Source organism: Ictidomys tridecemlineatus, chromosome 2, assembly GCF_052094955.1.
Source record: "Ictidomys tridecemlineatus isolate mIctTri1 chromosome 2, mIctTri1.hap1, whole genome shotgun sequence".
NCBI classification, from domain to species: Eukaryota; Metazoa; Chordata; class Mammalia; order Rodentia; family Sciuridae; genus Ictidomys; species Ictidomys tridecemlineatus.
Window position 1 is genome coordinate 14,824,880 of NC_135478.1, and position 107,224 is coordinate 14,932,103.

At 58.2% G+C, this 107,224-nt stretch overlaps 2 protein-coding genes and 2 long non-coding RNA genes across 22 annotated transcripts; 1 reads left to right on the plus strand and 3 right to left on the minus strand.

The window, feature by feature from the left end:
- The first annotated feature begins 9,019 nt into the window (after positions 1-9,019).
- Positions 9,020-82,355, plus strand: Crtc1 (CREB regulated transcription coactivator 1). 19 transcript variants are annotated; one of them, XM_040290252.2, is made up of 16 exons: positions 9,022-9,183; positions 52,547-52,663; positions 53,792-53,839; positions 55,376-55,513; positions 56,539-56,600; positions 58,642-58,736; positions 60,561-60,646; positions 63,057-63,097; positions 63,560-63,780; positions 68,038-68,171; positions 70,200-70,352; positions 70,461-70,511; positions 72,529-72,633; positions 75,741-75,827; positions 76,406-76,586; positions 77,552-82,355. In XM_040290252.2, the coding sequence occupies exons 1-16, from the start codon at positions 9,058-9,060 to the stop codon at positions 77,761-77,763; spliced, it is 1,857 nt and encodes a 618-aa protein (XP_040146186.2). In that variant the 5' UTR covers positions 9,022-9,057; the 3' UTR covers positions 77,764-82,355. The 19 variants fall into 19 exon arrangements, with proteins under 19 accessions (XP_077894009.1, XP_040146185.2, XP_040146186.2 ...); XM_040290251.2 differs by lacking the exon at positions 77,552-82,355 and adding an exon at positions 77,410-77,545 and having other exon boundaries at positions 9,021-9,183; positions 70,200-70,511; XM_005332980.4 differs by having other exon boundaries at positions 70,200-70,511.
- Positions 35,503-38,306, minus strand: LOC144375004 (uncharacterized). Its single transcript, XR_013434253.1, has 2 exons — positions 37,073-38,306; positions 35,503-36,751 (listed from the first exon to the last, which is right to left on the minus strand). It is a non-coding gene; the product is annotated as an uncharacterized LOC144375004 (long non-coding RNA).
- On the minus strand, positions 39,837-52,522 carry LOC120891486 (uncharacterized). Its single transcript, XR_013434252.1, has 2 exons — positions 44,855-52,522; positions 39,837-43,973 (listed from the first exon to the last, which is right to left on the minus strand). It is a non-coding gene; the product is annotated as an uncharacterized LOC120891486 (long non-coding RNA).
- Positions 82,356-82,718: 363 nt separating the features above from the next.
- Positions 82,719-89,615, minus strand: Comp (cartilage oligomeric matrix protein). Its single transcript, XM_005332979.4, has 19 exons — positions 89,469-89,615; positions 89,181-89,266; positions 88,826-88,877; positions 88,278-88,447; positions 87,492-87,629; positions 87,167-87,241; positions 86,920-87,078; positions 86,735-86,839; positions 86,532-86,639; positions 86,219-86,378; positions 85,679-85,797; positions 85,389-85,441; positions 85,118-85,299; positions 84,804-84,982; positions 84,629-84,677; positions 84,183-84,379; positions 83,415-83,587; positions 82,968-83,107; positions 82,719-82,885 (listed from the first exon to the last, which is right to left on the minus strand). The coding sequence occupies exons 1-19, from the start codon at positions 89,545-89,547 to the stop codon at positions 82,839-82,841; spliced, it is 2,271 nt and encodes a 756-aa protein (XP_005333036.1). The 5' UTR covers positions 89,548-89,615; the 3' UTR covers positions 82,719-82,838.
- Positions 89,616-107,224: the final 17,609 nt, after the last annotated feature.

Consider the following 107,224-nt stretch of genomic DNA (forward strand, 5'->3'; position numbering starts at 1 on the left):
GTGGGGCAGCCTTGGAGGGAGGCTCCAAGGAGAGTCTTTCCAGTTTCCTGGCCCCTGCCACCAGGCAGCAGCCCCCTCCCTGCAGGTCCCATCTTCCCATCTGCGTAGTCTCAGGGACCAAGGCAGATCAGGCAGCCTGGGAGCCCCTCTCCCCAGGGGACGTGCTGGGGGAGACACAGGCAGGTCCTACAGGAAGCGTGACGTCATCGTTCCTCCATATGGGCCTGAGAGCGCCTCCAAGAGCCCCACACCCCAGGCCCTGCCAGGCACCCGGCTACTCAGAGCAGGCCACTGGGGGCTGCCGGCTGGTGGCAAATGCCTGACATCCTGGACAGACTTCCAAGAAGGGATGGCACTGGGATCATTCTGCAAGCGCAGGTCTGTGTGAGTGGCCTCCCCTGATGTCCCAGCACCCCTGTGCAGCTGCCCTGGGCCCCAGGGTGAGGCTGGAGGCGGAGCAGTGCTGAGACGGGAACTTGGTTGGGAACCTGGAAGGAGCCCACGCTGCCAGGGGCATCAAACCAAAGCCGCTGTCCCAGGGGACTCCTCAGAACATTCCCGCCCCACCCCCCACCCAGCTCCCCAAAGAGAGCGCCTCGCCGTTGGAGGCACAGCCCCTTCAGGGGGTAGGGAGAAGCCTTTGCCAGCTGCAAGTCCCCCAGATCAGCTCACACCTCAGAACATCTTGTCCCCAATGAGCTGGCAGGGGTGCCGGCCGCGGGAGGGGGCGCTGCCGTATCTAACCCGGTCGATTGTGCAGAACCGTCCGAGCCGGTTCATGGAATGTTCTCCGGGGGCCCCCTGCCCCTCCCTCGGCCCCCATCCTACCCCCGGAAGAAAGGAAAATTATTTTTTGTATTGTAAACTTTAAACACGAAAAAGCTGGTTTTAATTTAGCAGAAACTGGCTCGAATCTTCACTTTGTGAACGTTTGTGTCCTTCAGAGAGAGGCGGAGCACGCCTGCGCACACCCGCGCTCGCACACCCTCACCGGCACACCTGCCTGCGTGCACACTCGTGTGGTCCTGCTGTGCACACGGGTGTGCTTGCTCTGGCTCACGCCCTCGGTGACACCTCGCATCCTCGCTCACATGTGCTTAGACGCGAGCTCACAGGCCCTCGGACCCCCCTCCCCCCGCCTGGTGTCCCAAAGGGACCTGGAGCCCTGCACCTCCCTGGCCCTGGGCTTCCAGACGCGCTGCTTCCTGGCTGCGGCCTGGACATGGACTCAGCCTCCCTCCACACCTGGTTTAGGCTGTGGGAAAACATTCTCCTGAGACGGCGGAGGCAGGCCCGCCAGAGGGAGGCCAAGTGTGACTTCTGGGACCTCGCAACAAATGAGGGCCAAGGGGGCCTCTGGGGAGCCCTGTGAGGTGGGAATCCATCCTGGACCTGGCCAGCTTGGAAACCCGCCCCTGGCTCTGTCTCCAAGAAACAGACTCCAGCTCCTTGTTTCTCACGGGCCCTGGAGATTGGCTCTGCACAGTGGAGCCTCCGGACCCTGCCTCGCAGCAGCTCTGCACCCAGCGAGGCTCAGGCACAGAGAGGGCGTGGCCCAGGGAGCAGAGCACAGGGGAGAGGCCCTGGGGTGAGAAGGCCGGAGCAAAAGCCTCCATCACCCCAGCATTTGTGGGCACCACTTGTGTTTGGGCCTCCCGGGTCAAGAAGAACTGGCGGGGGGCTGTTTAAGGCCCCCAGCTTAGTTCTTGTCTGCCTGTCATTCTCATGGCCTATCCTGCTGGTGGCCAACCCAGCAGCCGTAACTCACCAACAAAACCCTGATATGGTGCCAGTAGCAACGTGCCCAGCCTCAGGGGTTGATTTAAGATTCAGCTGAGCCATTCTTGGCAATGCTTTTTACCGGGGTTGTTTTCAATCCGGGCATGTTTCCCAGCTCTGGCCAGAAAGTTTTAAGGGGTTGGATGTTTCTGGACAAGGGAGAGACCTTGTTGCCCCCTCCCTTTCCTTACTGCTTCATATGTGGATGCAATGCCAGGAACTTCTGCAGCCATCTTGTGGCCATGAGGAGCAAGTTAAGAGATGCTTTTTGGGGCTGGGGTTGTGGCTCAGTGGTAGAGTGTGCTTGCCTCACATGTGTGAGGCACTGGGTTCAATTCCCAAGACCACATATAAATAAGTGACTAAAATAAAGGTCCATTAACAACTAAATATATACATATACATATATATATACATATATATATATATATACATATATATATATATATAAAGAGAGAGAGAGGGAGGGAGAGATGCTTTCTCCCAGATCCCTGAATTACACACAGGGTCACCAGTGCTATCATGGCTCTTCTGACCTCTAGATTCCTTGTTATGAGAAATAATATCTGTGCTATTTAAGACACTCACAGTCAGATATTCTGATACTTGCAACAAAACAGTTTCAAATTTATAATATAAAATGTGACAGAGGCTAGAGTTTCTCTTGGTAAATGAGTCAGGGTTTTTACTTGTAAGCAACAGAAGCTGATGGGGGCCAATTTAAGCAGTGGAAGCACATGTTAGAAAACTGACAGGGCTGGGGGTGGAGCTCAGTGGCAAAGCACTTGCCCAGATCACGTGAGACCCTGGGTTCAACCCCCAGCACTGCCAGAAACCAAAAGAGAAAAGTGTAGCTCACAGAAGCCGCAGGACAGTGATTTCAGCTGAGGGTAAAATAATGTCAGGGGCCAGGGCGGTGATGATGCTCCTGCCACCACTGCCCAATCCAGATGCCTCCATTGGCATTCAGCCATCATGGCCCCTGGAACCACTACAGAACTGAATGGCCCTGCCCTGATACTGTTTCTTTGCACCACTTGTCCCTGAATGGAAATGTCCTGCTAGCCCAGTGCTCATCTTAGGCCAACATCCCAGGCACTTGAGGAGTAGAGACAGTAAGAATGTGAGTGTATCTGTCAGCTACTGCTGCGTAGTGAACAAGCCCATCTCAACAGCACTCAATGAGTGTTTGTTTTTCACGTCTGAAGTGAGCCTTAGGGTGCTCCTGCTGGGCTAGCCTTGGCTGGGCAGCTCTGCTTCCACATGCAAGGCCAGGGTGGGCAGAGGCTCTTGCTTCCCGGTCTCACATTCTCCGGGGACCAGCAGCTAGCCACAGCACGGTCTCCTCCTCCTCCTGAGGAAAGTGGGATCCCCTGAGGCCTTCTAATTCTAGACTTGTGACTTAGATGCAATTGCACCTTCCCGTGTCTTTAGCCAAGTGAATCACCTGGCTGAGCTGAGGAGGAGGAGTGGGGAAGGTTCCTCCATCTGGCAAGAGCTGCCAAGTCCCATGGCCGAGGACACAGTCTCAGGAATGAGTGGGGGAATCGGGGCCCACAGTTCCATTAATCGCCATTGCCCTGGGGGCGTCCATTACAGAGGGCTGACTCCCCAAGGTTGAACAGGAACCCAGACCTGGACAACCAGAACTGGAAGCCGGCCCTCCTCTGCCGCACCTTGGCCCCTGGAGGCAGGGAGGGGGAGCCTCTCTATTTTTGTCCGGTGGGCGTGCTGGTGGGTGTCCTGGGCATGGGAAGGATCTGGATGGCGGAGCCAGCTGAGGCTCAGCTGGGTTCAGGCGGAGGCCTTGTGGGTGCTGTTGGTAGCCCATCCCGGCTGCCCCTTCTCGGGAGCCTTTGGGGTCCCTCGGAGGTGACCCCCGAGTCCCGCCCACTCAGCTCCAGCCCTTGCTGCCCTTTGTGGTGACCCCACCTTGTTTCCCCTCCTGCTCCACCTGGAGCCCGGGCTGGAGGGCAAGGGCCTGGTTCTCACTCCACACGTGTTCTGCCATGAGGTCTGCACATTTGTTTGTTCAGTTTTTTTTTTAAATTTTAGTTTTAAGTGGACACAATATCTTTATTTTATTTTTATGTGGTGCTGAGCATTGAACCCAGTGCCTCCCGCATGGTAGGCGAGCGCTCTACCTCTGAGCCACGACCCCAACCCGGTTTTTTCTTTCTTTTTCTTTTTGTGTGGGGATTGAACCCAGGGACATTCGACCACATTCCCAGCCTTTTGTATTTTATTTAGAGACAGGGGCTCACTGAGTTGCTTAACGCCTTGCTTTTGCTGAAGCCTCAGGCTTTTAATTTGCAATCCTCCTGCCTCAGCCTCCCCAGCGCTGGGATTACAGGTGTGCGCCACCACGCCCGGAACAGTTTTTTCCTTTTTCTTTTTCTTTTTGTCTTTGCTGAGCTGGGTCTGGAACCAGGGCCCCACACGAGCTAGCAAACGCTCTACCACTGAGTCACATCTCTGGCCCCGTGTCTGAATTTTTTTGGCTTCTGCTGGGACCTTACCTCTTTCTCCATGATCAGACCTGATCCCTTTCTTGTGTCACCTCTTTCTTTTTGTTTTTGGCGGCACTGGGGATGGAGCCCAGGGCCTTGAACGTGCTAGGCAGGTGCACACAGCCCCAGGTTACCCTCTTAAAACTCTCTGACAGTAGCCTGCTTTGGAAGTCAGAACCGGGCCCTGGATGGTTTTCCTTTTGCCTTCCAGTTCCAACGGCCCTAATTCACCTCGACAGAGTGTGGTACCCCAAATAGACTAAGATCCCATATAAGGAAGAGCAAGAAAGCAAAGCGTAAACCAACATCTTCAAGAAGCGTTTTGCTTCCCTGGCAGTTAGTGCCCATGATGAAGCGGGCGCTGGGCTAAGTGCTTTCGTGCGTTATCTGTTTAATCTTCCCCAGAGTCTGGTATGAAGAGTGCCATTATCCACATTTAACTGGGGAAGATAGTGAGGCTCAGAGAGATGATGACACTTTCCCATTGTCACACATCTGGACAATCAACAAAGCTCGGACTGCAAGCTCTCAGGAGTTTAGGTTTTTATTTAACTGTGTTGAGAGGCTTGCTGTGGCCCGGATGCAGAGGGGAAAGGTGTTCCAAGCGGGCAGCCTATGCAAAGGCCCTGAGGCAAAACATAGCAAGGCTGGAGTAGAGGGTGTGAGAAAGGGCAGAGGCGATGTTGGTGGAGTTGATGGGGAAGGAATGGAGCCAGGTAGAGTTAGGAAGCTGAGGGGAGAGAACTAGATTTGGGAGGCAGTAGGAAGTGGTTTATGAAATGTGCTTCATAACTCAAGCAAAGCTCTTCAGCAACTGATTAGCTGAAGAGTGACCCAGGGCAGGTTGGCCCTAGAGGGAGGGACTCCAATCTCTTTGGGGATCAGATAGGTTTTCTTTTTTTTTTTAATATTTATTTTTTAGTTCTTAGCGGACACAACATCTTTGTTGGTATATGGTGCTGAGGATCGAACCCAGGCCGCACGCATGCCAGGCGAGCGCAGTACCACTTGAGCCACATCCCCAGCCCAAGATAGGTTTTTCTAAAACACAGAACACTGGAGGTGTTGTTTTGTTTGTTTGTTTTTTGGTTTTTTTTTTTTTTTTACTTTTTATTTGTAGTTGGACACAACACCTTTATTTTACTTATTTATTTTTATGTGGTGCTGAGGATCGAACTCAGGGCTTTGCCTGTGCTAGGCAAGCACTCAACCACTGAGCCACAACCCCAGGCCTGGAGGTGGGTTTTGATGGATGATATAGGAGATTCCCAGGGAGAAAATCATTCAGCAGACACTCTGTGCCCCACCTTGTGCCTAGTACAGTGTCAGCTCTGGGTTCCTAGGGAAACAGAGTGAACACAGGTAAGTCTAAAATGAGGCCCAAAGTTCTCAGTCTTTCAGGGAATACTAACCGAGCCTTAAAAATAAAGCATTGTGAGCTGGGCGCGGTGGCACAGGCCTGTAATCCCAGCGGTTCAGGAGGCTGAGGCAAGTTCAAGGCCAGCCTCAGCAATTTACTGAGGCCCTGAGCAACTCAGCGAGACCCTCTCTCTAAATAAAAATATAAAAAGGGCTGGGGATTTAGCTCAATGGGTAGAGTACTTGTCTCACATGCCCAAGGCCATGGGTTCAATCCCAGCACCAGAAAAATCAATCAATCAATCAATCTAGAAATTAAAAAAAAAAAAAAAAAAAAAGGAATGGCGTGTGTCGGTGCCCTTGGAGTCCCGGGTGTGATCTCAGCTCAGTGAGTGGGAAAGCAGACAGGGACCCAGAATCAGCTGCCTTTGAACAGCTGGGTCACGGGTCCAGACTCTGGGGTCACTTCCAACAGTCCTTTAAGGAGGGTATCTCAGAAGAAAAGTGAGCAGGCGCCCGCCACGGAAGGATCTGGGGGACAGCAGTCCAGGCAGAGGGAGCAGCATAGGGGAAGAGGACAGGGTGGCTGGGGGGGTCAAGGGCCCACAGGCCTTTGGGGGCTCAGGACTGGAACTGGTTGGCTGGGCAGCGGTGACTTCTTTTGATGAAGGTGGGAGTGGAGACCTCAGGATGGGTCCTGGGTGGGGGGGTAGCCCTCCTCCTGCCCCGGGGTCAAGGGAGCAGGAAGGAGGGCTTGGGTCACTGTCTGGCCATTGTGCAATAAGCAGCCGGGAGCTTCCTCTGACTCATCTCCAGGGTTTGGGAAGGATCAAATTACATGCCCAGCTTGGGGTGAATGGGGGTGAGCAGGGTGAGCCTTGGCCTGGGTCCTGAATGTGGGGGCGTGGCCCCTTGTTGATATCCAGCAACCTCTGCTGCCTCCCAAATCCTTCCTCCTCCATCTTTCTGGGTCCAGAAACTGGCTTCCTGCTGATGCATGTGAGTGACTAGGGTAACTGATATTTAATACGCACTTATGAGCCAAACAGGTGACATGCATTAACTTCATTTAAACCTTACAAAACCTGGGATGAGGAAGGAAGCTGAGCTCTACTGTCAGGACAGATTCTAGCCCTTTGAACAGCTCTGGTTCCCATGCTGAACTTGCTCTGGGAAGCTGCTGTCCCTGTCCCAGCTCCATTTCTATTTCATCTCTGACCTCAAGTGACGATAACAAGAAATAGATGCCACATTTAGAGCATGCTGCCTTGCACCTCACGCATAGAAGCTGCAGTCGCATCTGTGCCAGGGATAGAAAAATGGACTTTAAATCACTTTAAGCAAAAAAGGGAATACATTTTTGGCTCATATAACTGAAAAGGCAAGGATGTCTAGCTTCAGGCACAGCTGGATCCAGGAGCTCAGAAAATGTCTGTTGCTACCTTTTGGTTCTGTTATCCTCTCTGCATGGGCCCACCCTCTTCATACGGTGACCTCTGGCACTGAAGACCTGTACTAGTCTTGGGGGAGGGTTGTCTTCATCTTTCATGGTTCAAACAAAAATTCCAGAATTACATTGCACTGTCTGGTCTGAGCCAAGCATTATGGCCAGAGCAAGGGGCTGTGCTGATTGGCCAAAACTTCCATCTTAGGGAGACATGTCTTAGGGAGGAAGAGCAGTGAGGACAGCCCCATGCACACCTTAGATGCTGAAAGTCTGACTGGGTTTCCCAGAAGGATCACTGTTGATGTCATAAAGGGTGGGGAAGGGTGGTTTGGCAAAAAGAGGTGAAGTCTATGAAATGCTCAAAATCATATGAACATGAAAGAAAAACAGGGCAGCAGCAAAGGCCCGAGCCATTCCAAATGCAAATCTATGTATATAAATGTATTTAATATGGACATTTTATCGACCCATTGTAAAGAGCAAATAAAAGCACTCCTGGAAAGTGTTGGCGTCTCCCCATAATCAGCATTCCCTCTGTCATCTCTCTCTAGTACAAATGTGCTTGTTGTCCAAAGCCTCCCCAAATCCTTCTGGTCGCTCCTCCTGGCTTCCTCTCTGAAGTCCCTGATCCTCCTGAATGTGATTTTCAATATGGTGGCTGAGGTCCTTTTGATTCGGGAGGGATAGTTAGATGGCAGAGCAACTCCTGCTTCTCTAGGTCACCCCTGCTGCCATTGGTGAGACTCTGTCCCCAACTTCTACTGTCAGGTCTAGGTGGAATTTCTTAGATCCTTCTGTTAACACTCCACGGCAAAGCAGAAATCCTTGAACAGGACCAAAGTGGAGAAATACACAGAGGAGGCTGAAGTTTCATAATTTCAGTTTTTTGGGCTCATGTGTCCAGAATGGCTGGTTCAATGGGGGGGGGGGGAAGGAAAAGAAAGGTGTTAAGGATGACCTCCAGGTATATGAACTGGGGCTGCTGGTGAGCTCAAGTCTCAGTTCAAATGTGCCCTGCTTCCCTGGCCCTGGTGCCCTGCTTCCCTCTCCTTAGTGTGGCTCTCAAGCTGGCCTGTCACTGGTCTTATTTTTCCACACATTTATTTCCAGATGTTCTTGCTCGTGTCTTTGTGGGTTATTTTTGCTTCTCTCCCCAACCGTGCACCGAAGGGCAGGGCTCACGTGTTTTTGTCCATGCTCAAACCCTAGTTTGTCTGGCACATAGTAGGTACTTCATAAGGAGTGAATGTCGTTGTCAGGTGGGGGTGACATCCACCATAGTCCCAGCAACTCATGAGGCAGAGACAGGAGAATGCCAAATTCCAGGACAGTCAAGAGCTAGACCCTCTCCCAGAATAAAAAAGAAAAAGGGTGGGGATGGCGTTCAGAGGTGGAGTGCTTGTTTAGCATGCTTGAGCCTCTGGGTTCAAACCCCAGCACTCCAAAACCAGGGAAAAAAAGGAAATGAATGTAGTTGGAAAAAAAGGAAATGAATGTAGCTCTGAACTGGTCTCAGAGCTCTGGGTCCGAGTCCAGGCTTTGCCTCCGGGAGCCACCTGTCCCTGAGACGTGCCTGGTGCCACCCTTGTGAAACGCGAGTGCGTGGGTCAGGCTGACTCGCTCTGGGGTCTCCAGCCCTACGGCCCATTTCTGGATCTTGCCCAATGGCCAGGCGGCCGCTGTCCAGCGAGTCAGGCAGCGGATCAAAGCGCCTGCGCCGAAATTCCCACTCTTTCCCTCTTCCCTCCCTGTGGGTCTGAAGCGCGCCGCCGAGGCGCGCGCATGCGCTATCGCCCCCGCGCCGCGCGTCTCTTTTCTGCGCCTGCGCCGCGCTCACGACCGCCTGCGCGCCTGCGCAGTGCTCACCGCCCGTGGGCCCGGCCGGCGCTTGCGCTGTGGCACGAGCGAGTGGGGGGGCGAGGAGGTGGAGGAGGAGGAGGAGGAGGAGGCGGCGGCGAGAAGATGGCGACTTCGAACAATCCGCGGAAATTCAGCGAGAAGATCGCCTTGCACAATCAGAAGCAGGCGGAGGAGACAGCGGCCTTCGAGGAGGTCATGAAGGACCTGAGCCTGACGCGCGCCGCGCGGGTAAGGGGGTGCCCGCGCCGACCCTTCGGGGCCGGGGGAGGAGAAAGGAGGGGGCGCGTGTCTGGCGCGTGCACGGGGCGGGGGGGGCGCGCGGCGGGGGCGGGGCGCGCGTGGCGGAGGCGGGGCTTGGCACGGCCCGAGGGGGACAGGTGTCCCTGTGCCCCGGGCGTCGTGGGCGGGACGGGTACCCCCACATCCTAGAAACCTGAGGTGTGCAGGTGTCAACACATCATTGCTACTTTAGGAGGATAGGTGACACTACATCATTGTTACCTGGAGGGGACAGGGGCTCTACATCGTTACTACCAGGAGGGAACAGGTACCACTACATCAGTTGTTACCTGAGGGGGACGGATGCCGCCTATCATTACTACCTGGAGGGGACAGCTGTCCCCGTGTCACTGCTACCTGGGGGGACAGGATGACGCTGAGGTGTAGGGGCTGAGTGCTGCTTGTCGGCATCGTTTTTACCTGGGCGTTGGAGTACAGGTGCTCTCACAGCATTGCTACCCGAGGGGGAGAGGTGCCTCTACATCACGGTCACCTGTGCCCTTCTTGGGTGTTGGGGAGGGACAGACGTCCCCACTTGTGGACCTGGGGTGGGACAGGTATCTCTCATTCCTGAACAGGTGAGGGAAAGGTCAGATGCTCTCCCTCACTTGGTCCTGATGGGACCTAAGAAGGCAAATTGTGCTGAGTCCTGGAACTTTTGGGGACCTGGTGATGGTCTCCTAGGGGGACGGGGGCCCTTTCAGGATGAGGGTGGGAGGATAGGTCTGCCCTAGGTGGCTGGGTGCATGTGGCATCCAGGAGCAGGCCAGGTTCTGCCAGGCTCACTTGGGAAGCTGCCACGGGCTTGGAGCAGGGTGTGTTGGCAGTGGGGTCTGAAGCGGCTCTTCTCGTAGGCCCGTGATCATGGCCTTAGTTTCCTCTCAAGTGTGTCTAGCAAGACCTTCCTCGGGGGTCAAGGAGGAGAGCATGCTGTGCACAGGTGGCTGCAAATGTCTGCTGAGGTCCTTCAGTGGTGAGACCCCATCCTGCACTGTGGGATCTAAGAGGAGGTGGGTGTGGGAGTTGCAGGCACCCACACCCCTGGTTTCTGGATTCGGCCACTGATCTGACTGGTGCAGGTAGACTTACCTCCATCTCTGATTCCTCAGGTGGAACTTTGGGGTCGTGATCTTTTATAATTAGATGCTTGTTTCTCTCCAAGAAGGTGGCCTTGCAGGCTAGGATGTGTGTCTTCATTTCTGTGTACACATTTAGAGCAGATTGGTGCTATGTCGGCAGACATTGCAAGAGCCTGCTCAGGGAGCGGGGCCCTTCTGTTTCTCCTCTAGGATGTGGAGAAAGAGGTGGCTGGCAAACGAGTGAATGAGTGGAAGAAGAAAGAGAGTGAGTGGCACCCACAGGTCAATTAACTGAAGCAGGAGTGTATGCGGCTTATCTCTAGCACATGGTGTCAAATGTTTGTAGTGTGACAGGAAGCAAGGGGTCATACTAGGTTTGTGGTGTCATCATGGTTGGAAGTTTGGTTTCTGCATGGGGCTGGAAATGGACTATTGTTGAAAAGATTTCTTTAACAGAACAGCTCCAGCCGGGCACCTGGAATCCCAGTGGTTTGGGAGGCTGAGGCAGAAGGATTGAAAGTTTAAAGCCAGCCTCGGCAACTTAGCAAAACCCTGTCCCAAAATAAAAAATAAGAAGGGCTGGGGATGTAGTTCAGTGGTAAAGCACCCGAGTTCAGTGCCCTTGATTACAAAGAGAAAAAAAAAGAGATAAAAATAGCAGCTTTATTGAGATATAATTCATATATCATACAATTTACTTGCTTAAAGTGAAAAAGTTCTGTGATTTTTGGTTAATTCATAGAGTTGTGTGACTGTGAGCACTAATTCCAGATTATTTTCATTGCCCCAAAAGAAAACTCTGTCCCCATTAGCAGTCACAGCCCATTCTCCCCCCTCCCCCTGCCTTTGGCAGCACTAATCTGCTTTCTGTCTGTGGATTTGCCCAATCTGGACATTTTGAATCAATGGAATCCTGCACTGTGTGGCTTTGTGTGTCTGGCTTTCGCCAGGCATGCCTGACATTTTCTGGGTCCATCTATGTTGTAGCGTGTATCAGTGCTTTATTCTTTTTTATGGCTAAGTAATATTCCTATGATGGACACATCATATTTGTTTATCCATTCATTGGTTAGTGAATTTAGAAAAAATTTTTAGAGTATGCATTTGGTGGTTCTGTCCACACTGGTGTCCATTTTCCATCTCCCACTGCGCGCTCTGTTGCATTCTTTACATTGGGTGGCGGGGGGCTGGACTCCAGGCTGAGGTACGTTTACAACAAACTTTTAGAGACAAAGCAATGTTTTCTACTAGTGGGGGGTGGCAGAATCAGGGGACACTTGGCAATATCTGGAGATGTTTTGATCATCCTGACTAAGGGAGGCTGTTGGCACTGGGGATGGAGGCCAGGGATGCTCTTGAGAACCCTCAGTGGACAGCACACCCCACCCAGAGAGCAGTCTGGCTCCAGGTTTCCAAGGCGGAGAAGCCTCCCACTGGAGAGTGACCCGGAGGTGCTCGGGGTTCGAGCCTTATACCCTGCTGGGTAGAATTCAGTGCTGAGCGTGCAGCCGTGGGCTGTGCCGCCTGGGCAGGTGGGACCAGGACGAGCAGGCACTCTGCCTGATGGCCATGGTGTGTCTGTGTGGCCTGTAGGTGTGGGGCTCACCCGACACAGGTCCCCGCCTGCGCTCCTCGGTGGCCGGGTTGTGTCGAGCTCCTTCCTGCAGCAGACACCAGGGCTTCCCTCACACCTGTGGATGGACTCGAGTGGCCGGGTCAGCGCCTGCTCCTCTCGTGGGTCTAAGGACGGCCAGCCCCCTCCTGTGTGTGCTCCTGGCTCCCCGTGGCGATGGTGGGCTGGCCTGAGGTGCTTGCAGGCGGAGGAGGCTGATCTGCAGGGGTTTACCCAGATGAGTACGTCCCTGTCGGGGGACCCCAGGGTGTTGGGTGGAGGGACTGGTGTGGTGTGCAGGCCTGAGCTGGGTGAGCTGCTACCTTCCTTCCTGTGGGAGAGCTGTGGCGCTCTGCTGTGTGGCGTAGGGCAGGTTTCACAACCTTTCTGAGCCTCGAATCCAGGCCTGTAAAGTTGGGGCAACGACAATTTTTATTGCCTAGTGTGTCCCAGGGACTGTGTTGGGTGTATGGTGACCTCGTGGTTTTCAAGGTCCACCAGGGCTGTGCTTTTGGGGAGCTGATGTGGATTTGGGGGGAGAAGAAGGAATCAAGTGAAGGAGGCTGTCACTGCGAGGGAGCGGTGTGCTGGGAGGGGACGGCTGGGGGCACGGAGGGCGACATAGGCTGCCCACTCAGAGGCGGGGGGGACAGTGCGCGTGGGTGGAGAGGGGAGAAGAGGAGGGTGCAAGGCCTGGATTTCACCCTGGGGACACAGCCCGCGAGGCTCAGCCGCGGCCCGTCTGTTGCTTATTCCTGTCACAGTTGGCCCTTCGCGTCCCCGGTCTCAGTGTCCTCAGATTCCACCAACAGGGGATTGAAAATCTTTGGAAAATGAAAATTGCATCTGAACCAAACGCGTACAGACCTTTTCCCTGTCCTTGTTCCCCACACAATACAGTACGGTGACTTTTCCCAGCAATTTCGTCGTGTCGGTGTCAGAAGTCATGGAGAGATGAGGAAGATTCTGCAGAAAGAAGTGCCTTGGCTCTATGCAGAGGCGACGCAGGGACTTGAGCATCTGTGGGTTTGGTTTCCTTTGGGAGCGTCCTGCATCCAGGCCCCTGGGATGCCAAGGGACTACTGTCCTTCTGCACAGCGTCGGGCCCACCTTGCAGTGGTGTGATCATATTCACAGTTGCACGCCCAGCATCGACTTCTGTGCCCCTAAAGGAAACCCCACCCCCACTAGCAGTCACTCCCCACTCCCCTTCCCCAACCCCTGGCACCACTAATCGGCTTTTTGTCTCTCTGGATTTGCCTCTTTGGGACATTTCATATCAATGAAATTATACGCCATGTGGCCTTTGTGTCTGGCTTCTGTCACTCAGCACCGTGTTTTTGAAGTAGCAAAGATTGCGGCTTCATTCCTTTTTTTTTTTTTTTTTTAAATTTGTGGCTGTCAGGTGCAGTGGCACAGGCCTGTAATCCCAGCTACTTGGGAGGCTGAGGCAGGAGGATTGCAAGTTTGAGGCCAGCCTTGGCAACTTAGCAAGGCCCTTAGCAAGTTAACGAGATCCTATCTTAAAAGAAAAGATTAGGAGGGCTGGGATGTAGCTCAGTAGTAGAGCACCCCTGGGTTCAATCCTTGACTCTGCCAAAAAAATTTTTTTGTGGCAAAGTATATGTAACATAAAAATTAGCTGCTTTAACCTTTTTGAGGTGTACTATTAAGTGACATTAAGTACAGTCACAGTGTTGCACAACTCTCCCTTCCATCCGTCACTTATTCCTCGGTGTAGCTGAACCTTATACTTTTTACGTGGATCTGTCACATTGACTTTTCCCGCTGGACCCTTTTGTCTTTGGGGATCTGGCAGCTGTGGGCATCCGCGTCCTTGGCCTTGTGCTGGGGAGTGGAGTTGCGGGGTCCCATGGTAGCACTGTGTACACCCCCCCCCCCAGGATGCTTCTGGCTTAGAAGATGGCCAGAGCCGTGAGGGGGGAGGTGTGGGCTGAGTGGCTGCTTCAGGCAGCCAGTAGGGGGGTGCTGGCTCCCAAACGGGGTGACCAAGAGCAAGGGATTTTTGTGGCATTTGGGCTGGGGGGTCAGATGGGAAGGGTTAGGGATAGGGCTGGGGTGTGTCACCACCTGGCCAAGGCTTCCTGGTTGTTTATTGATTTACTTTATAGTTTTTAGTTGCAGAGGACATGATACCTTATTTTACTTATATGTGGTGCTGAGGATGGAACCCAGCGAGGCTCTGCCATAGCCACCTCCCCAGCCCTTCACTGGTTACTGAGTGTCTCAAGCCACAGCACCTGGGCCAAAGTTCCCCGGTAAAGCAGCCCAGGGTGACCTGGTCACGACGGAGGCACTGCAGTCTCCTGGTCCTGCTCTGTGATGTGGTGGCCCTGCACGGGCGGGTCTAGGCAGCGTGCAGCAGGGGCTGGACCAGTGGCGTGTGGAGGCGGCCCCCCATCGTGGCCCCCAGTCACGCCTTGGCACGGGAGGCCTCCATGCTGGCTGCTTCCACTCCCCGGTGCCATCTGTGGCCTCGGCTCGGGGCGCACGTAGGACTCCCTGAGCCACTCTGATGAGAGGACAGGATGAGCGCCCTCGCCGCTCTGCCTGCCCCTCCAAAGCCCCCCAGGTTGTGAGCTGTCGGCCATGGCGGGTGGCCGGTGGTTCCAAGGAAAACACCTCCCACCTCCCAGCCCCCACCCGTGAGGGGGACCTTCGTCGGAAAAGAAGGGTCGCAGTTGTAATCAGAGTCAGAAGCCCGAGGAGAGATGGTCCAGGATCTAGGGTGGCCCGCAAGCCAGTGTCTGGTGTCCTTAGGAAAAGAGGACGTGCCACAGCCACAGGGGACAAGGCCTCGTGAAAACAGGCCGAGACTGGTGTGAGGTGGCCACCAGCCAAGGAGCACCAGAGGCCAGAGAGGCCAGGACGATACTGCCCTGGGCCTTCAAGGGCGGGTGGCCGGCCGACACCTCGTCACAGACCTCTGGCCTGCAGAACTGGGGGAGAGTCAATTTGGGTGCTTTCACACCTCCCAGTTTGTGGTCATTTGCGACAGTGGCCACAGGAGGCTCCCTGGGGTCCGAGGCAGAGAGCCTGCAGAAGCCGCGCCTGGTGGGGACCTCCCGCCTGGTGGGGCCCTCCCCGAGGCGGGCTGGCAGCTGCTGAGGGGCCTGGCCTTTCCCGCCTGGCTCCGTGGTGGGAGCGGCCCTTCCTTCACCCACTGTGGAGACGGGGGCCTTCGCCCACACTGAGCTCAGGGTGATAGTGAGTGGGACAGAGGGACAGACGGTGAACACCAGGGCCACAGGTAGGGGTCTCCTCTGGTTGGGAGCTGACCACAGGGCCTGGGCCCAGGGCAGGGGTGCTGGTGCTGGGTGAGGGTGTTGGCTTGTGTGCCGAGTTGGGTGGGGGACACGCGAGCAGAGGTTTCTCGGAGGAGAAGTCTGCCCTGTGCCCTGAAGGAGCCCTGTGCCTTGTTCCGCACCCTGTGGCTGTCACTTACTCCTAGATTGGTGCCGCTTAACGCCTCAGCAAGGAGCTTGCTTTCCCTCCATCTTGCTGATGGGGAAGCTGAGGCCCGGAGCATCCTTCTGGGAGGAGGCCGAGCTGGGGTGCGCCCCGGGCAGCATGCAGCGGTGGTCTGGAGCAAGGATAAAACCAGCGGGCAGCTGGCACAGCGAGGGCACCGGGGTCCCTGCTGCGAGGGAGGCTGCGGCAGGAGGATCAGCTGAGCCCAGGAGTTCTAGAGCAGCCTGGGCAGCCTGGGGAGACCCCTCTCAAAGCAACCAAACCCACCAAACACTCACACGAAACCAACTGGAGCTTCCGGTTGTGGGGGAGTGCTGTTCTTGTGTGACTCGATTTCCGGAGCCAAGCCCTGTTTCTCTGGGGACCTGGACCTGGGAGTCAGCACCTCCTGCCCCTCACCGTCATGGCCTCGAGGTGGTGGCTGGGCGCAGCTCTGCTTCCCGGGGCCACGCCTGCTGGGCCTGGAGCGCGCTCTGGTGCCGGTCTCAGGGGATGCAGAGGAGCCTCCTGGTTCATCTGGTGGCTCGCCACGGGAAGGAGGCTCTCATGGGGGACCCCAGCCCGGCTCTAGGCCTTTCCATTCATGTACCCCGCACGTGATTCCCGGCTGCCCCCACCGGCCCCAGAACGCGTCTTGGCGCTCCTCAGCGGACAGCCTTGGAGGCAGACCGGGCGCCACGGTGTCTTTTGTGTGTGTGTGTGTGTGTGTGTGTGTGATGAAATTCGCAATAAATTAACCATTTTGGTATACGACACGGTGGCTTTAGTGCATTCACAAGGTTGTGCATTCACTGCCCGGTCACTCCCGTCCCCCTCCCCCGGGTCCCGGCAGCCACTGATGTGCCTCGTGCTCTGTGGAGTCGCCTGTTCTGGACATTTCCTATCAGTGGACTCACACCGTGTGGCCTTTCCAGTGGCTCCTGCCGCTCAGCGCCCTGTTTTCGAGGTTCACCGGTGTTTTCCAGGCATGGCTCACCCGCTTTGGCCCCTTTGTTCTTGGTGGACGTTGGGTCGTTTCCTCCTTGGGCTGTGGCGAGTGTCTCATGTGAGGATTTGCTCGCGATCCTTTTCGAGTCTCTCTGGCAGATTCCTGGGAGGGGGTTGCTGTGCGTCGTGACCTAACCAAGTGGCCAGTGCTCAGAGGACGTAGCCGGGCCCGCCTTCGCTGGGGATCGGAGGAGAGTTTCCGAACCTGCAGCATGTGTAGGATAGGGTGGCCGGGTGGGGGAGGGGGTGTCCCCACTGAGGGACCGGCATGGTAGTTTGGCTGAGTCTCACAATGAGACCTGTCTCCGTGCCGTCCCGGGTCCACCAGCAAGCACTCCCTGAAGGCAGTTTTCCCCAGGACCTCACTTCCTGGCTGGCACGCTGGTGGCCCATCGTCTAACACAGAATGCCAGCTGGGACCCACCAGATTGCTGTCCTACCCCGCAGATCCAGGCCTTGGCTAGCTACACCTAATAAAGTTTTACTAGAACACGGGCCACGCCTGTTCCTTGACATGTGGTCTGCCCAGGTGTTTGCTGGCCCCTGGGCTACTGTCTTCAAGACCCGGTGACCTGGAGAGTGAGGAGGATTGGCTGGAGATGGCGGGGGCTTGGAGGGAGGGCGTGGCAGGTGGCACTCCTCCCGGTTTTGGGACCTGTGAACTGTCTGGAGGGACAGGGACAGGCTCCCCAGGACTCTGCTTCTGCTGTCTGGAGTGGGGGCTGGGGTCCTGGGTGGAGGTCTGAGGAGTCTGCCACACGGGCCCTGCTTGGGGGCCTGGGCCTCTGGGTCACCTAGGTGGAAGGAGGGTGCTCACCTTGGGCTGGGTGAGCTAGCTGGCCAGTCCTGGGGTGACAGCGTCCAGTTGTCTTACAGCCAGGGAATGTCTTCCCTCCTCACTGTCCCCAGGTTTAGCCCCTCAGAGCACAGCGCCAAATAACACCTGCTTTGGCCAGTCACATCTCTGCTCTGTCCCTTGGGTTCCTGTCACACCGCGGGCCCTTTGGTCCTACTGTTGGGGGCTGAGGCTCTTTAGTCTGTGCTGGGTCAGCTGTGCTCTGTGTCGCTGGCTTTCTGGTTTCAGTCGGGATTCCATAAGCCACATCAGGAATGCCACATGGACACTGGGGGCAGCTGGCAGGAGGGGGGTGGCCTGAACGCTTGCCAAGGAAGCATCGGACCCGCAGCTGGGCTGGGTGCCGGCGCACACCTGTGATCCCAGTAGGCCAGGCGGGGGGACCACGAGGTCACGGCAGCTGGGCAATGTAGCTAGACCCCGTCTCAGAGTAAGTGGTGAAAATGGCTGGGGATGTAGCTCGGTGGTAGGTCACCCCGGGCTCAGTCCCCAGTCCAAAAAAAAAAAAAAAAGAAAGAAAAGAAGAAACGACATCACTCCATGGAAAGCAGCATGCTCTTGAGGACTGATTCTGCCTTTGGGGACATTTGGCAGCACTGGGACGTTTTTGGTTGTCACGATGGGGTGTGTGGGGGTGCTCCTGGCATTGAGTGGGTAGAGACCAAAGATGCTGCTCGAGCCCTGCAGGCTCAGGACGGCCCCCACCACCGAGAGCGACCTGGCTCTGAGAGGCAGCAGGGCATGGCCAGAAGCCCGGTGAGCGGTCCCTGCCTGAGTGAGTGTGGGAGAGGGCTGCGCAGAGGCCACAGTCACCTGAGGGCCACCCTGAAGCCTGCAACATGTAGCGACACAGGCAGACCCAGCCTCTCTCTTGCTTCACGGCATGGAGGTCAGCAGCATTAGGGGTGAGCTAGGATTGACCCGGTTGGACCAAGCCAGCGGCCAGTGTGCGTCCTCTCGCGTTACACAGCCAGGGCTTGCCAGCTGGGCAGGGTGGGGCAGGGCAGTCCGGCTGCCGGAACCGCGCAGGGAGGAAATGGCTCTTAGAGAGAAACTGCCCAGGGCCAGCAGCTGGAAGGAAGCTGGGCAGGTGGTGAGGGCCCTGAGCGTGTGGGCTACGGGGAGCCACGCGAGGCTTCAGTGGGATGGCCACAGTCACCAGGGCCATACAAGGAGTGGCAGGAACTGGGTTTGCTAGAGTCCACGTAGTGTGGACCCAGCGGACTGTTGTGGGAACCCACGAAAAAGAGCCCATTGCGTAGAGGGGACACTGAGGCCTGGGAGGTCGCGAGGCTTGGGATGTGAGGAGTAGGGATTGGGACCTGTGTCTGGCCCCAGGGCCCAGGTATTTCTGAAGCTGACCTCGGGTCATGCTGAGCCTGGTGCATATCTGCCCGTTGGCACGGCCGCTCTGGGCTTTTCCTAACCGCACGTTCTTTGAGTGTGTTCTTACACACGCATGTGCATGGGAGGCTCTGCAGGGTCCCTGTCTGGGAATGGCCCCACCTCTGTGTCCCTGATCCCCTGCAGTAGGAGGAGGGGTGCCTTGGTTGGGAGGAGGACTGGGGGCATTCAGGAGGCCAGGGCGGCGGGTTCCTGGGAGAATGGGGACCCCGGGCTCCAGGGTACAGGATGGAGCAGGCTCCCCGCCGGGCTGGGGTACTCTCTGATCTCCTCCCTTTTCCTCTCCTCATCACCATATCCAGTGTGCCCAGGGCAGAAGGGGGTGTTCTTCCCTGGCCGCGTCTGACTACGGTGCTTTGGCCGGATGGGGGTCCAGGTGCCCAAACAAGGAGGCTACCACGTGCCTCCAGGGCCGAGGCCTCGGAGAGTCAATATTTATTATTTGCCAAAAGGAAATGAAGCGTGGCCGGGGCGGCGTCCTCAGCTTCTCAGATGGGCATGGAGGATTCTGCAGCGTGGGCACTGTGGAGGGCCATCCCGTAGGTGCCCAGCCTCAGCTGGCTCTCCACTTCCTTCCACGATGTCCCACCTGGGCTGGGCTTTGTCCTTGGGAAATGGGGGTCCCAGTGTCTCTGTGCAGCTCTCTGCATCTGAGTGTGGCCTGGTGTGTGGATGTGCACTGTGTTCGCTGCCGCTAAGGCTCTGGGGTACACGCCTGCAAACACACGCAGGCACTGAGTGGGCACTGGGTGGGCATGCAGCAGGTTCTTGGCAAGTATACAACAGACATTTGCCTGGCACACAGCAGGTAGTCAGCAGGCACTTAGCAGGTGCACAGCATATACTTAGTGGGTGCGTAGTGTACACTCAGCAGGTGCTTTGCAGGCACGCAGTGGGTACTCAGTAGGTACTCAGCAGGTGCACAGCATGTACTTGGTGGGTTGCACAGAGGGTACTCAGCAGGCGGCAGCAGCAGCCGGGCACTGACCTCCTGAGATCATTCCAGAGCCTCCGAGGTGGTGGTCTCTAGGAGGCGGGGTTTCCTGCTGCTGCTCAGGCGTCCCCCTTAGTTCCTCACACATGGTCTGGAGTTGTGGGCTCAGTGCAGGATCGATTGTATACCAGCCACTAAGGTGTCCTGAGCCAGGAGAGTAGCAAGGCCATCTCTGGAACTGTTTCATGGAGCCAGCCCTGAGCCTGTACCAACTCATACAATGTGTTCCCGTTCCAGGACAGGCCGTCAGACCCCTGTGGACTAAGGGTGGGATGGGCCTGGGGCAGTGTGGTGGCACCCGCCCAACCCGCTGGGTTCCCTAGGGGAAATGGGAGCAGCACTAGGGTCTCTGAGTGATGTTGCCCTTAGCGGCTGGGATTGAATTGGGAGTCCATTCCTTTGGTCAGTCAGTCAGTGTTAATTGAGCACCTACAAAGTGTTAGGCCCTGGAGATGCCTTGCAGGTCAAATCAGATGGAGACCTTGTTCTAGGGAATGCTCAGAAAACACCAGCAGCCAGCTGGCCTTGTCCCCTGAGGTTACGGCTCTGAAAGTGAAGGAGGTGATGTTTGAGCTGAGCCTGGGGAACAAGGGTGGCCGAGATGATGAGAAGCAGGAGGCCTCCCGCAGGGAGAAGCAGTCCTGTCTGGGCTCAGTGGATGTTGCCTTGTGGCTTGGGATCTGCTTACGGGGTGGTGCGGTGCTTAGGGAGGGTTTTGAGGACGGGTGTCGTGACATTGATGCTTAGTATAAGATTCCTATGGCTGCCACATGGGGACAAACCTGAGAGGAATGCAGGTGGGTGCAGGAAAGCTGGGAGTGGGCTAGGGCTGGTATCCCCTGCAGGTGGCCGGCGCTGGGGCTGTGTGACTTGGGTGGGGGTGGCTGGGCCAAGTCTGATTGGCTCTGTGACATGTGCTGTAAGTTTCCTGAATCATTCCACAGGTTTTTCACCCAAGTCTTGAGTTCAGTTCCCCAGGACCGATGACAAGGGGAGGCTTATGCTAATTGGCCATGACTTTGTTCCCTGGTGGCCCCATGTGGAGCAACATCACTTCCGCAGCAGAGACACTGGGTCCTAATTCCGTATAGGATGTCCTCCCTGCTCCACGCCTGCCCTTCCTAGGAGGTGGAGCTTGAGGCAGGGGTGGGTGGGGCGTTGACCCCAGAGGGACTGCATCTCTGCGACCAGCACTGGGAGATGGACCCAGGGACACCGCCACCCCCCAGCCTGGGGATGGGCATTCTTGTTTGTGGGCCGTCTGCTGTGTGTACGTGAACACCCCATTCCCCAAGACCCCCCCGCCTGCTCCAGGGGCTCCCTGCCGGGGTGAGGCTTCCTTGAGGACTTTTGCAGGTTGCTTGCCCTTCTTGCGGGTGTGTTCTGCTGCCACACCTTGGTTTCTCGGTTTTGGTGGTGCTGGGAAGGGAACCCAGGGCCTCATGTCCGCTGAGCTGCACCCCTAGCCCACACCTTGATTAAAAAAAAAAAAAATTATGTTTCCAAACATCAATTAAAATTGAAACCGGAGAAACCAAAGCGCTTCCCGTTTCTCCTGTGCATCTGGCACTGCTCACCTGGGTGCAGAGGGAGGGAGGGTGCGTGCCAGTTGGTCATTCGCCCAGAAATTTCTGGGAGGAAGTGTCAGCACAGCCAGGCTGGGCACCTGGGGCTGCCTCTGCGGGGCTGGCAACCCTCATGATGGGGACACGCAGAGGTGGAGCGTGTCCCCATCATGAGCACACTGAGCTGCTGCCCAGCTTCGAGGCGGCCACTGAGCCCCCAGTGTGTGCTGGAAGGCCTCTCTTCACTTGCGGTCAAGATCAGTGTTCAAGTGACCAGAGGGAGAAGTTCCCAGGGCCCTTAATTGCTGGGTCCTTTTGCATCTGTGAGCATCCTGGTGCCATCACGCTGTGGGGATCCTTGTGTCCTCCCAGGCTGGTGGGCTTGGTGGTTATATTAGGACAGGAGTAGCTCATTAAATCACAGAATGACTACAGCCCCGCTGGGTGCTCGTGCCCCTTCAGCTCAGTCTTGGCCCACAGGCAGCCGCGTCCAGAGCTGAGTTCTGCAGGGAAGTGAATTTCCCAGAAGGCTCAGTAGACACAGAGAGGACAGGGTTGGGGTGCTAGAGGCCACTTGGGCCCCAAGAATCCCATCCTAGGGCCCCCAGCACCTGGCTGAGTGGCTTGTTTCTGCTGCTTAAACCCCACATTTGCCACCTCCTGCCAAATGAGCCCTCCCCTCTGGGCTTCAGTTTCCCATCTGCACAAGGAGGAGACTAGTAAGGCCCCGGGAGAGATGGCCCGGGCACACACGGTACTCCCTGGGCAGAGCGCTTGGCCCTGGGCCTGCCCACCTGGCATGCAGCAGGTGGCTACAGGGACGCCCTTCTGCCTGAGGCTGGCCTTTGGGTGCCACTTGTGCAGCCATGAGGGTGGGACTGCGCCCTGTTCGCCTTTGCACCCGGCATCTTGGTTTATGAATCATCTCTGTTCAGTTTCTTTCTTGTTCTTTTTTGTAGTTGTGGATGGACAGATGCCTGTGTTTTGTGTTTATCTTTACATGGTGCTGAGGATCTAACCCCGTGCCTCATGCATGTTAGGAAGCGCTCTGCCCAGAGCCACAGCCCCGGCCTGTTCAGTTTCATTGGTGGTGGTGTGGCTATTCATTTCTTTTACCTTTTTATTTTTTATTTTTAGTTTTTGGGGGAGTACAGGGGCACTTGACCACTGAGCCACATCCCAGCCCTATTTTGTCTTTTATTTAGAGACCGGGTCTCCCTGAGTCACTTAGCACCTCGCTGTTGCCGAGGCTGCCTTGAACCCTTGATCTTCCCACTTCAGCCTCCCGAGCCACTGGGGTTACCGGCGTGGGCCCTGCGCCCTGTGTTGACTTTTTCTTTTGAGATGGTTTTTGACTTGGGGGAAAATTGCAGACACCGTCCAGAGTCCCTGCTGCCCCTCCCCTGGCTTCTCTCACCAAGGTTCGTGTGCTGATCCGGGTGCAGTGGTCACCTGGGATTGCAGGTGGTCCAAGTTCCCCCCAGGCTGCGCTGGGCTCTCCCTCGTTTCCCCGTTGCCCTTCCGCTGCTCCAGGATTCCAGGTGGCGTTAGTGGAAGTGTCTCCGTGGACTCTTCTGACCTGTGACGTTCCTGATGTCTCTTTCACCCCTGGCCTCACCCCTGTGTTGCCCAAGCGTTTTGTACAACTCCTTCATCGTGGTTTGCTATGTTTCCTGGCAGTAGGACTGAGGTGGTGTGTTTTCTGGTAGGAATCCCAGAGAAATTAATTTTTTTTTTAATGCTGAAGATGGAGCCCAGGGCCTTGAGGATGTGAGGCGAGTGCTCTACCCCCAAGCCGTGCCCCCAGACCCCCTTTTCTATTCTGATGAAATTCACATAACATGCATGGGTCAGCGCTTCGAGTGCTTTTTTTTTTTTTTTTTTGAATTTTTTTAATATTTATTTTTAGTTCTCGGCAGACACAACATCGTTGTTTGTATGTGGTGCTGAGGATCGAACCCGGGCCGTACGGATGCCAGGCGAGCACGCTACCGCTTGAGCCACATCCCCAGCCCTCGAGTGCTTTTATGTGGTGTAACTGTGGCCACCATCCTTCTCCAGGACTTCCAACCTTTCCACCTGAAACCCTGTCCCCTCCACACACATAAGCCCCCGCTCCCACCTCCCAGCCCTGGCTGCCACTATCCCGGCTTCCATCTCTGTGAATGTGACCACTCTGGGACCCTCCTGCATGTTGCCATCTGTGACTGGCTTGCTTGACTGACGGTTCATCCTCATTGTAGCCTGGGTCAGGATTTCCTTCCTCTTTCAGACTGGATGCTGCCCGGCACAGTGACACAAGCCTGTGTTCCAAGCCAGCCTCAGCAAAAGTGGGGCCCTAAGCAACTCAGTGAGACCCTGTCTCTAAATAAAATACAAAATAGGGCTGGGGGTGTGTACATGGGTCACGTTTTGAGTATGTGTTCATCCGTTGATGGACCAACGCTTGAGCTGTTTCCAGCGGTGGGCCTTGTGAGTAACGCTGCTGCCAACATTGCTGTGTCAATGTCCATTTGAGTCCCTGCTTTGAAGGATTTTGCAGGTATACACAGAAGTGGGGTGGCTATAGTGTGTGTTGATTCTGTATTTGATTTTTTTTTTTTTGAGTAATTATCATACTCTTCTATACAGGGGCTGCGGGGGCTGGGGACGTGGCTCCGTGGTAGAGGGCTTGCCTGGCCTGCGCAAGACCCTGGGTTCAGTCCCCAGCACCACTACAAAACCCTCAAACCAAGAAGTAATTATACAGGGCTGCAGTCTTCCTTTTTTACATTTCTACCAACAGTGTCTTCACATCCTCCACACTGTTACTTTGTTGTTTTTTTTTTTAATAATAGCCATCCTGGGGGTGTGAGGTGGTATCTGGTTGTGGTTTTCCTTGGCATTTCGTGGCTGGTGAATGATGCCGAACATCTTTTCGTGTGTTTTTGGCCATCAATTTATCTTCTTTGGCGAGATGTCTGTCAAAGTCCTCTGCAAACCAGTGGGGTTGGGTTGTCCTTTTATATATTCTGAATGCTAATTCCTTATCAACTGTATGATTTGCAGAGATTTTCTCTTGTTCCATGGGAATGGGGCCTTTTTATTCTGTTGATTGTGTCTCTGACGCACAAATGTTTTTAATTTTGACAAAGTTCAATTTATGTATGTCTTTGTTGCCTGTGCTTTTGGTGTCAGATCCAAGAAATCAGTGCCAAATCCACGGTTATGAAGCTTTTCCTTTATTTACTTTTAAAAGTTTTTATAGTTTTATAGTTTGAGTTATATGTAGTTTAGATTTATAGTTTCATAGTTCTAGTTACAGTTACGGAGTTATGGTTTTAACGTTTTTTGGCTTTACAGTTTTAACTTTCAGCCTTTGATCTGTTGGGAGTTAATTTTCGTCTATGGTGTTAGGGAAGGTCTAGCTTCATTCTCTTGCATATGGAAATCCAGTTTTTCCAGAGCCGTTTGTTGAAAAGATTGTCCTTTCCCCATTGAATTGTTTTGGCACTGTTGTCAAAAAATGATTTGACCATATGGGCTTATTTTTGTGCTCTCTCTCTATCCCATTTTGTCTATATGTCTGTCTTTGTGCCAGTACCACACTGTTTTGATTATCGTAGTTTCATAGTAAGTTTAGAAGTTGGGAAGTGTGAGTCCCCCTTCTTTGTTTTTTTTTTTTTTTCAAGATTGCCCGAGCTATTTGAGGTCCCTTGAGATTACATGTGAATTTTAGGGTGTATTTTTAAAAATTTCTATTCAAATGTTGTTTGGGTTTAGATAGGGAGTGTAATGAGTCTGGAGATAGCTTTGGGTTGTGCTGTCTGAACTCTGTGTGTGTGTGTGTGTGTGTGTGTGTGTGTGTGTGTGTTTGCGTTATTGCAGTACCGGGAGTTGAACCCAGGGCCTTGCACGTGTTTGGCAAATGCTCTACCACTGACTTCCATCCCAGCCCTTTCTTCTAAATTTTTATTTTGAGACAGGGTCTCCCTAAGTTGCCAAGGCTGGCCTAGAGCTTGTGATCCTCACATCTCGGCCTCCAGAGTAGGTGTGCTGTGGACCCATTAGGGCCATCGCCTGCCCTGCTGGCTGTCCACAGCAGGCTGCTTAGCGGAGGAGGGCTCTGCAGCAGGACAGGAGGAAGGACTCTGGGTCACTGGTGCAGGAGGGGGAGGGGAAGGGTCTTTGGGTGGTGGAGGAACAGCATGTACAGAGGCCCAGAGGCCTAGAAGGGCCAGGTGGGAAGGGAGGGGAGAGGAGCCAGATCCGGAAGGGCCCTGGGAGCCAAGTGGGGAGCTTGGCCGTGGTCCTGAAGAGGCCGTGGGTGGGGGAGGGGAGACCCAGGCTCAGCCTTGGATGGAGGAGAACCTGGGGAGGGATGGTGGTGTGGGTAAGCGGGCTGGGTGAGGGGGACGCAGGGCTTAGGCAGCTGAAACGGGGCCACCCCCGGGTTTCTGGCTGTGACACCAGCATCAGGGAGATCACTGTGCCTTCTTCCAGGGCCTTGAGCGGGGGTGTGGAAGGAGGAATCAGGGACATGATGAACCTGGTGAGGGGCTGCTGGGCTAGAGGAGGATCCTGTGAGCATCACAGGGAACGTTCTGGAAGCAGGTCTGGGAGGCTCTGGGGAGGTGGCTGACAGAAGAGGTGACGCGTGAGAAGCCCCGAGGCCTGAGTCCTTGGAGAGCTGAGTTTGAGGGGTGGGAAGAGCTTGGCCAGGAGCCATGGAGGCTCCGCAGGGTGGGGCTGGGAGGGAGGGTGACTGGACGAGAGCTGGCCCGAGGGCCTTGGCATCGTCCCGTGGGGCGCGTGGACCGAGGTTGGGTTCCGGTGGCAGCTGCCCTTCTGCCATTGTTCAGGTCTCTGCGGGACCTCGCTAGTGCCCGCCCTCGTCCCCAGCACCCCAACACAGAGCAGATGCAGGCCGCACTGTGACTTCCCTCCCTCATCGTCCTACCCTGCAGATGTCCCTCTGGTTGTCCCCTTTCCCCTGTCCAGGGTCCTCATGTCATAGGAGGCTCGTCTGCAGCTTGGTGCTGGGAGCCGGGCTGTGGCTCCAGCTGCTGCCACCCGCCTGCTGCCTCCCCTGAGGCCTCGGGTGCACCTCACCCTGCAGTGGGCAGACCTTGCAGGGCTTCTGTTGGTTCCGCATGGTCCTTGGAGGGGCAGGATCCTTGTGCCTTTCTAGGGCAGCAGGGCCGGGCAGGGGGTGGGAAGAGCCTGGGGAGTTCAGGGTGCTCCTGGGCCGGCCTTGACCTTGGAGCAGAGGTGCACGAGGTGGTGGCAGAGCAGCTGTAGAGGCTTGTGTTGGTCGATGTACTTGAGGAGGTGACAGAGGGGACAGGGTCTGGGGATTGGCCCCTCTGCCTGCCCCCTTTTTGGACATCATCCTTAGGTGGAGCAACATGATGTGGGGACAGTTCTGACACCTTTCAGAACTTTCTGGGATGTGGCCTTAAGTTCCTGTCTGGGGCTGGATCGTGAGGAGGGGCTGTCAGGAGGGAGCGGGCAGGGACCGTCTGTGGCTGGGTTATGCGGGTCAGAGGGGAGTCTGGGGCAGTTCAGCAGCTGTATGTGTAAGAGGCCATGTGCACGGGTGGAGGTGACCCCTCTTGGACCCTCTGGGAAGCCAAAAGTGTGCCTGGGGCTTAACCCAGAAGAGAGGGTGGGTCTCTAGGTCCCATCTCTCTTGGGTGTCGTCTTTGTGCCTGGATGCCCACCCATCTGTCTAAATGCAGCCAGGGTCAAGGTCCCAGCCCTGCAGCTATGACACAGAGGTTCTGAGGGCAGAGGCCTGGGTCACCAGCCATGTCCCAGCTGCTCCCGCATTGCCCGGTACAGGGTGAGGCTCTGTGGGGCTCCGACCCCCCCAGGCTCTTGCCTCCCTCCCTCCACTTGGCTCCCTCATAGGCAGCCTGCCCTTGATCCTGTTCTCTGCTGGCCTGCTTGCCCTTGAGCCCCAGGGTCTTTGCACTCGCTGGGCCTCCCCCGGACTGTTCTTCCCAGCCCTAATGTCACCTTCTTGGCCACCCACTTCCTGCTTTTCCCCTACATGGCCTCCTCCCTCTGCTCAGGTGGCCGTGTGTGCCAGGGCCTCCAGCTGGTCCTGCCAGCCTCCCTGCTCTGGGCTCCCTCCCTGTGCTTCCTCACCCTCCTCAGCCTCTGTCCTGCTGGCTGGGGACAGTGCCTGGTCTCAGGGAGAAGTCTTGCCCGATGGGTGGACGTGCAGGACTCAGTGGGGTTGCTGGGGGTAAAGGTGGACCTGGGTGAACGCTGATGTGGGCTGTTTCCTTACGTGGGGGCTCTGGGTCACGGTGAAGTGTGGGCGACACCCCAGGAATTCCTTAAAAAAATTTTTTTGTGTGGTGCTGGGGATGGAACCCAGGCCCCACACGTGCTGGGCAAGCGCTCCACACCAAGTCACACCGCAGCCCTACTCCCTGACGTTTTTTTAAAATCAGTATTTACCATTTTAACCATTTTTAATAACTTTCATTTTATTTGTTTATTTATCTGTTTTTACGTGGTGCTTGGGATGGAACCCAGGCCTCACCAGTGCCAGGTGAGCGCTCCATTCCCGAGCCCCAGCCCCAGCCCTAGCCCCAGCCCCTCCCTGACTCTTTTCTTTAAAATATTTTTAGTTGTGGGTGGACACAATGCCTTCATTTTCTTTCTTTCTTTTTATGTGGGGCTGAGGCTCGGACCCAGCACCTCACGCGTGCCAGGCCGGCGCTCTAGCCCTGAGCCCAGCCCTGGCCCCTCCCTGATTCTTGAGGAAGCCTGTGCCCGGGCCTGGCTGCTGATCTGTCTTCACGCTTGGTCCACCCCACAGTGTCCCCTCCGCAGGGCTTCACAGGCCTCAGGGGCTGGGCATCCACTCAGGCCAGGGCCACTCATGGTTAATTACAGACAGGCCACAGTGGATGTCTTTGGTGTTTTGGCTCCGGGGGACGCCTGCGTTCCAGGCCTCGCTTGGCCTGCGCGCAGCATCCTAACTGCACCTTCCTGTCCCAGATGGCCTGCTTCTCAGGGAGAGCCGGGGGGCTGCTCGTGGAGGGGGAGCTTCCTCCAGGCCTCGAACCGGGCCAAGCAGCTGCTGAGCTGGAGCAGGGAGTAGAGGGAACGAACTGGGCTTGGTGGCCCTGGGGCTGCAGTCCACTGGGTGACCTCCAGTTGTGACAACCCCTCATAGTCCAGGGCCAGCTGGATTCAGGCGTGAGGGGACCAAAGCTTCCATTCCCACGGGAGGCAGTGGGGGGAGCAGGCTGATGAATCCCAGCCAGGAATCCAGGCACTGGTGTGTCGGCACGTCTAGCGTTTAAGGAGAAGCCAGCAATTCTGATGTTTAAGTTAATTTTAAAATAAAAAACTTTAAAGTTGGCCACCAGTTTGCATTTTTCTGGACACGCTCCTCAGACCTCAGGAAGACCGCTGTTGCGGCTGGCCCCGCTCCTGCCTGCCAGGCTGCAGGCTCTGGTGCCTTCCCCAGGGTTCTGCCTGTGCCCAGCCACCCCTGGAGGGGACCTGTGGGGGCTGATGTCCAGGGTCACCAGGTGTTTCTCTTCTACATGCACATGGGGCCCTGGTGGCTTCCCAGTTTGGCAGCATGCAGGTGGGCTGATGTGGGCCCCTCTGGTCACCCCACACTGCCAGAACCCCGAGGATCCTTTTGGTTTCTCTTTCATATTTTTTTCCCAAGGTAAAATACACAAAGTCATGTCACCATTTTGGAGTCTACGGTTCGGCAGCTCAATGTGGTGCTGTGCAGCTGTTGCCTCTCTCTGGATCCAGAACACTTGCATCTCCCCAAAAGGAGATCATCCCCATCAGCAGCCACTCCCTGCCCCTAAGTCTAGTCCCGGGCAGCCAATGATCTGCTCCCTATCTCTGGATTTGCTGCTCTGGGTATTTTGTTTCTCTTATTTGTTTTTTTGATACCAGGGGTTGAACTCAGAGGCACTCTACCCCTGAGCCACATACTACACCTTATTTTTTATTTTTGAGACAGGGTCTCATCAAGTTGCTTAGGGCCTTGCTGAGTTGCTGAGGCTGGCCTTGAACTTGGATCCTCCTGCCTCAGCCTCCTGAACTGCACACATAGCTGTGCCCAGCTCTGGGTGTTCTGGACATTTTGCATAAATGGACTCTTCACCATGTGGCCCTTTGTGGCTTGGCTGCTCTTGCTCAGGATCATGTTTTTGAGGTTCGTCCGCATTGTGGATCAGGATTTCATTCTTTCTGCGTGTGTGGTGCTGGACTTGGAACCCAGGGCCTTCTGCGTGCTCTAGGCAGTGCTTTGCCACTGAGCTTCACCCTCAGTCTTTTTTATTTTACTTTGAGACGGGGTCTCATTAAGTTGCCCAGGCTGACCTTGAATTCGTGGTCCTCCTGCCTCAGTCTCTCCAGTTGCTGGGATTAGAAATGTGTGTCACCTTGCCTGACTGAGTTTCCTCTTTTGTTCTTTCTTTTTTCATGTATTCTCTCTCTCTCTCTCTCTCTCTCTCTCTCTCTCTCTCTCTTTTAACCTTTATTTTGTTTGTTTTTATGTGGTGCTGAGGATCGAACCCAGTGCCTCACCTGCGAGGCGTGTGCTCTGCCGCCGAGCCACCACTTAGCTCCGCATTTCCTTTCTTTTGTGGCTGATACTCCACCGTGTGGATGGGCCCTTGTGTCTGTCTGCTTACCTGTGGGTGGGCATTCGAGTGGTTTCCACGGTTTGGCGGCTGTGTGTAGAGCTGCCTGAATGTGTGTGTACGAGGATCTGTGTGAATGGTTTTCAGTTTTCTTGGGTCTGAACCAAGGAGTGGAATTGCTGGGCCATGTGTAAGTCTGTTTAACTTCTTGTTTTGTCTCTGTTTGCTTTCCTCAGATGAGGCCTGACCACGTTGCCCAGGCTGTTTTTTCTTTTTTGTTGTTGTTCCAGAGATTGAACCCAGGGGCACTCGACCACTGAGCCACATTCCCAGTCCCTTTTTAAAATTTCATACTTTGAGACAGGGTCTCAAGTTGTTTAGGGCCTCGCTAAGTTGCTAAGGCTAGTTTTGCACTTTTGTCCCTCCTGCCTCAGCCTCCTGAGCCACTGGGATTAAAAATGTGTGCACCATGCCCAGCTGCCCGGGCTGACCTTGAACTCATGTGCTCAAGTAATCTTCCTGCCTCAGCCTCCTGGCTCGATGGGGTCCTGAACTCCGAACGTCTGGATCTGGGCCCCACTGTGCATTCTACCACTGAGCGGCAGCCTTGGACCTTTTTATTTTTTATTTTGAGACAGGGTCTTGCTAAGTTGCCGAGGTTGGCCTTGAACTTGCGACCCTCCTGCCTCAGCCTTCTGAGTGCTCCACTGGGCCCACCTCCCTTGGTGCCTTTCAAGAGCAGCTCCTGCTCCTGCGGGGAGTCGGCAGTGCCCACCCTGGGCTCTGGGGACGGTGTCCCTGCCTGTTCAGGGACAGTACCAGGGCTGCCACCCAAAGACCACAAACCTGTGGTCTTAGAAAGCAGCAATGTGCACTCGCTGTTCTGGAGGCAGAAAGTCTGAACTCAAAGTGTCAGTTGGGCTGATTTTTCCAGAGGCTGCAGAGGCGGGGGTGTCCTTCCTGCCTCTTGAGCTTCTGGTGGCTCCCTCTGACTCTGTCTCCATGTGGCCTTCTTACGTCTGTTCTTATCACACGAGGTCACCTGCCACTGGTGAGGGCCACTGTACTGCAGTGCACGGCTTCCTCTTAACCCGATTACACCGGCACACACCGCCTTTCTAAATAAGGTCTCATTGCAGCTGCTGCGGGCCAGATGCTGCTGGTCGCGGCACACGGGGGTTTGTAGCCACAGTGTGAGTGTGTGCATGCGGGCACATGGGTGGGTGCACACCAGCCGTGTCAGTCTAGCTCCTGGAGGGTGGGGGTGCAGGATTCAGGGAATGTCCAGTGAGTGGTGACAGGTGCAAGGTGGGGGCTGAGGGGCGGGTGGGGCTTGGGAGTGAGGGGTTGAGGGGCAGGAAAGCCAGGCCCTCCCCTGGGGTCCCCTGTGTGGCATCAGGGCACAGGGAGCCCAGGACTGGATGTGTCTTCTTGTGGCCTTCGTCTCAGCTGCACCGACCATCCCTGGGCAGTAGCCCTTGGGGTCAGGGGCCACCTGGGAGCTCAGCTGGAGTCTTTGCAGTGGACCTGGACTGGATCGGGGCGGCCACCCGTGCTGCGTTCCCTCCAAGCTGAGTTTCCCAAATAGCGTCCCCATTGGAGGGGTGGTGACGCCCTGCGTTCTCCCCTCTGTCTGCCCAGAGGCCCAGAAAGGGGACACAGGTGCTCGGCTCCACGGGGAGGTGAAAGTTCCCAGCTGGGCTGAGTGCCGCAGGGGCAGAGCAGAGCTGCTGGTTGCTGTAGGGGGCCCTCAGAGGAGGGGGCTTTGCACGTGGTCCCCAGGTCAAAGCTCCAGCTGTCCCTAGAACTAGGGGAGTGGGTGTGGGAGCAGATGGCACAGGCAGAGAGTGTGTGGGCCGAGGGACTTAGGGGGGCTGGAAGGAAGACCTGGCAGCGGTCCTGAGGGACAGAAGGGCAGGGCCCTGCCAGCCCTGGGACAGGGTTGGGTTTGGATCCATTGTATTTAATGGGACAGTAAAAGTCACCTTTTTTGGAGGGGATGTTGGGGATTACACCCAGGGGCACTTTACCACTGAGCTACATCCCCAGTCCTTTTTTTTTTTTAATTTATTTTTTAGTTGTAGTTGGACATAATACATTTATTTTATTCATTTTTTTTTTTTAATGTGGTGCTTGAGGATCCAATCCCGGACCTTGCACGGGCCAGACCTGCACTCTTACCACTGAGCCACAACCCCAGTGCCCCCAGTCCTTTTTTTATTTTTAATTTTGAGACAGGGTGTCATTAAATTGCCGAGGCTGGCCTTGAACTTGTGATTCTCCTTCTTCAGCTGGAGTCTCTTTCCTTCAGCCTGAAGAATTACAGGTGGGCGCCTCTGCATCTGGCAACGTTCACCATTTTAAAGTGAACAGTTATGTGGCATTTGGCACCATCTCAGTGTTGTGCAGCCACCAGCTCCGTCTAGTTACAGAACATGTTCATCCTCCAAAAGGAGACCCTATACCTCCCAGCAGCCTCGCCCCTCCCCCCAGCCCTTCGAAACCACTGATCTGCTGCTTCCTGTCTGTAGATTTGCCTGTTCCGGACGTTTCATATCAACAGAATCCTGCAATGTGTGTCCCTCTGTATCTGGTGTCTGTCACTGGTTGTCATGTTTTTGAGGTTCATGCATAGCAGCAGGTGTAAGTGCTTCATTCCTTTTCGTGGGTGAATAATGTTCTACTGTGTGGCTTCATCATATACTCAATTTATTTATTTATTTTTGGAGCTGGGGTTGAGCTCATGGGTACTTTGCCACTGAGCCACACCCCCAGCCTTATTTTGTATTTTATTTAGAGACAGGGTCTCACTGAGTTGTTTAGTGCCTCGCTGTTGCTGAGGCTGGCTTTAACCTTGCAATCCTTCTTCTTCAGCCTCCTGAGCTTCTGGGATTACAGGTGTGTGCCACTGCACCCAACCCCAGCCCTTTTTATTTTGAGATGGGGCCTTGCTAATTTTCTGAGTCTGGCCTCAGACTTAAGATCCTCCTGTCTTGGCCTCCTGAGTCGCTGGGATTATAGGCATGTACTTCCTGCTTGGCAGGACGTGTCATTATGTAGGCACTCATCCATTGGTTGGTTTCCCCTTTTTTTGGCTCTTATCAGTTGTGTTCTTCTGAGCACGTGTGTGCAAGGGTTTGCATGGATGTGTTTTTATTTCACTGGGGCCTAGACCTGGGAGTGGCATTCCTGGGTCATATGGAAACTTGGCATTTAACTTGTCGAATTGACAAGCAGGGAGTTTTGTTTTAAATAGAATAGAGACCTGCTGGGTGCACCATCTGAATTGAAGAAAGGGAAGAAAGGAAGGGCATGTGTGTCGGCTACTTGCAGGGAGTTTTCTGTCTAGGGGACACCTGGACAAGGTGAATGATGACCCAGACTGGGACCAGGGAGGGGCTGCTAATGGGCCCTGAAGGTCAGGCTGTAGGACGTGATCTTGAGAGTGCAGGGAGTGCAGAGGGGACCCCAGCCCCTGCCCCTGCTTTCTTTTGCCCTGGTGGGTGCCTGGGGCTGGTGACGCCTGCTCCATGGTGAGGCGGTTCCTGACCATTCCCTGCACTGTGAGTGTCCCTTGGACTGCCTGAGCGTGCTACAAATGCCGCCGTGGTCTGAGGACAGGGAGGCGGGTGACGTCCAACCCCACTGGGTCCTGGAGGCCTGGTGGGAGTCTCGGGAGCTCTGTTAACAGGGCTCTGGGAATGTGGAGTTGCCCAAAGGGTAGCGGCGGGCTGTGGCAGGCCCAGGACCCAGCCTCCTGGATCACAGAATGACTTTAGTGTTCTTATGTAACCCCGACACTGAGCTATGTCTAAAAAATGGAGCATTAAAGCTATTTTGGGCCCGTGGTAATGAGGGCATCTCACTTTTGTCTTATCTTCCCGTGGTCCCCGCCATCCTGCGGGGAGGCGGCGTGGAACGGGCTGCTCCTCGAGAGAGGCCGTATCAGCCAGACCCCGCGAGGCCATGTGTCGGGGTGATGCCGCTTTAAGACATCATTTGCTGGGCACGGGCTGGGGGCGTCTTCTGGAAGATGGCCACAGTGATTGGGATCCCGGAGGCAGTGACCCTGTGGGAGCAAGGCTGGGCCTCCTCCTCCACCGCATCTGGGATGTAACTTCCCGAGTTGGGTCAGGCACCTGTCAAAAACCAGGCCTGACGGTTTCAAGACGGGCACGGGGCTGCTTGGGGGAGGCCCGGCTCGGCGGGGTGGGCGGGGTGGGCTCCCTGCCCGGACCCAGGGGCCGCTCGTGGGGAGGCAGGCCCTGTTTCAAGTGGCCGGCGTCCCCCGCTGGTGGTTTGCGTTATTCAGTTGGTGATGAGATTTAAAATTAAACTGCAAAGGATCTGTTCCCCCAGCTACAAATAGAGACGTGTGCTCGCACATTCCAGAAACCGCGCGCACCAGGGGTGTGTTTGGAGGCATCGAGGAGGAGCAGGGAGTGCTGGAACCCCTCCCTCGTCCCCATCCTCCCTCCCTCTCTCTCTCTCTCACACACACACACACACACACTCGCACACACTCACTCTTCATGTGTAGGGCCTCAGTCTCTCTGTTTTCTGTGACTGCTGTGACAAGTGACCACAAATGCGGTGGCTTAAAACAACAGAAATATTCCCTCCCGGTTCAGGAGGCCAGAAGTCCAAGATCAGGGTGTTCTCACGCTTCAGGGCAGGATCCTTCCTGGCCTCTGGCAGCTTTGGGGGTTCAGGTCTGGGGCTTGCGGCCACACACCCCAGCTGCTGCCTCCGGCGTCTCATGGGCTTCTCTCCTCTGTCTGTCTGTCTCTTCTAGTCTTCAGAGGACACCAGTATTTGGGTTTAGGGTCCACCCTCATGCAGAATGACCTCGTCGTAACTAACGACATCTGCAAAGACGCTCTCTCCAAATAAGGTCCCTTCACAGGGACTGGGGTTAGGGTGTGACACGAGCTACCACAGACTCTCTACCATGTCCTCACTAGCTCTTTAACAGGTCCTTGGCTTTCCTGAAGCAGGCAGTATGTACCCCACTTCACATCGGGCACCTGGGAATGCCCAGGTCATGGGGAAGCTGGGTCCCCATGCTGTCCTGTACCCCAGCGGAGCAGAGCATGGAGGGTGTGCTGTTGGGCTTGATCCGTGGGTTTTGGGGACGTGCACTGCCAGCCCGTCACACCTGTGTCCCATTCACTGACATCCCAACCTCCCGCCATCCTGCCAGTGGGGACTCCCAGCGGTGTTGGGTCTAGGAAACTGAGGCCAAGTGATTGGCACTTGTCCTGGGTTCCTTGGCCAGTGAGAGTTAGACCTGGGGCACACTGCAGGCGTGGCTCGCGGGGCCCCATCTGGCCTACCACAGTGCTGGTGTGCTGTGTTGGGTAGTGACCCCAGCACCCCCACCCACGTCCTGTCTCCTGGCACCTGTGACTGGGGCCTTTTTGGAAAAATGGTTGTTGGGGTGTGATTTGCGATTAAGATCTTGGTGATGTGGTCCTAAATTTTGAGTTGGCCCTGAACCCAGTGACTGGTGTCATAAAAAGAGGAGACCAGACAGAGACCGACGCCCAGGGAGAGGTCATGTGATGATGGAGGCAGAGATTGGAGTGACATGGCCAGAGCCAACGTCCAGCAGAGACCGCTGAGCATCACCAATGTTGTGACTGAGGTGAAATACACAGACTATGAAATCAACCAGTTTGTTTATTTATTTTAATTTTTTTAAGCTGCAGATGAACACAATATCTTATTCATTTATTTTTCACATGGTGCTGAGGCTCGAACCAGTGCCTCCTGTGTGTGAGGAGTGCTCTGCCACTGAGCCCCAGCCCCAGCCCCTGAAATTAACCGTGTTAAAGGGAACATTCTGTGGTTTTCAGAACATTCGGAGCATTGTGCCTCGATTGCTTCTGTCCAGTTCTAGAATGTCTCTGTGTCCCCCCCAAAAGGAGATGTGTCCATCACATCACTCCCCACCCCTCCCCCAGCCTGGGGGCCCCTGACCTGATTTCCGTCTCTCTGGCTTTGCCTGTTCTGGACATTTCATGTGAGTGGCATTATGTGCCATTTGGCCTGTTGTGTCTGGCTTCTGTCACCCAGCGCCGTGTTGCTGGGGCTCACCTGTGTTGGAGCTGGCCAGGGTCATTCCTTTCATGCCTGGCTAATAGTCCAGTGTGTGGATGGACCACATCTTAAGATCCACTTTTCTGTTAGGTCATCACTTTTCTCTGCTGTAGGCTGGGGCTCGCATCCGGGCCTCTTGCACCGCAGGCAGGTGCCTTGCCACGGGGCTACCTTTTGGCGCCTCTTCTTCCCACCTGTCCCTCTGTGTCCCACATCCCTGCCCTTGGCGACACTTTGGAAGTACAGCAGTGAGAAGCAGAGGAGGGTGGGTGTCCCCATCGCCCCAAGTGCAGAGCCGGGTCCAGATGCAGGGCCTGAGCCCCGAGTCGATGCGTCAGCCCCGCTGTGAGCTCCAGTGCAGCTTAGAGTGCTGGAGGTTCATGGCGGAGGCCAGTTCAGAGTGGGGGCTGGGGTCCCGGACAGGGTTCCCAGCAGTGGCCTCGTCCCTCACTGGCCTGCATCCTAGACAGAGGACAGGGGACCTCAGGATTGTGGAAGGTGAGGCACTTGCTTGGTGTTTCCTGCCTAATCGCCATGTGGAGTCAGGAGCAGGAAGCTCGCAGCCACGTGCCCCGGGGGGTCAGCGGGGCCTCCGTGCAGGAGAGTGCGTCAAGGGGCGTCAGGCCCAGGTGGAACAGGGCGGTCCCCTTTCTGAGTGCCTGGTCTACAGCAGCTTCATCAAAAGTGACACACACTGGTGAGGCTCTGGGGTGGGGTGGTTTATTCAGGGCTCCCAGGAGGGGCGACCGGCAATGGTGTCCCTTCCTGTGTTAGCTGTCACCGGGACGGGACGCAGTGCCGAGATAATCTCCTTAAAAGAAGAGGTGTATTTTGGTTTCAGAGGTTTTATTCTGTGGTCACCTGGCCCTGTTGCCTTGGGCCTGTGACAAGGCTGTACATCGTGGCACGGAGCATGTGGCGAGGCGGCTGTCGCCTCGTGGCAGACAGGAAGCAGAGACAGAAAGGGGCCAGGCCCAGCGTCTCCAGGACGCCCAGTGCCTCACTTCCTCCCCTAGGCCCCGCCTCCCCAAAGCCCCTCTGCTGGGGACCAGGCCTGCTGCACAGGTACCCTTGGGGGGCTTTCCAGATCTATGGCACCATCTCACACAGAGTGACGCTGTGACACCCTTACCTGAGCGTAAAACCTCCACAACAGAACTGCAGTCTTCACGTGGATGGCCGCAGGTTGAGAGAGTGACTCGGGGGCCTCCTTGGGGAGTGTCAGTAAGGACTCACGGTGACCGTGGGGTGGGCGTCGGCCTCAGCAGCATGGGGGGGGGGTCCAGATTCAATCGCAGGGAGGGGGAGGGGACAGCTATTCCACCCACAGGCAGGTGCTAGAGTGTGTGGTGCCTTCTCCACTTGCTGGGACCGTCTCCAACTTGAGAGAGGTGACAGGTCTTGAGAGAGGTGACAGGCGTCGTGTTGTCGTTGTTGTCTGGGGAGGGGCTTCTGTGATGAGCCGCGTGTGGGACCAGCAACTGTGATGCTGGGGGCTCAGGAGCCTCCTGCGCCTCAGCCCCGCCTACCCACCTGGGTCCTTGGTTTCCCTAGGCCAGGGGAGATGGTCCCACCTGCCTTAGGTTGGGGAGCATGCGGATAAATGTCCCTGGCTCCTGTTACAAGCGGCCACAGACCAGGCGGCTGGAACCACAGGAATGAGCTCTCGCAAAGTCCTGCAGGTTCCAAGTCCAAATTTCAGGCATCAGCAGGGCGCCTGGGCCTCCCCGGTTCCAGGGGAGGGCCCCTCCTGCCTCCTGTGGCTTTTGGGGGTCGTAGGCGTTCCTTGTCTTGGAGCCATATCCCTTCAGTCCCTGCCTTCCCCTCCTGATCTGTCCCCCCCTTTTCTGTCTCTTATGAGGGCGTCAGCCATGGGATTTGGGGTCTTTCATAGGTATTCCAGGATAAGTTTTTCATCCTTGGATCGTTTGCTTATTTCCTCTGCAAAGACCCTTTTCCCAGATAAGGTTGTGCACTCTCGGGTTCCAGGACGTGGCTTTTGGGGACATAGGTGAGCCCGAATCTGGGCTTTGATTGAGGGTTCGGCCGGTGCCTGTGTGTTGTGGACTCAGACATAGATGCCGTCCCTGCGTCATGTCTTCTCAGTTCCCGGAGGTCTCTGTTCCTGTGAGCACCTGGGCCCCATTGGGGATCATCTCCCCTGTGTCCCCCTGGCGACATCTGTGGGAGTTGGTGTGCTCCCTTTGTCCCTGCAGACCTCTCCATGCTCCCCCTGGGAGCCAGTGTCCTCTCTCCCCCGCCCACTGGACTCACGTTGATGTTTAACCCTGTTCTCCGGTGCCGCTCCTGCCCTGTGCCAGACTGATTTGGGGGATCTCTGACCTCTGTGGGGCCTCTGTACTTTGTGCCCCTGTCACTTCTCCAGCTCTCGCCTGAACCTGGTCACCCACCAGCAGCTTGGCTCACCTTCGGCTTCCCTGCTGTGGCCTCTGGGGAGCCCCTTGCCACCCTCACCAAACACCTACCATCGGGCCATCTCTTTGGTGTCTGGAGGTTTAGGCCTGCCTGTACTGGACAGGAGGAACCTGGGGGCATTGGTCCCCTCCCAGAGCCCAGGGGGCCTTGGTCACCTTCCTCAGAGGACAGAGTGGCCTGGCTGCCCCCCAGCCCCACGTGTGGGGCCCTCAGTTCACACTGAAGAAGGCTTAAGTGCTCAGTCTGAGCTGTCCGTGCCTGAGGGTGCTGGTGAATGCAGCTCGGTCCCTGGTACCTGCTGGCTGGCCTGCGCCCTCCTCTGGAAGCGCCGCTGGTGTGGCCTGGCCGGGCTCCCCTCTTGGCTGCACTTCGTGCTCTCCCCTCCTCATCGTAGCCTGTGTGCGCCTCTCCTGGGCGGGTCACCGGGCTCTTCCTTTGTTCTGGAGAATCCCTTCCTTGCTGTCTGTGGCCTTTCTGAACTGCTAGCTGCCATCCCTGCCACCTCCACCCTCCTGCTCTGCCCAGTCCCCTCGGGGACGTCCCTGGGTTGGGGGCAGTGTGGCCCTACCCTGGGCCCCTCTGTGCCCGCGTGGATTTCCCGTGGATTTCTGGAACACGTGGCACATCTCAGCTCTGGAGCTGGCCACGGCACCCAGACACGCTCTCCCCTGATTCTTGTGCCCTAGTCCTCAGTCTTGTCCGACTTGAGGCTGTGCCCTGGAACGGGATCTGGCTGCTTGCTCTCCTGACGCAAGAACATCTTTGCGCATAAATCTGCGTTTTGGATGATCTCCCTCAGGACGGCTTCCCAGAAGTGGGATTACCGGGTCGGAGGTCGGGAACGTGGCTCAGGCTCTCCACAGATGCTGCCAAATGGCGCTGCCGATGCTACCGGCCACCTGCCTCGGAGTCCTGATCATTTCCGCCTCTGCTGATGTGTGCTGGCCTTGTTTCACCCCTGGGTCCCCTGGGTGGCAGTGGAGGACACTAGGCCTGGGGAGGAGAAGATGCCGCCCCGGGGGCCCTTGGGGCTGGAGCCTCGAGCAGTAGTGGGTTGAAAAGTGACTCCCCACCCCAAAGAAAGCCAGTGGACAGTCACGGCCATTCATGACTGCGAGTACGACCTCATTGGGAAATAGGGTCTTTGCAAATCTAATCGAGTAAGTATACGGTTCTGGGTGGTTTCTGAATCCAGTGACTGGTGTCCTTATAAGAAGATAAGGCCGGGCTGGGGATGTGGCTCAAGCGGTAGCGCGCTCGCCTGGCATGCGTGCGGCCTGGGTTCGATCTTCAGCACCACATACCAACAAAGATGTTGTGTCCGCCGAGAACTAAAAAAATTATATTAAAAAAAAAAAGATAAGGTTGTGGCTCAGAGGTAGAGCGCTTGTCGGGCACGTGTGGGGCACTGGGTTCCATTCTCAGCACCACGTAGGAATAAACAAACAAAAATGAAAGTGTTGTGTTCATCTACGACTTTTATATATATGTACATATAAAGAAGGTACAATTAAAAAGAGAGACAGGAAGGGAAGGGGACATGTGAGCAGGCAGAGATTAGGGTGATGTGCCTACAAGCTCTGGGCATTGCGGGAGCCACCAAAGCCAGGAAAGAGGCCTAGGGCAGATTCTGCCTCCCAGCCTCCGGGGAAGCCCCCTGCCCACACCTTGGCTTTGAACTTATGCCCCCAGAACTGTGAGGGAAGGTATTTCTGCTGTTTCAGCCACTTGGTTTGTGGTCGGTCGTTATAGCAGACAACAAATACGCCCACCAGGAACTTCCTCCTGCTCCCTGCTTTGGAAGCTGAGTTGGTTCTGGAAGCATCTTTGGTCCCCAGCCCCACGGCCTCCCGTAGGTGTCAGCCTGGCCCTGCTGGAGCCCCGGGCAGCTCCCCCAAGTCACAGGTGAAACCAGATGGCCGGCTCCTGCCTGGCCCTCAGTGGTTCCCGCAGAAGCCCAGCTCATCTGCGCCGTGGGATCCCTGCTTCCTCCACAGACTGGGGAGGGCGGGCCTCTGCGCGGTGGCCTGCGCTGTGGGGGTGGCCGCCCTCCTTCCTCTTCTCAGCTGACCCCATGCTGAGGATGTCGTATATGACCAGGGCCTTGAGTGTAAGAGGTAAAAAGCCACCTCAACACTCCCAGGCTGGCCATGGCCTCCCCTGGGTGGCAGCAACTCCTCAGCCCCTTCGGCAAGGTCACCTGCCCTTTGCCTTGGCTCCGTGTGGACCATGACACTCAGTTCCAGGACCCTTGTGGCTCCCCTGGGCCTGCCGGGACACATCCTGGGCAGGAATGGCCTCTTGGCCTGCTGCGCGGTCAGCAGGTGGGAAGCCATGCTCGCCGGCCCCCAGCCTTGAGGTGGAGGAAGAGGCCGCCAGGTTCAGAGCCCGGGAGACCCCAGATCCTCGCCGTCCACCCTGTGCAGCCCTGGGGTCTGGGGATGTAGTTGGAAGGGCTTCTGAGGGGGTCATGTGACCCTTCCCCACTGGACAGGTGCACTGTAAAGTCAATGACATCTGCCACCCTCCCTCCTGTGTCCTGGGCTCCAGCCCTGCCTCCCCACCCCTCTGTACTGACAGCCCTGATGGCTGACCTGGACTGGTCCCTGCTGCCCTCACTCCCTGGGACTGTCCCCAACTGCTGCACCTCCACTTCTGCCCCTGCTGTCGCCTCTGCCTGATCCCCTGCCTATCTTATTCTTCACTCTGGAGGGTCCCCATCTTTGGCCCTTCGCACCAGTGGGTCTAAGTCCCTGCCCCTACCCAGCTTGGCTCTGTGTGTCCTGCCTCTCCTGGGCCCCAGCGGACCCTGCTCTTCGGCCCAGGCCTCCTCCCTTGAGACCCCTGCCCTGGGCTCCTCCCTGCCTCGTCACAGCCCTTCTATTACTTGCCAAAACTCCTGGGGACCAGCTCAGAGACCCTGCGGCCCAGGTGGCCTCCTGACCCTGGAGAGCTGGCTGCCTTTCCTGCTGTGCCCCAGCTGTGGCTGAGCCCGTTTCACAGATGAGGCAGGACGGGGCTCGGGGCCGGGTTCATAGCTGCCACAGCAACGTCCAGGGACTAAGTGGCTTCAACCAATAGAAGCCTCGTCATTCTGGGGGCCAGAGGCCCAGGATGGAGGTGCGGCAGGGCTGCTTGCTTCGGAGGCCGCGAGGGAGTCCGCCCCAGCCCGCCTCTGAGCTCCCGGCAGCCCTCGGCAGTTCTTGGCTTGTGGCCGCGTGAGTCCAGGCTCTGTCCTCACATGGCCTTCTTGTCTCTTGTCTGTGTCCTCCCTCTTTTTAGGAGGACGCCAGTCATTAGATTTAGGGACCTCCCTAAATCCAGGGTGATCTCATTTTCAGATTCTTAACTAATTACATCTGCAAAAAACTTAATTTCAAATAAGGTCACATTGCAAGGCTTCCGTGGGCAGGAATTTAGTGGGGTGAGGGGTCCGGGGCGGGTTCTGTTTTGTGCAGGATATATCCTGGGCTGCCCACCTTCAGTCCCATGCTGAGCTGGGCTTGGTGGCACATGCCTGTCATCGCATCTCTCTCAAGAGTCTGAGGCAGGAGGACCCTGTCTCAAAAAAAAAAAAAGAAAAAAAGAAAGAAATGGAAAGAGGCGGGCGGGCGCGTGGCTCAGTGGTAGTGCTTGCCCAGCCTGCTCTGACCCCAGCACAATCAGAAGCAAATAGATCCTGGTGTCCGGGTCGCCGGGACTGCCTTGCAGCCTGAAACGCCTCCAAGCGGATGGTGCTTCCTCTGGCAGCTCCCACCCGAGACCCTGGGAGCAGGCCTCTTGCCTTACATTCACGAGATGGAATCCAGAAATTCACCCACAGTCCCACTGTCAGTGTCCGCTGTCCGGCAGCCCTGGAGGACAGGCATCAGCTGGTCACTCCTACATCCTAGACTCTCTCCAGGGCTGGGTACAGCAGAGTGTAGCTCAGTGACCCCTCCCTGTGCCCTCACACCCCTGTGTCCTGTGAGCTCCTTCAGAGAGTCTGGGATCTATGGGTCTTGACAGGGCTTGGCTGGTTGTGGCCGCTCCCTGAAGACTTGGGGTGTAGGGCCACTTAGGGCTCCCCAGTTCTAGATATGACTGTCTGTGGACACTTGCTGGGGGCAGCACGGGTCCCTGGCTGTCAGGGCATGTCAGCCTCCTGGACAGACATAGGCAGGCAATGTTCCCATGACAGGGTGCTATTGTTTGAATTTTGTGCTCCTCCAAATTCATATGAGGAAGCCCTAACCCCTAATGTGACCGTATTTGGAGATGGGGCTTTTACGAGGTCATTAAGGCTAATGAGGCCCCAGAGCAAGGCCCTAGTTTATAGGATTGGTTTTGAAGAGGAAGAGAGAAATTACATCTGCACCCCAGGTACCCAGACAGGGCCCTGGAAAAACCCAGGGGGCAGATCCCTGCTGGCCAGGAAAGCACCCTCGCCAGGAGTGGAACCAGTTGGCACCTGGTCTCAGAATTCCAGCTTCCAGGGGGTCATTTTGGAAGCAAGCCACGAGGTCAGAGAGGTCACCTCCTGAAGAGGTGGTATTTGGCTTGAAACCCAAATGGTGAGCAGGGGCCACCATAGAAGCTTCCAGGCAAGGGTGTGGTAAGTGCAAGGGCCCAGTGGCAGAATGCAGGAAGGCCTGGGGGCTGCAGTGGGAGGTTTGGGGTGGCCTCCAGGGCCATGGAGTACAGCCCTCAAGCTCAGGGACACTCCTGGTGACAGGAGATGTGCTCACAGACCCTGGAGAGAGCCTGGGTTGTAACCAAGGCCCCTCCTGGCACCATGTGACAGGCAGTCCCCTGCTCCTCAGTGCCTCAGTTTCCCTGCTCGCAAAACGTGGGTGCAGTCGTGTTCCCGCCCTTGCAGGGCTGCCGGGAGGCCCCATTCAAAGAGGGCGCTCGGCCAGCTGGCAGGCCGGGGTCTCCTGTCGGGGGAGGGAGCCCCTGTGAACCAGCTGTGCTGCTCGCTGCCCCTAGGGACGTCCCTCCATCCCCGCCAGAGCATCCGTGTTCCACAGCCGCCACCAGCAGAGAAACAGAACGTGCTCACGGCGACCCTGATTCAGTTGGGTCTGGAAATTTGGCAGCGGCTGCGGAGCCTGATTAAAGGCATTCCAGGCCCCGGTGTTTGTGTATTTGGTTCTGTATTTACACTTGGGGAGCGAGAGAGGAGGCAGCCCCCGAGCGTCCCGAGGGCCGGGCCTCCGTGACTCAGCCTGGAATCCACGCGCCTCTCAGGCTCTCATTCACTCCCGCTCCGGCCTTCCTCTCCGCTCGTCCGCGTTTCCCGAGATGCTCCGCACAGCCAGCTCGCGGGCCCTCCGTCGGCCTGGGGGCCAGGGGGCCAGGGGGCCAGGCAACAGCAAAGCTCCACAGACACTCTCTCCAAACGTGCCCCACACGTGAGTGTCCAAATGTCTCCAGACGTGAGTGTGTGAGTTAAGCTCTGAAGCTGCTAGAAAGAAACCCAGGGGCAGCTCTTCCTGACCTTGGACAGCAGTGGACACTGAGACGTAACAAAAGCACAGCAGCAAGGTACATTGGACACCATCCCAGTGAAAACTGTTGTGCTTCAACATCCATCCTCAGGCATCTGAAAAGAGAACCTATGGGATGGGAGAAAAATATTTGTGGTTTGTGTATTTGATGGGGGATGAATTTCCAGAGTATCTAATAAACTTCTTACAAACCAACAAGGAAAAGACGGTGCAGTTTAAAAGCGGGCAAAGGACTTTGAATAGACTTTTTCCCAAAGGCGACTTGTAGAGAGCCCACAGGCAATTCAGATGCCCAGTGTCACCAACCACCGGGAAATCCAAGTTCAGAAGCACCATGAAAGCCCGGCTCTGTGGCGCATGCCTATAATCCCAGGGCTCGGGAGGCTGAGGCAGGAGGATCACAAGTTCCAAGCCAGCCTCAGCAAATGTGAGGTGCTAAGCAACAGAGCGAGTCCCTATCTGTAAATAAAACATAAAAAGGGCTGGGGATGTGGCTCAGTGTTTAAGCACCCCTGGGTTCAGTTACTGGTATACCACCCTCTTCCCGCCCACCCAAAAAATAGCACAGCTAGACGCCATCTCACACCCCCGACTGCTGTTATCCCAAACCAGTGACGGGGGAGTGGCTCTGGTGGAGCGCTTGCCTGGTGTGCACAAGGCCTGGGCCCCATCCCAGGGCTGCACACACAGGGAACAGGCGTTGGGGAGGAGGCGGAGGCCTGGAAGCCGCCTCCGTGGCTGGCGGGAGCCTAGTGTGGCGGGCTGCTGAGGAGCGCGGCCTGCAGGTCCGCCACAGGTAATGCAGGACCTGCAGCCTCCCCAGGCAGAGAGAGCCGTGAGGTTGGGAAGTGGGTGCAGACACAGCTCATGTTCCCTGCAGATTGTTCCCAGCAGCCAAAAGGTTCAGTTTCTGGAGTCACAGCCCAAGTGTCCATCAGCTGGTGAATAAATAAATAAGCGGAAGCGAGGCGCACACATGTGAGGGGTACCTTGGGCTGTAGGAGGAGTGAGGCCCCCATCCTGGACGCAGCGCAGGCAAACCTCAAAGATACGTCTCGTGAAAGAAGCCAGACACAGTTGCCACACATGGCAGGATTCCTTGATGTGCGATGTCCAGGAAGGTGAATCCGCGGAGATAGAAGGCAGATCAGTGGCCGCCCGCGCTGGGGGAGGGGACGGGGAGAGACCGCTGGCGGGGCTGGGCTGTTCTTAGGGGATGGAAACATCTGGAGCCAAAGCGATGACTGCACAGCACACTCGGGGCCACTGAGTCGGGGTACTGACGCGTGGTTTTCCACCTTTTTAAAAAAACGCACATTTTGTAATCTAAAATAAAAAGGGGCTGGGGCCGGGGCTCAGTGGTGGCCGCTCGCCTAGCACGTGTGGGGCACTGGGTTGGATTCTCAGCACCACAGAAAATAAAGATCTTGTGTCCTCCTACAACTAAAAAGTACTTTGAACAAAACAATAAAAAGGAAGCAAGCGCCCTGCGCGGCTGGGGTGGTTCTGGGCTCAGTCCTGGCCCGCGGCTCTGTAGGGCCCGTCCCGCCCGGGTCTCCTCCTTGTGGGCAGCGTCCGCCCTCAGGGCCTCGCACTGACTGCTCTGCACCAGGGCTGTGCCCCTTCTTCCATCCAGCCTGCCCTCTTCACAGCTGCCCTCTAGTGACCCAGGGTCCCCAGCACCAAGGTGAAGGGTCCACTAAGGGAAATGCAGAAGTCCCCAGGGCACCACATCTTCACCCCTGCCTGGAGCAGGGCCTGTCAGAAATCCGAGGAACGTGCATTTGGGGTGTTTTGCTCTGGGGCAGTTCCTTTTGCCCTTGGAGGAGCCCAGAAAAGGCTCAGACGTTCAGGGTTCTAGTCTCCGTTGATGTCACTCAGGAGAAGCTGCAGGGAGCTCATCAAAGGCCAGTGCCCAGGGCTGGGTGGAGGGCTTGGGCTCGTGTCCAGCCCCCTCCCCCTGGAACCAGCCCTCCCTGAGGCTGGGGGTGCAGAGCCAGCCCCCTGGGGTGTGCAGAGTTGCTCCATCCAGCCCCCAGAGCGCTGGAGCCTGCGCGTGGTTCTGTGATCTGGGACGAGGCCCATGCCCACTCGGCCGCAGGGAGCAGATGGCGCCTTCCCCAGGAGTGCGGGGGGTGGGGCGGTGTTAGGGCTTCAGGTGGTTTATTTGCTGTGGGCCTGGACACCATGAGCAGGCCCTGGAGCTGTAGGGCTGAGGTCCCTGGTCTGGCTGTTGATGCAGGGTGTCACTGAGAGCTTCATCCTCTCAGCCGCTCTCTGACCTTGGCTGCCACTGTGGTCCTCAGACCTGGTGCCACCAGCCCCAAGGCCTTTGCACTTAACATTTGTCCTTCCCTGTTCTTTGCCATGTCCCCGAGGCCTTCATGCTTTCAGCCCAGCCTGAACCTCCACGTTGGCCTTCTGCCCCGCCGCTTCTTGCCCGTGTGCGTGCTGAAGTCCACCAGCCCCGGGGTCTTTCTGGCCTGCTGCCAGTGCCCTCCACACGGAGCAGGGCCCAGTGTTGGCCAGATGCTTTCCTTGGGGACGCTGTCATGTCAGCCATTGCAGACTGGCCACTGGGCCAGTATGAACTGTCAGAAGGACGCGCCTGTCTGCGGAGGGGGAAGTCTCCTGCCACCATGACTCCCAGGACGCTTGGAGGACCCCGTGGAGCCCTGTCCCTCCGTTCCTTGAGCAGCCCTGTGTTCAGAGCCCCTCTGCCCAGGCTGCCTTCCTGGGACTCCACCTCAGGCTTGCAGGGCCCTGGTGGCGAATGACCCAGGACACCGAGTGTCACCGGCTGGAGCTGGCACAAACAGCGCGCCCTCCCCTCCCTCACAGTAGTACCTGCCACTTCTATACTTGGACAGCCCCCCTTTGTCCTCGAGCCTCAGTTTTCGTATCTTGGCTGTGGGGGAGGGGCGCGGACCCTGCCTGGGAATCCAGGAGTCGACTGTGAATGGTTCCTCACATCTCACTGTCCCCCGCACGTGCTGCACCCCACCACTGTCCGGCTCTGCTCTGGGCCTCAGGGAGCCGACAGTGTGATCGGAGACAGACCCACCGAGCTCGGTCAGGGGCTCAGCTGGAGAAGGCAGCTCTCCGGGGCTGGGTGGTGTCCTGTTCCCGGGGGAGGCAGTGCCAGTGAAGACCCTGCAGCAGCCGACTGGTGTGGGGCCCGAGGAAGCCCGTGCGCTGGGGTACAGTGTTGGGGACAGAGGAAGGCCAGACCTGCAGGCCGTCCCTGTGGGAGAGCTCAGCGCACACAGCTCCTCCGTCCCCAACTCCTGTCTGCGCCGTGCCCCTGAGCAGGGCGGAGCTGGCCAGTCTGCTCCCTTTAATCTCATTAGAAGGCCAGGCTGTTGCCCTGGTGACTGCCGACAGCCTAACCAAGGCCACGCCATCTGCAGTAAGGTGGGGATGGTGGCAGGGGAATTGTCACCTGGTGCCGCACAGGACTCCTCAGGAGACTGGGGGCTGCCCCAGGATTTTGTCCCCTCTGGAGAAGTCACCATAGCTGAATCGCTACAGGCCTTCTGACCAGGGCCACCTGGCCACTGCTCTCTAGCCTTGGGACCCTGCTTCTCCCAACCTGTGGGTGCTGGGGATGGGCCTGCAGGAGCACGGATACTGGGTGCAGCAGGGCCCGCCAGCACAGGGGGCCTCCTCAGGCTTCACGGGATGGGGATTGAGAATTTTGTGCAGAAGGTCGTGGGACATAAGCAGAGGCTACACAGGAGGTGTGAGGGGTCCCTGCCTAGAAATGAGGGGCTGGGGCTGGGGCTGGGGCTGGGGCTGAGGGCAGGGCCGGAGGCTGCTCTTGACCTCGAGGGAGCTGGTGTCCTTGAGAACTGAACCGCTGCTCTGACCAGAAGCACCGGGTCCACCGCTGGACGCGGTCCTCTGTTGTCTCCCACTGATCCCTGGTCCCAGGAAGGCTCTGGCCCCAGCCGTGCAGGCCATGCAGGGTTCCGCTCAGGTGTGGAGTCCATGTCGTCTTGGCCACTTCCTAGCTGGGCAGCCCTGGGGCTTGCCACCCTCAGAGGGCCTGTGGGTTTGATGGTGTCACCCCAAAAGATATGCCAGCATCCTCACTCCTAGAACCTGGGGCTGTGACCTCAGTTGGAAATGTGGTCTCTGCAGATGTAACTAAAGGTCTCCAGATAAGCTCCTTCTAGATTGGGGTGGCCCCTAAATCCAGTGACAGGAACCATCCTCCCTCAGTGTCCAGGGGAATTGGCTCAGTACCAGGAAATGGCTGGAAATCCATCTCAAGGACGTTCTGTAGTATCTAGTACCTGTAGGTCTTGCGCATGTCCTCCCGTGGACCCCCGCCACCCGCTGTTGTGGACCGTCTCCTTCACTGTGATTGGTGCTCAGCAGCTGCTTGGCCGTGCTGGATCTGCGCGTGTTCAGTGTTAGTGAATTTTTCCCCCAAGTAATTCTGATCTGCAGTTGGTTGGGTTCACGGGTGTGGGACCTGTGGATATGGAGGGCCGACGCCATGACTATGACAGAAGGTAGCAGAGGGCAGGTCCAGAGAAGCCCGTGTCATGGGGGATTGGAGGGTCGCGGCCACAGGCCAGGAAGGGCCTCCCCCTCAGGTGGAAGCAGCCCTGTGGATGCCGTGACTGGACCTGCAGCCTCCTGGACCGCGAGAGAACACACCCCTGAGGTTTGGGCCACCCAACCTGTGGTCCTTTGGCAGCCCCAGGACACTGACTTGGCTGTCACGCTGCTTAGCTGCATGGAGACCTGGGCAGGGCTCCGCATCCCCGGGGAGAGCCTGAGGAACACCCAGTGGACCCACCCCAGAGGCCCAGGGATGGGGTGGCGCGAGATGACCAGAGTGTGTGCTCCTTCCCGGCCCTCACAGCCCCACTGACGCTGGGGCCAACCTGAGTCACCTCTGGGGCCTGAGAGGTCCCTTCAGAGCCAGGGCAGTGGCGGGGACATCTGTCCTCAACCGTCATCCCCTCTGACCCCAAAGGCCAGGCGCTGCTGAGTGGTTGGTCACAATCAAGGGTTTGAGGTTCATGGCCTGGGGATGGTGTTCTGGAAAAGTCCAGGGCTGCGGCTAGCAGGCAGCCAGTGAGGGACCTGCAGCACTTCCCGCGGGTCTGCCGCAGCCGTGCAGCTCTGGTGCCAGCCGAGCAAGTCCCAAGTGCTGGCCGTCTGGTGGGCTCGGGAGGTTAAAGGACGGACATTCATGAGGCGGGGCAGTTCAGACGTGGTCACTGAGGTGACACAAGCCAGGAGATTGTGGAGCCGTGACGAGGGCACAGGTAGCCCAGCCGGCGGTGCTGTACCGAGGTCGTGGCTGTCATTGACTCCCACGCTTCAGGAGTGACAGGCGAGCTCTGGGGGACGCTGGGCGAGGGGTGCTCGCAGCTCTCAAGAGCATCTCTGCCATTTTCTGTAAATCTACAACTTTCCCGATAAAAACAGCGTCAGGACAGTCACAGAGCCAGGGCCTGCTGTGGCGGCGACGGGGCTGCTCCTTGGGTGGGGCAGGGAGGCCCCACCAGGATGCGGGTGGAGGTGGGCTGGCACAGGAGAGGCCCTGCGGGAGCCGGGCTGGGCAGAGGACAAGGTGGGGGGCCAGGGCAACAGGGGCCCATTCCCATGACGGGGGAGTCTGGACTCTGACCCTGGTCTGTCTGACCCTTAGGCCACAGTGAGGGGCACCCTGGGAGCTGTGGCCTGGGCTTGATGTCCTCCCCAGGCCTCAGCTCCTCATCTGTGGCCCTTTGTCGGCTCTCATGAGTCTGGGGTGGAGGGACGTTGTCTGGGATCTTCTGTGCCCTCCTGGGAGGTCCCTCCAGGGCCAGGCGTCTGCTCTGACCTTGGGTTACATCAAGGTTAAGACTGACTGTCACTGGAGTTGGGTAGGAGGGAGTGGCCGAGCCACTGATGGAGCCTTCCAGCTTCCTACCTTGGTCTTGTATGGATTGCAGGTGGGCCTGTCCCCAGCCAGTGACCATGAGCTCAGAGGGCAAGAGCAGTGGTGTCTGTCCATCCCTGCATGTTTCCGTCCATTCACCCGTGTACCCCGTGTGCGTGTGTCCACCAGCAGTGTTGCTGCAGTTCTGGAGGTCTCTGGCTTCAGGAGCACAGCATGGTGGGGGACAGGATGATGACATGGGGGAGAGGGACATAATAAGGGATGTGGCTTGACCGCAGAAGGAGGTTGAACTAACTCCAGTGCCTCAGTGCCCAGCAGCTCGCTGAGCTGAGGCGTGAAGTCCACTGGGTAGAGCCTGGGTGGCAGGACCCTAGAGAAGGGTCCTGCTCCCAGGGGTTTCCAGCCAGGCCTGGGGGCCTGTCAGTTCCTACAGATTCAGGGAGTCCCTACATCTGCTCTCAAGTTGGGCAGCGCCAGGAGGACTGCGCTCATCCGGAACTGTCACAGGGTGGATTATCACAGCAGAGGGACGTGGGTTCAGGTCAGAAAGGGAATCGGAGACTAAGCAGTGACTTCCAGTTTCCCCTCCAGTGGAGTCTTGTGGACAGTGTTGGATCCTCCCAGCTGTGTGTGACAACAGGCATGGTGTACTGCCAACCGGGATGTTCCCTGGCCTTGGGGGCTGAGGTTTTTATTGGGGGTTTGTCCTGTCCATGTGGATAATGACTAGGGTGGCTGACATCAGTGTCTACTCCTCCAGAAGCTGAGCTGATACTGGGTGGCCCAGGGCCTCCGCCCTAAACCACAGTGTGGACTGGACATCTAGGGTGGCCTGAGGCCCTGGGGACACAGTAACTCTTTTTCGTGGTACTAGGCATGGAACTCTGGGCTTGCAGGCTAGGCAGGCGCTTTGCTCCTGAGCCCCACCCCCAGCCCTTTCTGTTTATTTTGAGACAGGGTCTTGCTAAGTTGCCCACGCTTGCCTGGAACTTGGGATCCTGTGCTCAGCCTCTCGAGTAGGCATGTAGCACTCAGTGACAACCGTCCTCCATGATATTCAGTCCAGACCTGTTGGGTTGGGGCATCACAGGAAAGAGGCTTGGACAGAGGTGGGACCTGGGGGCTGGGAGCATCCTGTCAGCGTCCGATCCCATGAGAGGATCAGCAGGTTGGCCTCGGGCTCTTGCTGCTGCCAGGTCTCCTGCGTGGACAGCACTGCTGATGAGCGCCTCCATTCATGCCCCACCTCTGCGCACAGACCCGCCCTGTGTCTGAGTCTAGGGAAGGGGAGCCGAGACCTGGAAGGGTGGAGGGCTTAGGCCTCAGAGGCCACAAGGTCCACAAGAAGTGGACAGAGCACGGGCTCCTGCCCTATAGCTCTGACACAGGAGGACGTGGATGAGGTCGTGGGAGGTCGGAAGGGACATGCGCCCAGGCAGGGCCTGGGGACAGGAGCTGCAGGGGCCCCACCCACCCTGCCTGGCCTCCCCCTCTGGCCTGCAGCTGGCCTGTTTGTCTCGCATGTCTGCCAGAAAGGACGCAGTGGGGTGTTCTTGGTGGGCGTGGCTGACGGGCAGCCACTGTGGGCCCGGGCCTCCCAGCCTGACCCCGGGCCAGGCTGCGCAGGTGCGGGGAGCCACCCAGGAGCACACGAGGTTAATCTCGCGCTCAGCCCCACTGCAGCTCACAGGAAGCAGCTGTTTACCTGGGCGAGGTACTCTGCTGGGCGCTCAGCCAGTTCCCGAGCTTCGCTTCCCCCTCCGGTGTCCGAGGCCCCCCAGGAAGCTGGGGCTGGCGTGGGAGAGCAAGCAGCCAGGCGGCCAGCTCCCGAGCCTGCCAGGAGCTGTTTGTGAGGGAACGCGAGCTGGCCTTGTTGTGTACACAGAGTGGACCTAGCAACCGCCCCTGCCGGGCCGCAGCCAACACTGCTCCCACCTTGCACCATGGCAGCCGCCTTCCTGGTGGCCGGGTAGGGATTGTGGGCCATCATCCCTGAAGGTCCTCTTGCCACCCGGGCCAGGGACCTCTGCCTTTGCTCTCTGCAGATTAGAATCAGCCTGGTGGGGAGGCGGGACCACCTCTCCGCCCCGTTCTGGGGCATCAGGGTCAGTCAGGCAGCTGCAGGCCTTGCGCCGAGTGCTGGTCGCTGTGGAGTGAGCAGCAGGGACACTGCCCCTTGGAGGTGCCTGGCTGGGCCAGCATCAGCGAGGCCCGCGGGATACCCAGAAGGAGCCTGGGGACATGGGCAAGACCCCAAGAACTCGGGCTGGGTCTAAGGGACTCGCTCAGCCCTGGTCTTGAGTAGGCTGCCACAGGGATCCGAAGGGCTACTCCTTGAAAGGCGTCATTGTCCTTTGGAGACAGCGCTCTCTGATTCAGGCCATTGGAAAAATGGTTTCCCAGGTCCAGGGTTCCATGCGCAGCCAGGACAAGAAGTGGCTCCCCTGGGTGCAGGGCTCCTCTTGGGCTGGTGTCTGTGGTCTTCTCGCTCCTTTGATTGCCTGCTGGGGCAGCCAGAGAGGGAGCTGCTCCCCAAGTTCATGGTCATGGGCTTCCTTGGGGGTGCTTCCTGCCTCAGGAGGACCATTCCAGGGCCTCCAGATTCTTCTCTCATTTTTGGTCATGAGACAGCTGACCTCGTTGAGGATCCTGCAGTCTCCCAGGTGGATGTACACCTCATCACCTACGTCCTGTGGGCACCCTGGGGGCTGGGGCTCTGTGAAGTGCACTCGGAGGTACCCCTCCCTTTCGACAGCGGGCCACTTGTCTTTTGCAGCTTCAGCTTCAGAAGTCCCAGTTCCTGCAATTGGGCCCGAGCCGTGGCCAGTACTACGGAGGCTCCCTGCCCAACGTGAACCAGATCGGGAGTGGCACCATGGACCTGTCCTTCCAGGTGAGCCCCCTGCAGCACTGCCTCCCCCGGGGGAGCCCCTATAGCCTCCCACCTGAAGTTGGTCCAGCTCTGACCCTTCCCTCACCACAGAGCATGTGCTGTGGACTCTGAGGGCAGCTGAGGTCACCCGACAATCGCCCGAGCCCTCCCTTCCCCTGCCTACTCTCTTTCTGTACTGGGGACATTAGGAAGCAGCGCTTCAGCCCTGGTTCACTTGCCTGTCCGCCAGCCTGTCCCCTGTGAGCAGACCCCAAAGCGAGCCCCTGTCTGGCCGCCCGTGAGCATTCCAGCAGCCCCTACACCTGTCCGCCGGCTGTGCGGCAGCGGGAAGTGCTCAGGGCCTCTGGGGCTTGGCTCGGTCCCGCCTCACTAATCCACAAGCCCAGCATTTCTCAGAAGGAGGCCCGGCCGCCTGACCCCACTTGTCTGCAAACGTTTCTTGGCAGAGACCCACACAGCGGCTCCCGCAGGCTGCAGGCCGCTGCACACAGCCTTATCGAACACAACGGGAGATAAGGTCCCAGGATCCTCTGCCTGGCCTCTGGTCTGCAGGTGGAAGCAGGAGCTGGTGGTGGGGTCAAGCTGTGATTCAGAGCCACCTTCAGGGCAGTGTCTGGGCTCTGCATGGACAGGTCCCCCCAGTGATCACACCCCCGTCCAGTGCTGGGGAGAGTTGTGGAAATAGCCCTGTCCCTAAGTGCTGGCCGGCCTGGTGGAACTGAGGGCCGTCCTCCAGGAGCTCAGTGTTCCTTGCACCGTGGCAGGGATGGGTGCCACCGCAGGCTGGCTTGGGGTCTGCTGGGATCGGTTCCTCAGGGCGCCTCATCTAGCAGACACTCAGGGTCTCCTCTCTGGTTCCCTGCGTCCTCCCTGTCGAGGCCCTTGCTGAGTTGGGTCTCCCCACCCACCCCCCCAGCTCTCCCTTCCTGTTTCTGCGTCTCTTCTTCCTTCCAGAAGGACATCTCTCTGGGCATCTCCTCTGCTCAGCCCCACATGGGGCCCAGACCAAGCCCTCTCAGGCATGGGGTGTGGGGTCCTCCTGAGCATCTGTCACGGGAGGCTCATGGCCTGGGGCCCACGCGTCCTGCCTGCTGGGCATCTCAGAGTCTCGGTTCTTTGCATTTTCAGCCCAGCGGATTTCTGGGGGAGGCCCTGGCAGCGGCTCCTGTCTCTCTGGTAATTGAGCCCCCAGGCTGAGGCCGTGGCATCCCCAGCACCAGCCTGCAAGACCCTGACATGTGTGAGGTTGCTGGTGTCCCCCAGTCCCCCATGTGGCTGCCCCTGTGGCTCCCAGGGAGACATCCTGTCCACCAAATGGAAATGGATCTGCTCCCCACTCCTGTCTCGGGAAATATGTATGGTTGCATCAAGAGCCCCCCCCACTCTTGGGGTCTGCCTGGGGCAGATGCCACGTCTGCATATCCCAGTCTGGGGTCCCCCTGAGCAGAATCCGAGCATGTGCCCCCAGTGCTGCATGGTCCATCCCTCTAAACACACGCACGTCCGCGTGTGCACGTGTCTCGTGGGGCCAGCAGGCAGGGCTTGGTGAGCTGGGGCGTGGCTGGCCCAGCTCCGTTCCCCTCTGGCTCGGCTTCAGCCGCCTCAGTTTCCCCTTTGGGTTTCAGACTTTCTGAAAGATAAGTGGCCCTGCCCTCTAGGCCCCACAGCGAGCCTCTTGGGGACAGAAGTGTAGCAATACCCAAGCCAGCAGAGTCTCCACTGGGTGAAAGGCAGATTTGGGAGTCCCCATTGAGTCCCCTGGACAGGCAGCCCTGAGTCCTGGTAGGTGGGAAAGGACAGCAGTTCTGGACACTGACTTTGTCCTGGAAGGGGCGGTTCGTTGAACCCCGGAGTTGCCTTTTGCTCAACTGCCCAGAGAAGACAGCAGGGCCAGGGCCCAGATGGCTAGGTAGGGGGACCTACCGTGTCCAGAACTGGCAGAGGCAGCTGACCTAGCTCTGGTCAGATGGTAAGAGGGCAGCGCAGGGCCAGGGTAGGCAGAGTGCAGGCTCCCAGCGGTCCCTGGCGCACAGAGCCTGGCAGGGGCAAAGGCCTGGCTGGGGACCTCGTGCAAACCCCAGGTGCTGGAAGGAAGCCCCATCCGGTGAAGTTGTGGGCCAGGGCTCTGGGTGGCTCCTGGCTAAGGCGGTGAGGAGGGTGTGTGAGGCCCAGTTTCCGTGAGAAGCAGCCTTGGGCTTCACTAGGAAGCCGCCAGGGAGCCAGCGCTTGGCCAGGTGGGCCAGCAGCAGTTCTCTGCAGAAGCCCCCGGCCCTCCCTTGGCAGCCCCTCCAGGGATGACGCAGCAGGGGCTAGAAGGCCGTTGGCCCTGAGGGAGGGGCGGAGCCTGTGTGCACCTGGAAAGGCCGGGGAGGAGGTTGCTCAGGCCGCTGCACCCTGGCACCCTGGCCAGCACTGGGCCCCGAGCTTGTGCCGCTCTGCCTGGCCCGTGCATGCCAGCTGCACTGCACGCCTGTCCCCGGCGCCAGACACCCTGCCAGCTCTCGCACCCCCATCCCCAGTGCTCGGAGGGCTGGGGAGCTGGGGCCCCAGAGACCCCCGTCTCAGCCTTCAGAATGGTACCCAAGGGTGTCTCTGGAGTGGGTGTCCCCGAGATTAGATCTGGGGCAGAGCGGGGGAGATACCAGGTCACAGTTGATAACCACTGTTTGGGTTTCTCTGTTTCGATCCCCCCCACCCCCTCCTTGTTCCCAGACACCCTTCCAGTCCTCAGGCCTGGACACCAGCCGGACCACCCGACATCATGGGCTAGTGGACCGAGTGTATCGAGAACGTGGCCGGCTTGGCTCCCCGCACCGCCGGCCCCTGTCAGTGGACAAACATGGACGGCAGATATCCTTTTTCCCAGAGAACATGTAGGCAGGGATAGGGTCCCCCGGTCAGCAGCTACACGACCCTGAGTTGGCCTGCAGTTGCTGAAGGGGGGCCTGCTGCTGGCTCTGGAGATGGACTCAGCCACCCAGGGGGCTTCCTAGAGCAGTGCCACAAGCCAAGGAGCCTTTGTTCTGATCCCTTGGAGCTAGGGTGGCCCAGGGAGCGCCTCCCAAGGCAGGAGTTGAGGCAGGAGACACTGGCCCACAGAAGGTCCTAGCAAGGCAGTGGGGCCCGGAGGGCCATGAGTGGGAGCCCGTGTCTCAGGACTGTAGGCTGATGGGGCCCTGGTGGGCAGTGCATGGGGGTGCCCAGCCCAGGCAGCTAAGGGAAGGGTCTGAGGGTGGCTCCATTTCTATGTAAAATTTGCATCTGTTCCTCGGCCAAGCAGAGATCTGCCAGATTCCCCCCCACCCCAGCTCGGCCACCCCTTGGTGCTCCGCCAGCTGGGCCCCCAGCACCAGAATCCGAGCAGCCTCAGGTGGTTCCTGGGATCCCCAGCTCTGCAGAGCAGACGCCTGTTCTCTGCTGCTCATTTCCGCGGGCTGGGGAAGCGCAACCAGCTGAGTCCCAGACCGGACCCTCAGGCCCCGGGAGCGGCCCCATCAGCCCAGAATTAAGAGGCGAGACCAGGGTCAGCTGAACCAGACTCCCCGCGGTGCAGGCCCCGCTTGGACCGGGTGCAGGCCGCACGTGCACTTGCAAGAGGACAGCGTTGAGTGGTAGGTGGAGTGGGGCCGCACCCCCGGGGAGCCCCTATGGCCTGGGCTGCTCACAGCCAGGCAGGAAAGGCCGGCAGGAAGCGCCTGTGAGGCAGCAGCGGACACCCCGCCCCGCCGGCCCCAGCTGTGTGCAGGCCTGGCCACCACTCCTGCAGCTCCAGCAGCAGGGCCGCTGGGCTGCAGGGGTCTTCCTGCTCAGTGGCCAGGAGCACTTCGGTGCAGGCAGGCCCAAGCCCACAGTGTGTCCCCTTAACTCACACTCACGCCGACAGCTGTCCATACGGCTCTGTGTATCTGTCACCACCCGCGGACACCAGCTGGAGGAGGTCAGTGGGCAGAGCTGGTTCCCAGCCCCCACCCACTCGGTGGGAACAAAACTAAACTTTCACCATAGTACTGCATAGAAAAGCCGTGAGGGCGGAGTTACTCAAAATGAGGAAACGAAGACACGTCCCCAAGTTTCTAGAAATCACTGTCACTCTATAATGCCAGCGCTCTGCCTAGGGGATCTTCAACCCGTCCTCACTTTTGTCTGTTTCTTTATTTTCTTTATCTCAAATTGCCACTTGCTGTTTCATTTGATGCTTGATGAGCAGTTTTTCATGTTACCGAACAAATTATTGAAGATGCACTTGTTACAGGCTGAGTGCAGCGGCGCATACGTGTCATCCCAGTGGCTCCGGAGGCTGAGGCAGGAGGATCGAAGTTCAAAACCAGCCTCAGCAAAAGCGAGGCACTAAGCAACTCAGAGGGACCCTGTCTCTAAATAAAATCCAAAATAGGGCTCAAGGTGTGGTCCAGTGCCCCTGAGTTCGATCCCCGCTACCCTGCCCCCTTAAAAAAGTTTTCTAGGCTTGTGCTAGAAGACTAGGAAAATGCATAAAGGTGTATAGAAGAGAAAAAGTCACATCTTTAGAACTCTGCATAGCATTCATGGTGCATTAGGTGCTATAAGTCATCTACAGATGTGCTTGGAGTCTACACAGATGCCATTTCATAGAAGGGACTTGAGCATTCATGGATATTGGTGTCTGAGGAGGATCCTGGGACCAACCTTCCAAGGAACAGATATGGAAAGACAACTGGATACACATGCGCAGCACACGCACAACCATATGTGCACACGCGCACACATAATTTCATGACATGATACAGTCACGTAGTTAAGTATCCACTAAGCACACATTAGCTGATACACAACAGACAACTGTGTGGCTTAGGCTCTGTTTTCCCATTTTAGACATAGACATTGAGCACAGAGAAGCCAGAACACTGACTCAGGGACACACAGCTGGTTGGGGGCAGGGCTAGGATCCAGGGTTCAAGACTCCTTTAACCTGCACCGTTATATCCTTTTCTCCTTGGACCACGTTTCCTCTAGTCACTCTTAGAGGCTGGGATATCTCCACTGGGCGCACATTGGCCCTTAGTCTCCTCCTTGGTTTACAGCTCTGCAGCTGGACCCACGTTTTCCTGTCTAGGAGTTGTTCTGGGGACCCTCCCTCGAGGCACTTCTAGCTGGGAGCAGATTGGCTGACCTGGTCCTTTTTTTTTTTGGTACCAGGGATTGAACCCAGGGGTGCTTAACTGCAGAGCCACATCCCCAGTCCTTTTTTTCTTTTATTTAGAGACAGGGACTCACTGGCTAATACTCGTGAGGCTGGCTTTGAACTCGCAATCCTCCTGCCTCAGCCTCCTGAGCTGCTGGGATTACAGGCATGGGCCATCATGCCTGGCTCACCCTGGCCTTTCTTGTCAGTTTCCCCACGGGAGTTCCCAGGACGGAGTCTCCACCAGGTTCCTTCCAGGGTCCGACCGGTTGGAGCAGGACTGCCCCTCCCCAGTCGGTTTCCCACCAAGGGGGCACTCAGGGGTCTCTCTGAACCTCCCTTTCTATCCATCACAGCATGTTTGAGACTGAGCCTCTAGAGGACATACTCACCCACTTGTGTTTTGTCACCAGGAAGGGACCTAGTGACAGGCTGCACACTCAAACCCCCTAAGGCCAGGTCCCTGTGGGACCCTCAGGCTCCCTCGGGGAATTTCAACAGGAAGGGCCATCCTGTCCCTGAAGCCAGGACCCCCTACTGAAGGGGCAGGCAGGGGCAGTTGGGAACAGAGGGACAGCTTTACTGTTGACCTGGATTTCAGTGGGCTTTGTGGACAAAAACTGCCTGAGTCTAGTGGTCCTGTTCAAAATGATGTCCTTCTGCTCAGGTGCAGCAGTTTGAAAAATGACTACATCTGCCACCCTGTCCCATGGGGTGTGTCCTGGGCAGGGCACATAGTGCCAGGGCTGTAGTATGGCTGTGGTCATGACTCCTCTTTATTCTGGGGGGGTCTCACTGTCTCTCCCCTCTCCCCCAGGACCAATTCAGACTCCGCCCTTCACCAGAGCACAATGACACCCACCCAGTCAGAATCCTTTACGGGTGGATCTCAGGATGCACACCAGAAAAGAGGTATGAGAGGGGACTCGGCGTCTTTGCTGGGGTCAGGCAAGCCCAGCAGGTGGCCCTTGTGCTCTGGAGGTTGGCAGTCCATGGGTGGACAGGCTTTCAAAGAAGGACCCAGGCTATGCCAAGGACAAGGAGAGGGGCTCAGAGTGGAGCTGCTTGGATTGGGTTTTAAAGGATGCATGGGAGTTTTCTAGGCAGAGAAAACCCTGCAAATACTTGAGAGTCCAGGATTCATGGATTCAGGGTAGGGCCGTGAAGACTGGGTGCTGTTCAAATATTTCTTTCAAATGCAGGGGCAGTGAGCCTGTAAAAGGGGCATTTACCAGCTCAGGACTGTAGTCTAGGGCTGGACCTCTAGCTTCAGGCACTGCTTGATCTAGGATTTCACACTGGACTACTTTCCAGCTGTGAACTGTCCCCCACAGCTCCTGAGCTCATCCTGGCTATAGTGGGTGAGAAAGGGCCCATCTCTCCCCAGCTCTTACTAGGTGCCTCCTCTCCAGGCCGCTGTGCCCAGGTCCTCGGCTCTGTCCTGGAGCCAGGCATGGAGGCAGCATCCTGGGAACCTTCAAGGCGAGTAAATGTTTAGACTGGGGAGCTGCCAGGCGCAGTGGCACATGCCTGTAATCCATTAATTTGGAAAGCTCAGACAAGAAGATCCAAGTTCAAAGCCAGCCTCAGCAACTTAGCGAGGCCCTGAGCAACTTAGTAAGACCCTGTCTCAAAATAAAAAATAAAAAAGGGCTGGGGATGTGGCTCAGCAGCTAAGTGACCCTGGGCTCAACCCCAGAACCAAAACAGTGACCAGAGCTGGGTAGTGGCATCCAGAGAGGGGTCGTCGACTCTGAGGCCAGGCCCGGGAAGCCCACGTGCGTGTTATCTGGCCTGAGACCCCGAAGCCGTAGAGTGAGATGGAGTGAAGTGCCCAGGTGCCACTTGTTTCGTGATAGTGTTTCACCGGGTGGGTGTATAAATGTGCCAGGAGATCCTGCCGATAGGATTGTCACTGGAACCTGGGCCCTGGGAGTTCCGACAGGCAGGCAACAGGTGCAGGAGGTAGAAGGGCAGGTTCTGGGGTGCCAGCCTGGGTCACCTCCCCCCGGCCTGCAGGCACCACCTGGGGCCTTCTTTCTGAGGCCAGCAGCAAGACTGTCCTCAGATTGCTGCCTGTCCTGGTGGGTCCCCGCAAGCACAGGGCTTTTAGGGGATAGGCAGGCACAAGGATGTCACTGTCCCTGAGGATGCTCTGACCATGGGAGGAAGGCAAGACCGAGACCCTTGCTGCTCAGAATCCAGCTGGTCTTGGAGTCACAATCAGAGGCATCATTCATCCTTGCGCTCCCAAGAGGGGCCAGGGTTTTAGTTCCCCCGCTGCCTCGCCACACCTGCCAGCCCACGTGTCACAGAGTGTGTGACAGATCTGGCTGGTTCCTCATGGCGTGCTCAGAGGCGAATGAAAAAATAGCACTCTCTAGCAGGTACAGAGGCGGGCCAGCGGCCACTCTTGCCTCCACTGAAAGTCTAAGGAACGCCCAGGTGGGAGAAGACGTTTGCGGGGGGGGGGGGGGGGGGCGCCCACACAGACTACGCTGTCTGCTGCCCACGGAGGTGACACGGAGGCCGGGTCAGTGCCAGGAGGCGGACTTGACACGGCTGCGGGTTCCAGGGCTTTGGTTTTCATTTCTTTGTAAGATACAGAGTCTTGGGCTTATCTGATCTTTTAAAAAATGAGACCCAGAAATGACCATGAGGAAAGTTCCAGCTTCACCCGGCCCTGGCCGTCGGGGAGGTTGTCCTCTTTCTGAGTGTCCTCCTCCCCTGTCCCAGTCTTACTGTTAACAGTCCCAGGAATGGAGGAGACCACGACCGAAGCAGATAAAAACCTTCCCAAGCAAGCGTGGGACACCAAGAAGGTAAGAGCCCGGGGCTCCGGGGGCCTGTTCCTTGCTCCTTCGGGCCAGGCCGGGACGAGATAACGGAGTGACGCGTGGAGGGTCGCCCTCCCAGACCTGCCCCCGCACAGATTTGCCTGTGCCGGGGTTCCGGGGGCAGGACCGTCACACGGCAGAAGCCTCCCGTTAAAACCCGTGGCTGGTCAGGTTTCAGCAGAAAGTAGAGCGTCACAGACGGCCCATGCCAGCCTGGCCACAGCCACCTGGGTGTGGGGCAGGAGGACAGTGAGTGTGAGACTGGGCAACTGAAGGGAGACCCTGTCTCCAAAAGGAGAAAAACCGCTTTTCCCCTCCAAGAAAGAAATGGAGCAGCCGCCTCCTGTCCCTGTCCCAATCTTACTATTAACAGTCCCAGGAGGCTTTTCAGGGGTGTTGACATAAGAACTCCCCCCCTTGGGAATGCAGTTGCAGCGAGGGGGTGCGTTTAGAAGTGCTTATGCAGAGCTTCCGGAATAAGCAGAAACCACCCGAATGTTAGCGGGGGTTTGTTATGAGATGACCCTCAGTCACTCCGAGTTGGAGTTTTAAAGGAATTCTGAGGAAATAGAGACACTCGTGGTAATGCGGTTGCCTCGCAAGGTCAGGATAGGGGTGTTGGGGGGGGGGGCTCAGGGTGCAGCAGTCGCCCTCAGCACCACACAAATCAGGAAGAGAAAAAGCAAAACAATCTAACCCGAGTGAAACTGCACAACCACTAAATGTCTGGTAAAGCCGAAAAGTAGGTCCTGGTCCGTTGGCGCAGCTGGATGTCACCTTTCCATTACAGAGAGCAAAACAGGCTAGTGCCTTGGAGGGACCCTAGGGATGGCAGAGAATGAGGAGTGGCTCTTGAGTACTTCAGAAACCCGTTAATGTCTCCCGTAAAGTTCGTGGAAGGCTTTTCAAAGTATCCCTCAGAAAGCTGGCGCCCGCGGGTGGTGCAGACGCGGGTTCTGGAGGGACTGTCCACTCCAGTACGCGGAGCCCCTGGCCCCGTAGAAACCTGTCCCTGGGCATTTGCTGTGGAGGCCTGGCGCCTGCTGGCTCCCTGCCACCACTGTAGCCGAGGTGCGGCTGCCAGGCAGAGCCTCCCTCCACCAGCGGGTGCGCCTTCCCCCCCCCCCCGGTGGTTCCTGAAAGCTCGGCCAGCAGTGTCGTCCCAGGCCCTGGTGGCAGACTAGAAATTAGAAAACGTGACTCGCTTGGAGGCTCCTCTCAGGAAATGGGACTGTCCTTGTCACGCCCGTGAGGTCAGAAGCACAGTCCTGGGGGCCCTGCGCATAGCCACAGTCCCCAGGCCCCGCAGGATCCCGTCTCCCTGGCCTTCATGTCCTCCACTCACAGAGGAGCAAACCGAGTCCTGCTGCCCAAACGCTTCCCTGGCACCCCTCCCTGGGGCCAGCCCACAGGGGAGCCGGGGAGGGGCGCCCAGGGCTGTCCTGCCCAGCCAGGGAGGCCCCTGCAGCACAGCAGGCCTGGCACTGGGGTCGCAGTTTACTTTTCCATTGCTGAAAGTCCAGAGCCTCGGGCAGCAGAGCAGGGCTGTGGCCCTGAATTCAGAGGCCACTGTGGGCCGTGCCAAATGAAGTGCCCGAGCCAAGGTGGGATTTCTCCTCCCCGCGGTGGTCCGCGTGTTCTGGAAGTGTCCCTAGCCGAGCACTGGAACTGGCGCTGCCCCAGAGGCTTCCCCAGCCCTGGCCCATGGACTCATGAACGCCCACATGGCAGAGAAGTGCTTCGGGACCAGATGGGGGCCACACCTCTGAGTGTCGCAGGAGGGCAGGTCCTCCTGGAAGGAGAGGCCCCCTCGTGGGAGCCTCTGGACCGACTTGAGGCATCTGGCCCAGCCCACCTCAGTCTTCCTGACCTGGTGCCCTCCACTGCTTTGGTGGCTTCTCATGGAGTCGCCCCATGGCCACCAAGCAAGAGCACTCAGCCCCGGGCACCCGGGTCCCAGCAGCCCCTCTGCACACCTGTCAGCGTACTGCCATGGAAAACCCTGGGGACATGAGGAGCTGGCACACAGGTTCTGCCCAGATGCCTGCTCTGACAAGGCACCACGTCACCCTTTGTCTGTGGCCCCCACCAACCAAGCAGCCAGAGTGGAACTGTGCCCTCTCCCTGCCAAGGGCAGGAGCTGGGGTGGGGCCTGCGGGAAGAGCCTCCCCACATGACTCTTGACTCTGGGCTCGGCCCCTCTACCTGGTGGGGCCACTTGTGCCCTCTGTGGGACACTCAGAGGCCACTGTGGGCTGTGCCATACGAAGCGCCTGAGCCAAGGTGGGATTTCTCCTCCCCGCCGCGGTCCCTAGCCGATAAGCTTGGTGCTCGGGCACGGTGTACCTGAGGAGGCCCCGGGTGCTGGCTCAGCCTCTGCTGTCTTCTCTTTCAGACGGGGTCCAGGCCCAAGTCCTGTGAGGTCCCCGGAATCAAGTAAGTCCCCGCAGGCCCTGCCCACACACCCTCAGCCTGGGGACTGCATGGGCTCCCCCAGGCTCCCACCCGCCATGAGCCTGCACGTCCTGCTGAGGGACACCACGGTGGCCACCCAGCAAGTCCTGTCTTGGGCCGGTTCCAGCCCCTTGCTGCCCGAGTCAGAGCCTCCTCAGACATACCCTGTCCCTGGAGAGGACAGCCCTCCCTGGGCAACAGAAAGTGTTGTCCCACCCTCCCCTTCCCCTCCCTGGGGCAGGCTGCTTCCTGAAGTCGCTGGTGATGCCCCGATAGCCATCTTATGAGCATGGCAGCACCTGACTGAGGAGCGTCATTTTACACCTGCTCCTATTCTCCTGATGGCCCCCTCCTGCCCCTGCCGCAGTTTCTGGGGGCGACCCGGCCGGTCGGCTGGCCGCTGTCCCCAGACCTCACCTCTGCCCCTGTCTGGCCTTCCCCCAGCATCTTCCCATCCGCCGACCAGGAAAACACTACAGCCCTGATCCCCGCCACCCACAACACGGGGGGCTCCCTACCTGACCTGACCAACATCCACTTCCCCTCCCCCCTCCCGACCCCTCTGGACCCCGAGGAGCCCACCTTCCCCGCGCTGAGCAGCTCCAGCAGCACTGGCAACCTCGCCGCCAACCTGACGCACCTGGGCATCGGCGGCGCCGGCCAGGGTAAGGGCCCGCAGCATGGCCCCAAGCTCCAGGTGCCCGGGCTTTGCTCCTTGGTAGAGGACTGTCTCCTGAAGGTGGCATGTCCGTTCGGATGGTGGCTTATCAGTCGTGTCCACAGTGCCAGGCACCTGGAGGGTGGAGATGAGGGGTGACAGACCTGCCGCAGGGGCTCAGCATTGCCAGGCTGACCCACAGGGAAGGCCCCCCTCCTAGGCCCAGCCTGGGCAGAGAAGGTGGGGTGTGAGGGGTGCATGCTGCCTCAGGGGTCCAGTTGCAGCTTTGAGGGTACCAAGTGGCTTCAGAGAGGCTGGGGAGCCTAGGAGCAGAGCCCCAGCAGTAGGTCATGCTGTCCACCGTCCCTCCTTGCCCCATCCCCTCACTGGGGACAGAAAGGGCCTGACCTGCTCCTTCTCATCACGTCGGACGGCTTGCTTTGTGACACTTTATTCTGGCCCCTCCCTGTTCTTTACACCTGTTCCTCCCCTGGCCTGGTCAGGGCTCGTCCCACGGGCTCTTTGCCTGTCCCAGGAGCTCCCAGCTTTGCTCTGTCCCTGTTCTTTCTGGGGATTGTCCACTGGTGGCTCCCTGAGGACTGTGGAGTTATCCCCTTTATCTCCTGTGTTCTCTCTCTCTCTCTCTCTCTCTCTCTCTCTCTCTCTCTCTCTCTCTCTCTCTCTCTCACACACACGCACACGCACACCCTTCCTTTTTTAATCTAGACCCGGCAACTCTCCCATCAGGACCTGACCCAGCTTCACCCTTCCTCCTGCTCACTTGCCTCGGCCCTGCCCAGCCTCTTCTCTGACCTAGAACATGACCAGCCCATAACCTGCCTCTGTTGGCCTCACCTCCCTCCCCGTACAACCTCTGGAGCCCAGGTCACCCTCCACCCTCCTTCTCGTCTCCCTGCTTGCCCCACAGCTGGATGAACTCACTCAGGGCCTTTGCGCCCTGATCCTGTGCTGCTCCCGCCCTACCTGCCTCGTCCTACCTGTCCCCTGACTGTCCCCTGACCTCTCATGCTGTGCTGTGTTACTGTATTTGCTGTTAGCATTGCCACATGTTCTTCAGCTGTCCCTTGCGCTGGGCCTCAATCTCCCAGGTCCCTGCCATGACACCTATACCCTTTGTTTGCTGTTTGGGGTGTGCATTTGCATCAGGGGCAGGCATCTGACTTCCAGAGAAGAGATGCCCCAGGTGGTAGGACAGGCAGGAGGGCTTCTGGGGGGCACATAGTGGGTGTGGATGACACAGGCCCTGTTCCGACCCAGAGCCGTAGAACAAGCCAGCACTCTCCCCACCCGTGAGCCCATCCTGCCTCTTCTACAGGTTCAGCGGCAGCTCCACGCAGGCTTTTCCATGAGAGCATCACACGCTAAGATGCATACTTGGCAGAGTCCCCCTGGCTGCCCTGGGAGAAGGGGCTCTCAGGAGGGTGTTCAGGGTCTGGAGAGAGGGAATCTCGTTGGATGCTTTGCAGGTAGATGTCAGGGTGACACCAGCCTGGGAGCCAGGTCACCCGAGGTGGGGCAGCGAGCAGGAAGCCCCAGCTTGCTCCTGTTGCAGGTGCCAGCAGGGCAGGGGGCAGGCAAGATGATGCTGGGGGGGTGTGTGTGTGTGTGCGCGCGCTGCTGGGCATCAAACCAAGGTCTCTCCTGTGCTAGGCAGGCTTCCTGCTACTGAGCTCCCTCCGTTCCCCAGAGACCTGGCCAGACGGGTGGCGCCTGCCCGCACATGGCCTGTGCAAAGTAAAATCCAAAGGTCAGCTCTGGGGCTGCCAGTGCCCCCCCCAGTGCAGAAGCCACCAGCTTCCACACCCGTTCTCCCCACGCCAGAGCTCCCCCTCCACTGCCTGTGGGTCCTTGGCAGGCCCCCAGAGCCTGCACCTCCATCCCGCGCCCAGTCTAAATAAGCACAGGAAAGAGCCCACGTGGAGGTGCCAGGCGGCCAGGGTGTGGGCCCCGAGCACCGGCCCAGGAATGCCCGACACCAGTGCCGATGTTTGTGGAGCTGCCGCTCCAGCAGCTCCCGAGCAGGGACTCTGCTTTCTGGGTGCTTTTTAAATAAAGCTGAGCTGCTGGCCACCAGCGCACATGCGTGTTTACCCGCTCCTGGCCCCACCGCCAGCCCCACGGGGAAGAAGAGGCGCGGGGGGCAGCCCCGGCGTCTCACATTTGCAAAAGCTTTGTCCTGGCTGCTTGCCAGGTCTTGGGAGGGGGGCAGGCCCTGGGGGCCCTTCCTGGCACAGCTCCGAGGCCGGCCGTGCCTGCCAGCAGGGCTTGCGTGCCACAGGACGGGCTCCTGCCACCTGGCCCACCCGGCCCGCCCTCCTGGCAGCTCTCCCTGCCCGCCCGCCCCAGAGTTCCCCTCCAGCTGGCCGTGTTCCCGCTCCAGAGGTGAGCCAGGTTGCTGAAAGGCATACAATAGCAAGATGCTGTGTCTGCCCTACTGGCCCCTCTGGGGTGGCGGCCACCCTGTGTGAGGCTGGGCACTCTCCTGACAGCCCACAGGGAGTTAAAGACTCTTGTATTCAGGACAGATGTTGGAGGTGGGCAGCCGAAGGGCAAACCATCTGGTGGTGTATTTTGTGTGGTACGTGATTGTGTGTGTGTGCGTGTGTGTGACTTCAAATCCACATTTAAAATATCAGGCAGTTGGTGTGGAAGTGTTGGTTTCCAGCTTCTCTTGGAGAGAGCAGGCAGGTGACAGCAGGTCAGTGTTCTGTGCTGATGATGAGCCACGGGCCCCACGTCCACCTCCTGCAAGCGCTTAGCACAGGCTGCGCCCCTTACTGAGCCCTGACATCTGCTCCTGACCTGAGCACCAAATGTTCCTTGGCCCCACCAAACATACAAGATAATTGGTGCCCAGACCCAACGGGGCGGCCTGCGGTCCTGACTCCTAGTTTGCTCTGAACAGGTGCCTCCCAGACTTCTGCTTGGGCTTTCATTGATGTCCCCTTGACTTCATTGGTCCTGATGCCCAGGGTCTGTGCAGACGCCAGCCCTGCCCCCTCCCATGTGAGCTGAGCAGAGCCAGCAGGGCGTCCAGGGGAAGTCCAGGCATGACCCAGCTTGCCCCAGCGAGCAGCTGCCCCGGGCATGGGGAAGACTGCCTGTCGTCTCCTGGCATGTGCTGGGTGTGTTCCCACAGACCCGTAAACCCGCCGCCCCATCTGCCAGAACACAGTTGCCTTGGTGCCCTGGGCGGATGGGTCCCGGATCTTCCTGGGTGAGTCAGGCAGTTTCAGCCGGCCTTGGCTGCAGGCCAGACTCTCCCAAGCCTGCTTGTGACCTCACTGGGGCTTCACGGTGACCCTGAGTGCAGCTGTTATCATCCTCATCTCACTGACAGGGAACCTGAGTGTCAGGGTGGGTGTGGGTCAGGCTGGGCCCCAGGGTTCCTCTCATGAGGCCTGCTGTGTGCTTGGCATGTGCCCAGGAGAGCCCAGCAGCCCAAACCGCTGCCACCTTGTCCTCGATCTTACCTGCTCTTTCACCACAGTGGTATCCAGGGATCACATTGCTCAGGGTGAGGGCCTCAGAGGCTGGGGTAAAGGAAGGGGCAAGGTGCGGGCTCCTGACAGGAGCCCCTGCAGGGACGGGGAGAACGTGAAGGAATCAGGTCTGAGTTGGGCAGCCTGGTGGGGGGCACTCTGGTGCAGGAGGATGGCGTGGATTGGGGCACTGTGGAGCCATGAGGAGCTCCTCAGGGAGCGGACATGCTCATTGGAGGAGGAGCGCCGAGCCTGTGGAGGAAACCACGGCACAGACTTGCCTAAAGCTAGCTCCGACCTGAGCCCACTTCAGCACAAAAAGGGGGTTTATTGTCTGAAGCCAGGAAATACCACTCTGGCTGGAGAGAGCTCAGTCCTTGCCTGTCCCCTTCAGCCCTCCAGCTGGTGGATCTTTTCCTTGTGTGGAATGTGCCCCCCAACAGACAGCCCTTCCTGGAGTTTCCATCCAAAATCCCGAGGCAGGCTCTCATTGGATCAACCTGGTCACATGCCTGTCTGGGGACCAGTCGTGCTCCAGGGGTGGGGAAGTGCTGATTGGGCCTGCCAGAGGAGTGGTGGAGTGAACTAGGAAGGCAAGAGGAAGATGGCCGCACTGGGCGGAGGGACTCCTCAGCTTTGGCCATTGGCAAGTGCCCACTGGCTTCTGAGCACCTGGCTGTCCCTGTGCAGCGTGACCGTGGGGGTGTGAGTGGCTTTCGCCTCCCTCACACCGTCCTCCCGCCTCCCTTCTTCCTTTCCAGGGATGAGCACGCCTGGCTCCTCTCCGCAGCACCGACCTGCTGGTGTCAGCCCGCTGTCCCTGAGCACAGAAGCAAGGAGGCAGCAGGCCCAGCAGGTGTCGCCCACCTTGTCCCCACTGTCACCCATCACTCAGGTGCGAGGGTGAGGTGGGTGGGGAAGGTGAGGGCTCAACTCTGCCCCTCCAAGAGGCCCCTGCCCCTTCAGGGGATGATGGAATCCAAGAAGATTCCCTGTGGACTTCAACCACAGGGAAAATGTACGAATCAGCGGTCCCCTGTGCCTGACCCGGGCAGAGGCCATGAAGGGGGCTCCTGCAGGTCCCATGAGCATCCTCCACTAAGCTGCTTCCCTTCTTCCTGGTCTAGTTGACTTTTCCGTAGTGGAATAGTCAGCAAGCTTGGATTCACTGTTTCAGTTTGCCACAGGGCTCCATCTACTCTCCTGCTTCTCATAGTTGGTGTCCCTCTGTCCAAATCGGGTTTTCAACTTACTGTTGTAAATTTTCATGATACTCTTATGGTCCTTTTTCTTCCTGTAAAGTCAGTAGGGACTTTCCATTTTCATTTCTGATTTTAGTATTTTCAGTCACTTTTCTTTGACATGATAAATCCTGCCTTGTAGAGTGAGGGAGGAATTATTTCCTTTTTTTTTTTTTTTTTTTTGGTGGGGGGGGGAGTTTAAGAAGCATTTCAATTCCTGCTCAGAATCTTTGGTAAAATTCAGTGCATTTTGCCACTGAAACCACTTGGCTCTTGGTCTGTCTTTACTGGGAGTTTTTAATGACTGGTTCAATCTCCTTACGTCTCCTGTTTCTGCCGATGTGTTTTTGGTAATTTGTGGATTCCTAGGAGTTTGTCTGTTTCAACATCTTTTGCTTTGCTTTGTTTCTGTTTTGCTCGTCCCAGGGACGGACCCCAGGCCCCGAGCACTCTGGGCTACCCCTCTTCCACTGAGCTACCACCTGTCCCTATTTTTTAAATTTTTTTGATTTTAACACAATGGCACCATCCACCTACAACAGAATGCACCATAATCCCCCCTCCTGCTGCCAGGCCTGGGCCGGGTGACCACCGCGTGCCTCCGTCAGCTTATCAGTGTGTCTTTCTGGGTCAGAATCCACACAGCCCTGGCCAGCTCCTGCAGCTGTGTGTCTTTGTGGATTGTCTGGATCCTGGGCCTCCTGTCCCTTTCCTTTTTGAAACACTTTAAAAAAAAATTTTGAGGGGGGGGTACCAGGAATTGAACTCGAGGCACTTGACTACTGAGCCCCATCCCCAGCAGTATTTTGTGTTTTATTTAGAGACAGGGTCTCACTGAGTGGCTTAGTGCCTCACTTTTGCTAAGGCTGGCTTTCAACTCGTGATCTTCCTGCTTCAGTCTTCCAAACCGCTAGAGTTACAGGTGTGCCACTGCACCCAGCTGCCTTTTTAATTTTTAAATTTTAAAGTTCCTTTATGTATTTATTCATTTATTTTTACATGGTGCTGAGGATCAAACCCAGTGCCTCTACCACTGAGCGCTCTACCACTGAGCCCCAGCCCCAGCCCCTTTCTTGAACCCCACTGCTTATTGGGGGCCGGGCATGTGCCCATGTGCTATAGCTCTTGGGCAGCCATCCTCTCTCAGGGGATGATGGGATGGGGACCTGGCCCTCCTCACCCTGGGCCTTCCCCCAGGGGCCCCAGGGCTGTGAGTTTCTACACAGAATTTCCAAATACCACCACTACCCTCTGCTTCTTTTCCTCTTGCCAATTCTTTTTTTCAGTTGTAGTTGACACAATGCCTTTATTTTATTTATTTAGTTTTATGTGGGGCTGAGGGTCGAACCCAGGGCCTCGCACGGGCTAGGCGAGTGCTCTACCACTGAGCCACAGACCCAGCGCCTTGCCCGTTCTGACAAGGACCTGAGCCAGCCTTGGCCCCGTGACTGTACCAGTGTCTCCATACCCCCCACCTTCCCTGTCTCCCCGGCGTGGACAAGGCTTCACGGCAGGAAGGGCCCTGGGTGGGCTCTGCCCTCCCGAGGCTCTGACTCTCTCATTGTTGGGAGCACCCAGTCCAGGGGCGGAGCCCACGGGGTTTGTCCATCCGTCATTAACAAGTTTGTGGGGCCTCGGGGACCAGGTCCCTGTGGCTCCACCTGATGACCTCTCCTCCCCAGGCCGTGGCCATGGACGCCCTGTCTCTGGAGCAGCAGCTGCCCTACGCCTTCTTCACCCAGGCTGGCTCCCAACAGCCGCCCCCGCCGCAGCCCCAGCCCCCGCCACCTCCACCGCCGGCGTCCCAACAGCAGCCGCCCCCGCCGCCGCCTCAGGTGCCCGTTGGCCTACCCCCGGGAGGCCCTCTGATGCCAAGCGCCAGCCTGACGCGGGGGCCACAGCTGCCCCCGCTCGCGGTCACGGTACCGTCCTCTCTCCCCCAGTCCCCCCCAGAGAACCCGGGCCAGCCATCGATGGGGATTGACATCGCCTCGGTAAGCCCGGGACGGGCCTGCAGGGCCTGCGGGGGGGCTCGTGGAGGAGGAGTCTGGGGGCTGCAGGAGACCCCATTGGGCCGGGCAGGACGGGGCCCCCGACGGTGTGTGTGTGAGGGTCAGGATAGAAGCAGACCCTGCCCTGGGCCAGGCCAAGCCCTCCAAGAGGGCTGCTGCTGGGACTCCTGAAGCCGAGGTTGTCACCCCAAGTCCTGGTGGGGAAACTGAGGCCTGAGCAGGGTCATTGGCCCCAGACTCCTCCAGGGGCCCCCCTCGGGTTTGACACTGAGCACTCCTGCTTGCCCTCGCTCCTGCGGGAAGCCGGCCTCCTGGGAGGTGCCAGGGCGCTTCCCGTGGCCTGGGGAACAGCATTCTGGAAGCCCGCTCAGGCTGAGGCCAGGGCCTCCTGAGGTGGTTCAGGCAGCACAGCCCCTGGGGCAGGGAGCCACAGCCCAGAGCAAGGCACGTCCTGCCCGGGGCCGGATGGAGGCTAACGAGTGCTGGGACTGGCTGGGTTAACCTCTGGACCCCCACACCTTCCTGATAATGGGGGTCGCGGCTCCACTGAGGACCGTGTTTGGCACACATTTGACCCTTCCGCTCAAGCCTTGGCTCCGGCTGCAGGCTGAAGGCCTTAGAACCTCGTGCTCTGTAAAGAGTAGACACACCTGCCCTGCGTGAAGCGGGCGGCCCTGTGTGGGGACCCCCATGGCCCAGGCTCTTCCTCTGGTGAAATCACAGCAGGCGCCATGCCCTTGCTCGGGAGCTGGGCCGTCACTGGAAGCGCTGCGTCCCCATCAGGTGCAGAGACAGCCCCTCCAGGGCTCTTGGGTCAGGACTTACTTGGACCACCCAGCACCCCCAGGATCTGCTGGTTTCCACTGGGCACAGACCCGGGTGACCTCTGAGTCTCTGTGCAGACTCAGTGGGGATCATTTCTTCGTGGTTGTTTTCTCCTTGCTGGCTCCTCTGTCACCCATACCCTGTCCCACCTGGATTCCACCCCCTACCCCAGACTGCTTAAAACGGGCCACTGAGAAAATGGAGGTGAAGCAGTATTGGGGCCCTGGGTCAATTGAACTGGACCTCATTGAATCACAGGCTCAGAGAAGTTTGGCAGTTTGCCTGGAGGCACACAGCATGGCCAGGTTGGATCAGGACCAGAGTGGGGTCTAAATCTAGGTCCTAGCCTGGCCTGCGCTGCCATCACTGGGTCTGGCTCAAGGAAGTGGTCAGATCCCTCAGAGGTCTCTCAGATGGCATAACCCAGGCGGGCTTGTCCCTGGGGAGGCCTGCAGTGGTGAGCACACAGTGCTGAGACCTGTGGCACGTCCAGGGACAGCCCTCCTGTCAGCCCCAGTGAACAGGGAGGGCCAGGCTTGCCCCTGCTGAAGACTGTTGGGAGCAGAGGTCATGCTCTGCCTGCCCTCTGGGCTTCTCCCGCCCTGAGTGTGAGGGGCGCATGCTCAGAGGGGCATGTGCCCATGGGGTGTGGGCACTGGTGGTCCTGCGTGTATATAGAGGCGTGTACTTGTGTGTCTGGCTACGAGTACATGGGTGCGGGTGTGTGGGGGCTTGTGTGAGTGCAGACTTGTATCTGAGTGCACAAATGGGTGTGTGCACACGCCTGGATATGCGTATGTACACACATTTGTGTAGATGTGCATGTGGGTGTGCACACGTGGCTGTTGCATGTGGGTGTGGGTGTGTGCACATGGCGCTCTCAGCTCTGAGGTGCCCGAGTCCAGGTTGACTCTCCAGTCCCCTCCTGTGGCCCTGGGAAGGCGGGGAGGAAGACCGTGCTTGGCTCTTGCAGCCCGCTCTTCACTGGAGTCCTCAGGCTCAGACGCAGCTCCGGGTGCCCGGGGTGCCCTGGCTCCCTGTGTGGGCACCCACCGTCAAGGCATGCGTGGTGGGAGCCTGCTGGGAGCTCATGGGACCAGCCGCTCCCAGGAAGCCAAGATGGGCCCCCGTGCTCGGGGAGCTAGGCCGCGGTCTGACCTGTCTGTCGTCGCAGGCGCCGGCTCTGCAGCAGTACCGCACTAGCGCGGGCTCCCCGGCCAACCAGTCTCCCACCTCGCCTGTCTCCAATCAAGGCTTCTCCCCCGGGAGCTCCCCGCAAGTAAGGGACGCCGCCTCCCCTCGCCTGGCCCCCCACTGCAGCCCGCTTCGTGTCCCTGTGTGCCATCGTCTGCTTCACTGCTCACCCATCCCATCTTGTCCCTTCCATGGACCCGGGCTGTGCACACACCGGGCTGCACCAGGCGGGCCCTGGGGACAGACCACCACCTGGGCCATGGTGGAGGAGGACATGCAGCCTCTGCCACCACTTGGTGCCTTCATGGTCTCTGCCAAGCCTGCTAGGGATAATGGGGTTCCTCATCCAAGCCTGTCACATGAGCAGTGGCTGTGGTGGTCACCCCACCAAGGGACTCGGTGACGACTCTCTCAGTGTCCTGAGGCCCTCAGGACTCGTGGCAGTGTGTGGCCGAGAGCAGGAGCCCAGGCTTGGCCACCCTGCAGCCTCGAGCTTCAAGGCTCCTGAAGGGGCAGTGGACTCCCTTTCAGGGCACTGTTCACTTGACCTTCGGTGGCGGCAGCCCCGACTTCTCAGCTTGTCTCTCCCCTCCACCCTGCAGGAAGGCATGTCCCTTGGCTGCTAGGCCCCAAGCCCAGGTCAGTCTACTGAGCCCCTCTTGCCCCATCCGTGGATGAACAGACTGAGGCCGAGTCCAAGCTCTAGGTGACAGGGCAAGATGTGACTTCATCAGACGCGGGTTTTCCTGCCGGTGGGTGCAGGTCTAGGTGTCTTAGGACCCCTTGGTCCTGCTCAGCCTCTCCGCCCGCCCAGGGTCCCTGCGCCGGTGGCTGTTCGTGTGGCTCTGGTGTGAGGTGTGGTCTTGGCCTCAGCGGGTCCCATGTTTCGTTCAGAACTTCCATCAGGGGACCCCACTTCCTGGGCAGAGACCACCTCGTCCCCAAATGTCCTAGAAGCCACTGCAGGGCCCAAGGTCGTGAAGACGTTCCCTTGACCCTGGCAGAGGGATGATAGGCTCCGCTCCCTGGCGAGGCGGGGAGACTGCTTCCTTCTGGGGGGACCCTGCAGGAATGAAGACAGACTCCCTTGTCCCCGGGCACGTGCTGAGGGGTGGCCTCTCTGCTGTCTCCAGCATTCGGACCACATGAGTGGGTCACCCTCCCCCTCAGCCAGGGCCCTGCTGGGACTCCTGCCCGCAGCCCCGGCTGCACAGCAGTGGCGGGGTGTGGTGACCTCGAGTGACACCTGGTCAGCCTGGTGACCGCACAGCCCGTTCCACCCATGCTGCGCTGAACTCTGGTAACACATCTGGTCTCGTCACACGCGCTGCTGTGGGGAGGGCCTAGGGATGTCATTCAGGTGGGGCCCCCATGTGTGGGCAGGGCAGGAGGGCTTCTTCCTGGCGGGAGTCGGCTGAGGGTCACTTCATTCTTTGCCACCAACCAAAGCGCTGTGGTCTGGCTGGGTGAGAGCGTGCCGCTGGCTCAGCCGCCGGCTCAGCCGCCTGCCCGTCTGCTGTGGACTGGTGTGGGCAGTGGGGACTCCCTCAGAAGCAGAAGGTGCTGGGAAGAGCCCACACCTGGTTTTCTGGCTGCAGCTGGGTCTCCACAGATGCGCTCATCAGACCCCTGGGCCTGGGCCACCCCAGCCTGCCCCACCCTGCCCGGCCCACACCTGCCACCTCTGTCCTCAGTTGGCCATTGCGTCTGTCCCAGTCAGGCCCGGCCCCAGGCCTCTCCCAAGCTGACGTCCTGGCCACCCTCAGGGCAGCCTCACAAGAGACACCTTGGCCATCAGCGCCCCTGTGTGTCAGGGCCAGGGCCACAGGGACAGGATCGGGCATCATCTCAGAAGCCCAGTCTCTCCCAGCACCTGCCCCAGCCTCGCCAGCTGGTGAAGCCTGCACTCTCCGCTTCCTTCTCACTGGGCGGCACCAGCCACGGCCCTGCAGCCCCTTGGCAAAGCCTGAAGCGGGTGGTTGTGTCTGGGCCGCGCTGCGGAAGGCGCCCGGCCGTGGGTGCGCCAGGGGCCTCTACCTCCGGCTCGCCCCAGCTCGAAGCTGTGGACTCTGGGCTTCGGGGATTTGCCACTTTGCTCTCTTCCTCAGTCCCCCTCTTTAACTCCTCGCTGGCCTTCGGTGGCTCATCCGTCACTGTGACTCCAGTCAGAGTGGGCATCTGCCCCTTCTGCTCTTGGTCCACTGACCCCAAGGGGCTAAGGGTTTGCTGTCAACCCAGATTGAAGCGTTGAGTTGTCCTGGCACCTGGGGTCTTCCCAAGACCACTCCGACGGGGAGCCCAAGGGCCAGGGGTCAGGGCGTTTGGTCTGTGGAGATGGTCTCTGAGACGTGGTGTGCTGGGCACCCTGTCCTGCACGGGGAGAAGCAGGCTGGAGTTCCCAGCCTTGCGGTGCTGCTGGGCCTCTGGTGGCTGCAAGGTCACTCCAGAGCTCTTTTCTAGGCCTTAGTCATCAGGGGCTTGGGATGTGACTTGGCCACTTGCACAGCCCAGCTAGGCTCTGTCCCCTGTCTCTTAGTTGTGGGCTCCAAGCGCACCTTTACAGCATTCCCACCACCCATGAGTCCCCTAGTACCCTCCTCCTCTCCCAGGGACAGCCCCTGCCCCTTCCTCTGAGCACTTCTGGCTGAGACGGGATGCAGCAGGTGGCCTCCCCGTGCGGGCCTCAGGCCTCTCTCTGCTCCTGTCTGTGCTCGCTTGGCCAGTGGCCAGCTCTGTGCATCGTCCTGTCCAAGTACATGTGCCCTGTCTCCTGTCTTCCCGGGGGCCCATGGTTCCCCAGTGCACGTTCTGTCGTGAATGTAACGTCCAGGCACCTTCTGTCTTGGCCCCTCTCCCAGGTCACCTCTGAGGCTTCCAGGCCTCTCATCTGGCAGCCCCACCTTCTCCATGACGGAAGTGGGGTCGCCACACCCAGCTCAAGGGGAGTTGGGGGTGGTGTCTTGGAGGGTATCAGGGTGCAGACACCCCAGGTGGAAGGAAGCAGTCATCCAGGACTGGGGCGCACCCACGGACCCCAAGATAAAAGCCATCAGCCTTCTGCGTCCCAGGGAACTCCGGGGACCTTTCTCCCTGTCCAGCCAGGGCCTGGGAGTGCCAGTCCTGATGGGCCCTGGTCCACCCCTGCCCAGTCTTGGGGGCCATGACCACAGCAGGCCTCTCTTCTGTCTGCAGCACTCGTCCGCCTTGGGCAGCGTGTTTGGGGACTCATACTATGAGCAGCAGATGGCAGCCAGGCAGGCCAATGCTCTGTCCCGCCAGGTGAGGGGGCGCCCAGGCCGCCGGCCGGTGCCCACAGCACATGCTCGCCAGGACCCAGACCTTGAGGGCAGGGCCGCACGCACTCAGGGGCCCCTGCCCACCCCTTGGCTTCGCTCCTCAGTCCCTGTCCTGTCTTTGAGCTGTGGAGGCCAAGGCCCCAGCAGAGGTGGCTTGGCCTGGCCTCTGTCTGGCTGGCAGAATGGAGTCCGAAGGTAGAGGGGGAGGAAGGGCAGGCCTCGACCAGGCGAGGACAGGGCAGCGACTGTCAGAGCAGTGCCTTGGCGTGGGCCGTGCACGTGGGTTGCTGGGAGGCTGTGCTGGCTTTGCGTGGAGGCCGGGGCAGGGACGCCGGGGCAGAGGAGGTATGGCCGTGGCCTGGAGCACTCACTTGCTCATCCGTCCATCCATCCATCCATCCATCCATCCATCCAGTCTTGAGTGCTGGGGAGGCCCTGGGGCCTGGGGGCTCACGCTCAGCCGCTTTGGATGCCAGGCCCCCTGCAGGGGCATCCTGGGGCTGCAGGTGGCAGCCGGGAGCCCTGGGTGGTCCTCACAGCCTGGCACACTTGCCTTGCCAGCTAGAGCAGTTCAACATGATGGAGAACGCCATCAGCTCCAGCAGCCTCTACGGCTCCGGCTCCACACTCAACTACTCGCAGGCGGCCATGATGGGCCTCACGAGCAGCCACGGGAGCCTGCAGGACACGCAGCAGCTGGGCTACTCCAGCCACAGCGGCATCCCCAACATCATCCTCACAGGTGAGGCTGGCAGCCCCATCGCAGGCCCGGTGCCCAGGAGCCTAGGTGGAGGCTTCCCTGTGCCCAGGGGCAGCATGGCCGCCGGGAGAGGGCTCGGCTCCAGCAGGAGACTGAGCTGGGCTGCCTCCCTGCCCTCAGCCCAAGGGTTCAGCGGGACAGGGCCCCAAGGAGGCCAGATCCCTCCCACACCTTGAACTCCACCCGCTCCTGGGCAGGACAGCCCAGGGAGACACCTAGGCCCTGGGACAGGCATCCAGCACTCAGTGCAAAGCCAGTCAGGAACCCGCTGCCCAGGTACCTAGGGGACACAGCCCCATCCTGCATGGCACGGATGAAATCACCCAGCACAAAACCCAGGCATTCAGTGGCCACCCCCACCCCCGTCTTCACCAGGGCTGCTGGGGAGTCCCCACTGGCACCTCTAGGATACAGAGGTCACATTCAGAGCCCCTGGTGCCCTTTGTGGGAATCCTGACCTCCCACCCCTGGGTCAGGCAGTGGGCAGAGGTGGATGCCCAGGGACAGAGACCAGGGACTCCCAAGACAGGGCTGCTCTCTGATGGCGCGGCTGCCCAGGGAGACGGGGACTCTGAAGCCCACGTCCCAGCTCTGCAGACAGACGCAGCGCCTCCCCCAGGGCGGTAGAGGGAAGAGCCAGGTTCCTTCCTGGGCAGCAGCTGGGCCCCGTTGGGGACAAGTGCCCTTCGTGCCTGCACCCAGCCTGCCTCTCATGGCCCTTGGGGCTTCAGCCCTGGGGCACTGCTGACATCTAGTGTCGGGTCATTCTCTAAGGTGAGTACTTTCCTGTGCCTCCACCCACCAGATGCCAGCAGTGTCACTTCCCTCAGTTGTGACAACCAGAATGTCTCCAGACCTTGGCAGTGTTCCCTGGAGGGCAGGTCTGACATTGCTGGAGGCTGGGAGCCAGGGAGGCCAGGCTGAGCTGTACTGTTTGTCTCTCCTAGTGACAGGAGAGTCCCCTCCTAGCCTCTCTAAAGAACTGACCAGCACTCTGGCCGGGGTCAGCGATGTCAGCTTCGACGCTGACAACCAGTTCCCCCTGGATGAACTCAAGATCGACCCCCTGACCCTCGACGGACTGCACATGCTCAACGACCCTGACATGGTCCTCGCTGACCCGGCCACTGAGGACACCTTCCGGATGGACCGTCTGTGAGCGGCCATGCCTGGCACAGTGCCGCCGGTCCGTGGTCTCCGACGGCGTCCCTCCAAGCCTGGGGGCGGCCACACTCCGTCCCTCGCAAACGGCCGAGCTTGTGATTCTGAGCTTGCAATGCCGCCCGGCGCCCCCACCAGCCCGCCCCCCCGGTTGTTCACCTCCCGCTGAAGCCCGGCGAGGCCCCGAGCTGGGCCCTCCGTCCGTCCGTCCGCCTAGGGCCAGGCTGGGGTCAGAGGCTGTGAGTCCTCACTCCCGCAGACCCTCCCTGCGCTCGCTCCTCTCCTACCCTGGGGCCGGGCACGAGCCCCCCACAGGATGCTGAGAGTGGGGTGTCAGGAGGCTTGGGGTGGGTGTCTGGGCCGAGGTGCACTTTCCGACTGTTGATGAGCTCTCACTGCCTTCCTTCATCCCGTCCCCGCCACCGCCATCCCCAGCCCTCGATCAGGTAGACAGCGGCCCCACCTGCCAAGGCAGAAGGTGCCAGAGGAGGGACAGGCAGAGTGAAATAAACACTATTTTGATGGCCGTCTTCTATTTTCTGAGCACACTCAAAAGCACTAGGCGCTGTCCCGGGCGAACGTTAGATGTGACCCAGCATGCGGAGCGGCCGGCGCCCCCTCGCCCTCCCACCCCTTCAGCCCAGCCAGGGCCTTCTGTCCCGAGATGCCCAGACAGACTGAAGCAGACCGCAGCTGCCCCGGGCAGGGATGACCTGGGTCTTTATCTCCCCCTCCCTGTCCTGTGGTCACGTTAGAGGTCCGTACTGTTACTAAGGCGTGGGGGGTCGGGTGGGTAGGTGGCCAGGGAATCTCTGTCGTGATTTTTTTTTCTTCTTTGGTTTGTATTTACATTTGGTTGTAGATGAGTAGCTGAATCTTTCCAGCCAACACTTGCCTGAGAGCATGATTTTATAATCCCAGAATCCTGTGTTCCCCATTTTTAAGCTAACTGGAAACGTGGGCTGATAAACCCAGGAGCGGTGGCCGCCCGCAGGCCCAAGCCCGAGCCTCGGACTTTCTTAGTTTTTCGGCCACCAAGAGGCCACCTAAGGCCCCGCCTGTCAGAAGCTCGTGATGGCTAAAGAGGCCGCTGTTGGTGCATGAAGCAGACTTTGGGGACGTAGCCCATTTTATGGGAGGGTCTCTGCAAGACCTGACTCCGCCTGCTGCTCCCCAGTGTGTCCCCAAGCCTCACCTTGAAGACCCCATGACTGGGGCCTCTGCGCCAAGGGCATCAGGACCAGTGGGAAAGAGTGGACCCTTGAGAGCCAGGGCAGAGCTGGCCTTTCGTCTTCTGCACCCTGCCCTCTCTGGCTCCCGGTCCAGGCCTCTGATGGGCCTTGTGTCCCAGCCACCAGTTTTTGGTGCCTCAGCCAGGACCGAGGGACTTGGAGGCAAAGGGCAGCATGTGTCTTAGTGGCAGGTTTCCAGGTGCTTTGAGAAGTGCCTCTGGAGGCCAAGGTTGCAGTGGGGCACCCGGAGTGGCCTCAGACACTGCCACCACAGGCCCTGTGACAGGCAGTGGCACAGCTGTTTTCTGTCTCCCGCTCTGGGATGTGACACTGTTGGGTTTTTCCTCTGGGTTGCACCTTGACGCCCTCGCCTGCGCCTCTGCCCACCAGGCTGGCACCTTCTGCTGGGTGCGTTTCTTTGTGGTGTCACAGCTGCCACCTCCGCCAGGTCACAGGAGCCCTCATTCTGTCCTCCGGAGCTGCATTTGATACTAGCACCGTTCCTCCCTCTCCTTCCCAGTGACACTGTTAGCACATGGCCAAGCAGCCAGGTGGCAACTGTCCTCCTGGGTCACTGTGCACCTGCTGCTGTCCATCACTCTGGGCTTGAGCACAGCATTAGACAGTGCCCAGGTCACAGCCCATTCTGCTGCTGGGATGGGAGCCGGAAGCAAAAAAAAGTGGGGACATTTTTTTTTTTTAAGAAAAACTCTGTACACGGGAGGCTTTGGTTACATTAGACTTGTATGTAGAACTTTAAAAAATGGCCTTAATAAAATCCCACACAACCTGCCTGGGCACAGTTTTCAAATAAGGCGTTGGGGACCTCACAAAGGAGCCTCATGGGCCGCCACTAACTGTCCATTGAGCCACTGGCCAATGCCACCGCCAGTGCTCTTTCAGGCTCTTGGTGCAGAAGGCGAGAGAGGAGGGACAGTGCCCTCTGAGCATCCCAGGTTTGTGGCCCGTCAGCCAGGACCACAGGTGACATTGTATTAACGCAGTGGCCTTGGCTCATCGCCAAATTCTTTTTCCAGTGGGAATGAGGTGATCAAGGTCAGGGCTTCCTGGGAAGATGCTGGGCCTTGTTCGTTCTCGGGGCCAGCTGGGAGCCAGCAGCCAGGCGTCCGTGTTCTGGAAACGCTCACCCCCTCTGCACCTGGGCAGGCCACCTGGGCTCTGTAACGGGATTTTGTGGGGGTCTTTTTTTAGATGTCACTTCTCTACTAAATATTCCTGAATTGCCAAGACTTTCTAAAACAAGACAGTTTAAGGGAACCAGCCCTGTGCTTTGTGACGTGAAAATACTGTGATTTAGACGCGCTGCACCAGGAGGGCCAGGCCAGGGGCCCCTGCAGCATGTATATAGCCCCGCCGCTCGTGTCCTCGTTTGGGACAGGCTTGGATACTCGGCCCTTGCCAGGTCAGAGGCAGGGCCAGGCCAGCCGTTCCCCCAGCCCTACCCAGGTACTCCCGGCTTTGGCCAGGCCCCTCCGCTTTGCAGACCCTCCCCCAGGGCAGAAGCAAGACAGGGGGCTTCTGAGAACACCACGTCCCCACCGCCTCTTCTACCCCCGCCCTCTGGGTCCGGGGGGGGGTGCATTTGCTCCCCCACAAGGCTCAGAGCCAGAGCCTCCAGGTCAGCCCCTTTGTGCTCCGGGCGTTTTGCTCCACAGGGCCCCACCTGGGACACTCCTCTCTGGTGCCACCTTCTTGTGGCTCTTCAGTGCTATGGAGGAAGATTCTGACATGGTGTGATTTCTCCAGGTGGCCCAGCTCTCTGGAGGACACAGCAGGGTCCCCTACAGAGGCCCGTGTTTCAAGGTGGGGCATGGAATGGAGGCCAGTGGCCTTTGATGGACATGGGACATCACAGCCAGGGCTGCTGGCCAGCAGCTGCCTATAGCCGCTCGGGGGCACAGCCCAGGGAGGGATAGGCAGGGCCAGACAGCTGGGCAGCCACCCAGTGTCAATGCCTGTCCCTAGAGGGGGCTCAGGGACCCCCAGCCCTCCTGTCTTGGTGGGTCCTCAGCTGGTCCAACCAAACACTCTTCCAAATCCCCACCTGATCTGGCTCCCGGTTTTCTGTATTTCCAAAGAAGGCCTCGAGCGCCTGGTGAGCTGGGCGTGGTGAGGCCAGGTGGTCCTGGGCCTCCTCGCCCTCCAGTGGTTCCTGGTGCAGCTGGTGGCCAGAGGTCACAGGGTCCTCAGTGGGGGGGTGGGATGAGGGGCCCTCAGCACCAGGGGCCCCAATGCCAACGATAGAAAGTACCCTTGAGCCTGGTGCATTGTCGCCCTGCAGGTGACACTCCAGGTGAGGGGACCATGGCTCCTGGAGCCCTCCCCACATGGCCTGGAGAGCTTGGGGAAGACTCAATCCTTTACAACCCCCCGAGGATGCTTGGGGTGCGGAGGCAGCAGGGTCCCTTTAAGCCGCATTCTCCTTGGCCCCTGAGTCCCCATTTCCTACAGGGGTCTTCTGGCATTTGACTTGGTGTCCCTGGGACATCCCCCTCAGGCATGCCCAGTCAACTTGGCCTGAGCCAACCGTGTCCTTGGGTTCTTTCCAAGGAGTTCTGGCCAGCCAGGGCTCGGGTACCACTCAGAGCCCTCCGTGTGGTATGAGTGTCCCTTCTACCTTTGTCACCCAGGGACAGGAGGTGGGTGACCTGCATCCCAGGCCTGGGTGCGAGGCTACTCCCAAGGGCATGGGGTCAGGAGTGAGCCCCATGGGGCCTGAGCCTCAGTTTCCCTCCTGTCACTTTTTAAACCTGAAGGTCTCAGGGCCCCCGGCTCCCTGGCCAGGGTCGGGGGCAGAGGCTGGCCTTGGGATGGTGCTGGTTCCAGATGGCTCCATCCACCTTTCTCCGCGTGGCTCATGTTAGGGGTGGGGGTGGTCTCACAGGGTTCTGGGTCTGGGATCAATCCATGTTCGGCCTTGCTCAGCCCAGCTGGTCAAGCACTTCTGACCTCCTGCCCACTGGGGACATGGGGACATAGCCATGGCCTCGCACCACACCCCGGAGACTGGGCTTTGGCAGCCCAGATCCACAGGCCCTGCCTTGCCCCCACTAGGAACTGCCCCCCAGGGGCTGGGCAGCCCCATTGATATATGCAAACCTGCTGGTCCAAGCCCCGCCCTGCCCGTGCCCCTCTGTGCCCAGGCTGGCTCTGTCCCCCAGCATGTACACTCCACTGCGGATGTCCTGTGGGCCTGCGCGGGCGCTGTGGCAGGCAGGCAGGGCGGGCGCTTAGGGCACTCTTGGCTGCCCCTGCCCGCCCTCCGGCGCGGACGCTTTTGTCTTTGTACCTTTGCATCCTTTGTAATGAAATGGAATAAAAATCCAATGTTTTCGTCTCTGTCTCTTCCCGTGTTTTCCTACCCTGTCTCCCTCCCTCGGGGGTGGCAAAGGCCCCTGACCCTCTCTCTCCATGGATGGCCACAGATACACAGACACACAGGCATGGGTGCCCCACACACCCCTGTCGGCGGCACCTGAGGAGGGATCCTCAAACTTGCAGGGGACAGAGCAGCCCCCTAGAATCTTCCAGCAGACACTCCAGTGGAGGGGTCCCAGCTTCATCATGGCTGAGTGACTGGGACACGTGGCAGACCTAGGAACCTCCCCAAATCAGGACTGGATAGTCAGCAGATAGGTGGGCCCCTCAGAGGCCCAGTTACACTGTCCCCTTGCAGCAAAGACCACACTTGGCACTCCCTCCGCACACAAGCTTTATTCGCCTCTCTGACCCTCTCCCTTCCCCTCTGGGCTGGGGCCTCCCTCGGCCCCCATCCCCCCTGGTAAGGGCAGCCAATGTCCAACAGTGGGTTCCCGGTTCCCTAGGCCCGCTGCAGCCGCTGGGTCTCATAGTCTTCAGGGATGGTGTCTGCAAGAAAGGGCCAGCAGGTGAGAGGCCTTGCGAGGCCTTTGGGCAGATTCCCTGCCCTCCCTCCCGGACCCCAGCTCACCATTGCAGCGGTAGCGCAGGTTGGCCCAGATGATGTTCTCCTGGGAGAAGCAGAAGACCCCCAGGCGCCCGCCCCTCATGGTTGTATCCAAGACCACGTTGCTGTCAGCCACCAGCTCGGGCCCCTCGTAGAACCTCACCCTGCAGGTGGGAGAGTGAGTCAGGCCTCAGCCAGCACCTCTGCCTGTGTTGGAATGGACACGAAGGGGCCCTGCCCACAGCCAGGACTGAGTGACACACCTGGGCATCCTAGCATCGTGGAATGAGGGTCAAAGGGTTCTTCTAACTGGAGACCCACTGCGCGCTGCTTCTGCTTGCCTCATATTCCCATTTTACATACAAGGGGTCAAGGCCCCAGGAGCCCCTTTCCCCCTGCAGGTGAGGAACTCCCAGCTTGGCCTGAGTGTCCCTGCCTGGCCCAGCTCACTGGTGGAAGTGGGGGCCCCACCTGATGTAGCCCACTTGAGGCCGGTGCTGCAGGAACCAGCGGTAGGACGTCTTGTCCTTCCAGCCCACGTTGCGAGGGTCCTTCCACAGCAGCCGCACCTGGGACTCTGTGTCCCCTGTGTGCCACAACGCGTTCCGTAACTGCTCCCCGGGGCCCGTGGAGGACTTCACAGCCTGCCATTGTCCAAAGAAAGGGGTTCAGAGACTTCAGGGGTTTGGGGAAACCTGGATTCTAGCCTGGAAGGACGGAGCTGTGGGTCATGGTAGGAGGCCCTTGTTGGGATGACAGACCCACAAGGAAGCTTTCTTGGGAGCCAAATGGGGGCTCAGGGGTGGATCATGGGGGGCAGTCATGGGGTCTCCTGAGAGGATCTGGGAGTCCTGAACAGATTGGTGGTCTGGGAGGATTGGGGGAGGATAGATGACCTGTAGGACTTGGGTGCCTGTAGGAAAAACCGAAATCTACAGAATTGGGGGGATTTGCTAGAGGGTTTCAGCAATATATTTGGGTCTAAGGGAGTCTGCAGAAAATTTGGGGGACTCAGAAAAACAGGGCCCTGTGATAGGCTTTAGGGGGCAAAGGCAGGTTGGGGGGACCCTGAGGCGGTGTTTGAGGGCTTGTGGGAGGAAGCAAGATTGGGGCCTTTGGCTACCTAGGTGGAGTGAGAGCTTGGAGGTCTGCAGAGTGATGCTCGGGGGCTGTGGGTGTGAAAGGCTTTTGCGGGGGCGGGGGGGGTCTGCGGGGGGGGTCTGCGGGGGTGTGCAGGACCTTGAGCTGGATGCCAGGCTCGGCCACAGCGCGGAAGGGGTTCGCCTGCCAGTAAGTTTGTTCCATCTGTTTCCACATGACCACGTAGAAACTCGAGCTGTCCTGGTAACCGAAGATGAAACCCGCGTAGTCGTCATCCGTGGCTGTGTTCACGTGGAAGGTGCCCTCGAAGTCCACGCCATTGAAGGCCGTGTACCCTGACAAAGGGAAGAGGGTTTCGGGCTTTCATAGCCCGGGTCTTGGGTGCTCACCCGAGCCCAGCCCACCCCCTGGAATCTGCCCCTTCAGGAGCCCAGACCACGCCCCAAACTACCACTGACCACGCCCCTCCGGAGCCCAGAACGCTCACGGCCCCGCCCTTCCTGGCTTCAGGCCTGACTTGGCCACGGCCCCGCCCCCTGCGGCCCCGCCTCCGAGCAGGCTCCGCCCAGCTCCCCGCCTCTTACCCACAGCCAGGCCTGGGTCGCTGTTCATGGTCTGCACGATCTCCATCCCCTGATTAGGTTCAAGGAAGAAGGACCTCAGGTCGGCCACCAGGGCCTCTAGGCTTCCCGTCCCCCACTTAGGCCCTGCTGAGGGGTTCCTGGTCTCCCCAAAACCACCACCAGGCCTTGCCCTCACCTGATTGAGCACCACCCAGTTGGGGTCAATTTGCGCATCCCCCTCGGGGTCCAGCACAACAGTCTGGAAGGCCCGGAAGTCCGTGAGGGTGACCTCGGCGTTCTCCGGACACACATCAATCTTGTCTACCACCTTGTCCGCGTCGAAATCACCCTGGCACGCGTCACCCACGCCGTCCCCTGAGAGCAGATGGGAACTGAGACAACCCCTCCACGGGGGTTCAGCTTCAGGCTCTGCCACAGGTGAGGGCCACACCCATTCCAGGCCACCTCGCCCCCACCAATACCGGCCCGCCCCTGTCACCCCTGTCGTACTGTCTGCATCCTCCTGGCGTGGGTTGGGTACCAGGCGACAGTTGTCCCTACTATCAGGGACTCCATCGTTGTCATCATCGTCATCACAGGCGTCACCCTGACCGTCGTGGTCTGAATCTTGCTGGGCACTGTTGGGCACTGTGGGGCAGTTGTCCCGGGAGTCTTGGTGTCCATCCCCATCCCTAAAGAGGGTAAGTTCAACAAAGAGACAGTGAGAAGCTCAGAGGATTTGTCGGGTGTCCCACACACCCACCCTAGGTGGCCTCCTTACTGGTCTTGGTCGCTGTCACAAGCATCTCCTACAAAATCATGGTCCACATCCCTCTGGGGAGGAGGTAAGGATCAGGGTCCACAATCAGGAGAGAGGATCTCAGAAGCCTCCCTCAGCACTCCCTCTGCAGCCAAGCTCCTCCTGACCCCAAGGAAACCCCCAAGGCCAGGCCACTTGGACCGTGGGAGGCCCTTGTCTGGCAGGGGGGATTCTCTAAGCTGTGGTCTTGGTAACCCAGCCTGGGCTCACCCCCAGTGCACTGACCCAGCTGGGATCTGGCCTGCTCTCACCTGGTCTGGGTTGTCCTTCTGAGGGCAGTTATCACAGGCGTCCCCTACACCATCACCGTCACTGTCCTTCTGGTCTGAGTTGGGCACCCTGGGACAGTTGTCTGCTGAGTTTCGGATCCCTGCAGGAATCCAGGCACAAGTCCCAAGATTGGGGTGGGGTCAGATAACTTCATTAGGACAAAGACCAAGGCTGATGCTAGCCTGGAACACAGCCCCAGCTCCGTGGAGACTTAAAAGAATGGATGGTTCTCCCTCCCAGCTAAACTGGGTACCTTGTGAATGCCACCCCAAACCTCTATGTCCCTGTTTGTAAAAATGTCATCTTTGGCGTCTGCAGCATCTAACACAAAGTCCACCACCCACTCCTAGGAACGTTGCCCCAGTCCTGCCTCCTATCTTAAGGCCCGGCTTGCATTTTTCTGCCCGCGGGAGCACGGGCCTTGGTCTAGGGCGACCTAGGCGAGTTCACACCAATGTTTCCAAGATCCATCAAGCCCCGCCCCGGAGCTGGCCGCTCATCTCCCCAGCCTGCTTGCTCACTGTCTCCATCGATGTCGTCGTCGCAGGCGTCGCCCCGACCATCCTGGTCTGTGTCCTTCTGGTCGTCATTCTTCTGGGACCGGCAGTTGTCGCACGCATCACCCCACTTATCGTTGTCAGAGTTGCGTTGGTCTGCGTTCCGCACCAGGGGGCAGTTGTCCTGGGGGAAAGGGCCAGTTAAGGAGAGTCAGGCTGGGAAAGGCAAAATCATTTCCCATTCTTGCTCATCTCCGAGGTCCCGCCTCCTCTTCAGGGAACCCTTTTCACCCCAGGCCGAAAGCCCAGTCCAGCCTTGGTCCCCTCATGGCCTCACCTCTTCGTTGCGGATCCCGTCACCGTCAGCATCAGGGTCGCAGGCGTCTCCTATGCCATCGCGATCCACGTCCTCCTGCCCTGAGTTGGGCACCGTCACGCAGTTGTCCTGAGGGTGGGCACGGCAGGCGTGAGTGGCTTGACCGCGTAGCCCTGTCCAGACCCCACTCCCGCTCGGCCACGCCCCTCCACGACCCCGCCCACCTTGCGGCATTGGCTCTCGGAGCAGCGCAGTTTTTCGTCCGGGAAGCCGTCCAGGTCAGTGTCCCGGCCACAGAGGAGTCCGTTGCCAGCCCAGCCGACTGCACACTGTAGAGGGGAGTCCGTGGGTGACCTGATGTAACCGTACCCTCGACCCCTCTGCCGCCCCCTGAGTTCCTGCAACTCACCACGCAGGACCGGGAGCCGTCGCGCTCCAGGACACAGTCAGCCTTTTCGTGGCAAGGGCTGGGCGATCCGTCAGGGCAGAAACGTTGTGCGCGCCGCTGGCAGCCAGATGCCTGATCGCCCACGAAGCCAGGCTGGCAAGGGCCACACTGGAAGGAGCCCTGCGCCCATGCCCGGGACAGTCAGCGCGGGCCCTCACCCCTGCCCTGCTCCCTGGGCGCAATCCTTCCCTCCCTGAGCCGGCCTTACCCGGGTGTTGATGCACACCGAGTTGGGAACGCAGTTATGCTGTCCGGTCTCGCACTCATTAATATCCGTGCAAACCTAGGGGAGGGGGGACGCAGAGGTCACCGTCCCACTCAGATACCCATCCCTCCATTCTCACCCCGTCCTCGCCGCTTCCACACCTGGCCTTGCCACTCCTCCCATCCTACCCGGCAAGGCAATCGGAATCGGATCTACCGCGGAAGACCCTTCATCCTCCCGCTGGAGCGAGGCTGGAGGACGAGTTGACTGCATGAAATGCTTCCCCACTTCCCTTCTGCTGCCAAAGCGGAGCCCCTACGCCCCTCACCTGCTTGTTGGCCTTGGCGAAGGCCAGTCCCACGCCTTCGTGGGTGGGGCCGCTGTACCCCGGGGGACAAGCCTCGCAGCGGAACCCGGGGCTGGTGTTGATGCAGCGGACGCGGGGAAAGCAGGGGTGGGCGTTGCACTGAGGGAGAAGGAGCCACAGCGGGGTCAGAAAATGTGGAGCTGGACCCTGAGAGCCACACCTCCGGGTTTCCCGGATTTGGAAAATTTAAGAACCGTCAGCCAGCCCTGGGAGCAGGGTGCCACGTGGGACGAAGGCAAGCATTCCAGAAGTCACACACGACTCTGCCCTGATGGGAAAACGCAACCACGAAAGAGAGGGGCTGCTCCCTCATGGCCGAGGAAAGGAGTTTTGGGGACGGGCATCCCCAGCAGAGGGAGGGAGTGGTCGCCGGGGTCTGCGTGCCCGACGACGGTGGGGTCGTTGAAAATGGCGCTCCTCTGTCATAGAAAGGTGGCTGGGGCGGTCGACCCCAGGTGGTGAGGAGGGTTGTTGGGGAGGACCTCTCCCGGAGGTGAGAGAGTCGTCGAGGTCAGTGTCACTAGCGGTGGAGGGGGTGATCAGGGCGGGCGTCTCCGGTGATAACGAGCGTGCTCTGGGTGGAGGTCCCCGGACGGTGAGGAGGTCGTTTTGGCTTGCGCCCTCAACGGTGAGAGGCTCGTCTGGGAGAGCACCTCCAGTGGAGGAGGGGGTTGTTGGGGTGGTGGGAGATTGTTGGGTGGGTGGTGGAGGGATCGACAGGGCGGCGGGGTTCGGGAGCCCGCGCACCTCATTAACGTCGGTGCAGTGCGAACCGTTGCCGGTGAAGCCCGCGGGGCAGGGGCCACAGCGCGCGCCACTCGCGGTCTCAGTGCAGGCCACGCCAGGGAAGCAGGAGCCAGCCGCGCAGTAGGACAGGGGCCGCACGCTCAGGCCCGGCGTGCGCGCAGGCTGCATCCCTGCGGGGGGAGGGGGCGGGGCTGGTCAGGGTCACGCCCCGGGGCTGACCGGAGACCCCTGGAGGCGAGGCGAGGTCCCGCAAGCTCCCGATCCCGCCTTGGGCTGCGCGCGGTGTCTTTCCTTCCAGCGGACTCTGCGCTGTGCTCTTTTCTGCCTCTCCTCTCCGCTCCTCCATCTCCCTGCATCTCTCGCAGCACGCTCTGTCTCTCTGTCCCCCCTCCCTCTTGGTCTCTCTTCCTCTCTCATCCAATCTCCCTATTTCTGCCAGCACCCATCTTCCTGTATCTTTTTTTCTCTGACTTCCTCTCGTTCTCCGTCTCCCCATCTCTCCTCTCTCTCCCGCCCGCCCGCGTCTCTGCCGCCCCAGCCGCGCTCACCGCACGCGTCACACTCCATCACGGTGTTTTTCAGGAATGTGATCTCCTTGACCTGCAGGACGTGGGGTGGGAAGATTAGTGGAGCCCCTCCCTCTCCTCCCTTGGCCTCCCCTAGCCATCCCCTGGACTCCCTGTCCGCTCCCCTAGACGCTCTCTTCTAGGGCTCCCGACCTCTAGACTCCCTACCCTCCCGGTTTCCCTGTCCTTCCCCTAGACTGCCTCCTCCTTCCTTGGAGCCCCTATCTCCGTGACCCCTCTTTCCCTCTTCCTTCCCACACACTTCCTCGCCCAGGACTCCCTCCTCCGAGACCCCCTCCCACCTCCTTCCCCATTGCTGTCTCCTGGCGCGCCTCACCTGCTGCCGCAACAGCTCCCGCACGTCCTGCAGCGCTGCGTTGGTCTCCTGCAACTCGCGCAGCATCTGCGGGGCAAGGTCTCCGCCTGTGTTTTCAGGGGGTGCTGGTGGGCTTCGGGATCTGGGGATCCCACAATCCCATGCCTTCCCTCGGGATCCACAGCCTGCTTTCTCAGCCCTGCGCGCCCCCAGCGAACAGTCCCGAGCCTCAAGAAGCTGGAACTGCAAGCTTTTCAAAGGTCCTCCTGTTAATGCTGGGACATGGCACTCGAGGCCAGCGTGTCTTACCTAGAGGAATCTGGCCCTGGCCGGACACGCGGAGGGCCGACAGGGTGAGTAGGAGAACACAGGCGGTGCCAGGGGCCATGGCTGCGGCGGGATGCTGGACGGCTGTTCACTCTCTGCCGCCCACGAGGCCCGCGGGGCCTTTTTATCCCCGCGGAGTGGCCGGCCCCGGGGACGGCCCACCGCGGCCCTGCCCAGCTCCAGCCGCAAGGTAAACAGATGGCGCTGAGCTTTGCGTTCAAGGCCTCACCAGCAGATCTGCCCAGCAGAGCAGCCGGCGGCTGAATCAGGACACAGAGGGGCAATTGGAAGTCTGTGGAGAGGGATGACTTGGGGGGAGTCAGGTGAACCACCCCCCAACCCTCCTCCAGCCCTGCATTCCCTCTCACTATTTATTGAGTGCTTGCTGCATACAAGCCTGGGGTAGAGCTGGGAACAAGTCTCCACGGCTGCCCTGAGGGTTTGAGAAGGTGAGGACACACCCACTTTGGATGAGACTGGCTAGTCCCCTGCTCCCTCCTCACTTGCTTCAAAATCCAGCAAATGGGGCCAGGGTGGAGCTCAGCTCAGTGAGGCACTGGGGACTGCGCTCAGCACAGAAAGAAAAGAAGGAGGTGATGTGTGCCATCCTGAACTGTTATCATCAGTGCTGGGAAACCCACCGGGCAGAAGCAGGGGAGATGCATCTGGGCAGCTCCTGCCTCCCACCTCGAGGGTTCCAAGGTGTTCGCTCTCCCTGTGGTTCTTGGCTGCTGGTGCTGGACGCCTGACTGCCCAGGACCCGGTTCAGTTTCTCAGGCTGTACCGTGGGTGGAGGGGGGCTGTGCGTCAGTCCCCAGCCAGGGTGTGAACTACCCCTCAAGAGCTCCTGTTGGAGGAGATCCGAGGGGGAGTCTAGGGCTTCTGTTTGTGGAGGCTGCGCCATACCTTCCAAGTTTCTCCTAGTCGCTGTGGGAACCGTCCATAATAAAAATAAAAATGACGGCTCATGGGGAAAATCTCTCCTCCGTGTCTAGCTACACTCTTGAGCTATAAAACACCTTGACTTCCTGGAGTCCGTTAACCCTCTCCACCCCGGCCTCCCAGGACTCTCAGCCTGTAGCCTACAGACAGGGAAACTGAGGTCCAGGAAGGGGAAGAGGGAGGAGGTGGAGTGGCTCTTAGCCAGATCTGTTGGCAAGGGAGGTTACAGAGAGTCACCCAGGGCTTCCTCGAGGTGGAGGCAAGGGGACAAAAAGGAAAGGGAGGTTGGGTGCTGTGGCGCTCTTCAGTAATCCCTGCTACTCAGGAGGCTGAGGCAGGAAGATCACAAGTTCAAGGCCAGCCTCTGCAACTTAGCAAGACCCTGTCTCAAGAAGGAAAAGGACTCAGATCAGCAGAGGGGACACGCGAGGGCAGCTCTAGTGGGGAGAAGCTTGGGGGGCTTGAGGGTGGGGACATTTCTGGGCACATTCATTCATTCCACTAATGTGCAGGAGCAGTCATGGTGAGTCACGTCCTGTGCTAGGGGACACAGGAGGAGACGCAGCTCCTCCCTCTTAGGGAGCCCAGGTTAGTGGGGAGTTACTACACCATCACCCAGAGGGGCCAGGGCTCTGATGGGAAGCACCCAGGAGGTGGCCCAGTGGGAGAAGGGAGGGGGATATGGGGGGCATCATGAGACACCCAGGCTGGGACAGAGATGAAGAGGACGGTACCAGATAAAGAGAGGGTGGAAAGGTGTTCCAGGAAGAGGGAACAGCAGAGGCTGTTCCCGAGACAGGCATGAGCCTTGGCTACGGCACGTCCTGATCTCAGGGTACCGAGATCTCGGGGCTCAGGCAGAAGCAGCAGATGAGACTTCAGGAGGTCAGTGCCAGTGGCATTTTTCTCCCAGGGGCAATAGGGAGCCACAGAGGGTGAAAGAGGAAAGGCTTGTCTGGAGGGGGAAGCTGGCTGGGAGCCGCCAGCCGAGCCCAGGCATCTCCAGTGAAGCCCATGCCCAAACCCGGCCCCCAGCCTGCCTGCTCCTGCCCGGGGCCATGAGCTCACCTCCTGTTTTCCTTGGCATCCAGACACCTGGGGGCCACTCCCGGGCGGCACTGGAATTCTCAGGAAAACCACGACTCCAGCAGGACCCGTGGGCTTGTGTGAGCCTCGTGCGGCTGGGACGAGCGCACATGGAAGCCAGGTCCCTGCCACAAGCCAGGCACGGGGCTGGGGCTTGGACACACGTGGCCTGGGCCATGACCAGGCCACTCGAAGGTGCGGGGAAGGACGTTACAAGAGGGAACCGCAGGAACAGGGTCTCAAGGATGAGCCAGGACCCAGAGTCCTAGAGGACAGGCCAGTGGCTCGCCCCTGGACCCCACCCGCCCACAGTCCCCTTTCGGCCAGCTGTCCCTCCTTGGCCCACGCGGCACCAGCCCACGCTACAGAGAAGCCCACTGCAGGCATCTTTATGACCTTGGACCTGCTGTTTCTGCCGCTCCTTCCAAGGCCAGCTGTGACCCTGGCAGATCATCCTGGCTGAAAAGATTGGGGTGGGTGACCCTAGCCCAGCCCTGATCCTGACTGGGAATGTCTGTGGTTTGCTTAGTCCCTCTCTCCTGGGGCTCCCGGGAGGCTAGGCGGGTGCAGAGAGTCAGGCCAATAGGTTGGGTAACCAGGAGAGCAGCCCTGCAAGTAGTTGTTATTCCTTAAAATAATGTCATATTTTTACTATTAATAAAGTAACCGCTATCACACGCAGGCACGGATATGTAACAACAGATCCCATTCTTAGATATACCTGCAATGCAGCAATTTAAAAATTTGGAAAAAAAAAATAGTAACCTCTGACATCACGGTACTTGATACGGTAGTGAAGATGGACTTGGAGGCTCACAGCCTGCTTCCAAGTGTTGTCCAAATGGCCTTGCTGTGTGACTAAGATCAAGTCGCTTACCCTTTCTGTGCCTCAGTTTCCTCACCTGTAAAATGGGTGTAGTGCATGTTGAGGGGATGGAGTGAACTCCCTCATGGGAATCCTTAAGCCCCGTTCCCAGCTCCAGGATTATACGATATGGAACTTGGACATTGTGGCACCTCTCAGAGAGGAGAGGCCATGGTCTGAGGTCACACAGCCAGAATTCAAACGGGAGAAGACAAGAACCCCAAGCCCTTCACACACCCAGTCCCTGCGGCAGTCACAGAGTCCAGACTAAAAAAGCTGGCCCGACCCCCTCAGGAGCTGGGAGGTTCTGTGGCCCTGGCAGCGCCTCCCGGCTGGGCCTCTGCTGGCCCGAGCCAGTCCCCTTCCCACCAGGCCAGGCCCAGTAGTTCTGGGAGCCGGGCCAGGCTGGGCCGAGGGCTGGTGCCTGTTTCATGGGGCCCCTGGGCCGCTCCTGGCCGACGCCTGCTGGGCCAGGAGACACGCGGGCGCCCGGCTGGCTCTCCTGCCCAGCGCTGCGCCTGGTGAATCCAGAGGGAAAGTATGTGGGGAGGCAGCTGCGCTGGGCGGGCCGGCCACAGCCCAGGTCTGGGGAATTCATCAAGGCAGCACGGAAGGGCCACTTGGCCACCTCTGCCTCCAAGCCCACGAACCAGACTCGCCCCGCCTCGGATGGCCACACTCAAGTCAGTTCTCAGGAAGGACCGCCTGCCAGGGGCAGGGTGAGGGTCTAGAACCAGAGCCGGCAAGCCCACACCCGCTTCCTGAGGGAGCAGGCTCCGCAGCCTCCTGCCCTCCTTCTGCTTTGGCCTTGAGGCCAGTCCAGCTGAGGCTCCCCGCGGGGTGATGATAAAGGAAGAGGAGAACAATAAACCTAGTGGCTACAATTTTATTGAGCAAGTGCCAAGTGCCGGGTGTCGTGAGGCTCTTGTGGGTTTTTCTTTTCTGTCCTCATCAAAGCCCTAGAAGTCCAGAATTCATCATCATGGGAGGCCACAGGGCACAGGGGGGCAATCAGGGCACAGCAGTGACGTCTCGACATTCAGGGCTTGAGCTTCCCATCCTGGTTCTGCTGTGTGACCTGAGGAAAGCTGCTTGATCAGTCTGTGCTCAGATCCTTCATTCTTCTTCTTCTTCTCTCTCTCCCTCTCTGCCATCTTCCAAAGATTTTTCTCCTCCATACTTGACTTCTTTTTTTTTTAATATATTTTTTAGTTGGAGGCGGATACAATGCCTTTATCTTATTTATTTATTTTTATGTGGTGCTAAGGCTCGAACCCAGGGCCTCACACACGCCAGACGCGCTCTCTACCACTGAGCCCCAACCCCAGCCCCATACCTGACTTGCTAGGGTCAGCCTTCTGACTGAAGGAGGAAGGAGCTTCACTAGAAATGGACTGGAATTCCAGGAGGTGGCTTTGGCGAGGTGCTGAGTTCTTTTTGTCTTATTTTTGGTACCAGGAATTGAACCCAGATTCACTTAACCACTGAGCTGTGTCCCCAGCCCTTTTTTAATTTTTTATTTTGAGACAGAATCTTACTGTTGCTGAGGCTGGCCTCAAACCTGCAATCCTCCTGCCTCAGCCTCCCGGATCTCTGGGACCACAGGCACGCGCCACCGTGCCGGGTTCCCTTCCTTGTTTTCCAGGGATAACTGTGGTAGGATAAAGGAGCAGACTGCCCTCCTCTCCTTCCCTCCCACGTTGCAAGAGCATTTTGTACAGACAAGGTGAAAATTCACAACCACTGGTAGAAAATATGCAGAAAAGCTGTGCATCCCAACACGGACGGAAGCTTTTCTTCTTGTTGTTCCCTAACCAATGCACGACAGCAACTAGTCACGTGGCGTTGACCTGGCGTCCGGTATTCTAGGCGCCTAGAGACCACTAAATACCACGGCATTTCACGGCAGGGATGGAGCATCTGTGGGCTTTGGCTTCAGGGGGTCCTGGAACCATCCCCGTGGATATGGAGGGGACTGGGTGGGAGGTGCTGAGCCTCCCTGTGCCACCAACACCCCCGCTTCACAGGTGGCCACACGGAGGCTCGGCCAGCCCTGCCCGTCCTGTCCTGTCTGCACGGACCCTGGATGCTGGAGAGGGAGGTCATGCCCCGTCCACCCCAGGGAGACAGACAGCCCGGCCACAGAGCAGGTCCCCATCCTGCAGCTCCCCCCGGGAGGTGGCCTGTGGCCCGCCCAGCCCCACACCCCTCCAGCCCTCGGCCCTCTGCAGTCCCTCCCTGCCCTTCACAGGAGGCCCCTGTTCAGGCGGGTGATGGATGGAACAGGACGTGGCGTGTTTGCCTACTGGGCAGGGACCCAGGGCAGCCCGGCTGGCAGGGAGGGATGCTGCTGGGCGGGGAGGAGCCCGCCCCCGGCCTGTGCACCTAAGGAGCCAAGTGGCTGCTTCCTGACGTGGGCATGAAATGCAGCAGCCTCACCCACCGCAGACCCTGGCCCTCTGTCCCCTCTGTGGGGCGCTGGTGGCCCGGAAGGGGGTGCAGACTGCAGGAAAGGCGCTGCCAGCGCGGGTGAGGGGAGCCCATAAGCCCAGCGGCACCTGCAGGGGGCCCAGGCAGAGGCACAGCCAGGGCAGAGGCCCAGGGGCAGCCGGGGCCCACCCAGCTCCTCTGCCCTCCTGGCTCCCGCCTGGTCTGTGACCCTCCCTGGGCTCCGTTCATGGCCTCCTCCTTGCTCAGCTGTCCCCTCTGGCCTCCGCAGTGCCCTGAGTGGCTCCCTCAGAGCCCGACCCTGCTGCCTGGCGCTGGCGCCCTGCAGGGTCACGTGGCTGCCTCCTCCCACGGCAGCCGGTCCTGGGGTGCCGGTCCTGGGGTGCCAGTCCTGGGGTGCCTCTCCTCAGGGTGCCTCCTGCAGGGCACACGGTAGAATACACAAATGGTGAATGAATAGAGGGTGGGTGATGGGTGGGCGGGTGAGTGGGTGGACGGATGGGTTGGTGCGTGACAGGTGGGTGGCTGGATGAGCAGGTGGACAGCCCCATTCAGAGGTCACTATGGTCACGAGGTCATGGCTCACTGGTCGAGCGCTCAGTAAAAGAAAGAAGGTGAAGCACACAGTAGGTGCATTTCAGACATTCTCTGTCTTCCTTGCCGTGTATGAGATGGACTGGTAGGTCCCCTCCGTCTGCCCCAGCCTCCTCTTTCTGTCCCTCCTGCTTTTAGGTCTCCCTCACCTCAGGGCCTTTGCACAGGCTGTGCCAGCTGCCTGGAGCAGCCTTCCTCCTCCTCTCCAGCTGGCTGACACCTACTTCCTCCTGAGGCTGGAGCCGGCCCAGCCAGGGCCAGGTGTGTCCCAAGAGGGATGCAGATGATGACCCCCATCCTCCCAGGAGGGTCCACACCCCACCACTGGGAAGTCAAGGAGGGGGCTCTGGGGCAGACACAGGGGGCCCCTGGAAGGGGTCTGATGGCCCTTGCAGTTGATGGTGTTGGGCAGCCACTGGACACCGGCCCCGGGCACCTCCTGGCTGTGTTTGCCGCTGGGCTGAGCTGTGCCCTTCTCTACAGCAGGAGTCCAGGGGATCCGAGCCAGGGGACCCCGGGTCACGGTGGCTGGAGACTCGGGAGTGAGGACTCATGACAGGGGCTAATGGCGTCCTTGCCTCTGTAGCGTGAAGACACCCACAGAGCCACGCCTTGTGGCCGCCAGTCCCCAGAGAGCACAGGTCCACAGGGCGGTGGAAGCTACGGGACGCAGGGGTGGAGAGAGAGGGTGACAGGGCGCGAGGACACGACACGTGTGACACCACCTGGGCAGGGTTAGAGTGGGCTCGGCAGGACCATCGAGGGCCACGCCCGTCTGCTGTCCCAGGAGGTCTCTCCCCCGCCAGCCGCCCAGTTGCCCGTGTCCTAGGGCCAGGGCCAGGCGAGGGCCCAGGAGCACAGTGCTCAGCAACAAGTGGCAAGGGAATCAATGAGTCCCTTCACCATCCCCAGCCGCGGGGCCAACAGCAACAGGGTGGGGAAGGGGGCGAGGCCAGGACCTGCTCCAGCAGACGGGGCGGCTTGGTTCCCAGACACCCCGTGGGAAGGGGCTCACGGGCGGCTCCTGGTGGGGACCCCTCACCCGGGGCCTGCGGCAACCAGCCTCGTCCAGAGCGCAAAGCCAGGCCCAGGTGGAGACGGCCCAGGACACAGTGGGCCTGGGACACAGGGGGCCCAGGACATAGGGGGCCCAGGACACAGGGGGCCAAGGACATAGCGGGCCCAGGACACAGCGGGCCCAGCGGCTCGCGGCCAGCCTGCCTCTCCGGACCCAGATGTTTGCTTCCAGATGTGGCGAAGCGTAGAAGCCGGAGCGCGAGCACGGGCAGCTTCTCCCGCTCGCTGAACTCCCCGTGCCCTCCTCACAGGGCTGCCATGGGGACAGGGTGGCCATACAGCTGGCACCGGGGACAGCCAGCCCTCAGTCTCCACGGGATCCACAGCTGCGGATTCAACCAACCGTGAAAGGAAAACACGCGGAGAAAAACTGTCCCTGAACTGAACGTGAACCGACTTTTTTCTTATTGATTATTCCCTAAAAATACATCGTAAGAACTGTGTGCCCGTCATTCTAAGTCACCCAGGGGTGACTGTGGTCTCCAGGAGGGGGATGCCGGAGCACACTCCGGTGGCCCTAGTGACTCGGGAGCCGGAGGCAGGGGGATCGCCAGTTTGAGACCAGCCTGGGCCACTCGGTAAGACCCTGGCTCCAGATTTCAAAAGCGGGCCTGGGGACTGGCCCAGTGGTCGAGGCGAGGCCTGGGGCCGAGCCCCAAACCACAAACAAACAGGAAAACAAGCGTGGGGAGACTGCGCAGGCGCTGAGCAAACACTGTGCCCCTTTACACACGGGACTTCACCTCTGCAGATTGGAGTACCCATGGGGGCGGTCCGGAGCCAGTCCCTGAGGGACAGACCTACCCTGTGTGAAGGGAACTTGCCCTCACCTTCCCCTCCCCACTCTATAAATGGGAAAGCAGACTGCTAGGGAGGGGGGTCCTGATCGGTCTGACACTCCCTGGTGACCTGAGGGCTGTTCTGTCTATAGGAACATCAGCCAAGACAAACCCAGGCTACCATGAGACACCAGGTAACAGGGAGAAAGCCTGCTGGGCACTGGCTTGACCCAGAAAGGGAATGTGTAGGGTCAGTACCTGAAAAGACTATCAGCAAGTGTTGCCTGCAGGCATGGCTGGATCCAGGACCTCGGATGATGTCTTTAGGACCTAGGACTTTCTTTCAGCTGTCTGTCCCCTTCTTCCTTTTCTTTTGATGATGATAAAATATGCATAAAATAAATCATTTCAACAATTTTAAAGTGGATAATTCAATGGTGTTTTGAGTCTATTTCTGATGTCCTGCAGCCATCATCTTTATCTAGTTTCAGAACATCTTCACCTCTGCCCAAGAAATTCTATGCCCACTACAGTCACTCCCCACCCCTCCTCCCCACCACGGCAAACACTGATCTGTTTTCTCTCCAGGCACTTCCCCTTCTGGAGTTTCTATGAATGGAATCAGCCACAGTGTAGCCTTTTGTGTCTGGCTCTTTCCATCATGTCCCCAGGGTTTTTCTATGTGGTGGTCTGCGTCAGTGCTTCATTCCTTTTTAAGGCTAATATTCCATCACATGGATAGACCATATTTTGCTTATCCACTCAGGTGTTGATGGCCACTTGGGTTGTTTCCACCTTTTACCTGTTGTCAGTAATGCTACCACGAACATCTGCGTACAAAAATTTGTTTGAGCTGGAAGCAGTGATGCTCACCTGTAATCCCAGCAACTCTGGAGGCTGAGGCAGGAGGATGGCAAGTTCAAGGCCAGCCTCAGTAACTGATGGAGACCTTGATTCACAAACTAAAAAGGGCTGGGGATGTGGCTCAGTGGTTGAGTGCCCCTGAGTTCAGTCCCCCTCCCGGCCTCTCCCCCTGCCCCGCCCCGCCCCCACCCCCTGCTGCAGAGACTCTCCCCCTGATTGGCCAGCAAAGATCTCAGGGCTGATCCTCATTGGCCCAGCTCAGATCCCACCGCCATCCCCAACCAATCTCTGTGGTCGGTGAGTGGAGGGCTTCCAAAGGCCAGTCCCGGCCGGAGCCCGCTCCGGGGTGGGGACCCGTGGTTCTGGGTGCAGACTGGATGCAGACTGGGTGGGCCTTCCGTACCCTGCGCTTCGGGACCGACAGCTTTAGCGGGCGACCTGCAGATGCCAAGCCTCTGCCACAGCCTCCCCCGCCCACAGCTGTGCTCAGGGTCCCTCTTGCTGCCCCTGGCTCCCAGCCCCAGCCCAGGTCCCGGCAGAACGCTGCCGCTGGGCGCTCGGGGCTGGCCGGGGGCCTCCCCACTCCGCTGGCCTCTTGACCCCTGGGTACCAGGAACCTGGAGCACCGCGAGGAGACACTGCTCACGGCCACCACCCACAGCCGTTCCTGCCAAATGGCAGGTGGGCGGCAGAGGTGCCAGCGGCTGGCAGGAGCGGCTTCCTCACTGTCACCGGTTCAGACACCGTCCGTTCCCCTCTGCCCGGGCCCTGAGGGTTGAAATGGGCACGTGAAGAATCACAGGGAATGTCGTCCCGATCCAGGTGACAGCCGTGACTCAGAGCCTGGGAGGAAGGGAGCCGGTGACAAGCGGAAGCCCAAAGAGGGCAACACATTCGCTCAGGGCCACAGAGTCCGTGGGCCGCAGACCTCTTCCAACCTCCACCTGCTCGTTTTGCTTTTTTTTTTTTTCCAAAAAATTGTGTTTGGGGTTCTATTTTTCTTTTGGTGGTTAAAAAAAAAAAAAAAAACCAAAAAACATACAAACAAGAAGGTTCTGTTCCGACCATTTCTTGGGAGAAGTTTAGCAGCATTAAGTACTTTCACCTTGGGTCACCACGGCAGGACTCTGTGCCTCGTAAAACTGAGACTCCGCAGCCACTCAACAGTCACACCCAAGCTGTGCCTGGGCCGCTTCCTGGTTCTCCCAGTGACGTGGAGGCTGAGGCAGGAGGATTGCTTTAGACCAGGAGTTTGGGGACTGCCTGGGCAATGGAGTGAGACCTGGAGACCCTGTCTCTAAAAATAAAAAACAGAACAAAAAAATAAACCCCAGAACAACTACAAAACCCACTCCCGTTCCCCTCCTGCGGTCCCTGGAAGGACCCTCTTTTTCTTCCGCTGCTCTGTTTGGGGTGGTGGGGGGAGGGGCTGGTCCATGTGAGGCAAGGATGCGCGAGCCACCCACAGACTAAACCACCTCCTCACGCCTGGTGTCGGAGGACCCGAATGTGACTCCCCACAGTTGTCATCTACCGTGACTTTAAGCAGCCAATGAATCCCACCTGGATCAAAAGACTTGAGAACATCATAGTCTTGCAAGGGCTCCCAGCTGGGTCATGAGTGATGGGACACAAGGATGTTATAATAAGAAGAATGACCAGAGCCAGGCGCAATGACACATACCTGTGATCTCAGGGGTTTGGGAGGCTGAGGCAGGAGGATTTCAAGTTTGAGGCCAGGCTCAGCAACTCAATGAGGCCTTAAGCAACTTTTTTTGTTTTTAATATATTTATTTAATTGTAGATAGACACAATCGCTTTATTTATTTATTTTATGTGGTGCTGAGGATCAAACCCAGTGCCTCACATGTGCTAGGCAAGTGCCCCACCTCTGAGCGACAACCCCAGCCCCCCTGCAACTCAGCGAGACCCTGTCTCTAAATAAAATATAAAAAGCAACTCAGGAGGGGCTCAGCCTCTTGCCCTCCCAACCCCTGAGCCAGTCTGGCCTGGCGGGGGTCCCGGGCCTGTTTTCCCGCCTGGTACTAGGATTAATGTCTTGGAGGGGCAACGCCTTGGCCCTGCTGGTGATTATTTTTTTAACCTTTGCAGATTCAGCCAGAGACTCAAAACCAAAGCTGTTCTGCCCCCCACACCCAGCAGGGCTGCAGCCAGCCAGGCTACATAGAGGGGCCGCGGGGCCTGGAAGGACCCTCTGACTGGGCCGCGGGGCCTCCCCCAAACCACATAGTCCCCCCACCAAATCACATGGTCCCAGCTGTGTCCAGCCCCACATCTGGACGGTTCGACTTGGTTCAAGCTTCCAGCTAGGAGACAGGCCCCTCCTATTGCACAGAGGTTGGGGTCAAGGCTGGGCCTGAGCCACCTCCCCACCCTCTCCCTGGTGGCGGCCAACATGTCTGGTCACTGACCGCTGTTCTTCACCTGCAAGGCCCCTGGTTCCATCTGGAGCCCAGCCAGTCCAGCGCGGCGCGGTGGCACATCACTAATTCCAATGGTTCGGGAGGCTGAGGCAGGAGGATCACGAGTTCAAAGCCAGCCTCAGAAACTCAGCAGAGCCCTAAGCAATTCAATGAGAGAGACCCTGTCTCTAAATAAAATATAAAAAGGGGGCTGGGGACGTGGCTCAGTGGTGGAGCCCTTGCCTCGAATGTGTGAGGGTTTGATCCTCAGCATCATAAAGATATTGTGTCCATCTACAGCTAAAAAACTATTATATATATATATATGGCTGGGGATGTAGCTCAGTGGTTAAGTGTCCCTGGGTTCAATCCCTGGTGGGGTCTGGCCCACGTGGGGGAGGGGAGACAGGGAGCTACAGCTGGACAGGCCAGCAGGGTCTGGGATGACCGAAGTTGGATTCCACCTCAGGGCAATGGGGAGCCATGGGTTGAAATGGGCACGTGAAGAATCACAGGGAATGTCGTCCCGATCCAGGGAGGGAGGACACACCAGCTCTGTCCCCTGTGGCAGGTCTCAGGAGGCTTTTTCCCAGACCTGGGCCCTCGGTGGCTTGTCACGCCTGGTGGGATCATCCCAAAGCAGTTTTACACAAATTCCGGTGGAGAGCAGTCCCAGGATGGCCAGGCCACCAGGCAGCCTCCCCACAGGGCTCAGGGAGGTCTGTCCAGACCAGACAGCGCGCCCGCAGCTGCCTGTCCTGCCCGGAGCCCCAGGGCCCCTAGAATAGCTCCGTGTCCCTGAGCCTGGCCCGGCCGCCCCTCCCAGCCTGGTGATGCAGAGACCTCTCTCCTTATTACCCTGGAATTTTCCTCCCGGCCTCTGCCAACGCCTTCAGGAACACATTAGAGGAGAATGTTCCCATCTAAGCAGGGCTCTTTTATGGCTGTCGGGCAGGACTAGACCACAGAGTGGAAAGGCCACGTCACGGCGCTCCTCCGGCATGGCGCTCTGACCCGGCCCTCCCTTGGCACCCTGCTCTGAGACTTGGGTTCTGCCAAGTGTTTCCGGCAGGGGCCCCTTCCCCTACCTGGGGAGCAACCCACCAGGGAAGCAGCATCCGGCTGAAGTCATTTATTCACTCAGTGACCATCTGCTTGGCTTCGCTGCACGTGCTGGGGACACCAGGGAACCAGCAGGACCTCCCTTGCCCTTGGGGAGTCTGCAGGAGGGTAGAAGGGGAAGCTAGGCCACGGAGGGGAGCAACCTGCCCAAGGAGAGGGCCAAGCCGATGAGCAGCCGGAGCCAGCGGCCATCTTCTAACGGAGCTGAGGATCAGATGGCAGACGCTTTGTCCTTTCAAAGAGCAATAAAGTGGCCTAGCACATGTCCACCATCCCAGGAGACTCGGTCCCCATCAGCAGTCACTCCCAACTTCCTTCCCCGGCTCCTGGCAACCACTGATCTGCTCTCTGTCTGAATGGGTTTTTCTCCTTTTGGACATTTCATATCAATAGAGTCACACGCCATGTGGCCTTTTGTGTCTGGCTCCTGCCACTCCGCGTCATGTCTCTGCAGTTGTCCACATAGTAGCCTGGGTTGGTGCTCTGTGCCTTTTCGTGGCTGAGTGATACTCCACCGTGTGATGGACCATGCTTTTTTATCTATTCATCTGCTGGTGAGTGTCTGGTGAACAGGCTTGCTGTGGACAGTTCTGTATAAGGATTCATTTAAGTGGCACACACCTGTAATCCCAGTGGCTCTGGAGGCTGAGGAGGGAGGATCATGACTTCAAAGCCAGCCTCAGCAACTCAGCAAGGCCCTAGGCAATCCAGCAAGATCCTGTCTCTAGGTAAAATACAATAAAAGGGCTGGGGATGTGGCTCAGTGGTTAAGTGTCCCTGGGCTCAATCCCTAGTACAAAAAAAAAAAAAAGAAAGAAAGAAAAAAAGAAAGGAAGGAAGAAAGGAAGGAAGGAAGGAAGGAAGGAAGGAAGGAAGGAAGAAGAAAAAGAACAGGAAAAGGAAAAGGATTCATTTAAACTCTTGCTTTCAATTCTTTGGGTCTAGGAGAGCGATTCTGGGTCAGTTTATATGTTTAAACTTATAAAACTGCAAATGGCCACATGTGATGGTGTATACTTACAGTCCTAGCTTTATGGAGGCTGAGGCAGGAGGATCACTTGAGTTCACAAGTTTGTGGCCAAATTGGACAACATAGTGAGACCTTAACCCAAAGTGCATAATATTCCATATAAGTAGCCTGTCACTGTTCTAACAAGACTCTTCTCATAAACAAGTAGCTCCCAGGACTTTCCGAGCCGCCATAGAGCTCCTAGTGTCCTGCTTTCTAGATATTTGCATGAGTTTATTGGAGCCAATCCCTGAATGCAGGAACCTCCAGTCAAATGGCTTGTACGTCTTTACTTCCAGTCCGTTTTCCCAAATTGAGTGTTGGGGCGACTTTACACTCTTTGGGGCAATAAATAATGCCTTACTGGCTCTCTGGGCATCCCTTTGACAGGTCAAGTTGACATGTTAAAATGAACTATCACAGGGGCCAGTCTGGCCCAGGCTGCTCTTGAACTTGCGATCCCCCTGCCTCAGCCTCCTGCATAGCTGGGATGGCAGGCAGAAGGTAAAGACCTTGAGATGCAGCCATCCTGGATTGGGGCAGGCTCTACGCAACATGACTACTGCCCTATAAAGGGCAGGGGCTTAGCGTGCATGAGGCCCAGGGTCCACCCCTGCATTGCACACAGCCACCTCAGCAAAGACGGCCAGTGACAAGCAACGGAGCGAGGTTAGACACAGACCCTCACAGCTGATGGAAGGAACCAAGCTGTTGACACCTGGATTTTGGATTTCTGGCCTCCAGAACTGTGAGAAATAAAGAGCTGTGGTGCTGAGACCCCCAGATTGTGGTTACTTGTTACAGCAGCCACAGGACACTCATACCACTGCCCAGAGAACCCTTCACTCCAGTCTCCGCTCATTCTTTTTATTTCTTTCTTTATATTTTAATGGTACTTCTGTGACTTACTAGAACATATACATATTTATTATTAAAAAGGTATCATGCTGGCCAGCATGGTGGGGTGTACACCTGTCATCCTAGAGACTCAGGAGGCTGAGGAAGGAGAATTGCAAGTTCAAGATCAGCCTCAGCAACTTAATAAAACCCTGTCTCAAAATGAAAAAATAAAAAGAACTATTGATGTAGCTACAGCCCTGTAGATCATCCCTAGGTTCAATACCAGTATTTCCAATCAATCAATCAATCAATCAGTCAATGGCATCATGCTGTTTGTACCATCTTGGAAAACCTACTCATTATCACAGTAATGCTTTTTCCTGGTGATACTATTTCTAGGTTGTGATTAAATGCTATCCATCCTTCTCACACACACTTTTAATGGCTGTATACTATTCTACCACTTCCATTCATCATTCAGGTAGATTCCAAGTTTGTCCTGCTGTGGACTCCACTGAACATTTCTAGTAGTTTCTCTTGGGTTTACTCTAAGGCAGGTATCTTAGCCCATTTTGTGTTGCTATAATAGAACACCCTGAGGCTTGGTAGTTTATACAGTGAAAAGGTTTATCTAGTACACAGTTCTGGAGGTTAGAAAGCTCAAAATTGGGTAGCAGTATCTGGGAAAGACCTCATGCTATGTGGTAGCGGGTGGCACCACATGGGGGACATGTGCGAGAGTAGAGCAGACATTCCTGGAAGAGGACAAAGCACAGGGGTAAGTCTGATTTTTAACAGCTTGAAGGCCTGGTCCCTATCGCCAAGGCCTGCGCTCCTGTCACTCACCTTCATCTTAAAGGTCCCCCCCTCTCAATGCCGTTACATTGGTGACCAAGCTTCCCGCACTCGGATCTTTAGGGGAACGAACCACATCCAAACCGTGGAGGTGACCAATCCCCTGGAGCAGGAGGAGCCAGGCTGGTTTTGACATGACCAGCACATGACAGCCCCCAGCCCTGTCACACTCCCTGGTGCTCTGTGTGCTGTCCCTTGGGAATTGGTGCCAACCTATGGGGCAAAGTGGTTGCTCGTTGAGGTTCTTGAGTGACTTCAAAGCAACTTGTTAAAAAAAAAAAACAGGTAAAGTCAAGCATGGTGGCACACGCCTGTCACCTAGCAGCTGGGGAGGCTGAGGCAGGAGGACTGAGAGTTCAAAGCCAGCCTCAGAAACTCAGCAAGGCTCTAAGCAACTCCGTGTCTCTCAATAAAATATGAAAAAGTGCTGGGGGTTGGCTCCGTAGTGAACTGCCCTGGGTTCAATCCCTGGTACAAAAAGAAAATTGTATAAAACTCAAAAAGCACGTTCAATTCATCAGGTGAACTGTTTTGAAGCCAGCAGCTCGTGGCGTCTGTTCACCCCCAGCACTGTGTGGCCATCACTTCTAGCTAGTTCCAGAACATTCCATCCCCCAGCAGTCACCCCCACCTCCACCCAGCCCGCAGCCACCGGGAGGGCTGCTGTCTGTGGATTCGCCTGTCCTACACTTCATGTCCAGGGGCTCACACACCGCGTGGCCTCTGTGTGCTTCTGTCACTCGGCGTGATGTCTTCGAAGCTCCGTGCTGTGATGTTCTGTAGTGTGGAGCAGTTCCGCTGCTCCTGCGTCTGTCTCTTGCTGTCTGCACCGTGGGCTGCTGCGGCCACCCTATGAGAATCTGTCCGAGTCCCTGTGTCCACATTTGGGCTCTGCGCCTGGGAGCAGAGCTGCTGGGTCACCTCCGGGCCCCTCCCAGCCAGGGCCACCCAGGCCCGGTTCCTGCCCCCAACCCACTCTGTTATTTTCCGTTTGGGGCGATGGCCATCCTCTGGTCCGCCCTCCCTCTGATCACTTTGTCCCCGTCTAATCCGCACCCACCTACTCACTTCTGATGGCTCTGCTCTGCCCCTCCTCCTCCTAGGATGCCAGCCGGGGGGCCCGCGCCGTTGGCACGTGAACTGGGGACGTGCTGCCCGCCTCGGTGTGTGTGGGGGCCCGTGGCGCAGGGAGGGCCGCTCTTTGGTTTAACTTGCACCTTGTAAAGCAGCCACAGCCAAATTCCACCCAAATGCATCCGTCCGGCCTGGTGGGGAGCCGAGCGCGGGCAGCGGTGCCCCCCAGGAGCTGCTCAATAGCAGCCTTGAGCGCCTGCAGGAAGCAGGGCTTTGAGGTCGGGCCTCACCCCCCCCCCACCCCCCGGAACGTCCCCAGAAAAGCAACTGTGGTTGCAGGTCGCGGTGGGCTCCGGCGCTCCCGGCTTGAGGCTTCCCGAGACCTGAGGTCATCTTCAAAGAGGCCGTTCACAGGGAGCGGAGGCCGCTGAGCAGCCCGCACATGCCAGTCCTCTCTGCCCCCGCCATGGCTGGGTGTGCCCAGGGCCTTGGCCAGGCCCCGAGGCTCACAAGGGGCTGCTTTGAAGCAAGAACCGAGCAGCAGAGAAGGACCCAGAAGCCACAAGTGTCCACTGTTCCCGGGATGGGGCAGCAGGCAGAGCCCCAGGGTCTAGCCAGGCTGACCACGTCTCAGCAGGGTGGCACTGGGGCCCCTCCTCTGTGGGTGCCGGAGCCTGGCGCGGGCATTTCAAAGAGCCGGTGACGGCTGAGCGCGGCCACCGAGGCCGCGTGTCTTGTTCTCAAAGCTGTGGAATGTCCAGGGGCGGCCAGGGCCGCTGCTTACCCTCGAGGGACCTCTCTTGGTACAAGAGAAAAATTCTGTTTTCCTGGACCCGGGGAGGCTGGCATGGAATCCAGGAGGGGCCAGGAAATGTCCAGCAGCCAGGATGTGGGACAGGGCTGTGAATTCCAGACTCGGTCGCTGGGATGTGTCCAGGTTGGATTAGGTCACTGAGAGGGACGGGCTTGGGGTGGCCTCATTCTACCTGGACTCCAGCCTGGTCTTGGAGAGAGAGAGAGAGAGAGAGAGAGAGAGAGAGAGAGAGAGGGAGAGAGGGGCCTGCAGTGGAAGCTCAAGGCAACTCCAGCGGAGTCTGAAACACTTTCTTAATCATCGACTTCTAAAATGGAGACCAAGCAAAGACGCCCAGACATTCATAAATAGCTGGTGCTCCATGATGGCAGCCAGGCACCAGTCATAGCCCTACACCCATCACACACCACAAATCCCATTCACAGGCAAGGCGCAGAGAGACCAAGATGTTTGAGAGAGGTCACACAGCACGGGAATCCAGATCTCCTCTTATTTATGGCGGGCAGCACCCATCGGCCTTCTGTGAGTACAACAAAGCTGTGTGTCATGTTTTTCTTTTTAACTGGATTTTAGACATTTTTTTATTGTGGTAAAATATACATAGCATAAGATTTGCCATTTTGGCCTTTTTTTTTTTTTTTGTATCAGGGATTGAACTTGGGGGCAGTTCACCGCTGAGCCACATCCCCAGCCCTTTTTTTAATTTTTAATTTTTGTTGTATTATAATGGTTTTATGTTAATATTCTGTGCAATTTATAAACTTAAACTTTATATATCTATACACATATATATGTATGTATATATAAACATATATATGTGTGGTAAAGTTCAATTTACAAATTATATAAATAATACATATTTATGAAAAAAACATAGCTGTATTGAAACATCCCCTGGTATCCACTTATTGTGTACAATTTTGGGAGTTTATGTATCAATTAAAAA

Excerpts from the sequence above, each read along its gene's own strand:
- Crtc1 (XM_005332980.4), top strand. The coding sequence starts at position 9,058 with ATGGCGACTTCGAACAATCCGCGGAAATTCAGCGAGAAGATCGCCTTG. Across the intron at positions 58,737-60,560 it reads GGATGCACACCAGAAAAGAG|TCTTACTGTTAACAGTCCCA; the intron begins GTATGAGAGGGG and ends CCCCTGTCCCAG. Across the intron at positions 63,781-68,037 it reads CATCGGCGGCGCCGGCCAGG|GGATGAGCACGCCTGGCTCC; the intron begins GTAAGGGCCCGC and ends CTTCCTTTCCAG.
- Comp (XM_005332979.4), bottom strand. The coding sequence starts at position 89,547 with ATGGCCCCTGGCACCGCCTGTGTTCTCCTACTCACCCTGTCGGCCCTC. Across the intron at positions 85,798-86,218 it reads CGACGACATCGATGGAGACA|GGATCCGAAACTCAGCAGAC; the intron begins GTGAGCAAGCAG and ends GGATTCCTGCAG. Across the intron at positions 84,678-84,803 it reads ACTGGGTGGTGCTCAATCAG|GGGATGGAGATCGTGCAGAC; the intron begins GTGAGGGCAAGG and ends GAACCTAATCAG.